The sequence below is a fragment of the Molothrus ater genome, chromosome 4 (assembly GCF_012460135.2).
Source record: "Molothrus ater isolate BHLD 08-10-18 breed brown headed cowbird chromosome 4, BPBGC_Mater_1.1, whole genome shotgun sequence".
In the NCBI taxonomy this organism is placed as follows: Eukaryota; Metazoa; Chordata; class Aves; order Passeriformes; family Icteridae; genus Molothrus; species Molothrus ater.
In genome coordinates, this window is record NC_050481.2 from 25,171,246 (window position 1) to 25,281,774 (window position 110,529).

The following is a 110,529-nucleotide window of genomic DNA, read 5'->3' on the forward strand; positions in this document are numbered from 1 at the left end:
CAGACATATGCCAGGATGTGTGAATGAGTAGGACTGCTTGTGAACTTCTACATATAGAATCATGGAAGCATTAGGGTTGGAGAAGATATTCAAGACCAAGTCTTGGACCAAACACCACCATGTCAATCAGACCATAGAACTAAATGCCATGTCCAGATGTTTCTTGAACACTTCCAGTCAGTGTTCAAGGACTTTGATCAGTCCTGCATTTCCCTGGGCAATTTCTGTTCCAACACTTAACCACCCTTTCACGGAAAAAAATATTTCTGATGTCTAATATAAACCTCCCCTGGTTCAGCTTGAGGCCATTTCCTCTCATCCTATCACTGGCTGCCTGGGAGAAGAGACCAACACCCACCTGGCCACAACATCCTCTCAGGTGGTTATAGGGAACAATAAGGTCTCCCTTTAGCCTTCTTTTCTCAGGCTGAACAACTCCAACTCTCTCAGCTGCTCCTCATGTGAGTTACTCTCTAGACCCTTCACCAGCTCCATTGCCCTTCCCTGGACACGCTCCAATGTTCTTCTTGTTGTGAGGGGCCCAGAACTGAACACAGCATTCAAGGTGTGGCCTCACAAGTGCCATGTACAGGGGGACAGTCACAGCCCTGGTCCTGCTGGCCACACTCCTGGCAATACAGGCCAGGATGCCATTGGCCTTCTTGACCACCTGGGCACAGGTGGCTCATGCTCAGCTGCTGTCAGCCAGCTGTGCCCAGGTCCTTTTCCTCTAGGCAGATTTCCAGCCACTCTGTTCCCAGCCTGTAGTACTGCCTGGGGTTGTTATGAGTCAAGTGTAGGACAGGGCACTTCACCTTATTGAAGTGCAAACTGTTGGCCTCAGCCCATGGATGCAGCCTGTCCAGATCCCTCTGCAGAGCCTTGTTAACCTCCAGCAGATCAACACTCCCACACAACTTGGTGTCATCTGCAAACTGATTGAGGGTGCCCTCAATCCCCTTGTCCAAATCATTGATAAAGATTAAACAGAACTGGCTCCAACATTTAGACCTGGGGAAGCCCCCTTGTCACCAGCCCCAGCTGGATGAAATCCATTCTCCCCCACTCTTTGGTTCCAGCCATTTGGCCAGTTTTTAACTCAGAAAAGAGTGCACCTGTGTAAGCCATGGCCCATCAGCTCCTACAGGAAAATGCCATGGGACATAGTAATCAAAGGCTTTTCTAAGTCCAGCTAGACATGTCCACAGCTTTTCCCTCATCCACTAGGCAGGTCACCTGGTCACACAAGAACAGGTTGGCTAAGCAGGACCTGCCTTTCCTAAACCCATGCTGGCTGAGCCCAATCCCCCAGCTGTCCAGAACATGCTGCATGATCACACTCAAGATGATCTGTTCCATAACTTTTCCTGGCACTGAGATCAGACTGACAGGCCTGTAGTTCTCTCCATCCTCCTCTAACCATTCTTCTTGTAGCTGGGTGTCACCTGGGCAGCCTCCAGTCATCTGGGACCCCCACAGGTGGCCAGGACTGATGATAAATGATGGAGAGTGGCCTGGCCAGCTCTTCCACCAGCTCCCTCAGCACCTTCATGTGAACCCCATCTCACCCCAGAGGCTTGTGAGCTTCTGAGTGGCACAGCAGATCGAGTAAGGATGTCATGGGTAGTGTTCTCCTTGAATATACCCTCCAAAAAAAAGTGAGGGCAGAAGGCTATGGAGGAGCTGCCAGTGGACTCCCACAGAACCAGGAAGAGCACAAGAAATTCTTCTCCCAGAGAATACCACTGTCACAGCAAAGGACAGGGTTGTGGTGCATCTTATGAGAGAAAGCATTTTTACAGTATTCCTTACCACACAGGTTAAGATGTCAAACGAAAATCCCAACTATTAAATGGATAAAAGTGGGAATCCTGAGAAGAAGCTATTATAACAGCTGAATTCACAGATCAAATCTGCTTAATTCTGTGCCATCACTAATTGTTGCTTCATAGGGTGCAATCAAGCTTTGGATGAACAAAGCCACAAACAGGGGTCTTACTTGTATAAGCTAATAATGTGCTTTTTGCTGGGTGGCAGACCAAAACTGTAGGAGATGTTTACATTTTTTTCCAGCTCAACTTGGAGGCCTGTTTTGGCACAAAATCAGCACATACCTCATTCAGCCAGAAAAATTCACCTTTTTGGCCAGCCAGGAAAATTCACCTTTGGTTTCTGAGCAGAGTTCTCCTCATTTCGTTTCCTTCCCAAAGCCAAGTTTCAATTAGCACATTGATAGCAAAGACTTGGGCCCCACATGACAGTGTTTACCTCAGTGTGGAAACCACAGGAGATTGCTGAGCAACCAGGACTGCTAAATAGTTCTTGGGAACTAGTGCAGAAAGAATAATTGAGGAGCAGATGAGGAGTTTGTGTGGAGCCCGTTCGTACAGGCATACACAAGCCTGCTCTCAGTTGCAGTAGCTGAAGTTGTGCCTATTAACAATTCTCAGCTGAAAACATTGGTTTTACACTTGACAAAGGATGTTTGTGCAGTGTCAAATAGTTGAAACATAACAGGTTTGGGGTTTTTCTCCCCCATTTTTGTTGTACTATATGTTTTGTGAAAGCAATCACTTAAAAACCTCCCTTACGTAATACTGTCTTAAAACGCTCTTAAGCTCCATGAAAAGAATCTCTTTTAATTACATGATCAATTTCTTCCTTTTTTTGCATGCTACATGCCTCATGCCTTCCTTTCTGCCACATTATCTTCATGGGAGGATAAAGAATAGCACTATTTACTGTTCTGGATTACAGTTTCATACATAAAACATATAGTGAGAATTACCACATCTAAATAGGATTAGCATTATTTTTCTACTTATTTTTAGATGGATTATTTTTATATAATTTATTCACACCCTTCTTTTGTGTAGCAGCAGAACAGTGTTAAGCCTCTAACCCTCTTCTTCCCTTCTCCTGCCTGCTGAATGTTTTCTTAACATAGAAGTTCCTGAATAAAGTTAGAGGCCAGTTCACGTATGAAATAGGATCTGAACCTTTTTTTTTTTTTACTGGAGATATAAACTTAGAAGTCTATATCTCTCTCTTATCCTTCACTTCCCACCAGAAAACATGCACTAAATGGTGCAGTTCAGGAGGGGAAATGTGCCTTTCCTGAGGGTGAATTTCTAAGAGGTATTTTACAGGCTCTGTCTAGAGCATGCTGCTGGTGGGGCTCCACACACTCTTAGCTTGGGGACAACTGGGCTATAAGCAAATCCTGGAAGAGTGTCCTTGCTAGACCTTGGCCCCAGCTGTGTGGACAAATGCTTTAGGGAGTGCAGCTTGAAGCCTTCACCTCATTTTAAATCCAGGCTGGTGGTAATCCGCTAGGGACACTCCAAGTAGGAATGGCCTCTGAGAATAAGGGCAATAGCTAGCTCCCATCTCCTCAAATCAAACTGAAAAGCCCCCAGGAGCAGGTGCCTCTGCCTTTCACCCTGCAGGTCACCTCCTGGAAAGGGCAGTGAGGGCTCCGAGTCCCCACTGATCTTGGTGCAAGAAGCAGGCTCAAGGGGCTGCTGGGAGATGCCTGGAGTGTTTGCCAAGATGACACCAGTGAGAGCTGCTTTTGCAAGTATGACACACAAGCAAAAGCACCAGTTTGAATGTTCAGAAGAGATTCATTTCAGAGACAGAAATACAGATGCATTGGGATACTACTGCTTCCAGGGGTAGGTGACAACTGAGAGAAATCTTGAGGGCACCTGCCTGAAACATGGAGCCATCACTGATGGTTTTGTTAGACAGTCTGACTGTGTTCCCAGGGAAGTCTGGGACACATTGGACAAAAACTTTGTTAAAATATCCATTAAAATGAGAGAAAGAGAGTCTTTTGCTTTCTCAACAGCCCAGAGTTTTAAATGAGCTGGTTGAGGACCTCAGTATTTCTAGGATGAATTTTAAACAACTATTTAGAGACAGAGGCATCTTCAGCTCTATGCCAATGTTTACAATCAGAAGATGGCATGATTCAGATGCTTTCAACTGCTATTTCTCATCCTGACATTCATTCTGTGTAAAGTATTTTAAATGGGATATAAAAATAAAATAGAGGAGAGAATTAATGAGTTTATAATTATTACTTCTTGCTATTTATTAAAGAGCTTAAATGGATGCTTTCATATTTGAAATAGATTGCTAGATAAAAGGATAAATTTGGCTAGCATTGGGGAATATAATGTGCTCAAACATCTGGTAAGAGTTTGATTAGATCTTACATAATATTTTGATACTAAATAAGACTGCCACAAAATTACCAAAGCACATCTTAAAAAAATAAGATGGGTGACAAGTCTTCAGCTCATATAAGCAGGTAACCATGACCAAACATATCTTCTTCCAGAGTGGTCAGCTGGTGGCAGCTTCTTGATCATTGACTAACTGCCAGAAACCAAAGAGATTTACAACAACAGCAATGTTGAGCTTAAAAGACAGACAGAACAACGTGGTTCTCTGAATAATCTGAGAATAAGCTAAACAGTGTAGGTCTTAAACTGAAGTTTATTACTCAAATACATGGCCTGGGTGCAATTTATAATAATAAAAATCAGTGGAGGAAATCTTCCTCCATCTCAAAAAGCAGCATTTCTCTAAAGGATGGGAAGGGTAATTTGAGCTGCTGGGGTAATAAGCTTCTCCTTGACAGGATAGGGTCTAATGCAGTCCTTGGATGTATAAACAGAGGTAGTTCAAATAGCAATGGAGCAATGATATTTGTGTTTGGCACTGGAGAGAGCACTAATGGAATCTGTGTCCAGTTCTGTCATTAGAGAAGGATATTGGCAAACTGAAATGGGTTAGAGAACAATTAAGAAGTTGGAAAATACTTATTATGGGCAGAAAGCCCACAAGCCAGAAGCTAGTGTGTATTTTATGAAAAGAAAGTTAAAGGGTGCCTAATTTGCAATCCATGAGTTTACAGGGAGGAAAGCTTTGGGGATGGCTTCCTGCAGCCTTGAAGCCAGAAAAAAATGGAACTAGAAGCATGGCACAGGATCTAACAGTAGGGCTCTCATCAAAAGTTATGGTAGCAATTATAAAGCTTTTTTTTTTTCTTGTTTTTTTTCTTACAGCTACACTTTAATAAGAGTCAACACAGGGGAGTGCTGCTCCAGAGCCATCCCCATTGGCCTCGGGAGCCACAAATCTAAGAAAACTACTGAGAGTATCTCAAACAATGAGTGAGTTAAAATTGCATGAGCATCCACACAGAGCCATAAATGCAAGCATGAAGTAAGTCAGGGTCTTACCTGAAACCAAATGCTTTGAATATTGAGAAAACTGTTCTAGACTGTTCACATGTACATAGAAAACAGGTACCTTATGGCACACTGGCTGCCAAGAGAGAGGTAAGAAAAAGTTCCAGTGTTTGAGACTGAAAAAGGAATCCAATATTGCAAGGGAAAAGGGTTGGTTGGGCAAATAACATGTGTAAGGTGTGGAGCAATGAGAGTAGCAGAGAAGCCAAGTAACTCCCTGCCATGAAAGGAGAACTGAGAAGAATGGGGTTTTATACAAGCACATAAGGGTGAAATTAATCCTGAAAGGAAAATGGATGAGGTAGGGATTTGTGTTAGGCTCAGTTTTTATGCAGGTGTTCTCATTAATATGAGAGTAAGGAGAACTGCAGATGATGTGAAAGTACAAGTAACTGCCCTGGAGGAAATATAAAAGAAGATACAAAAAAGTGGTAGAGGATAATAACACAGGCACAGAATAACAGTGTGAGATTCAGAGAGAAAATATGTAAATTAACTCATTGAGGCAGAGGAAAAGATGGAATTAATCCAAAGGAAGGGAAAATTGTACAGAGCAGCTATGCTGAAAGATAAGAAATGTGCAAAGATGGAAACACAGAGCCAGTGAAATGAGTCTGCAGTGTGATATGGTAGCTTAAAAGATGGCATTAGTTCTGAATTTCACATGTAAAAACACAAGTTCAGAGTCTAGACCTGTAGGAAGGTCTGCTGCCAGGCCCTAAGCACAGCATGAGGTAAAGATGTCCTCCTAATGTTGTTTTCTTGGGAAGAAAAATACCATGCTGTGAGTTGAAATATCAATAATACAAGGCAATTTTGGAGTAACTGAAATTAGTTCAAGCAGGATCCAGCAATGGGTCAAAATACATTTGGATCAGAGTTTAGCTGAGGTATTTTGATATTGTACAGGCTCTAGCCAAATTCCCATTTGCACATTGAAGAGTGACACAGATTGGATTGAGGCATGTTGCTCAAGAAACTACAGGATGAAACTTGGAGAAAATTTGTTCTGAAACTGATCTGGAAATCTGAGTCTTCCTTGGTTGTCAGACAGGACATTTCCTTAGAAAACTTCAAACAACATTTTCACCGCCTTAGACACAGCACTTGTACAACTGTACCATAAAAATGTTTCAGAGGCAAGGAGATAGATTAGAGTATACCCAATGGGTTTTTTTCACGTTTGTGATGACTTCATGAAAGCACTTTGTCAGCCCTCACTAACTACTGTATACTTAGCTCTGATCTTTCCTGTCAGTCTATGGTTTGGGAAGTTAGATTTAGCTATAAATTCCAATCTGTCTCTCTGAAATCTAAAAATGGAATAGTTGAGAATGTATGGGCTGAATTATGGATCAAATGTGTCACTGCAGAAATCAAGGGCAAAATGTGTGACATTAAACTGATGTAAAAGAAAAACTCTTTACTTGACTATTTCTGTACTCATAGAGTACATTTTTCATATACAGAGCTCTGTGAAGACATTAGCTAATTAATCTTCACAGGATGTCAGGGGACCATTACTCACACTTCCATTTTTTAGGCAGAAGAGAAAGTTTAGAGAATCTTTCCATCTTCCAACTGGAATCAGGAATATGAACGTCTTGCGCATTGCCCCATGCTGAAGTCTCCAGCCCACACTGCCACCTAATGCCTGTCTCGTACATGTGAGAAAATGCAGCCTTGACACCTTGACTGAACAAAGTAGACATTTTCAAACTATTGACAATTTTTAGTATTTAAAAAAATTATATGCTAGATAAATTGGCTCGAAGGAGGGTTTGAACTGGTTTAAACTGGTCTGGACTGGTTTGAACTGGTTCAAACCGATTTGAACTGGTTTGGACTGGTTTGGACTGGTTTGAACTGGTTTGAATGGGTTTGAACCAGTTTGGACTGGTCTGGACTAGTCTGGATTGGTTTGAACCAGTTTGGAACAGTTTGGACCAGTTTGAACTGGCTTGGAACGGTTTCAACTGGTTTGGACCAGTTTGGATCTGTTTGGACTGGTTTGAACCAGTTTGGACTGGTCTGGATGGATTTGAACTGGTCTCGACTGGTTGGAACCGATTTGAACTGGTTTGAACTTGTTTAAACCTGTCTGGATGGGTTTAAACTGGTTTGAAATGCTTTGAACTCGTTTGAACCGGCTTAAACCAGTCAGGATGGGTTTAAACTGGTCTGGACTGTTTCAAACCAGTTTGGACTAGTTTGGACTGGTTTGGACTGGTGTGGACTTCTTTGAACTGGTTTGAAGTACCAAAGGCCGATCCAGCACACACTGAGAAGCGGTTGCAGGCTGCCTCCTGTGCTGGTTTGGTACAACGTGAACCACAGCAGCACAGGCACAGCCTCTGCTCATCACTGATGCAGCACTCAGATAACTCCTGGCTGTGGCCAGCAGTGATTGGAAGGAGCTTCCTCCTCACTTAGGGGGCTTCAGCATTGATATTCCCCTCTATCACTGAGGCAAGCATTGGTGTATGAGCTCCACCTTTCTGGGAGAGGGGGAAACTAGGCCAGCCTGTGATTGCAAGTCTTCTCAGAGAGCTCAGGAGCCCAGGAATCCCCAGCCATCATTCGTGATTACAGCAGCTGCTTTGCCCTACATACTGATGAGGCCAAAACTTGTCCTGGGACCACAACGCTGAATTGCTGCTCCCTCCGTAGCAGTAACTTCTACCACATCATCAGTCACAATTTCTTCAGTTTTCAGATGTGCCACAAGCAGTTAGAGTAGCTATTATTCACAGGTCCATCCCCAGCACAGTGATATTCATAGGCACACAGGCCTCTGTGTGCTGCCCCTGGATTGCTGGCAGCTGCTGAGGCACACACGGCCATGTCCACCCTGGGCCTTGGACCAGGGGCACACCACTGACACAGCCATCGACTGCGAGATGCCACTGTCCTCAAAACAGAAGGAGGTGGCACACTTGTTGTGCTGAGTTAACGTTCCTGATGCACCTACACCCTAGACTTGCTAAAAAGATATGCTTGTCACTACAGCATGCAAGTAGCCATTGCCCAGAGGCAGTATAAAGCAATTGTAAATCTTTTTTCTCAAATTCTCCAACAGTTAGAATATTCCATAAACAGTAATATTTGCATGGTCTTGCTACTCACTGAGCAATTTTCCTGTAACTATTAGGTTTAGTACTGGTTTAATGAACCCTGATATTTTATTGTCTCAGCAGTTCTGACAGCATTGCCACTGGAAGACAATAACAAGGGAGAATGAACTTCTATTGTCATCTTGTTGCCATTGTTATAGAGGTGAAATTCTGTTCTACTGTGGTTGAATAACCTTTAAATTGGGGGAAAAATCAGGCCTATACAAGTACTATCGTGTTTTCATACACAATATGCTGAATGTAGTGGATTGCTGACAAGCAAGGGAAGCAGTCATAGTGAAAGCCAAGCTTTTTGCATTGGAGAACATTTCTTTATGACCATCATTCAGAAACCCCTTATTAACCTAATGCATGACATGTCAAAGCTACAAACATATGCACAGAAACGTAATGCTATGCCTTTGAGGACTTGGAGATTAAACAGTTTGCTTTTGTCCTAATTCAAGTGGAAAAACAAAACGTTTGGAGTCCTTTATGTCAGCACTTGAAGGCATCCTTACCCTTGACTTATGTTGACTGCATAGCGGACATCACTAGAGCCTTCAGTCCTAAAAGTACCCAAAATTTGTGCCTGCCAGAGATCTGTGCACCAGGCAGACTAGCTTACCTGGCATCTCTTCCTTTTGAAGAGAGCTGCCAGCTGACTGGGAAATGGGACAGGCAAGAAACCTGCTGAAGAGACCTTGTTTGTTTTCTTTCTCTCTAAATTTCACTGGCACAGGCATGCACTTGCAAAGCATTTCAGGTTCAGTCAATTCAGCAGCTTGTAGTGAAAAGAGAGTTTTCTCTGTTCTGCCCTCCCCACAGTGGTTCTAATCTTACCAGAAGATAGCTAAAATTACTGAGTATTAACTTTCATTGGAAACTGTCAAAGAGAAAAATTCATAGCCTGATTTTTAAAAGGTAATGACTGCAAACTTTCCCATTGGAGTGCACATGCTTGAAGAAATTAGGTTATTTTCCTGTTTCAGTATCTTTCAAAATAGGCCTAATTCAGCTTGGGAGGAAATAATTGTATTCATTACAGAAGAACTCAGTTTTCTGGGAAGTCAGTGGCTTTTTTCCAGGAAAACTTCTGTTGTTGTTACTATTATTGTTAGTGGTGTTGTTTCTGTTAATTCTGTATGGCAGTCCCACTATGTTATATAATATAAGATAAAAAATACTCCTTACCTCAAAGGAGGTAGATCTCAGGAAGAAAAGAGCAAAGCAAGGAAAAGAAAGAAAAGGAGAGAGGAAAACTGTAGTTTCCCCACAGGATCACATGTATAGGCCTTGCTGTTTCTTATCAGTCATCTTCTAACTTTGCCCCACTGCCACTCGAGTTTAAAAAGGAAATGTTTTTGATGGCACCCACCCCCATCTCAGAGCACCACAGTGTCAGTGCTCTGTGCTGGGTTTCCAAGTGCATTCCCAAGCAGCCATTTAAAGCAGACAAGATAGGTACCAAAGGAAAAAATAAATATTCGTCAGCTGCCACCTCGTTATGGAATGCAAGTGCCTGTCTCCTGTCAGAATCACTGGAAGGTTTTTGCAAATGCATAAGTGCATAAATTGTGCCTGGGAAATTGTAGCTACCATTGCTCCCAGAGAAGTGCATTCTGATAGCTTGCTTTTTAGATAATATAATTAAAGACGTAAGTGAGGCTTGTGCAAAATTCAGACATACTGAATCTAGACTTTTTCAATATTAACAGGGCTTCCGTTCTCCACATACCTTGGCAGATATCCTCCTTTGCCAAACTTTTCCATTTGCTGTTTACTAGACATGGGACAGGCTGAATTCAGTCCTGGTTTTGCCTAAGAGTGCAGACACAATTTCTTGCCTGCAGTCAGGTACATGTAGTAGCCACTCAAATGTCGAGACAGTATGTTAAGACACACAGAATTGCCCTTCAGAAGGAATAATATCTTACGCCTATGAGGCAGCAGACATCAATTTACATAATTTACCTTGGATCAGCCATAATTATCCTTAGGAGCACATGATAGGCTTGAGCATTTTATTGACAAAGTTATGTGGATACAGTATTTGTATAACAGGAATGCTATGCTTTTTGTGTTGTTGTTGTTGTTGTTGCTGCTAAAACCAGCACATTACAGTGTTATTTGTACTGAGTGGCTGTGGGTAGTAGACCTCCTCTCTTCCCTTTGAGCAAAGGGTGAGACAGAGGACATTTTGGACTGTGATTTCTACCTTTAATTGCTACTGTTTTGTCCTTAGAGGCAGGTTAGACAGAATATGTATTTCTGAGCCTGATAAAAGAAGCTGAGATCAAAGTGTTGATCTTTTTCTTCTCAGTGGCATTGCTGTAACTCACTAAATTACTTGGGAATGGACAGATAATGAATACAGAAAATGGATTGGAAATGTTACCAGAATACCTTAATGAAATTAAAATTTTTAAAAAGCAGTTCAGCTACACACTGAATGTCCCTTACAAAGTCACACATAACAGTTAGTGTGCAGTGCAAAGTACAGGAGGAGGAAGGGCCTCCCAGTGACCAGCTTCCACTAAGTAATAACACCTAAGGATGAAGGTTTTGTCCTTGACCTCACCTTTGATGAGCCTTGGTATTCTCCCTGAACTTACTTCTGAAACTTTAGGTTTTTCAGGTCATTTTAGGGGACAACAGGAGTGAAAATCTTGCCATTGTAAATTGTTGATTTAAAGATAATCCCAGTTGCTAGTGGCCAGAATTCATGACTGTGGGACAGCTGCTTGCTGGCACACAAGGCCAATGCTGGCATCCAGGCTCTGGTGAGATATATGTCCAGCTCCCAGTGGTCACCATGACTGGCTTTACTTGCATTTGCAAGGAAGGGATGTAGCTGGAAAGAGATCTGCATTTCCACTTTGGGAGGCCAACATGATCATGCATACTGCTTTTGATGTTTCTTTCCTGAGGCAGATGATTTGCCTTCAGTCCTATTTGAGGCTCTCAAAGACACCTCACTGCCTTGCTGGAATGGAATGGCTCGTGCAGCAGAAAAGCATGTTTTCCCACAAACGTTCAACTCTCTGACTCCACATAAACACAACCCTTACAGAGTGAGTACCTCGTAATAATGCAGTAGAAGTAGAGCAGTACTTCAACTCTGTCAGTTCCCAGGTGTCTTCATGTAGCTCTTAAAAGCCTGGCACGTTCAGCAGTAAAACCCTGCTTTGTAAAATCTGAGTTGCTGTTTTTCTGGCAGAGCTGAGGAAGTTGTTGGCTTCCAAGCTGCCCAGAACACCTTATTGTTCTGCTTGTCAGCTCCGATGCCGGGATCATTGCCTGCACGCTCCAGTGCACCTCTCACAAATTATAGCTGTACCTGTATGCAGGCTCAGTTAGATTTGTTTGTGTACAGGGGAGCTGAGACATTTCAGTGCTGCCTCTGCCAGTGCCTATTCCCAACACTCTGACATGGAAAGAAAGAAGAAAAAGACTCCTTTTCACAAGAGACAGCAGAAAAACCAGAAAGGAGACCTGCAGTAACACCAGTCACTGCTTCCCGTTGTATTATCTACAGAACAGAAAGATCCAGGGTAGTAGCAAGGACCTGGGATGTGCACAGGCAACTGGGAAAGCAGGAAAGGGGCACCAGTGATATTGTGGGGAACCCAGGCCAGACCTTTAGGGCCAGAGAGAGGTTGGGAATAGAAGCAATAAGTTTGAAGTTGATTTATAATCATCTGTTTGGGGTTTTTTTCCTTACCTCTCCTCCCAGTTAAAGAATGGGACAACAAATTAATATTTCTCTAGTTTTCTGGTAACCAAGGTCTTTAATTTTACTCATAAGCTGAAAAAGCAATGAAAAAAAATATTTTCAGAATGAAAATTTGAACCTTTAGGTTTCAAAGGCATTGAGATGAAATTTTGGCTTATCCTAAAATATGTTATTGGGGCAGAGGAAAACATGGGATCCAACCTAATTCGGCTGAATTCGTGTGTGATCACTTGAGACTGAATTCTCTATTACATTTAGCTGTATTTGCTACCAAAGCTTAATCCATCTTGTTTTTTTCTTTTTTGTTTAATAATTAAAGTTTATGGTACAACTATGCTCATGTTGTAACCTAGATAGTTCCCACATGTGGATGTCTGGCTCTAATGCTATTTCTAATAAATTTGGACTCCTTTTTATTTCTCATTTCTTAGTACTTAAATGAAAATTATTTCTGATATGAAATAGTTCTAGATGTTGAAGAAAAGGTGCTAAAAATGATATATTGAATGTTTGAAGATTTGATTTCAGTAAATACACATGGGTTTGGACAAATTAAACAAATCTTGCCAGAAGATCCATGAAATATTTTTTATCTAGGTGGTGAGAGATGCTTTTAATTTATATAATAGGACTTGCCCTTAAAATGTCTTTTACAGTTAAGGTTCTTATGTCACCTGTATTTATGAATTATTTGAATGAAGGGGAAATCAACCAGTTCCTTAACATGTGACTGAGGGGAAAATTTGTCCGCCAGGCTCTGAAAATCTGAAGATAGTGAAGAAACAGTTGTTGGAGCAAGGAGGTGATTATTATGGCCAGCAGGAGGACAGGGGCTACAGATGTGCCACTGAGCCTGAAACCTGCATTTTCATCATCATGCTTGTACTTTGACTCAGTCTTCCCTGCTGCTTGAGCTACAATGCAGCTTTTTGCAGACAGAGTTTGTTCTGTTAGAAAAAGAGGGTGGTGACCATCCAAGCTGGAATTACAGAAGAATGCCTTTGGAAAGGCAGCAGGAAAACTGTCCTTAGTTTCAGCTGTCAAAAATGAAAGGCATGTCTATGTCAGTCATGATACATACAGGCACACACAGTTCTGAATTGATCTCTGGTCCTACTTAAGAGTAACAAACAGGTTACAATACACAAAATGCTAGGAGATATTTTACATTGAGGGTTAATGTTGTTTTCCTTCAATAATGTGTATGGTAAAGAAAGATGCATAGTAACTTAAAACACAGGCATAAAAAAGAAATTTATTTTTTCATTATTTCTATACAAAAAAATCAGTGGTGAAAAAGTTGAATACATATAACTATCTAGCACTTTCCCAAAAATAATTCCCCTTCTATTTCAGTTTCCTTTCTCTCTGCTTTTCAAAGACCCTCAGTAGTTTTTGTCCCTGCTATTTTTCTTTTAGCTCAAAGCATGGCTTCCCTGCAGAGAAAACAAATGAAAGGAGTTTTGCCATTGATTTCAAAAAGGACTTGATTTGACTCCAGATCGTCTTCCTGGCTATCACAAAAAAGAGTAAGGACTGAAACACAGAGTCTAGGAGCTTTTATGGAAACTCAGGGCTTTATTCTGAATGTACTCAGGTGCAGCATTTCACAGGAAATTTCCAAAGGTTCAGCCAGATGATAGAAATCAAAAGTACAGTCTCACAGCCAGTCTGACCACTTTGCCTGAGACTGAAAATCATGAAGATCTTCTTTGAGCAAGGCTGATCCCAACAAGTGCATCAGGCCTTTGAGGTTAAATGTATTGAAAGGCAGTCATTAATTTCACTGGAGTTATAGCAGGGATGTATTTATGCTGAGAGAAATCTGTGGTGTAGAAGTACAAAATGCCAAGCTCAGTTGAAAGGTTTTGGGGCATGTGTGTGCAGATGGATAGAAAGATGTGATTTCTTTCTGCTCTGTTTGGTATTTAGTTTTTTATTTTATTAAATTTTTGGAGTAGTAATTTATTCTATGCAGCACGTAGTGCTATTTGTCATCCTTATTCCTTCAACTATTCCAAAATCAAGGCTTACCCACTTTGGGTGGCACATTTCAGGTCACTAAATTGAGAAATGAAATGAAACTGGAAGGCCTGTAGAAGCAAACCACCAGGAAAAACTCCCAAAGGAGTGCTATTATCAGAGCATTGAAGAACAAATATGGAAAAAATAAGCTTGTGTTTCCTATTTATGTGAGCAAAACTGACTGTGACCTACGTAAGTTGTGGACAGGACAATGTCTGTTTGTCTAGACCCCAACCACAACATGGACACATACAGCACTTTCTTCATGGCTCCTGAGGGAGCACCTTAGCCTATCCACAGCAAGCCAGGCTAGAAGCTTTCATTTATAGATGCCAGAATGCCAGTAATATGGGAAGGTTTTCCAGTTTCGATCTGCAATTGGAGCAAAATCTCTCCCATCACTGCAGAGACCATAGTAATTGTGTGTGTGCATGAGTATTAGCTTTGTTGGAGCACAATCTTCCCACCAAGGAGTGTCCCTTCAAAATGCCTTATTATTCTAAGGCAAATTCAAGGTGAACCCACAACACTTCTTGAATGTGAGGGCAGAAACTAGCCCCAAAATGCAGATCAATGAAAGTGTCAATGAAGTATCTCAGAAAGAATAAGTCAGTTACACATTTTATTATTCATTGTGATCTCTCAGGGGTCTTTGCAAAATAATTTAATGAAAATGTGACTTGGGATGTTTGCACTGGATGTGGAGGCAATATAGACTCCTTCTCTACATTGCTGCTGGCAGAGGAAAAAGCTGTGATGAAATTCATGGTAGACTTGAACCAGCTGATGTCAACAGCCCTACCTCCACTGACTTCCACACAGCCAAAGTGGTTGACCCTCATTAAAAATCTGTCCCATAATTCTGGTCCTTCTCCAAATCTGTCTCTTATTAGCAAGTGAGTTTCCTGAAGTACCTTCATCCATCTTGTGCCCCTCTTTTTATCTAATATTTTCCAGAGTAAGACATCCTTTGGTAGAATACATTTCACTAGGTTCATTCCCCTGAGGTTTATAAATAATAAGTTGCATAAGTACAGCATCTTACTTGCTGTATCTGCTTCATTTATTTCAATACAATTCAGTTGTATTTCCCTGCATGGAAGCAGCAGGAAATAGCCTGCAAGTACCTAACAATACTCAAGATAGTGCAAAAGATTGTACTGAGTAACAAGCTCAGCAGAGCTCAAACATCCAGTGAAGCTGCGACAAAAGCCTCTCACAGACCACAGCTTACAGATCCAACCTCCAAACTACCTCTTGGTGCAAGAGTCTTGATTGTCCCTGCAAAATAGAGGAGGAAGCAACACTAAAAGATAGTTCAGCAGCTGGGCCCACTTATCAGGGTTTCTCAATCCTAAGGCTGGTGCTTGCCATCCATCTATTCAGTGGAGAGAAATGGAGTTGGCACTGGGGAAGAAAGCCTGCTAACAGGCTGGAAATTGATGTATAGACTGCAGGAATTAATTAAACTTCCACTGGAGCAGAGAGGAACCAATTGTGAGAGCTCTTGTGCTCTGCAACTAAAATTTAGCTGGGAGCAGAACACCAGAGCTCAGGTGCCTGACTCTAGGATGTGTTCAGTGTCTATCCCAAACCCAGCAGTGACACCATTGCAACCAACAGGACCTTAAAACCAGCGGGGGAGAACTGTTACTGGCCCCATCCCTTGAATCAGCAGCCTGGGAAAGCCCTCAGGGACACATGCTGCTGGGAGGGGGGCTGTGGAGGGCTTACTTGGATTGTAGCACTGACTGGCACTTTTGCCCAAGCCTGGTTTTGGGTCTAGTCATTACCCAGTAGTGTCCAAAACAGAGGCTCCAGCAGAGGGCACAGCCACCCAGCAGAAGCAGGGAGCAGGGCCAGCAGCAGGATGCTCCTGGGAGCTGAGATCACAGAATCACAGAATTACAGAATCTGCTGAGTTGAGAGATACCCACAAGGATCATCGAGGCCAACTCCCAGCTCTGCACAGGGCCATCCCAAGAATCACACCTTGTGCCTGAGAGCATTGTCCAAACACTTCTTGTGCTCTGTCAGGCTTGGTGCTGTGACCACTTCCCTGGGGAGCTGTTCCAGTGGCCAAACACTCTCTGGGTGAAGAATGTTTTCCTAGCATCCAACATAAACCTCTCCTGACACAACTTCAGGCCATTCCCTCAGGCCCTGTCATTGGTCACCACAGAGAAGAGATCAGTGCCTGCCCCTGCTCTTTCCTTCATGAGGAAGCCATAGACTGCAATGGGCATCTCCTCAGTCTCCTCTCCTCCAGGCTGAACAGACCAAGTCTCTTCCTTCTAAGGCTTCCCCCTTAGGGATCCTCACCATTTCCATTGCCATCCTCTGGACACTCTCTAACAGCTCTGTGTCTTTCTTGTGTTGTGGTGCCCAAAACTGCTCCCAGCACTCAAGGTGAAGCCACCCCAGTGCAGCGCAGAGCAGGACAATCCTCTCCCTTGCCCAGCTGTGTCTGATGCCTCCCAGGACGGTGCTGGCCCTCCTGGCTGCCAGGGCTCAGTGACTCATATTTAACTTGCCATGGACCAGGATCCCCAGCTCCCTTTCTGCAGTGCTGCTCCAGCCTCTCACTCCTCAGTCTGTACGTACATCCCAGGTGCCAAATCTGGCGCTTTCCCTTGTTGAACTTCATATGGCTGGTGAAGTCTCAATGCTCAGCAGAACTGGCTTCTGCTGACCCCAGATGTACCCTAAGAGGAGCTGGGGTCCTTTTCTAAAAACACTCTGGTCCCTGCTACTTCCAAGAGAGGTGCAGCATCTGCTTTTAGCACCACAGCATATGAGCACCTGGTCTGGGCAGGTTAAAGGAAGGTAGCACAGCCAAAATGTTGGGGTGGGGTTTTTTTGGTGGTTTTTTTTTTGTTCGTTTGTTTGTTTGTTTTGGGGTTTTGGGGTTTTTGTTTGGGTTTGTTTTTGGTTTTTTTTTGGTGCGGGGGGGTTGGGGTTTTGGGTTTTTTGGGGGTTTTTTGGGTTTTTTTGGTCTGGTTTTTTTTTTTTTTTTGGTGCAGAGGGTTGGGATTTTGGGTTTTGGGGGGGCGTTTGGGGGGTTTTTTGGTGGTTTGTTTTTTTTTTTTTCAGTGTTATGTTTGATCTTATTTTGGATATGTGCATCAGGCAGGCTTCCTAAGCTGGCAGCTGAGGTTTACCATTTCTTCCCACTAAACTCAGATTCTAGATTCAGGAGTATTTGATAGTTAGCTGGTTAGAAATTTGCTTGCCTTGCAAGAAACAGAAAACCCACCAGCTCTGACCTGTAACTAGCTTTTCTGCCTAGTTCTACAGGGAGCCATGGGCCTGAGGTGAAGTGGGGCATGGAGGCCCTTCCTCTCTGAGCTGGGACAGCTCTGCCTCCTTTCTCCTCTATTAGCCTGTTCAGCATTTCAAAGGGACCAAAACAAAGGGAGGGCATTCCTCCTTTTCATGTGAGGAGAAAGTGATAAACGTCCTTCAGGGAGTTACAAATCAGGAGATGTGCCTTCCTTGTGCGATGGAGACCTCAGGGACCACTTCTTCCTGTGATGGCTCCCAGCGCTCATTTTAGCTCTGTGCTCTCCCCAGTCAGGGCTCTCCCTCTGTGGCATGATTGAAAGCACACTGGAGCTTTCTGCTTGTCTCAGTAGAGCATCATGGCAAGTGCAATTGTCATATTATACAACATGACAGCAATTACCACCTAGCTACAGCACTATGGCATCTAGGTCTTTCTTCACTGATGACCACAAATCACAGACAAGCATTCACACTATGAACATGATCAATAGAGCACATTTTAATGATGGGGACAACGTATGTAACAGATATGCAGCATAACAATTATGCCTTGTACATAAACACTTTCCTTTTAAGGCTTTCCCTACATTTAAACCTCAGTAATGAATTTAGCCTTCTGAATCAGCTGTGATGGGAGAGTTTTGCTCTTTAGAGAGAAAATGAAGCAGAGAGTTTTGCTCTTTAGAGAGAAAATGAAGCATAGAAGTGACTTTTCAGAAGCATCTTGGAAACTCTGCCATTGACCCATTTAGGCTTAATGAATAAAACCCATAAAGTTCACAGGTTTGGCATGTAACCATAAATTGTGTTTGCACATGCCTGCTTCTGGGGCCTGTCAGAAGCCCAACAAATATTATGTTGATTTCTGTAATAAAGAATCAGCACTTTGACCTTCAGAGATCATGCCATGACACAAGTTATAAGAAGCAAGTGATGAAATTTCCTGTCTTCTGGGTGTTGATTTGAGCACATGAGGGGTTCAGATAGGAAATACATTGATTTGCTGTCCTTCCTAAGGGAGCTAGTGAAGAGGCCCATACAAAAATGCAAGGAATCTTCCTCTGGTCAGTTCCTCGTTCTGATTAGTGCTCGTATCTGACCTATCCATATTCAAACCTTCATTCAATAGTCATATAAGCATGCTGGAAAATTCATCTCTCTTCTTTGGACTGTCCTAGACAAGGGAGAGAGAAATGACAGGGAAAAGTATCTTGGGATCAAAGACAGTGGTATGTTTCTGTATCTTCCTATGGGAAGGTAATTCTTATCCCTAGAAGGATCTTTCCCAATATCTGTACTTTTTAAAATGCTGGAGAAAAACCCCATAGTTCCAGATTTTATCACCCTTTTTTCATAGTCAGTATTACTTAAACTGATATAATAATGTCCTACCTTATGTCCATATGACAACTTATATATGTTCATCACACCAAAACCCTGAAACCCCTCCTTTCCAATTGAGAGCCAAACTTTAAACAGAGCCCTCTCCCACATAAGCTGAGTAAACCCAAACCTATCCCTCTCTGATCAGAATAGTTGGCCCAAGGCTAATCTATTTCAAGCACTCTGCTTCTCTGAGTGAGAAGTTGTGCCTGCTGTAAGCTTGCAGTGCTGTGGGCTTATCCTTGGACAGCACCTGGCTGTAGCAATATGCATTTCCCAGTTTACAGATTGGTAGATAGATGACCACTGAAACAGGAAAACAAGATTAAAACAAGCAGATAGCTGGAACTGAGGAACAACCTGTCTGCTCAGTAATGTATAAAACCCAGAGAGAGAACTGACACCTCACACTTTAGCACCCTTGCCATACTTAGCAGGTGGTCTTTCTTCCCTGCCCATCCCACAGCCCCTGGAGATGTTTCAAGAGTTGGCCACTACAACTTGCTGGCTCACTTGGCCCCTTTAGAAGAATGCAAGGGAGCATCCCAGTTCCAGCTGTATCACCCAAGCACACTACTCACCCTTTCTATGGGCCAAACCTGACCTTTCAGGGAGCCAATACAATTCATTGCACAAGCTATTTACCTTTCTTTTTTTAGATGAATTACCCACCCACTGTAATGAGCAGCATCAGCTGATGGAGGGGCCAAGGGAATGACAGGATTGCAGAAGCAGGGGGGATGCATGACCAACAGGAAAGCAAGGTGCAGAAACTCCCCTTCTGTGGCAACCAGGCTGGTTCAGCCCTTCCACCTGGGCAGTCTCTTCCTGCCAGTGTGGCAATCGGTTGGAGTGCAGAGAGCAAGATGACACATTATTTTGGAACACTCCCCAAATAGCATTCATCCTCCAAACAACTGTAATTCCTCTGGCTCTTCTGTTGGAATGCAAACAGCTTGAGGCACACAGGCATGGTTGTGTGCCCAACTGCAGGTGATTGCATCCACGGGTAGGTAGGCTAGGGTATCCAGCACATTTCTGGGGCTGGTACAGAGGACGTGAGATTTAGGGGAACAGCTGCTGGAAGCTAAGAAGAATACTGGAGGGTATCTCAAATAGCAGTACCAGACGCCTATCTCTCTGAAAATGAGTTGAGACAGAAGCAACTTCTGTTAAGGGTCCTCATTCATGATGTAAGATAGCTCCAGCTACACTGATGAAACTGCTGGGATATAGAATACCCCAAGGCTTGAGTAGCAGGGGCAGAGACTGCTCACAGACTTCCCCAAACCTCTGAAACAGTGACAGCAGATTTAACATACAGTTGGGTACAAAAACTTACCCTTGACCCCACTGACTTCCTACAAAAATTCTTGTAGTTGTATTAGCATCATAATTTGTTCTCCTTTCTTCATGTATTCAATCTAATGCTGTCATAGACCACTTTTTTATGCCAACAAAAAGTACTTATGAAGCCAAAAAACACATGTGCAGAAGATGTTCAAGGATGTGTTTAAAAATTAAATGAAGCCCTTTAAAAACAGCTTATGTCTGTGCAACTGTTACTATAAAGCATTTCTTTCTTGTACTTTAAAGTGCATGCATCTCTAAAATGCAAAGTAAAATTCTTTCCTGTAATATTTTTGCACAGATTCCAGATGGCACAGAGCAAGTGACTTTGCTATTGAGAACTAAAGGTTTTAGAGGAGGTGACTATAAAGATTTCTTCATCTTTTGCACTCCCTTCCTCATTGTCTGCAGGGTTTAGTTTGACTGATGAAGTGAAAGAACAAGAGAAAATCTCAGCAATCATTTCCCATTTTCAGTCTTGAAGAATCAGCCAAAGCATTATTTGAGGCACCATTACTTTTTTGATTAGTTTTGAATTCCCTAAATATGATCAAATATTTGTATGGTTTAATGTCTCATTATAACATGGAAGAGCGAGACCTTCTTTTTCCTCTTTTTAATCAGTGAGCCTTTGTGCATACCTTTGTGCATATGATCTCAGCAGCAGCAGGAAGATTATGCAGCACACCTATGAGTTAGTTCTGCCCTTCATTTTGGTAATCTCTACATGGCACTCGTGTAGCACATTCGCATTTGATCTAATAACAGCAGTAAGTAATCATAACCTTAACAGATAAGCAATAATTAACAGAAATTAATCCTGTTCCTGCTGTGAAGGAGCCCAAGTGATAATTTTCATCTTCAAACAGGTAGCAAGTGGGCACCATTTCCAAATCCCATCTCTGACTCCATTACCTCAGACAGCAAGTGTGCCACCACATCTAGTCCCTGCTGAGAGCAGCAGGTCTTTCCAGAGCCACTGCAAGTTACAGCCCAAAACTCTGCAGCAGAATTGCAACCTCTTTGTACTGCAAGCTGAAACAGTCGGGATTGAGCCTGTAAGCCATTTGGCAACGCCACTGTTGCATTATCAGGGGTTTTTTAGGGAAGGGAGTGAACTGATTTGTTCAGGACTGATAGCAGTATCAGTTGCATTGGCTCTGGAAGCAGTTAAACCTGCACAGAGCAGAAGCAGGTGAAAAGTCCAGGCCTGTTTGATGACACTTTCCTAATCACAGCTGGCAGGCAATCTCACTGCTAGAGGGTGAAATCGTGAAGAAAAAAACCCAACCACAAGATTTTCAGGGTGCCCAGTATTTTGTTCTGCGGCCACTTTATCAAAGCACCTGTCAGCTTTTTCCTCCCTTTCCAAGATCGTGAAATATGCAGAAACAGGTTTTCAAGAAATCCAAACTATAAAAAAGCATGGAAGGTAAAGATTGAAGTACACACACTTGTTGCTACGTTTACATCTTTTCACTCTTTACCCAAAATACAGGCATACCTACCCAGACACTGGCAATAACAGCACTAGGCATCTGAAACCATGTTTTCTGCTTCTGTCTCTTTTGTACTGTACTGTAAAATTAAAATAGTCTGTAGAATGTGATTGCACAGACCCCATTACTTCAACCATATTTTTCATTTTTAACTTAATTCAATTAAAAAGTAATACATAGGAATGTCAAGAAAATATATGGAATATATGGAACATCAAATACCATAAGTCAGTTCCTATTCCAATCTCTGCCATAGACCTTTATCATGTCCTCAGCATGGAAACAGGTAGTTCAGCACAGGTATGCAGCTCCAAAATTATGTGCCCATATTTGAACTTTTTTTTTCTTTTGCTTCTGCATCTTGCCTCCTTGCCTTACAAAACAGATTCTTTTTGTTGAGTTCTGAACAATGAAAGTCAATGTATTTTCTCTCCCATTTACTGATATCATCCTACTCAAGGTATTAGGGAAGGAAGGACGCTGTTGGTGTTGGGCTTTCCCCAGCTTGTATGGTTGCAGCACTCCACAGGTCTGCAGATGTACAGGCAGATAATGCAGAAAAAGACTGGTGTCTTTTGCCTGTGAATGAATACCATCTGGGATATGCTGAGAACTGCTACTAGTGTGTGCAAAGATAGCGAATACAAAATTGGTGATTTATATGGAAATGGCTGTAAGGAGGGAGATCTTGCTGTTGGATTGTGCTTTATATACAAGATGTCATGTGATCTAAACCCACAGATATTTTCCACTTCTTGCCACAAGCCACAGGCTAGAGCTTCAGCTCAAACTGAAGAACACTTCTAGTCCTTATGGCTGTGGAGGAAATACTGAGAGGGCCCGAGGAGGCAAACCATGTGAAGACAAAGATAAAATTACCACACTTTCAACAGTAAGCTTTTATCGAGCCAGTCTAAACCATAGCCCTGACAAGGAGGAGAGGCAGATTTCCATCTGAGCTACCCACAAGGGCTGCTGCCCAGGCCTAGCATGCATTCTGCAGCTTGCTCCTGCCCATCATCTTTTATGTGATAACTGGCATGAGCTGCACTAAAAATATTTCAGGAGAGCTTAGATCTAGGTGGCTTCAGAGCACACAGGTGACTTGTAAGCATGTGATCGAGCTGAAGTCCCTGGGTTCTGTAGCATGACAGAAGGGAGTACATTGAGACAGACTATTTTACAGGCCTTAAAGATGACACAATGACCCTGCTTTACATTTCTTTGTAACACTGTAATTCAGGTTAATGTTTACTATTAATTTATTATGTGCTAACACTTCCTGTGTACATAGGGTTGCTTAGACCTAGCATGGAATTCATTCAAGCAGCTTCCCAGCTGCCCATGGTTGAGATCAGGAGAAATGCAGTGGCACAAACAATTTGCAGGCCTGAGTTATAAGGTAGACTTGGGCTGGACATCAATGCCCTTTGTCCATTTTTGGTTCATTGCCTGGCACTTGATGAAATCCTTCTCTATGTTAGGACCATTCATTCCTGATACTATCTCCCATTACCTTATCTAAGAGCACCACTGATTTGTTTCTAAATAATGGGGTATATAGAAGAACCCAGTTTTCCATGGCTTCCATTATTGCATGTTGCTTTCATTTCAAGTATGCCAAATCACAGACTGAGAGATTAAATCCTTTGATGCATTAATTGATAGAGCTGGAAATAAGCTCTTGAGCACTTAGGCCTCCTTCAAGTCTTTGTGTGTTTTAGTAATCAATGTCACATTTAAATCACAATGTCAACTCTCATTGCCACTTACTATACCTTATGTTGACTTAAGCAGTGTAGCATCTCATTTCCCAGCAGCTGCTAAGAGTTTAGTTGAGACCTAGCTATACATCAGCAAGACAAACTATTCAAAATTACTTCTTACAGCAATAGAAGCCTAATGGTTTTTGCAATAAATTAACTCTATGACACAGAGGGAAAAGTATTTGCTTAGTAACAGAAATGATAATGGTTAGGTGCCCAACCTGATTAGAGAGTTATCTGTACATCCTGAATGAAGCTGCTTGCATTATTCAACCAAAAGGTCTTGGGTAAACAGAAACAGCATAAACATATATCTGGCAGAAAATGTATAATTTACCTGCTATGCCTTCTACACAGCCTTAGGAGACATGCCAAATAAAAGGAATTAAAAGTAATGCTCAATAACTATCCACTTACTAAACGAGATGGGCACCCCATAAAAAACCACAATATAGAGGTATGCACATGAACAAGCGCATAGGGACTAACGTTGCACTCTCTGCGTCTTGAGACCACATAATTCTCCCCACCTCCTTTCTCCTGAGAGACATTTCCTACTTTCACTTCAAGTTTGTGCTGTTATGTGAGAACTAATTAAATTACTTCAAAAATGGTTACATAAAAGTTATTTTCCTTTAAAATAGACTGTATGCTTTTGTTTGCTGTTCTTGACTGTGATCAGTTTAATCAAGTAGAAGCAGGTCTTACAAACTCCTCAAGGCTAAGAAGGTTTTTGCTCTTCCATTGTTCACACAGATTTTGCAAGTGACCCCCAAGCTTGAGGATTAACTTGTAGATAGTAACATGCTAGGGGAAATTTTTAGGTAGAGCAGGACAGGAAAGGAAGTAAGATTCACTGCAGATTGTTTAACCTATGCAGAAGTTGTGAGAGCTATGGAAAACTTGGAAAAGTCCCTAGTGAGTTTTTGAGACTCACATGAATCTCAGTAGGCTTTTGTATTTCCAGGCTGTTTATGTAGTTCCTGAAACTGTTCCAGTAAATTTTCAAGTCTTGCTGTGACTTACCCTCTACCTGATGTCTTGCACTCTGCAATGAAGGCTGAATGCCACTTGGATGCTTTGCGAGTCTGGTTGGCAGCTGATCTCCCAGGTAGACAGAAACCCTGCAGGGGCAATAGTCAACCTCATCTGAAGCCCCATGGCCATCCTAATCCTAAAGGAGCCCTTGTCATAACATTTCATAACCTTCAGCTTCATCCTGTGCACTCCACCAGCTCTGGCACCAGCTTTAGGAAGCTGCCAGTCTAAGGGAGCAAGTCTTCAGACGTTCGGGCTAATGTGCTGAAAAACATGACTTTGAAGAGCATGGTAGTCCAACTGCAAGCAGGATCATCAGACTGGTTAGCTGTTGATGTCTCAATACTTGAGAGCTCTCTTTTTTCATTTTCTCAGTGCTTGGGTTTAATGATACTAAAAGCTTCCATGTCAATGAGTACTGAAGTCCAGGAAAGTCAAGAGAGTCCTGACCTTGCTGGACCTGCTTGCTTACACTGGCTTTGACCCTGTTTTCCTCTTGCCTTAAGACTGCAAGTTTAATGGGGGCTGGGACCAACCACTCTTTTAGCTTGGCTTGTACTGCAGTGCACGTCCAGGATGCTGTTGGAGTCGGAAGAGCACAGCTGGAAACATCAGCAAGTGGCAGATGAGACGGGAAGGAAAATTAAGGCTACATAAACACTGTGTGACCCAACTGCGAGAGCGGCTCAGCAGGTGATGGTTAGACTTAGGGTCTCTGCCCCATGCTCCACCAGCCCCATGCAGACTGTAACATCCAAAAGCGTGTCTGTGCACAGCAGGGAGCTCGGGGCAGCCTGGCTGCAGGACGGTGCCCCTCGCATGGGGACACCCAGCTACAGCCCCTGTCCCCGCAGCAAGCTGGACCGGCTGGGCAGGGGGGCCGAGAGCCCACTCCCGCGGGATGAAGGCAATCGCAGCAGGTGCGCTGGGGTCTAAATGCAAAAAAGGACATGTCGGGGGTGTGTAGGCTTCTTCTGGGGGAGGGTATGCGTCTGCCTTTCTGCCTAAATTCGAGCCCGTGCTTTTTAGCTCCCGGCTGGCCGGCAAGGGCACGCAGGGCGCTGCGGCATGGATTCAGCACAGGGGTGGGGGCTTCCTATTTTTGTAGCTATTTTTGTCAGCCTGCGGTGTGTGTGGGGGGCTTCCTCCCTGCCAGGAGCGCAGCCCCGGCGCGGTGCACGGGGGAGCGCCAGGGCTGCGCGAGGGGCGGCGGGGGCGGGTGTCCCGGGCGGCGGCGACGGCGGCGGCGGCGGCGGGCGGGCACTAAGACCGCGCCGCCCCCGGGCGCTGCGCGGCGGCCGCAGAAGAGGAGGAGACCGGCGGGCCCGGGAGGAGAGGCGCGGAGGGGAGCGGAGCTATGTTAAACCCGGGGTACCGCTGAGGCGGGGCGGGCCAGGCCAGAGGCGGGGGCTCTCCGGCGGCGGGCGCGCAGGGGCCCGGCTCCCGAGGCGGCGGCAGGCAGCATCTCGGCGCGGGGAGCGGCTCCGCAGCCACCGGGCCAATGAACATGTCAGTGTTGACTTTGCAGGAATACGAATTTGAGAAGCAGTTCAACGAGCATGCGGCCATCCAGTGGATGCAGGAAAACTGGTGAGTGCCGCCCCCGGGCCCCGCCGCCCGCCCGGATCGGGGACGCGCTGAGCCCATCCGGGTGCGCGGGTTGCGCCCGGCCGGCGCGGTGCGGCTCGGCTCGGCTCTGCGCCGCCGTGCACGGGCACACGGGCGCTGCCGCCGGGGCTACCTGCGCGCCCGGGCGGGGTCCACCCCGCCGGGTTACACAAGGCCGGAGCATCCCGCCGCGGGCGCGGTGCGGTGCGCTGCGGGGCCCGAGCCCCACCGCCGCCCCCTCCCGCCGCGCCCTGGCTGGCCCGGCGGCGCAGAGCCGCACACGTGCCCCGGCTCTGCCCTCGGCCTCCCTCGCCTCCAGCCCTGCCCGACCCTGCCGCTCGCCGCGCTGCAGCCTCGTTCAAACAAGTTGCGCGTTTGCCCGCGCTCCCCGCGGAGCCCCTCTGCCTTCCCCCTCCCCTCCCCCAGCTCGTATTAAACTTCATTTGCAGCCATGCGGTTTTTAACTTTCCCGGCGTGTGCGTGCGGCCGGGGAGCCGGGGCGAGCCGAGCCGCGGCGGGACCCGGGCTGCGCATGGACCGTCGGGGCTCCCCGGGTGGCGGCGAGCCGGAGCCTGACGGCCCCGCAGAAGGACCCACGCTCCCAGGCTGGCCCGCCGAAGGGGAGTGGCTGTGCCGGCAGGCTGCTCTCTGCCAGGCACTGCCCCGGGGGCATCCCCGGGCCTTGGCCGGTAGCAGGGAAACGAGGATGGAGAGAGAGCCCCAGCTGCCCTTCCCCCCTCCGCTGTGCTTGGGGCCGGGATCCCTCTCTCGATGACACTTGCCCACCTTGCCCCGGTTCTTGTCCTGGCTTTGTCCACCTGCACGGGCCTTGTGTTCACAATCTGCCCCCACTCAGCTGTGCCTTGCTGGGGCACTGTCCCTGACCACCCTCTCCTAGTGCCCAGTCTTGCCCTTTCTGCTGCTCCTTTCTGCTGCTCCTGTGGTCTCTCTCTCCAGATAGCACCCAGCTTTTGCATTGCCTGCATGCTCTCCCCTGGCAGGGCTGTGTGCCCTTTTGAGCTCCTGAGTGAGACCTTTCCCCATGGCACCCTCATGGGACAGTGGTAGTATAGGACTGCCTCTGGGCCCAGGCTTTGGTGTCTACATTTGTAGGACAGAGTGGTCCGGGATCCTAGGTGGATCTCAGCCAGGGATGTGCTAGAATCCTTTAGTGATTTGTCTGGGGAATTTTAAGGACAATATCATTAAAATGACCATTTAAGTGCATGTATGTCTCCCTCTGTTCTGCAGGTGAGCTCATCACCTCTTGAAGGGTGCCTGGTGTCACTCATGTTTCAGGAGAAAGGAGGCCACATAGATATTCTTGGGCTGGGAGTATTGGATGCTTCCCATTCTGTCCATGTTCCAGAAGAAAATTGGCATCAGAATAGGACATGCTGGTGAAAGAGGATGGAGGGAGATACATGAGTATATATAATAATCAACCCAGGAGAGATACAGTTTATTTTAAAGAACATGCCTAGCAACTAGCACTCCTGCATCTTCTCCTTGACTCTCCTGTGCTTCATGATGTGACCTTGGGAACATTACATAACCTCTCCTAGGCCTCAGTTTCCCCAGCAAAGAAAGACCAGAGGAGTGGGGGATAATAATGCTGAAATGTTATGGGGTGCTTTAATTACTTAAGTAATATTTACCGAGTGCCTTGAAGATGTCAGGTACCACATAAATACTAAGCAGTGTTATTGAAATCCCTCTGGCAGTTTGATGTGCTGCAGAGGTTGTCAGCTGGGATTCCGTAACGCTGGGCTCCCACTTCCCGGGTTCAGAGGAGGAGACTGTCAGTGTTACACTGCTGCTGTACAGCTAGAGAGGCACAATCATACATGTCCACATGCTTTTCAGTCTAGTTTCATCTTCTCTGAGGAAACTGATCCGTTAATGTCTTTTATTCTTGTGAAAGTGAAGGAGAATGATCTTCCTGAGTCCTGGGAATGTTTTTGGAAATTAAATAGAGCTGTAGCCTCTGAGGTCTCTGTTGTGGCAGGCTTTTCCTGAAGATGCTGCTGAGGACTCTTAAAAGTTTCAGGTTAAATTGTGCATTTTTATCTTGAAGAAACACTCTTGCTTAATGAAACAGGTGCTGTTCAAGTATTTGGGTTTTGCAGGGAGCTGAACTGGTAAAATACAGCAGATTTTTTTTACTTCCTTGAGGATGACTCAATAGGTCTGTGTATGCAGACATCAATGTCAGAGTACATGGCTCCTGCACTTTGTAGGTGTAGCCTTAATGTACACATCCTTAACATAAGAGCCATCAGACATGAAGTTGTCAGACAGTAGTATGTAGGGATAAGCATGTTCCTTCATTCTTGGAGCAGGAAGACAGACTGGGGGACATGCTTAAGGAAAGACTGTCAGGATTTTATACTGTAATTGTTATTAAAATATTTAAATCAGGGTGCCATACCATTACAATTTCTAACATGAAGGTAAACAAATTCTCTAGGTGTGGCATTTGCTATTTTACTCATCTCAGAACTATGTCTTGTTACCTTACAACATGCACACACACACAAAAAAAGGCAGTAGGGTGTTAGGGGGCATGAATTGGCTCTAAGGAGTTGACCATGACTTTTGGATTTTGAAATGTCTGACTAGGTTGCATATGAAGATGTAGCCTAGTTCGAGGAGGGATGTGAATCCTTTTACATATCCTCTTGAGTTCTGAGCTGGTTAAAACACCATCATGCCCTTTTAATTAAAACTGTGTAAGCCTAAAGCTGGAAAAGCTTGAACTCAAAGCCTGGGGGTAGTGGCATACACCCCTAGGTACTGGTATGGTTGGTCAGGAAGGATCATGGTGCAAGGTCTGGTTCTGTTCAGCCAAGGCTTGCCCCTCTTTGCCTTGGTCCTTTGAGCCTGATCCAAGTTTCATCACTCCCTGGGGCAAGTGTATGTCCTCTGCCCTCACCGGTAGCTGGCACCCAGTCTTTTCTTTCCCATCCCAGGGCTTGTTTCCTTACTGCCATTTGCCCCTGAAAATCCCATCTGAGGGCATATTGGTCTAATGGCAGTGAATGAGCTCCTCCTTGCTTCATTCCAGATGGTCCTGCTTCACTAGATGGAGGACCCCATCCTGAAACATGCATGGCACTGAGACCTCTTTAAAGCTTGGGCCTGGATTAGCAGTGCTGTAAAGAGGCTGCTGTTTTTGAGGAGAAATGAATAGTCTGTTGCCTGATATTTATGAGCAGATAGGTTTCATGCCTCCCTGAGTGCCTGGCTTTATATTTACGCACACCTTTAGGTATAGCCCCCAGACTGCCTGGTTCTCATGCAGGGAGGCAGCTTGGAGACTGCAAAGATGGACCTGCAGTCTGCTGGTCTCTGATAACAAGAGCTGCCAATTAGTTGCCTTCCCTAAATTAACAATGGCAGGATTTCAGGAGGTTAAGGAACAGAAGGTCCACTTACTCTCATGAAACTCCTTATACTTTATTTGGTGGGAAAGCTGGTATTGGTACATGTTTAAATATAGTGCCATAGAGTAGCTTTGCATTTAAAATAAAGTATCACTTTAAGATATTGTCACGTTGTACTCAAATCATGGGAGGTGTGATTTCAGCATGTTCAGGATTAAGTCAAATGTTTATTAAAATAATTGCTTTAAATGATTTCTCAAATCAAACTCTCTCAGCACCTCCTCCCAAACTTCTTCAAAGAGGGAATTGAATGAAGTAAATAGTCTGCAAAGGATTTTTTTTTCTTTAAACTGCTGCATGAGAATTAATGCAACTCTAATCCTTTATTTCTTATGAGTAAGTATGTTTAATATTTGTGGAGAAAATTCACAAATGTTCTGTCAGACATGCAGCAAAAAGTGTTGTAGCACTGAGATACTGATTCCCAGCTGCAGCCAGTGAGGCAGCAAAAAGCTGGCGGGTGCTCAGGAAAGGCAAAGTGACAGAAATGCCTGGATGGAGTAGTGACCGCCGGAGTCCTTCTCCATCGTGCTGCAGAGCACCAGGTTCAGGCAGCAGCACGAAGTGACAGTCGTTCCTGTTATAATTGTCTGGCCAATAATAATTATCTTCAGATGTCTGCTGACGAGGGGCTCACCAATGGGGAGGCAGGAGGCCTGTGCTGACTGCGCTGAGATTATCTGGGAGAGCTGACGTCACACCGGGGCTTGCCTAAAATGACAAACTTTTCCTCTGCTCCTCCACCGGCTGCTGCAGCGCTCCGGACATCCCTGCCCCAGCCTGTTGTCCTCCTGCCAGCTGCTGCCCTGGGCAGACTCTCCTCACTCCTCTCTCATTCCTCTCCTGTTTTGCTTCCTAAAAAGCCAAGGTTTAACCCTTGGCAGCTGGCAGCATGCTCGCAGGTAGTATTGGGAGGAGGGATGAGCAGGATGAAAGTGAAACTGGTTATTCCCTAAATATGCTGTTGGGCACTACTGCACAAACTGGCTGGTTTTGTTATTACCTGAAGTAATGATTCAGTAAAGAGAGAAGGACTGCTGGGAATTTTTTGGTATCTGACAACTCAATTCTGAAATCAACTCAGTGGACCTTAGATGGGGATAACTGTTTATGTATTTGAAAGAAAACATCTGTGCAGGAAGTTATTTTTAACCTTTTGTTACCAAAACTTTTATGTGAAAGAGGCAGAAAATGGAGCCAGTGCTGGGAGAAATTTGTCCTTTGGTGTTATTTTCTTTCAAGTCAAAACTAGAGATAAATGTGGAAAGTCAGAGGGTCAGCTAATTTGGATTTGTAAATGCACTTGCCTTTTAATAATTCACACAAGCACCATCATCCTAGACAGGTTTGTTTCCTAAATGCAGAACAAGCTCTTCTCATCCACTTAAGCTGCTCTTACCTCATGCAGAAATCAAGAGTGAGAGGCTGTGAGCGTATCTCTCCAGGCATATGTACGTAGCAGCCAAAAACTGATGTAAATTACTTTGCCCCCCCCCTCCCAGCCCTGAGTTCTTGCTAGATGCCAAGTGAAGGATGTAGAGAGGGATGCTGCAGTCACCCTGTACTTTCCTCTGTGCTGCAGGAAGGACTCAAAGGGAAGATATGAATTGGTTCTTTTCAACAGAGAGACTGTTTTACTTGAGCAGAATTCAGTTGGCCCAAAAATTTAGCCTACCTCCTCCACATGTCATTCTCCAGACAGGATTTTTCCTGCTCTCTTGTGCAAATTGGCTATAAAGCTGACAGAGCCACCAGTGCATGGCAGAGATTAGAGGATCCCACTTCTTTGCCTTTCTTTCATCCTTCAGGCCTTTCTGAACCAAAAACTGGTGTTTTGGACTACCACAGGGTTTTGGCTCTTTGAAAATAAAAGGATGGAGTCTATGAGGAATAACAGTAGATGTCCTTTCAGAGTTCAGGTGTTTTCTGTCTCTGTGGGTTTGGGGAAGAAAAATTTTTAAAATATGGTGGACACCAAAATGTCATCCTGAAGACAAAACATCAGTGTCTTCTTGATTCAGCCTACCACTGAAACATAGGCATTGACCTTTTGTTTACTCTGTTCCTATAATATGAATGTATCAGTCATCATGTTGCCTCCGTGATTTTAAACCTCTTGAGAGTGACAACTTCTCTTCTACTTTGTGAAACACCACATAGTTCTGGGAATAATAAACTTATAGGAGTGGAGCCAAGAGTAGTTTAGGAGCTTGCCATCATCTTCAGAAGTTAATATGACATTTGGGAACGTTGACGTTCCAAAACACTTTTTGGAGAGCTTTGTTAAGAATTTAAGTGCTTTTTCTTTTAATGGAAAAGAGCAGAGATTAAAACATTATTTTTAACTGTAAATTTGTCTGAAATATGAAATAAATTTTTCACTTGCCTAGGCTATATCAATATGTGAGATCTTTGTGTAACAAGATTACCTGTGTGGTGCTACCCAGTAATTTTTTTCTTACCAACAGTTTTGTCAGCCCAGTTGAGCCTTCTCCTAGGTTGGAGTGGTAGGGTTTTTTTCTTCTGCTGTGCTGCCAGAGTGTCCCAGACTGCTGCTACTACAAGCTGTGCTGTTCCTGTATGCATCCCAGCATCACATCTCCTGGGGCTTCCTGGATTCACTGGGGAAGGCTGGTGCAGCCCCATGGGGAGCTCTGCGGGGACAGCCAGGTTAACGTTTCGCAAGCTGTCAACAGAGCGGGAAACAGTGAGGCTGTGGCTGCACCCAGGCTAATAGAAGGAGAAAATTGTATCAGTTTGTGTGCAAGGTTTGCAAATAGTATGATTGCTTTCAGTGCCAAAGTAGCAATGGTACTGATACTGCCCTTCACGGTGTGCCTTGTACTATGTGCTCTGTTGCAAACCATCAGTTGCGAGACTTGTTTGTTGACTTTTGTGAGGACACAAACTTTTTTTGGTGTGAATTTTATTTACGTACTAGGAGCAAGGTGGAAGGACTCCAAAACCAACATGACCTCAGTTTGCCTGGAGAGGGACCCAGGTCTCACAGAGCAGACATGCCATGAAATGATGGGCAGAGCTTGCATCTGCTGAGCAGTCTTTGACCTCCTGTGGGAGAGCTGGTATTCAGAGTGGGGAACAAGAGGGGGAGATGCAAGTCAGTGGTTTACCTTATGCCAGGGCAGTAGGGACCTTGCAGAGCACAGGCAGTGGTTTATGGGGTGCATGGCATGCAGGGGAATGATATCTCTGAGGATGTGGAGAGCCTGACTTCAAACTGAAGGCAGCCATAGCCACTTTTTAGAAGATGTGCATCAGTCAGGTGCCCTGAGTCCCATTATTTCAATGGAAATTAAGGACCTGTGTCATCTCTGAAAATTTCTCTTTGTGCCTTAGTTCCTCTGCTGTGAAATAGGGAATAATAACTTTGTGGGAATATTCAAAGTTGGCTTTCTGCTGTGCCACAGAGGTGATCCTGAGGTGGTAAGATCTGTATATAGCTACAATACAGCAGTACAGAAAACATAATGGTCTTACACTATTGCTATGCACCTTTACACTTGTATAGCAGCAAAGAATACTTTATTCTTGCCAAGGATGTGGGGCAAAGTTTGTCTCCTTGATTGTGGTAACTGAGGACTGAGAAGAGCTGCTGTAATATTAGAGGCAAGACAGTTTATCATGGGATTAAACTGCAAAAGTCTAGACCATTTCTAATTGCAAATTTATGAAAGGAACTGTCCTTCAAATTGTCCAGTAAAACTTCAGGCATCAACATCTGATGATAACTTTTAAAAAGAATTTTTAAAATTTGTTAGTAAATAGTTTCAGTATGTGAAGTCTGCAAACTGAATAAAAATGAATTGGACGTCATCCAGGTTGCGAGCTCGTCAGATTGAATGTGTTGATTTTGGTATCTGATGGCCTCAGTTACCCCTGGACATAAAATTTAAGGTCAGTCAAGAGTGTTATTAAGGCCAAATGTCTGCTCTATATGTCTTGAGCCATAAGTAGTATAAATACACCTGGAAAGAGCAATCCCAGGGAGTGCCAAATAATGTTTTAAGGGAAAGAAACAATGGGCCAAGTTAATTTTTGAAAAAAGAGGCCTCTTATCTTTTGACTAATAAAATTTCCTGGGTTTCAGTTCTCTTTTTTTTTTTTTTTTAATATATAGAGCCATTAAGAACTACTTAAGATAGCAGTAAAATCCCCTAAATATAAACAAAAGTGGGATGCCAAAGTTGTTGCACTGTGCCATTCAGATAGTGGGTTTATTAACAAATGTTTAGAAAGTCTGTCTTTTTCCTTATGTGATTTTCCTTTTAGCTTTAATTGAGGATTTACCCTCTGGGTCCCCTGATGTGATTCTTCTGACTGCAGGTCCTCTGTAAACATAATTAGGAATTTTGTTGTTGCCAACATACATCATCTCCAGGCAGCTGAAAGCCGTGGCTTTTCTTCCGTTTTGTTCTCCCTGGTGGAGCTAGCTGTCCAACTCCTTTTCCATGTCTTTGCAGGTCACAAGCAAAAGAAACGTTAGTTATTAGCAGGACATTATGTAGACACCTTGCATTTCAATTTCTTCTTGTTTCCTCACTCACCTTGGCTTGACAGCCAAGCAGAAAACTCCAAGCTGCTTTGTCCACCACATGGATGTCTAGATGCTCTTGTTTACCTCGACTTTCACAAAGACTTTTGCTTGGCTGGCACAGTAGCTCTGGGGCTGCCAGCTGCCCTGGACTCTGTTGCAGCTCAGCCCTGGTCCCAGCTGTGGACAAGGATCCATCCTGTTCCATGTGTTCATGGCATCTTCCGTGCTCATGAGCATCCAGCCCAAACCCAGCCAAACCCGTGGGTGATTTCACTGCCTTTCCCAGGTAAAAGCAGAAGCTGTGGGGATGTGCTAAGGAGAACTGCTGATGAGAGTGTGCAGCATTCATTTCAGACTCATGATGAAACAGGTTGTTTAGCAGGTAGAGGTATTTCAGGATGCATAATGTTGTCTTTACATTATTTTGTGAGGGCATTTCCCCATTATAGGCTTTCATAAAATTCTGCTATTGGCACTGTCTGAAACAAAATACTGCCCAATTCAACCTTTGATCTGACCTGACTGCTCCTGTGTGCTTAAATATCTTATTTTGATCACATGTCTGATAAAGAAAATACTATTTTTGGTCACACAACAACTGTCTGGAAGTGACATTGCCTCTTGAAATGGCAGTGTACACAGATGATCAGATTATTTTGTTACGCCATTATTTGGTGTTTTAGCACTCTGTAAATACTGTGGACTTAAATACATTTTTTTAAAATCTTACTTGGGAGTCTTATGCTAGGCAAGATTCCTTCTGGGCAAGGCACTGCCCATGGATGCAATGAAAAACTCTTAGCTTGCCCCTAACTTTGGGTTTAGTTTAAGACTAGTACTCCAAGCAGACAAAACTCACTATTTTTTAAAAGTTTAGGCAAATTATTGCTTGGACTGTCACAGCCAGATCTGTGCTGCTACATTGCCACCATCTCTGTGACCCAGTGGGGAGTTTTGCTTCTGTTCCACTGGGGAGAGAATGGCTCCAAACAGCCAGAGACCATGAAGTTATATTATAGCACTGAAAGAAATCTTCAGTGTCCTTGTTCACTAACTTCTAATATCAGGACTGAAATGCATATCTTTCAGTTTTAAGAAATGCACATAAGCTTTCCAGCATTTTCCAAGAGCTCCTCTCCTATATCAGTGCTTAGATCATAGACAAATTTTAAAATTTTGTTTGAAAGATAGGATCAACACCAGCTATTCCTATTGTAATTCTTGGAGCCTGACTGTCTCAAGGCTGTTGTGCCCAGGATGCTCACACTTTTTAGGAAATAAAGGAAAACGTTTTGCTGAAAGAAAGATTCTGAAAACCAGTCCCCTGATGTTTGTCAGAGGTGGTCCTTGTGTAATGGTGCCCCTGAAAAAAGATGGTAGTTACAGTGGATGTGCTTCCCAGATCCTTCCAGATGTGATGTTTTTTGATCCTGCTTGGGATGTTTAACGTCTGAGATTCTGGTATTTGATGATTACAGACAGTTTGTATTACTGTTCACTCAGTCAGGTCCTAGGAGCATCTTGCAGGCACTGGTGATGGCATTTGTCTGACCACAGATGCCTGCCATGTGAGGTGTCTTGACTCATCAGGAAGTGGGCAGCTGAGAGAACTAAGTTTTATTGTAAAACCACTCCCTCTCTTACCAAATGTAGAGACTCAGGGAGCAAACTAGACCATAGTTATTTCTCCTGATCCTTCTTCCTTCTTCTCCCTCATAATGCATTTTTCTCTTTTTTCAGGTACCTATTTGGTTTTTACTTTCTCCCACGCTTTTCCCATTCCTCTTTCATTTTCTGTATATCTTTTTCCCCTTTAGGAGCAGTTAAATCAGCAGCACAAGTGGCTGGGGAAGGCCCTGGATGTTTCTGCATAACACCCTGCACAGTGGGAAACAGCTGGTGCATATTTTGGTGTTGGGCTGGTGGAGCTGGGCAGCATGGGCCTGGCCTTGAGCTGTCTCTGGCTGAACGTAACAAACACTGCATCGGGTAGTCCCACTGCCATCTTCTGAGAAAATCACTTTGTTTCTGGAATAAGGCAATAATAACCGAGGAAGAGTACTTGCTTGTACCTTTGCACAGCCCCATGGTATACTGGTATAAAAGGGCCCTCTCTTTTAAAAGCCACTTCCCAGTCACTAAGTGGAAAAATACTAAAGTTAGTCTGTAGTAAAACGTAAAAGATTTAGCTCCCGAACTTATGTGTGTTGGCTAAATGTAATGTAGCATCTGGTATGTAAAACAATTATGACAATTCACATATTTTGAAATGGTCATTACTGTAAATGGAATAATTGGAAAAGATGTTAGGAGAAAATGAAGAAAGTTGTGCCTACATTTAGAAAAAAATACACCAGGCTGATAATATGGGCAATCTGGAGATTGGAGAGAAACTGTAACTGGAAGAGCTACCACAGCTTTTTATTGTGGGGTGAACAAGCAGAGCTCCTTCCTCTGCTTTCTGTAGTGGCATGCCATTGATGGGAGGAAAATTGGATGAGGGTAACAAAACAGGATCTGTTAGCATTGATCGTGTATTGGCATTAAAGCTGGGAATGCAGATTTTGACCTCAGGCTTTCCAATTGTTCTTGGCTTAGCAGTTCTTCTGACTTCAACTCTTGGGGTGCCATGGAGCATCTTTCCATATAAATTCTGGTGGCTCTGGAGTAGGCATACTAAGTGTGTAAGATACTGAGGGTGGTCCTTTGCTGTGCCTCAATGAACTGTTGCAGGTACTGTGACCAGTGTTCATTGCTTCCAGTAAAATGGCATATAGGATTGAGGGAAATTTTTGACAGACCACAGGTATCTTGCCTATGCTTTTATGATTGTGGTCCAGCATTTTGTCTTTACAGGCTGTGTCCTGATGACCTTAGTTACAATCCATATTTATTGCTGGCAGAGTTAGACTCCTTTCCATAAACTAAATAGTGTTGTATCTGTTTGCAGGGGGTACAAATTTGGCTTCAGACATCTTTAACCCACTTACCTTGTTTAAATTTTCAAGACTGAGTCTTGACTCAATGGAGTTTCAGGTAGTTCTTGTGTTGTAAATTAGCTGTACATCTTGAAAGAGGGACACTTGTGTTCACTGTATTACCATGAAGAGTTATGGTATTTTAAGATTCCTTTTCCCTTTGCTAAGATCAAGACAGAATCCCACAGTCTCATTCCTGGTGTTAGATGCCTTAATGACACAAAGTTCTGTAATGTAGCATTTCAAAGAACAGGAAGGATGCCTTGAAAGTGGTGGATCCACACAGCCACAAGGGCTGCTCTGAGAGCTGCATGAAGCCATTGCAGCTGGAAGTCTTTCCCAAATGAAAATGACCATTTCCACTGCCTTTCCCCAGAGGTCTCTCATCTTAGCTCCCAAGTCCTGTGTGACAGTAAAAGAAGGCAAGACTTGGGTTCCCAAAACTTTGGAGAGTCTCCCATTACATGGACAGACATAAACTTGGTACCATCATGCAATTTTCCTGGCTGCTGGATCAAATGCTCCCTCTTGAATGTCAGCCAGTTTGTGAGGCAACAGGGACAGTCTCCTGGTCAGCCAGGTTGCACAAGGGGGTGACATTAGGGTGGGATGCTTTGGGTTTGCTGGCAGTGGAGCAGTTTCCCAGGGCTGAACTTTGGCCCCATGCTGCACACGTGGAAGCACTGCCACAGCTGGGTAAACTGAGCTGCCTTTCATGATTCTTCCTGGGACTGTGATCTCCTGTGGCCGAGTGGAAGGGACCAGCAGAGGCAGTAAACTAACACACTGCTCCAGCTGCCTTGCCTGGAGGCTGCCTGTGTAGCTGTCCTGAAAGCAGTCCTGGAGGAAGCACAGCATGGAGGTGATGTGTCCTAGGTAGTATCCATGGTGGCATCTGCACTCAGGTGCTTGTGTGCCCAAATGTTGCACTCATGCAGTCTGAGCTGTTTTGTTATGGCTGCATGAGGGGGAATAAACACTCTTAAGTGGTGAACTGAGCAAACTTCCCTCTCTAACTGGATCCCACGGTCTGCTGTGATAATGCCCTGTGGTGTGGTTCATAGACTATCCTGCTCGACCTGCTTCATTCAAAGAGTGGGTAAGGCACCCATCCAGAGACCTAGAGACTGTCAAGGACCTTAATTATTAAAATTGGAGCCTGGGATTCATCCAAGTCAGTGGGAGACATACCTGTGATGGGAATGGGAAGAGGATGTAAATTTTTGAGGATGAGTAATGAGATGGCTCTACCATTACCTGTAGCTTTGGTGCAGACAGAGATCTGAGTGCTGCTGAAGTTGGACTAAGCCACCTTCCCACAGGCTTCCTGCAGAAATACCGATGGAGAGTTTTAAATGCAGGAACTGGGTGGGGAGTAAATGATTAAATATGGGAGAACGCTAAGAAAGCATGGAGACTAAACTGAAAAGGGCTTGTTTCCCAGAGTCAGGCTTAGATGCAATCCTCTCTGTGCAAGTGTTCTTCCTCCAGCATAAAGCTACCCAGTGTTGAACGAGTTAATATGAGCAATGGCTTAGGCTGCCTTCTGCTGCGCTCTGGGGTAGTGGCTGTACACTGCAGAAAGCCTTACAGAACAGAAAGAGGAAAGATGTCATTTTAAGTCAGGCTGTGTTGACTCATAGGAGACATTCTGAAGGTTATGGATATATGTTAAGCAGGTATTAAATAGCTCTTGCTTTATAAATATCATTTACAAAAGCAAGTATTCTTCAGGCACCAGAGTATATAAGCATGTCAGTTAATTAGAGCCTGCATTTTCAAAGTGGCGGAACAACAGGATTTAGATCAGAAAAACGGCAATAAGTTTGCTGATGACGTGAAATCCAGTGACTTCTGTAAAACTTCCTGGCTTTGTGCCTTGCTTTTTCTCCCCCCTCACTGCTTTCTGCAGCTGTGTCCCTTGGACTCTGTGCAGTGGGTTGTGATGTGTGTGACCCCAGAGAGGAGCGGTGCAGTCCCATTCCCCATGGCTGCTGCATGGGTTCAGCACCGATGGGGACACGGCAGCACTCTGAGGCACTCAGTCACTTCTTTTGCAGAAAAAGCAGGCTGACAGGAGGAAGAGCCAAACCACAGGCTAAACAGGCTCGGTGGAGCATTTCATGGCTTGCAAAGTGACCTGGCTAATCCTGGAAACCTGCAGCCTTTATTGTGACACCTGACACAGCCAGCCTCCTCCAGATTTCCATGCTCACATCTCTGTCTTTCTAAACATGGCACAGATTTTTTCCTTTCTCAGGCTTAATGATGGGGGGAGGGTGGGGGCAGTGGAAAAAAATCTACATTAAAACCTTCCCAAAAGCAGTATGAAAATGTAGAGGTCCCTCTGCAAAAGGATGGGGGCCCTCACATCAGGATGGTCTTCCAGGTTATCAGGGCTGTGACTTTGCAGCGTGAGCAGCCTGGTGGTGCATTCAGAAATGCTTGCCTGACTAACATATTGCTTACATTTGCTGACTCACTCTTGCACTGCCTTTTCTTTCTTGTTCCCTGCATGTGTTGATTTTTATCTCTGCTACTAGGGCTGTGTCCCAGACACTGTATAATCATCGTGTTTGTGTTCGGCTCCTGTGTCGGTGGGAGGTATTTACATTTGGATACAAACGTTAATATCGTTCACTCACAAGGGAATAACAGCAATGAAATACAGGGGTCTGAAGACCCCTGGGATGGGAAGGAGTGCAGGGGCACTCTGCTCTTGGACAGGGCCATCCCCAGCATCACTGCCTGGCATTTCACACCACCACCTACATTCGGTCTTGCTGTCTCTTCAAGCCCTACTCACCCAAACTGTTTTGGACAATGAATTTAAATTCAGAATCACAAAATATTTTGAGCTGGAGTGGACCCACAAGAGCCATCAAGTCCAACTCTTCATGAATGCCCTGTAGGCAGCTTCGTGTTTCACCTGCAGAAGACTCTTAACACAAGCAGCCTGTGTCTGAAAGCACTTTCTAAGTGGGAGCCGTACATGGCATGGCTAAGAATGTCAGCAGAGCTTCTGGGTCCCACTGTACTGCTTTTCTAGGACAAGTGTGGGTGATCAGAGGCCCTGCCCTGGTTGTAGCTTGCTTCTGGAATGGATTCATCTGGCTGCTCTTCACCAGCTGTGCTGCAGCAGCCCTGCCTCCTCACATCCCAGCATGCTTTCCCACTTCCATCCCTCACCCAGAGTCATTTAGTGTCCATATCTCTTGCCACTTCAGAGTGCCTGTTTTTGATATGCAATGTCCATATACTTCTGGAGGTACAGCTCATTTCTGAGATGTCTTTTCAAATACCAGTGATCCTAAGTGATGGTCCTAAAATGTTTGAGGGTCCAGGTTAGTATGCAAGGACATTTTGTCTTCAAGTTCTTTCCCTTTAAATCCCAGGCTCCTAAACTTTTTGTATGAGTAGCACAGATGATTGCAACTATCTTGTCTTCTCAATGGTGGCTTCAACAAGCCACCATTTATTTTTCTTGTCCAGCTTGTTTAGGTCTAGTTTGAAGCCCATCTCATTAAGTTGTCATTACATGATGCCCTTTCTCTTGTTTTAATCAGATGATGTTCAGTATATTCACATAGTCCTCATGCAAGGACATTGCATGGCCAATTACCAGGGAACTAATTAGCAGCTTCTTCCTCATGGTTCAAAGAGCACTATGTATGAGTTCCCATAAGATCATACCACACAGCATCACCTTGCAGCAGCATTGCTGTAAACAAAACATGCTGTTTGCCTCTCTGCCTTCTCCTTCCTGCTCACCACTTTTGTGTCAGCCTAGCTGCAGACAGGCAGCGCTCCCCAGCAAGAGGAATCCAGCTTCCATGGTGCCTTCAAAACCCTCCCTGAGGTGGAACTGCAGCCTCTCTGTGCTGGTTCTGCACATCAGCAGCTGAGCAGAGCCAGGCTTCTGAGTGCCTGGACACTTTGAGGGCCTTTAGCCTGGAAAGGGCTGCCTTTCTGGTTCTTCTTAGGCATGATTGTTTTTCTCAAGTTAAACAGTATTTATAGGATTTCTTTTTGCAGGTTTCAGTATTCCAGATTCAGTGAGATCAGTGATATTTAGCATCTGCAAACAGAAACTTCAGAAAAATCTTGGCATTTTTGATTGTGATTTTGTAAGTGCTGGAGGGAGTTAAACATGCAGCTTCTCTGGTGTCTTCTGTTATCTGTTTATTCATAGTGGAAATGACTGTCAGCTTCTTGAATCAAGCTCTGAAAGCCCTCCAGGCATTTCAGTGGCAATGCTAAGGACTTGTGCCCAGTTTTACTCACTTTACCATTTACATTTTTGTCATTGATTCTGAATAAATAATGGACTGAGTATATATTCAAACAATATCAGGACAATGTGTGCTTGTACACATAATTTTGTACACTTGTTAATGCACTTTTCTCAATCCCTTTGACAGCAGAAAGCAGGCTACAGTCTGCTTTCACTTGGAGGGGCATGCGGTATGCCTGAAATCCACTGTCCCAGTAGTAGAAATACAGCCCTACCATCTGCCATGGACTTACCCAGACTGCACTGGAGTGGGATAAAGCTTTGGAACACCTGCAGTACATTGATGGTATCATTGTGGGGGGCAATAAAGCAGAAGTTTTTGAAAAGGGGAAGAAAATTGTCCAAATCCTTCTGAAAGCGACTTGTTTTTACTGGGTCTCAAAAGCAGTGCCTGGCACCTTGAACCCCTACGGTGGGAACTAAATGATGAGCAGAGCTTTTGTTTTACATTAAATTAGCCCATCTTCTCTATCCCAGCTTCCTCTGAAATTGTGTTGTACTTACTGGCAAAGAGCATCTAGCATGACCCATTTGTAAGCCATATATTTAGATTTATTTTGCCCAAGTGAACAGAAGCCAGTTGCAGAACAGACAATAATACAAGGGCTTTAATAATGATGCCTTATCTTTATCAGTTAGTGGTAGTGTGTATCCTGGTGAGGTCTGCTCTACTGAAATATTTCTTCATTTCTGTTGCCTAAGGTGAGCAGTAAGCTTTTTCTTCAGTGTGACACACTCTCACAGGACTGGGTGAGCAGTGGTGCTGGAACAGATGAACCCCCTCCAAACTGCAGCACCTGCTCCCAGTAATGTTTTATGTTCCTTCGTGCAGCTGGATGATGAATTTCTGCGATGAAAAGCTGCTTCAGTGCAGAGTTTAAAATGGAAACCAGGACTTTGCCACCCAGCTTTCAAATCCCCTCTTTTAGAGAGTTGAGGAGAAAGCTTTGTTGCCTTACCAGAGTACCCAGTAGCCTGGAAACCCAAAGCCTGCTCCCACCCTAGTTGGCCTCCAAACTGCCGACCCTTCAGTTTTTTGCCATATGCCTTCCCCTGGCAACTTGGCTTCTTCTGTAAGAAAAAGAAAGAGGTTTGTACCTCTGGAAGGTGCTTTAGGCTGCCAGGCAGCATCAAGGAAATATCCATATATTAGTTATATGGATAGTTAGATCAGATTTTCCAGCTGTTTATTTTACAAGCCTGTTGCGGCATCACAATGCAGTTAGAGATTATTAAGTCCGAGTTGTTAATTTTAATGATTTTAATAGACCTGTAGCATTCCTATTTGATCCAGTACTACTTACTGGCTTATGTTGCATGTTGATACTTTAAAAGTGTCAGATTTGGCAGCTCTCTGAAAGAGTACCTGTATTTCCCAGATACTTGGATGAATTTCTTTCTGCTGCTGTTAACCAACATAGACTTCTGTCTAGGCATTTATATCTGCATTTGGACTAAAATTGAAAGCCATCTGCAGAAAGAAGCCTGATGCTGTTGCTGTAAGCAGCGTCACTGGCTGATTTTGAAGATGGTGCCTGTATGTGTCTGCCAGGCAGAGGCATTGGGTGGAAGGCTCATTGAGAGAGAAAGAAAAAGATTTGGTTTGGTTCAAATGAGGCATAAAATATTGTACCAGCCAAGGAGGCCTAAGAAGCTGCCCAACAGACCATGCGACCTTGTTCACTGAAGTGAAGCCTAGCACAAGATGCTTTCAGCCCTCTCCAGATTCCCTGGGAGAAACATCCTGCTGGCTAAAGCACAACAGAATAAGTATCAGCCACCACTTTTTTTCTGTGTTAGTTAAACATCTTTTCTTTAGGCTTAAAAGTGCTTCTCCACTAATTCAGTTTAAAGTTTCAAAGTTTCTAGAATACATTAGCATTTAATCTGCCTTCTACTAGCTGGCAATTTCTATCCTGATTTGCAGTGATTAAAAAGTAATCTAGGTAGGATTTGGTGGTACTCCAGGATTCAGGCATTTTGATCTTTTAAGTCAGGTTTTAAACTAAATGTACATTACATGTACACCTTATTTAAAAAAAAATAGAATCAGATTTTTAATGTAAGAACTATTGATGGTTTTCTGATTTACTTGCAATTGTATAACTGTAGCCACACAATGAGTACTTTTCATTTGACTGGTGGCATCTTCTGGGGCTGGTATCAAAAAAGTACAAAAGCAGTTTGAAAGTCTTTACCTGTGGCTGCTATGTTTTTGCTGTTGTGTTTTAGGAAACAAACTCAGGCAAAGCTTTCACTAATGCCATAAGGACAAGTTTTTTCTATACCATGAGCAGCCATAAAAGAATGCTAACTCAAACAGAGACTCGAGGCCATATAAATACTTGTTTCTCTTATAGAGATTATCCCAATGTGGCTTTCGTAAATATTTTGTCAAGCTTTTCTGTCTCTTGTTTTCTTTAGTGTATGTTGGCACTACATGTCTGCTGACTTATTAAACAATGAAGGATCAGCCTTTGTTGTTTAATAACTTCAGGTAATGTGTGCAAATCCTGGACTTTATTTATTTGACTGGTTTATGAGTAAATCCATCTCAGTGTTTGTTTAAATCTGCTTGAGTCTTAAGCGGTGAGGATGTTGATACCCTATGGATGTATTGCAGGTACTTGCACATGACAAATTTTGTTTAATTACTACAAATTACTACGTGGGAGTGCTGATTGGGGTACATGACGTGGACCTGTTGGAGTGAGTCCAAATGAGGCCATGAAGATGATCAGAGGACTAGAACACCTCTCCTGTGAAAAGAGATTGAGAGAGCTTGATTTGTTTCTTCCTGGAGAAGAGGATTTTCTGGCGAGACCATAGAGCAGCTTTCCAGTGCCCAAAGGGGGGCTATAAGGGAGAGGGACAGTTTGCAAAGTCATATAGTGGTAGGAGAAGGGGTAATGGCTTTAAACTGAGAGTAGATTTAGATGGGATATAAGGAAGAAATTCTTTACTGTGGGGGTGATGAGGCACTGGGAACAGGTTGACTGGAGAAGCTGTGGATGCTCCATCCCTGGAAGTGTTCAAGGCCAGGTTGGGGGGGGGCTTTGAGTAATGTGGTCTAGTGAAACATTTCCCTGCCCACAGCCAAGGAGATCAAGGAGATTGGAAATAGATGACCTTTAAGGTCTCTTCCAACATCAGCCATGTCGTGATTCTATGGTTTTCCATAAATACACCATAATTAGTATTCATCTAAATTCTTCCTGGCTGCTTATTAGTTCATAAAGGGCTACACAGCACTTTTACCGGGTAAATTCAGTGATTAAGCATGTATGAGGAAATCCATCTAACCAAAGCTCTAGTCTTTGGTTCCTGGTGTCAGTGCTTTGTCCATATGACTTTCATCGCTTGCCTCTCACTTTCTCATGTTATGATCTGTTTAGCTTAATATATCTTTTGATCTTTGGCTTGTAAGCGGAAGCAATAAACACTTCTTTAATGTGTCAAGGGCTTTGTAGAGAGAGGAGTCTGTTGTGCCATTAGGTAACTGTTTAGTGAAATAGCTTATCCCACTGGACACTGAAATGCATTGAAATGGTAATCCTATTTCTAACCTAGGTTAGGCAAAAAACTGTATTTGGACTCCTCACCAAATGTTAGTGTGTTATCCAGTAGGCTGCAGTCACACTAATGTGAGACGTTGATTTATCACCCTTGAGTAGAAAATAGTGACATCCTTGAGTAGCATCATGCAGTATCTCAGTTTTACGGCACCACTCAAAAGCAGATGTAGTGAGCATTGTTTTGTTTTTATTGTGCCTGCAGTCACTGACACATGGGGATAACCCCTGTTTCCATTTCACTGTGCATGGTGTGTACTCTTGCATTTTATATCATTGCATTTTACTTGGTACCAGCCTGGACTGTGGTCCTGTATGAGGTAGTACCCTTTCTCTCACTCTGGGAGCTGCTTCCAGTTCACCTCAGGGTGAAGATGCTGCAAATCTGCATGCAAAAAGTGAAACATTCAGGCCCAGGTTTCAACCATATTAGAGTTTTTGAATATTGAAAATCTTTGATTTACATTCTTCAATCCTATTGTGAATGTGGACTACGTCTAAATTTGCAACATGCTGTACATTTTAAAGTTCATATAAGTTCATTGAATTCAGAGAAGATTTAAAACCTTTTAGGGTTACTTTTTCAAGTGAAATACAGAACAATGCTGTTACTGTTCTTTTGTATATAATTCCATTCTGTGACTTCTTCAGTTATGTACAGTACATTTTTGGTATTACTTGGGTAATGTTCCTAAGCCTGATAAGAGGTTAATTTAGAAGATCTAATTTTTATACTTCTGTCATTTTAGCAATGTGGTCTGGAATATATTAGCAGAGTTTTCAGCATTATAAATTTGTCTTCTGCAAGTAGATTCATAAGTCAGAACCAAGTTCTAAGTCAAGTAAGTAAGAAATAAAGTATCAAGTACAGACATCCAGAATCAAAAAGCACGAAGGTTTAAGAAAAAAAAAAGCACAGGGTTTAATGAGATGTAATGTTCTTGTAGAAAAAGGTCTCTAGGGAAAGATCACTGTTGTCTTTAGGTTATTATCTAGAGTCATATGTTTTTCTACTAACAGCTTATCTCTAATACAATTGCTGTTCAGTTATAAAATAATTTTCCTTGAGACACAAAGGCTCTCTTTTCTTATTTAGTGTTTCTTGTTTTTGCTCTCCATAGGTGGGACCATCATAACTGTCCTACTACACAACAGACATAGCAGACCAAATAATGGCACAGCAGTGTTTTGCCAATTTTCCAATAGATCAAATAAGGCAAAATCAGGTAGCCAAATTCCTGAGGGCATTGCAGCTTCAATGTGTGATGTGTGTGAATCTGGATGCTCTGCACAGGACTTCACATTGGAGTTAACTATGAAGACAGACTTTGTATTTAAATGGTGGTCTTTCAGAAGGTGATAAAACAAGATCTTAACATTTACATAAGCTGTTCCTCAGCAACAAAAGGTGATGCAGGAACCTGCACAGGTTGATGTGACTAGACTAGAGTGTCCAATACAGAATGACAATAATGCTGTCCCTTTACTATCTGTTATCAGTAGAAGAATGATGGACAGCCCAAACTGCAAACTCATGTAGACACTGCATGCTCTTTCCCCATTCCCATGCTTGCAGAGCTGTGCAGAGATCCATCTGTTCTTCTCTGCACTTCAGTGTGGGGAGAGAAAAATCACAGGTTTGCAATGTTTTTAGGCTCAGTCACAGTCTTCACAGAAGGCAAATTTTGAAGCCATTTTAGAAGATCATAATGAATGAATCAGCTAGCCCTGTACTTTTCAGTTGATAGAATGATTACATAATTCGGTATTAGATTTTGTTCAATTCAGTGTAGTTTAGGCAGTTAAAATATCAGGGAAATAAGCAGTAAGACTGGAGAATGAGTCCAGGAGGAAAAAAATCCCCAAAACCTGGTCAGTATCACAAAGGCTTAAAAAATTAGCTTATTTGCAAAGAACTTCAAGCTGCCATTTCCTGTAAGACCAAAAGGGATTTGCTGAATTCTGTCTGATCTTTTTGGGTCACTCTTTATGGGTCCAAAGTGTAAAGGCGGCTAAAACTAAATTTGCTTAATTTAGAAAAGGGCCATGTATTTTTTAACCTCTTCTTTCAGTCCAGGATGGAGAGAATTAGGAAGAGAAGAAGAGAACAGCCTATGAAGCATGGTCTGGACCTTTCTTTGCAGACCTGATTAACCTGGGGAGCAATTATGGGGTTTGTCTTTATAGGGTCTCTGCAGTGCTGGGCTATGTAAACAGGAAACAATTGGAGAAGAAATACAGTGCTCTATTTCCATTGCATTTCCTGTGCAACACTGTGGGCTGAGCCATTTGCGAATTTCCCCTTAATTGCACCCTTGGTTGTGAGAGGTGTGTTGATTGAGCATCAACAAGATCCAAGTTCTGAGTCCCAGACTTCATCCGAAACAACCCTGGGCAGTGCAACAGGCTGGGGGGAAAGAGAGGTTGGAAGGTGGCCCCATGGAAAATGGCATGGAGATCCTGGTCAGCAGCCAGCTGAACATGAGGTCACGTGTGCCCAATGGACAAGAAGGCCAATGGCATCCTGGCTTGTACCAGCAATAGTGTGGCCAGTGGGACCAGGGCAGTGGCGAGGTCCTCAGGTGCTGTGTCCAGTTCTGGACCCCTCACTGCAAGAAAGGTATGAAGGTGCTAGAGTGAGTCCAGAGAAAGACGATGGAGCTGGTGAAGGGTCTGGAGAATTAAATCCTATGAGGAGCAACTGAGGGAGCTGAGATTATTTAGCCTGGAGAAAAGGAGGCTCAGGGGGACCTAATTGCTCTCTTGTACAATTACCTGAACAGAGGGTACAGTCTCGTGAGGGTTGGCCTCTCCTCCCAGGCAACAAGTGACAGGACAAGAGGTCCTTCATGCCATGGTCTAGTTGACATGGTGGTGTTTGAAGGTTGGACTTCATGATCCTGGAGGTTTTTCCCAACCTAACTGACTCTGTGATTCTGTGGCTGATTTTACCTCACACACCTGCCAACACACACACCTGCTTGGAAGTGAGTAGGGCAAATTGCCACGTGTAATGAATAGTGTTTCAGCTCAGTTTGCTGTCTGAAAAAACTGAGGGCTGAATTCAGTCCTCAGTTATGCAAGATGAGTTGCAGAGAGATTGTGACCCTCTTGCCAGCCGTGGGAGGAGGACAGCACGATATGAGCTTGGCACCATCCTTCCTTCAGGCATTCCCAGAGAAGTGTCCTCATGATTATGGCTTCTGCTGGTTGCAGGTAGCCACACTGTGTGGCTGGGGAATGTGCCCCTGCCCTTTGGTCACACGTGAAGTTCTGTGTGTTGCACAAATAAATCTTGCCATATATAATCCTCTGAGCTCTCTGGGATGAGCACTGCTTGCCTTGGGGCTTCCTGATTGTTGCCATGTTGCCATAGTAATAGTAATGACCTAACTTCAAATCAGAAGAGAAAGGGACCGTCTGAGGCAGGCAAGTCCTTTGAAAGTTTAGTGAGTGCCAACAAAATGAAACTGGGACATCAGGGTATCCATAACCCCATGAAAGTTCAAGGAATTTGTGCATAATTAATAGCAGTAACCAAAGCAGAGCAGCAGTTGAGCATTGGTCTTGGCTTTGTTTTGGCAACTGCTTGGTATGCCCATTTTCTTGACTGAGAAGGAGCAAGGCTAGAGGCAGGTTTCATTGCTATCAAACTCAACTCTATGCCACTGGCAAGCTTTATCACTGCTGAAGATCTCAGAATTATGTTGTTCTGTCATTTGCCCTCAGAGATGCCTTGCTTCTGAGATATCCAAAGGATGAATTTGGCTGCATATACAGTAAAAGCTTCTAGATTTGCCCAAGATGAGTAAGATCTTTCCAGATTTCTGTAGTGCTGATTCAGAGGAAGATGCAGGCAGTTGTTCTCAAACTCCTCCTGTAAGTCTGCAATTAAAATCTATAGGGTTTTGTGATACTTGCTGGATTATTCATCTGGATTATCCAGAAGATGTAGCTGTGCTGTAGGGATGGATGCACACATACATGTAAACTTTTGAAAGGCAATTTTAATGGAAAAACTATGAAATGACACCGCATGGGGATTACTGTCAAAAAATGCTTTAAGCCACAGAAAGGTAAGTAAAAAATAAATGCATGGTCAAACTTGAAATAAATTCTTTTACGTTGGTTTGTTTGGCTGCTGATCATACATGCACTCTTTGGTAAGATGATTTTTCTTGGTGTGATTGAGATATGTATGTAAAGATCACTGATTGGATTAGAGGTTTCTGTGTGAAATGCCATTTGGCTTCTGCTCCCTAAATTTTCATTAAAAAGCACTTTATTATCATCCAACACAAAATATGAGATTGGATTGATAATATATCCATAGCTATAGAAAATAATACCTTTTAAACCTATGCACATGACGCAGAATTAACTCTTTTTATGTAGTGGTATTTGGAGGGATGGTATTTAAATTACAGCCTAGAATAATTACAGGAAAACAAACTATTACATTCATGCATCTGATATTTTAGAAGTGCAGTTTCTTAAATCTATTTGCTAAATAAATGTCACCTTGCTGGAACTTGCACAACCTGGTGATGTGTTCACTTGCACAATCCAGAGCAATTCAAACAAGGCAAGAGGACAAAGATAAACTTGGTTTTGTAATGATAATGCCAAAGGCCTTTATTTTTGTGCAATTAAAATTTCACCTCAAAATTGCATAGTGAGTTGTTTGCAAAGCATTTCTTTTGATTCTTCAGCCATCTTATTCCAAGAAAGTTATGTAAAACATGTGTCAAACAGGTGCTCAACTGCACTTTCTTTGGAGCTCTTCTGGGCTGTGGTGCTTGCTTCTCATGAGCTAGTGGTTAAGGGGTCAGGTGGTGCTTTTAGCTGTAGTCATCCTAAGTTTGTCTGCTTTCATATTTCTTCCCAAGGGCTGAGAATAACCTCCAGTGAAACATTTGTGGGTACCTCAACCATTTTGCAGTTAGTCTTGTGCCTCTTGGCCTCTGAATGCTTTGGTATTCGTTTTTTATAGCAAGAAGGAGGAAGTCCCAGCTTTTCCTGATTGTTTTTAATCTTTGGTGAAGTGCCTTGTAGAGAAATCAAGCATACACAGCCCATGTTTAATGGTACATCCATTATGCTTAGGGGTCCTCTCCCTTGCTCTTTGGAAGCTCTTTTGGAGGATGTGCCAGTGCATCAGCAGTTGTTGTTATAGTCAGGTCAGGTTTTTCCTTCCACAGAACATGCTCAAGCCAATGTCCAAAGAGACCATCATGGAATAAAGTCAAAAAATAGTTTTGGATATTGAAAAAAAAAATTTGTAAAAAAAAAATTTGTATGTATCCAGCATTGACAGTGTTATTGCAGAGATGGAAAAGTTGTGCAAGAGCTCTCAGATGATTCAAGGTCCACAGAAGATGCCCTCTGAGGAAAAATATAAGCATTTATCTGATGATTTTATCCCAAATTGTCATGTTAGCACCAGAAAAGAAAGAAAATACTGAGCACTGAAGAATTCTCCCATCTTGTAAAGGGAGGATGAGCAAGGGTCTGTGCCTGAGAGAGAGATATGCACAGTATTTGTGGCTGGTAATAAGCCTGATTATGCATTGGAGCAAATTAGTAACCTACATAAGGAGACTACTGTAAAATGTTTTGGCACCTAGGAAAATTTTGTCCTTTCCTTAAGTGTTTTCTGTCAGTTCTTGTGATAATCATCTCTTTAGAAAAAGCATAGGTTTTTATCAGTCCCTAGGAAGAAGCCTTTGATGTAGAATTTCTGGAATTTCAGTAGTGGAAGGTTCAGTAATGGTATTACTTTAACTGCCAAACACAGTTCTTCATGTGTACCATTTCACGTGTTCCCACTGTTGATGATGGCATTCTGGGACTCGTTGTCACATAAGCAGCTGCTGGAGATGAGATGCATCCCTTTCCTTACTCTTGCTCACTGTTGTTCACAGGTCAACTTAAATGTATGTTCAGTCTGTTACCTGTATAGTTTTATTAGATTAGTTTTATTTATTTGTTGCTGTGGATGTAACAATATCTAGAGATACCATTGCCTTTAATTTCCCACTGTATTATCACATTTGTTTACTTATACCTTTGACTAAATTAGTCAGCCAGAAGGTGAAGCTAGAATGAGGAAAATGAGGAAACTAAAAATACTGAGGCCACTGAGCTTTGGTATGGGTTGCAACCTTTTTTTTTTTTTTTCTGAAAGCAAAAAGTGTTTGCAGTGGGTAAAGCCAGGGGATGACAGAATTTTTGATCAAAACTGCTGCTCAGAACTGCCGCTTGGGTTTCAGAAACCAAATTTTCAGAGAAAATAAAACTAAATACTTGGGAAAAATTCTTAAACCTTGTGAATTAAGTTTGCATCAGCATGTAATTTTCTGCTCCATTGCTGGAACTGAATTGAATGCTGCCTATTTTTTTTTTTTTTTCTGTAAGGCACTAGTTCTGAGAGTTTAATTATAACAATTTAAAAGCATTCTTTGCTGATTCCTTTGTGGGCAAACACAAAATAAGTGGAGTGGGGACATCATATATGAATGCTGTCTGCCATCACAGGTGTGATGGGCTGGGTCTGAGAAAGCAGTTTTAGGGTTTGTTCCAATTAAATTCCCTCTCCTTCCCATACATCCCAATATCAGTATGCACACAGTGTGTATATAGGGTGTGTGTAGGTGTTGCTTTTGCTCAGTGCAAGAGACATAGATGTTCCAGATAGTAAATTTTGCAAGCTTGTCTTTTCCTAAATGCTTGTGTTTGTTAATAAAAAGCCCATTATTGGCTGCTTCTGGAGCAGAGGCAGGACAGTTGATGGTGGGCAGCAGAGAGGAGCCTGTCTCTTATGTAAAAGATGTTTCCCTAGTCCAGCTGAGCTCTGGGCATTCCCTGTGGGTGCTCTGCTCCAGCAGCAAGTGACCTCCTGCTATCTGCAGGGACACAGTGACTCAGTAGCAGACACATCCCATACAAACACCCTAGTGCTGATGGGGGAGTGCTCAAACACAGCAGCCAACAGGGATCTGAAAAGTGTCTGTTCTTGAGAAAATGAATCAGAGGCAATGAAAAAAAACAACCTAAATGGCTGGAAATTAAAAAAAAAACACCCAGCAACCAAAACCAGACCCCACATAACAACCATAGCACACTGATCTGCTTATTGAGATGTGTGTGTGTGTGTCTGTCCTTCTCTCTCTCTCTTTCTAGTAATCTTCTCCACTGTTACTTGGTATGCCTGATTTTTCAAAGACTAGATTGTTTTTTATTAAGAAACTAACAAAAGCACTATGTCAATTAGTCAATTGTTGTGGAAGCAGGCTGCTTATTTTAGTTTATTGTAGGAGTAAAATATGCAGTTAGGTCAGCAGAGACTAGCTAAGCCTTGTAAAGCTGCTTATGTTGTATTAGAGAACCTGTAAAGTAAGGGGAGGCTCATTATTTCTTATTCAAAGTTATTTCAGGAATGTCACTGTGAAGTGCAGAAGATCCCACTTCAGAAGAATCCCAAATATTTGGAAAAAAAAAGAAATTATCATTGCAAACAATAAAAAGATCTGTCAGTAGTACAACAGTTCCATACCTTGCTGTTTGAGGAAAAGTATAAATACAGAATAAAGTGCCCCATTTCTAGAGAATCAAAGCTTTGTGTTCAAGCAGTGCTGTTAAAAGTGCACATTCTTCCTGTCAAGTCTCTGAATTCAGACAGATTTGGTTTTGATACATTGAAGTAATTCTTCTGTTGCCTTTGCCTTGTAATATCAATATGTTTTGGAAGCTGCCATCCAATCTGTTTAGAATAACTATTTAAAATCAATAAACAAATAATTTGATTGTGGCTGTAGTTAAGATGACTGATGGTGTGGCTTCCTAGAGTAAAGCTGTAGCCACTCACCAAGACACTCTAGTGTGTCGAAGGTTCTTTTGGTTGGAGCCTTTTTTAGTGTGGAGGGTTTTGTCTAAGAAGGTTGTCTGTGCAAGGACTGTGTTTATGCAAGGACTGCAGGGGTGACTTCATAACCCAGCTGGAGACGAGCAAGTGAAAGCACAGAGCAGCTGGGTTATTACTGAAGGGTGCATGTGTAATTTAGGGAAAGCCATGTTTGTTTATGTGGTGTCAGATTTGGAGGATTCTTAACTAATTGAAGAATTATTTGTTTGAATCTTAACACATGGCATTCATTACTCTGCTGCAGTATTTGTGTGAAATCTGGAAATGGTGGGAAAAGAGTGCCTGTATGTGGGTTAGTACTATGGAGTTATGGCTACACCATGTAATGTGAAAGTTTTCCTTTGAAATGTGCATGAAGTCAGGTGCTCAGTCTTGGATATCTACTGTGTCTCAAGGTTTTCAAAGTGACTAATGGTTATAATTCTCCCCAAGAGTTTCCTAGTCAGAAACACCTTATGAGAGTCTGCAAAAGGTACTGAGCAGCTCTGCTCTGAAAGCCAGACTGGCCGCCAAGATCTTGGCCACAAGCATTTACAGTCACTGTTCCCTGCAACATCTAAGACAACACTGCTCAAAAAGTTGTTCTTGGGTCTTTCATGTACTGCCAATTGCTGAGGCTCAGTCATATATATGTAAGTGTAAATATATGACAATTTCTCAGTTAGATCAGTGACTGGTTTTTACCCAAGCTGCAATCCTTTTTCTTTAAAAAAAAAGGTGAGCTAGAATTACTATCCTATATGACATGACTAAATGCTAAGTATTGATCCATTATTTTTTAAAAATTCATGAAATAACAACACCCTGCAAGCATTTAATTTATCCTGCATCTGCACCCATGAACATCGGAAGGCTATAGCCTGTAACTACATTTGAAAGAGTGCTCTTATCACATTGTCAAATCCACAGAGGACTGGGTCCCACTCAGCAGTTTTAATTTCATTTTTCATGGCCAAAACAATGGTGAGGGTTTATGAGATCTCCACCAGTAATCTCTTGCAGAAAATAATCCAGTCCAAATAAAACTGTTCTTAGGAGACTAAAGAAGGGGAAAGCTGAGGTAAGCTAGGGAATTGCATTAAGTGCATACATTGCCTATTTTGTCAAAATCAGTGCTGGAGGAGGATGCTTGTTCAGGATTCATTGCATGTCTGTTGTGACTCCATGTAAAAGCAAGAGTTAGATGGCAAGGTGAAGGAACATGGTGCTGGAGGTATCATCCTGTTAGTGAGACACGTAACCCTGGTCCAGCCCATGTACAGTCACAAGAGAAGGGTTGCCAGCTTGAGTGCTCAGAATTTCTGTTTGAGTAATTATGGCGTGCCTCCCTGTCCTAAAGCTCCCCATGAAAATGTAATAAGTCCTAGTTCATTTAAGTCCTTGAGCAAATAATTATGTTGCTTGTCCATGTCACATTTTACTGTCTGTGAAGAGGTAGCAATATCTTTTAAGGCTTGCACTGGAATGCTGTCAGGGTGAATTTATTAATTTTGCTATGTACTTATGTATGGGCTGAATTGTATCAGTACCAAACAGAGGACTATAAATTTTTAAAGGGATGGACACAGTATGTGTTTGCTACTGCTGAAAGCTGTATGTGTATTTTGGTTTGCTGGGCTGTCAAGAGGGCACAATATACCAGGATTAACATGGGTCACATCCCTAAATGCACTTCTGAACCTAATGAGTGACTAGCTAAACCTTAGATGCAGTATGATCTTTTATGAGTTTAGTATTTATTTATTTTTCCTGTTCTCTTTACAAGTGTGCTAAAAGCAAACAATCTATGGCAGTGAGTCACAGAGGCTAATGGTGTTTTGCACAGAAAATCCACAAGCTTTTTCAACTCCAATTATTTCTCTTTCACCTTCATTAAATTCATTGCTGGTGAAGGATGCTGGGTGAACAATCCTAATGTCTGAAATGTTCTGACCACAGCTGTGTAAAAGCAGCAGTGACCTTCCTCAGCTTTGTGTTTCTGCTGAGAGGAAAGGCTGTTTCTTGCTAAGCACGGGCTTAATGCTACCAGCTCGACTCGTGCAGATTATCAAATAGTCTTCAGGTAGTAATGACCTTTGGTCATGGTGGACATGGGCCAGATCTAAACTAGCAAACTGTAAAAGGATCTATATCCCATTACCAAGCCACTATCTGGTCTTACTCATTAACATTTTAGTGGCAAAAGTTCAAATGAGTTATTTCATTAATAGTCATGAAACTAATTACATTGAAGTGCATCTGTCAGTGGTAAAGACAGCTGACTTCTATGCATCTGAATAAATTCAGTCTGTGGTAGGAAATGTTATTCTGCTTCTAAATGAGATAAATACATTGCAAATCATGAAGATGTATTAAAAAGGAGAATGTAGATGTGCCCTACATGTAGATGTGCTTGATGCTGCAGTTCCTAATGCTGTCAGTTAATGAAGTGAATAATCAGAAGTGTGCTTGAGTAGAGGCGGGGTCTTGGGCAATATTTTGTGCCTCATTTCCTCCTACAGACACCAAAAAGTCTGCAAGATAATAAGGGTTATGGAGCAGGAGTGTTGTCACTGACAACCCTCACATTTGGTAAAACCAAATGCATCCCAGTATCAAGACTAGTTTTGATATAGAGAGACCTGAGTATAATGAGAGTGAGTCAGGGAGGAGAGAGGAAAGGGAAGTCTTACATCTGTTCCTCCTAAGTTTTGCCATTGGACAGCATTTCTCCACAAAAGAGACTCAAAAGCACAGGTAAGACTGTGGCCAGGCCTATTTTTGCAACACAGTCTTCTGTCTGTAAAATGGCACTGGCCTGTTCTGGGGTGAAGTAAAAAAGCTTGTGAGAAGAATATGAGCAGTAATCAGATTACACAGGCATTTAAAGTAGATGAACCACCTTATGTAGTAATTATGGCCAGAAGTCAGCTGCATCTACCAACAGTCCACTGTTAGGAAAAGTACTGTATGTGGGGAGTTGTTATTGTGAATCTGTCCATACTAACATGTCTTTATGTGTCTCATAATGCTGTGGCATTTTGCACAGGTTTGAGAAACTAGCAGAAAGATACAGCTTTCCCTCTTGGCTCTATTGTCTCTGATTTTTGTGTTGTAAGCAGGCTCCAGCAAACTGTTGTGTACCAGGACATTACAGGAGGTGGGGGTCTCCAAAGTTTTAAGATGATACAGACATAGAAAATATAATTACATATTTATTTTACTTCTGGATAACTAAATTGAGATACTTCAAGTGACCTACAGTAAAGTTCATGACGTGGCACTTTGATATGTAACATACATGCTGCATCCAGTAAGATGTTGTAAACCAAAGATGAAACTCAGTTACTTCTGCTCCTGGTAAGTTCTGGTTTTATTTCTGTTCTTCAGACCTACTCCAGAGAAACCTCCACTAAGGTAGATGTACAGTGGAATTATACAATGCAGATTCACAATGCAGACAACCTGGCACCAATGCAAATTACAGTCTCGTAGCAATGCCACAAATGTTAGTGAAATGAACTTTAGTGGACACAGCTAGGTTGTACAGGCCAAAGATTAATAGAAAAAGTGAAACTGGGTTTTTTCTTTAGTGGAGTGCAACTTGCACCTGCTTTATATGGAATGTTCTTCAGCAGCCTGGGAACTTCCAGCTTTTCTTGGGAAGAAGCTAAGCTGTAGTGGGACCAGGGATGATGCCACCTGTATGCAATGAGTGGGAGTCTTGCAAGGAAGCAGGAAGGCAAGCCTGCATTGATGTCTATCCCCTTCTGACTCCCAGCTAATGCCTGTTGTAAGGATGTGGAGGCTGTAAATGGCTTGGACTGACTCCTGTGGTTGACCAACAGCAGGAGCATGGCCAGATGCGTAGTTCCGGCCTTGAGATACCTTTGTTTAATTCACTCTTGAAAGCCAGGCCGCGTGAATTTTTTAGATGAGAAATAGTTTTTGAATTGTTTCTTTTTCACTTACTAAGCAATATAGATATAATCAACACACCCATGCAGGGAGTGGTAATCTTGCCAATCCAGTCAGGAAAAGGCAGAATAAAACACTTCAGAGGTACTGCAAGAAACCTCAGGGAAGGGGAATAGGGTTCAACACACTTCTGCCTGTGAATAAGTCACACAGAAAGAGAGATCACTGGAAGCTGCTAAGTCCCTTAGGAAAGTTTGATTAACCAAGAAAAAGCATTGGATAGGGACTTGGGGGACTAAGAAATAAAATAAGTTTGTAAAGCTGTTGAGTTTTGCTGTCTGACTTAGGGATGTCAATAAACAGGGTCCACCAATTAATATGCAACTTCTTCAAAGCGCTCTGAAATTTTAAGGAATTTCTCATTGATGCCCCTAAGCTTGCACCAGACCTAAGTGTTTCTTTGGCAGTCAGACAGAGGTGAAATCTTTTCTGGCTTCTGTACAGTTTCACCACATTTTTTGGCAGTGTTTGGCATCCTCTGTCTGTTATTTCCCACTGGGCCTGTGCAGATAAAAAGGGCAGGAAACAAATATGTTTGTTCTTTGACAGGCAGTAGAGCAGCTTTGCCTGCAGCATTTATGTTTGGCTTGGAGTTGCTGAGTTGTGTTTCTCAGATATAGAAATAGGTGCTTTCTGCCAGCTTATGCCTTAAGCAAGGGTTGTTCCCTACCATCTCTTCCCAGTAAGTTGCACTAACTTAGAAGTGTGTCCAAGGAAGGGCAGTGAAGCTAGTGATGGGTCTAGAGGGTAAAGTCCCATGAGGAGCTGGGGTGTGTAGCCTGGAGAAAAGGAAATGCAGGAGTGACCTTATCACACTCTACAGCTATGTGAAAGGAGGTTGAAGTGAGTTGTGGGGTGGTCTTTTTTCACAGAGCGATTTATGTTGGAAGGGACCCCTGGACATCATCTAGTCCAGCCTCCCTGTTCAAGCAGGGTCCCTTAGCACATGTTATTCAGTTATGTCCAGATGGCTTTTAGTATCTCCAGAGAAGAGACTCCAGAACCTCTCCGGAGGTTCAACCTGTTCCAGTGCTAAGTCACCCTCATAGTAAGGAAATTCTTTCTCAGATGGAACTTCCTTTCTTCCAATTCCTGCCCATTGCCTCTCATCCTGCTGCTTGGCACCGCCAGGAGGAGTCTGGCTCTATCCTCTTTGCATCCTTCCCAAGTAACAAGTGATGGGACAAGAGGAAATGACCTCAAGTTGTACCAGAAGAGGTTTCGGTTGGATATTAGGGAAAATGTCTTCACAGGAAGTGTTGACAGGCACTGGAGCAAGCTGCCTGCGGAGTAGTTGAGTCACTGTCTTTGGTGGACTTAAAAGTCATGTAGATGTCACACTTAGGGACATGGTTTAGAGGAGAACTTGGCAGTGCTAAGGTTCTATGATTCTATTTTTTCTTGGTACATGCATGGCTACAGCTAGAGAATTATGTGGAAAAGCACATTTAGCACTGGGAGCAAACACCAGCTTGGTGTTCCTTTGTCCACCCTTACAGGTTGATCAGTGCAGGTCTCTCTACATCACCTCAGCTGCCACCTGGGCTGACTGGAACTGAAGTGAGAGAGTGACTCATTTAATTCCCTGTCAGCCCTTTTGGCATTGGCTGCCACCATGGCTGAGCTGCCAAGTGCTGTCAGTGCAGTGCCATGCCGTCCTTAAGGAGAAACTACAAAAGACTTGTCAATGTCTGTTGGTAAAAACTTCTAAGACTTACCAAGTCTTGAGCTCAGATAAATGTTGTTATCACTAAGAGCCAGGCTCCCTTTCTCTCTCCTTTCTGCACAAACAGTGTAGGGCCAAACCCTGAAACCACTGATCCAAACCAAACCAGACAAAAACGTGCTCTTACTACAAGTGACATATTTGCTAGGAATGGGCTGGCAAATAGTTTTCTGTTTAGTTCTCAGGAACACTGTTGTCAGCCCAGTCAATGCTGCACTGATGCAGCAAAGCATTTTGGTGAAACAAATAGAAGGAGGAATCTGTGCAGGGGTACTGCTCAGTAAGCTTTTTTGAGTAAGGGGTTTAAACATTTGGCTCTGAGTTGCCTTCTAAATGGAGTCCTTTAAACTGTTTGTGTAGCTGCAGGGATCTGGAGTGTTGAGCAAAGCTGGGCTTGGCTTCGGGAGGTGTGGGAGCCTGTTCACTGGTGAATTGTAGTTCTTCACTGTTCTGGTGTGCTGGAGGCGAGCACACGGGGAAGGGAAGCACAGGCCAGTAAAAGACCATATTTCTGCTATGAGTCAGCCCCAAAGGAATCCTAATTTTAATTTATTCGTTTTAGGTTGAGCTACCATATTATCAGTGCAGCCAAAACCCCTGGGTCTGCAGAGCACTGCGCTGGAGGCAGACTTGATACCATGACAGGGACCATTTTGGGATCCTTGCTGATCCCACTGCCACTGCAGCCACTCCAGCTCATCTCAAGGTGCACAGTAATGAGATTTTCTCAAGCCTCATCCCAGGACCTGGTCTCTGTGTCTGAGTGGTTTAGACAGCACTTGTCTTCAGGGGCCCTGGAGATAGAGACCATCCTTTGTAACCGGTCTACAAGGATGCAGAAGATGATGTAGCAGATAGGCTGGCAGTCACTATGTGGCTGTGCAAGACCAGATCTTTTTGTCTCTTAATGCTTGCAAACTTACTTTTCCTTTCCTTCTTTCCTTCTCTAGATTTGCCTTCCTTGCTGATAGCTCTGCAGCTCTCCTGGGTATGCGGTTTGTAGGAAGTTTTCTGCCCAGAGGAGGGCTGTATATAATTTTTATGCTGCTGTACTGTGCAGGAGTCTCAGTCAGAGTTTCACTGTGTACATCTTGCTCAACAAGTCCCAGCCTTGCAGCCTGGGGGATTTGTGTTGGCAAAGTGCAAGTGCTGGAAGGCAAAGGAGAAGCTTTTGCAAATTAAAGGTGCTAGGCTTGCATGCTTCTGTTTGCAGAATGACTCTGTTGTAGGGTAGAGGTGAGACTTGTCTGCCACCTTTGTGCGTCACACCCAGCTGTACCCAGCAGCGCTGAGCTTTTCCTCTCTTGGGTCTGTTTTCCCAGTGATCACTTTCAGCACAGTCATGCAGGAGGTGATTGGGTGCAGGCAGGAGTGCCCAAGCCCAGTTTAATTTTGTAAGGAACCTGAAGGGTCATGCAGCCCATCACCTAGTCTTTAATTATTTTTCTCCCCAAACTTGCCAAGCCCCATCTTTGAAGCAGGCAAACATTTTTGCACTTGGAAAGCAGAGTCTCCCAGAGTTTGGATGTCCTAATGCCTGAGAGTCATCTTCCTGCCTACACTTAGTGGTGGCTGGCGTCTGTGGGTTTGTTCTGCTGCCAGGAAAACTGAAGTGATTATGTACCTTCCTCACCTTCCCTCTTGCATGAGAGCAAACTCAACCTGCCAGGGTTTTTTAATAGAAGTTAGTCAGGGAAGAGTTGTGTGAGCCTATGTAAGGCATCTAAAGATACTTAAAAAAATAATTAAAGCATGTGTGGTTAGTGCAGGCTGAGGAGCAAGATTATCCTTTAGACCTTGTCAAATCAGCCATCTACTTTGTCTGTTGTGATAGATTTGCCTAGCCCTCATGCTAGAAACTGTTTCTCGCTGTTATTTTGTTAGTATTTATCACTATGCAGAAATCCTCAATCATTTAAGATGCTCGCTTGTTCCTCCTCTTCCTCCCAAACCAAAGAAGGCTGAAAAGTAAGACTGTACTTAAGCAGAAGCAGCAAAACCTTTTCCTATATTAAAAATGGAAACGTATTACAAAAAGCAGCTGCATTGTTTGTTTGTTTTTTCTTTTAATGCACAGAAGCATGTTTCCTTTTCATTTGTTAAAAGAAAATTCACCAAGGAGAGTCTTGTTAAACAAGTCTGGCATTGAACAGGGAAAGAAAGCAAAGAAAAGGACCTGCCTTCACTCTGTAGCTGCTTGATCCAACTCACAGCCATGACCTGAATTTAGTTTCCTTCCAGCTTTTTGTTTCCACATTTTTCCTCCAGTTTTTTTTGGTCCAGTATTGACAGCTCCAGGAAGGATGACAGAGCCCTATATTTTGTCCCCAGGCACCACATGGAAACGCTGATTTAGAAATTTAATCGTCAGGTGTGGACTTATTTCATGCGACACACACTTGCTGCCCAGGGAGCCATGGGAGCAGTGATGCATGCCCATTGCTGGCAGGCAGCTGCAGGGACTTTAATTTCCCAGCCTTCTCACTGCCTCTCTGATTTCCTCTTCCTCAGACCCATCAGAGATAAATATTTCCCCAGCCCATTTTACCTCTCTGTAAAATGTTTAATTTGGGGGAAGCTGAGATTTTTTTTTTTCCAGGCAGACTAAGAGGCAGTGGGTGTGAGAGAATTTGGGATGAGCTCCCTTGCAGGTTACTGACCATGGAAACATCTCATGAAAAGCTTTTGACTAGTGAAAGGAAAGAACTGCAGCTCTAGGTCTAAAATTCTGCCTCCAGAGACACCATTCAGAAGGCTCATAAAGTTTGCTGGAAAACCAACTAAATAGTGGAGAAGCCTTCCTTTTGTGAAGGACCCCTAGTCCAGGTGGGTTTGTGGAGCTTTGGATGCAGAGAGTTTTCCAGGAGTGCTCACTCTATCCAAAGTGCATTAGCATATAAGAATCAGCCATTCAGGGACATCAAGACATTATTCTGTTACTTTCCAGTTATATTAGCTGCAGGATGATTAGGTTTTGTACCAGGATTTTCACATTTTCATTTTGGCTGCAGGATGTATGCCAGAAGGGTGCTTTATGTCCACTCCTATAGTTTAAACAACTGTATGGTTTAAAGTGCTTCAGTGTACAATGGTGAGGAAGAGAAGCAGCTGCTTGAGAATGTTTTTGCACTGTTGCTCTTTTGGATCAGTGCAGTCACTAAATTCACATAGACACATTACCAGCTTTTTCTTGGTCTCAAGGAGCTCCTAAACCATTGCTTATTAACACATCCTGTCATCAATACGTTTTAGAAGGTCTAATGGAATTAATTCATGAGCCTTCTCAGAAAGCCATCAGCCTAGCACAGCCTGTGAGCACCAAACTTAGGCAAGTTGTTTGAATACAGTTTTACTCAAAGTTTGTGGTCTTTTTGTGAATGCAAATTTAGCATTTTTAGGGGTTAAGTTTCTATTACATGGAGCCACATTCTCAACTAGTTACCTCTTTTGTGAGTAAATCCATTTTCTTTAATATTATTTTAAGAGGCTCATTTAGCATGTTACCAGTAGTAGTATTATCAGTAGTATTTAATTTTTATCTGTGGTGCTGGTGTTATTTAACTGGAGTGAGTGAGGAGTAGAAGTGGGATTTGTTCTTCACACCAACCAAGCAAACAAGCACATGTGAGATATGAATAAAGTGTGTTATAGTGCTATAGGAAATTTGGTTTATATCAGCACATTGTTTAAATACCAAGATAGAAGAACAAGGAAGCACAGTCTGATTTAAGTGGTAAGGACTGGTACAGTTGTGACTAAAGTCTAGTTATGTCCATCATCTGGTTTGTAGCCATGCTAATAGCCTTGTTATATTTAGAGCAAAAGCTACCGGGGTGGGGCAGGATGGGTGCAGTGGCAACTGTAACACAGATCCAGCATTTTCCAGAAACGTGGATGAGAAGTTCAAAGCAGTGTTTATGAGAATTCAGTTCCCAAAAGAACAAACTTCTGCAACTAGAGGCTTGATATATTTTTGAACAAGTCACCAGAGTCCTATGAGATTGCTAAATGTCTAAGGCGGGGAGTTGCTGATTGTTTTTGCTGATAGGCAGGTGCAATGACTAAAACATAAACTGTAGGCTGAATTAAAAAAATTGCAATGAATCACAAACTAACTGTGCTTTTGCTTTGCCCAACCTGTTTTACCAATGGGACTGAAACTGCTAAACCAAAACTTTGAGCATGAATGTTGTTCCTTCTTGGCAAAAGAGAGAGGACTCAATTGTTTTTCTTCAGAGGTTTCTCTCTGTCACTTATCCCTCTGTACTTGCTGTCACCTTGGTGATTCAGACTAGTGGGAAGGACCAGAATGAAGGGCTGCACTGGACATGTCCATGTGAGCTGGTGCACCCTGCACTGTGCTGACCATGGGGACGCAGCAGCCTGGAGACCCAAAGAAGCGAAGCAGAGCTTGAGCCTGAGACCATTGCTGCTGGCTGTCAGTGCAGGTACAGGCTGACTGCAACACAGCAGAACCACAGCCAGGATGCAGGCAAACACAGGGGCATGTGTCTGTGTTGGTGGTCACTTGGTGGTGGTGCAGGTCCAGGTCTCTCAAATGTTTTTTAGTGAGCTGGAGTCCCAATGATCTGGAGAAATTGGATAAAGTAGAAAATCTCTTGCAATGGGGCAGAAGGGGAATCACTGGCATAGCTCCCTAAAATGTGAGTAAACTCTTTCCCCTTGGTGCTTCAATTCCAAGACTATCTGCCTTTTGGAAAACAGGCTGGAGTGAAGTGTCAGTCCAGATGCAGAGTAATTGTGGAAGTCTCTAATATGCATTTATAGCATGCTTACACTCATAAATCTCAAAGCAAACTACAGCAACAGAAGAAGCAAAACCAAAAGCAGTAAACATTAGCAAGCTGCCATTTGCTAGGGTATCATGGAAGTGGAAAAGCTTGTTGAATGCACAGCTGTGCAACTTTTTCTCCAGGCAGTTATGTTAGCTGGGTGGCAAATGTGCAGTTGCGTTGATCATTACCAACCTCAGAGATAGCATTTACCTTCCCAAGGAGAGGCTCATAAAAGCAGGCTACTGTTAATGTGTACTTAATGCCCAGAAACTGGAGTGCCCCACCCCTGGAGAGTGTGGTAGGTGCTTGGATCATGCAGGTTTAGCAAGAAAGCATCAAATATTTCCTAGTTGCATGTGTGGGTTTTGTGATGGGGCCACCCAGTGCCTGGGTGTTGATTTTGTTCAGATGGTGGGCTCTGGTGGAAGAGTTGTAAAGCACTGGAGCACCTCAGGGCATCCCCTGAGAAAACACTGTCTTTGGAAAGATCACCTTCTTCCCCCTCCCTTGCCCACCAAATCCTGCATGCAGGGGTCAAGGGACTCTTGTATTCTGTTTGCAAAGGGAATAGAGCATCCTTGAATGAGATACTGATGCAAATGGATTCATGTGTCATCTAATCATAGAATGAGAGAAACAGTGGGCAGATACAGGAGGCAGATTTACTGCTGACTTTACAACAGCCCCACGAAAGAAAAGTGTTAAGCATAGGTGATGAGAGTGGAGAGTATTCTACTATGGTAGCTGTGTGATACAGAAATTAATGTAGGACTAGCCTGGCTTTTGGCTGGAATAGATTTTTTTTAACCTCTTTATAGGCCACCCATAAGTTAGTAAACCTGCCATGGAGAGAAATTTGAGCAAAATCCACAAGTTACAGTTGTGTACAATCCAATGAAGAAAAGAACAGCAAATGGAATATATTAGGAGATGTAAAACAAATTTTGCTTGTGTGACGTTTGAGAACAAACCAAGGTCAGGTAACTTAAATAAGTTCTTTACCTTCATGGGAGGCTGCTTCCTGTTTGAAAAGAATCTGAAGCAGGATCACTGATGTGTTAACAGCTCTCCTATTCATTTGCAATGATCTGGTTCTGCTTTTTGTCCCTTAGTGATTTCAGCCATTGAATTCGGACTGCTGATATATGTGAATTGTTTAAAAATTTATTCATATTTATGCCCTTGCTTGCTCCATTTGTCTGCCTGTCCAGAAGAGCCAGATGTCAATCATTGCTCTCTCCTCATAATGCTCCTTTTCCTTCTCTAGGGTCAGCCACTTCCACCCTAGTCCAGATTCATCACCTTGTTTGTGATTTCTTTCCTTTTGGCATCTGCTCTCTTTTAACAGGTCCCCTCTGAGCAAGATTCAGCACAGACTATGACAGGCAACTCCCTTTGTATATGTAACACTTTCATGTTACACTTCCTAATCCTTCAGTAACCTGGTCTTCTTATGCTGCCATGGAAAGTGAAATACGGCTAAGCAGTTTAGTATCCCATCTCATTAGGTGAGGGGGTGGCTGAGGGCAGAATGCAGTCAGTCACAGCGTCGCGGCTGGAAGCAAAAAGCGACTCAGACTCTTTAGTTTGGGACAGCCAGTGGGTCCTGCCACCTGTTGAGAGAGACAGAGGGGCGTGTGCCAAGCCTGACGCTGCAGGCAGAGGTGGGAAGGCAGAACAACTGTCACAACCATATTGCTGACAGGATGGAGATAAGCTACATTAATGCCTTGTACTTTGTACTGCTTTGTGCACTCCTGCTGGTTTATGCCGATTGTTTTGGACTTGTTCAGGACTGCAAGTGGGATGTCTGCAGGAAATGGCTAAAAAACAGCCAGGCTGTGATATTTAGTTGAGGAACAGGTGTTGGTGATTGTACAGTGTACAGCTCTTGCTACATTCCTTTGTCCCACTTTTTCCACAACAGGTATAGGAATGTCATCCTGCTTCTTAAATTTTGTCCACCTCAGATCCTGAAAATTCTGACAGTAATTAGAAAATTTCTTCCACTAGTTTATTGCTTGCAGTATTTCTCATGGTGTTTTATATACTCCACAAAGACTTATTAGTTGGATTCAGGCCAGTTTGCCTCTACCTTTGCATTTGAAAAGGTATGCTTTAAAGATACTGCCTTGACTGAATCCAAGTAAAACAATTCTGGATTTAATGGAGAAGCTATAGGTCACGATCAATCATATGGGAATTGTGGCAGGTTGAAAGTACCTGGAAATTTATTAGCAGATTATTCTGGGTATTGAAGCCTCCACTGGGAATGAAAAGCAAGAAACTCTTAAGTAAGTAGTAGTGAGGTTTAGTTCATGAAAATGCCATTTGGTAATGGCAATATAATCAGATAATGCTGCCTTCCCTGCCAGTGGACACATTGGACAAGTGGCAAAGCATTGTGCTGGAAGGAGGTAGCAGCATGTAAACCTGCCTCCTAGCTACTCCAAACTGCTTTCTATTGCAAGTTTTGAGCTCTGCTGAAACACCTTTCTATTTGTTCTGACCCAATTCCCAGTTGATTGAGAAGCAGGATGGCTGTTGGGCAAAGCTCTTTGTTTCTGAGAGGTAATTGAAAAGATTATGAAAAGATTGCCCCATTTTTTTCTGGATTTTGTCGGTTTCCAGGTGGTCAAGAGTTAGGTCTGGCTTCACTGCAGCATGTCCATTAGCATCCTTTATCACTTGCTCTCTCACCCATAGACAAAGGTCACATGTCCTTGAATTCTATTAGATTTACATCAAGCAGTCCTTGACATCATGCATCAAAAAGTACTGTGGGTGCCAGTCAGAGCAGGCAGTTGTTCTCAAGATGACCTGATTTTTCTTCAGTAGGCGATGCTGGAAGATATCTTTTATTTGCTTCTCCACCAAAATGTCCTTTTTTATGAGTTCCATTTGCTGCCTTCTCTTCCACAGGTTGCCTGGACATTCAGAAAGTTTGAAAGCAAGGCATTTTATTCCACAGTTCCATTACTGCAATGTCACTGGTACCACTATCCCCTTCTAATCAAAGCTAGGCCACCAAATGATATTGCTGGCTTGCTCTCATCCATGTGTATGGCTTTAGGTCTTTTGGTGGTGAAGAAGAGTGGAGTAAGTGTATATCTGACATGGTTTAGGGTATGTGCCAGTTTAGAACTCCCACTAAAACCCATACCTCCTCTAACTCGCTCCCCTCCTGGCCACTCCCCTGCTGCAGAGGAGAATTGGAGGCACGACAGGTTGAGATAAGAACAATTTACTGGAAAGAGCAATGAGAAGAGAAAACAAACAGTAGCAGTAGCTACTAATGACAGAGGGTACAGGAAAGGAAGGATTCACACACAAAACCCCCAGCAGCCAACAGGACTGGACAGCTCCCCCTGCCATGCTCACTTGACCAAAAAGAATGCCTTCTTCCCAGAAGAGACTCCCTTACCTCCAACCTCAGCAGTGACATGTGGTGGTACAGAATAACCTCTGGGTCCCAGCCATGCCCCCTCCTGACTACTGCAAAATTAACCCTGTCCTGGCCAGACCCAGGACAGCATTCTAAATTATTATGCTTTTCTGGCATCCCCTTAGTTTGGTTTCCTCTAGGATAATTTAATGTTTTCTAGCACTGAAAAAGTTATATGGTGATGCTTTTTATAAGGTGATCAACAAGCTCTGCCTGTGAAGTCTTAATTGTGTATTACTTTTTGCTATCCTGTTTCTGCCATTGCTCTCTGCTCTATGGGAAAATCATGCGTGACTCCTTTGGCCGAGAATGCTCTCAGGGAAATCAGAACAGTTTTATTTGTTTGTGTTTTGCAATCCACTGACAGTTGTAGCAACATCATTTTCTGAGGCTGTGTTGCAGAAGGCTGGAAGGGAGAAATGTCTGCTGGAATGTCTTTTAGGGCGGATAGATAGAAAAATAACACACTTGCTGCTTGCAACCCCTCCATTTTCCATGCTTCATCTTAAATGACTGCTTTTATTTTTACTTAAATATTTTTGGGATCCAACAAACACTTTCCCATAATAGTTACAAATTGCCTTTGCAGTGGTAGAGAGACATGAACTTGCCATTGTGGTGCTGAGGCTTTCTGCAGGTGCACAGGCAAAGGCATCTTCAGTAAAGTATTCTTATTGATCTGTTGGTTGAGTTGTGTTTTGTTCTGTTTAATAAACAAATATCTATTTGCTAAACAGTTTAAAAAAGCAGCACCTGTCTATATAAATAACATTTTGAGTTTCTTCAGGGATCTTCTTGGATTTGAAGGATTTACATTGACGTACTCCTTTAACTGTAAAATTATGAAATGTCATAACCACTGATTAATTTGATCAGATAAAGCAGATCAAATGAGTAAGGCAGTTTGAAATCTAGTTATTTTCAGCTATGTCTGTATGACATACCTCTATTAGCATCTTCATTAACTGCTTTCAGGTGAGAAGGTAGGAACAAAAGAATGATTTCAACTGGGAAGGATGTAGGTTAGTAGTCCCGAAGTTCACTTGCAGTTGTGTTTACTAGCTCCAGGTTTTTATGGTGGAGGCCAGAGGTTTACATTTACATTGATGAAATTAAAAGTGAAAGAACTGTAGCTTTTCATCAGAGCTGCGGTGCCTATGACCTACATTAGCTTCTCTGCTTTCTGCCATCTCTCCACCAACTGCCTGAAAGTCACAGCAATGCCTGGAAATATCAAGTGGAATTGGGACACCCTGACTTGTCACCTGTTATAACCAAAAATCTTTGTCTTAAGAACTATGTATGTTGTCAGAGTGATATCAATGGATTTAGCAGAGGCTCCCAGTCAGGGAGTTTCTCTGACTACACTGAGCTTCTGTAAAGGCTCTTAACAGGGACAGGGATGGTCATCATTTTTCCAGTAGGATCCTGTGGGGCTAGATTCAAGTCTTGGCACTGGCCCTGTAAATCTTGGAGGGGGTTGTGCAAAAATGGTTTTTACCTATGATCAGTGTCAGTAACAGTGGGGTCAGATGCCATCCCTGGGATGTGGCCCATCCTTGGGATGTGTGGCGGCACTGAGGATGGGGTGGTGCAGGCTATGACTTGGGCTGAACCGTGTCACTTGGGATGCCAACTGGGTAGGAGGGTATGGTGTGGCTCACCCCAGTCACCCAACCCACTGGGCTGCAGCTTCCACTGTTGTCTGTGCCAGGTGAAAACTTCAGGGGTGGCTGTTGTCATGGCACACTCGCCTGCCAGCTCCATTGGGTGGGTCCCCATTCACAGCTTAAGTGGAGGAAGTCCGGGGCAGAGCCAGAGATGAAGCTGATTTTCCTTCAGTGATAATTTCGGCAACTTTGTTTCAAAACCCAAAGTTTTGGAACTTGTTTTGGGGTCTTTTTCTGTAGTGCTTTCTATTTGAGAGGTTCTTTTCTCTCGTGACATGGCTTATATTTGGGATTGTAACTTTTTTACAGATTTATGGTTTGTTCCATCAAGCCTGTATGAGACTTATAAAGAACAGGGGACTATGCTTCAGAGCTGAGTTTGCCCTTTCTACCTGAAAAAATCCCCAAATTGTTCCTGAATTTTAACTTTGTTTTCCCACCCTTATGCTTTTCTTATATTTTCCCACTCACAGAGAAAACAACAAAAGTTTGCTGCTTTCTTTGTCCCTAGCTGCGCACATTTGAAGTGTGTGGCTAATACTCTCTAACACCTATGTTTTACAAACATGAGTATTACAAATTACTGGCAAACATTTCAACAAAACAGATGCAACCATCAGGGAGGTGCAGGACATGAGCCACCTTCCCCCATGCCCCCACACTTCCGTGCCCTTGTTTCTCCTCTCTGTAATTTTAGGGCTGTTGGCTGCCCTGCCAAGGCAGGAGTGGTTTCCTGCCCCTGGGTCAGACTGAATGCAGTGTGGGCAGAGGCTCAGGTGGGCACAGCCTCTTGCTCCCCTGGGACAGTGTTGTATTGCTCCAAATAGTTTAGCTCTTGCAAATTGGCTGGTGGTGAACTGGGGCTATCTCCACTGGAGCAGAGCAGGCTATGAGCTGGTGATACACCACAAAAAAATAGTTGCTCTGCTCTTCAGAGGTTGCTGCCCCTGCAGTTCTCACCTTTGGCACGCTGACCTGGGCAGTGGGGACCTGGGCTTCAGGCTGCCCCTCAGCTCAGCCACTGTCACTCATAGAGCCAGACTGCATACACAAGTCTTCCTCATCTTCCATCCTTTTCAGCAATGTTGTGCTTGGGACAGGTCCCACAGCAGTCCTCCTGTCAGCTTCCCAGCTCCACGTTTCTTTCCTTTGTGTGGGTTAAGGGGTCGGGACAGTGACACAACTGCATCTGGCAGTAATGACAGAATTGGGTGATGGGAGCAGCACCCCAGAGAGAAGGCACATGTGGGGGAATAACAGTCCCTGGCCATGTGTGTTCCCAGGGCCCTGACTCCTCTTCCCTTGCTCTCAGACAGGAGAGAGGTGCCTGGAGAGTTGCTCCAGCCGTGGGGGAAGCACAGACTTGCACATCCAGCAGTACCTGTCACGAGGAGGCTGAATGGCCTTTGAGACACAGCCTTTAGGAATGAAGGGATCAGATGATTGGTATGAGATACGTCTGTGGTTGCTCTCTGATAGCTTTTTACGTCAGAGACCATCATCAGTGAATCACCTACGTGTCTGTGTGACTGCCATCATTGCTGTGCTAAATATAAATGTCAAAGGGTATTGAGCTGCAGGAATAAATCAGACTCTGTTGGCATGTGGGTATCAGACAGGTCTTCCTCTTCTGTGTGTCCTTCTCTCTCTATTATGAAGGCTGCTCTCGTCAATGGGAAGCAGCTGCAGGAACTCAAATCTAAGCCAGGAGTACAGGTTATATTTTCATACACAGATCCACACATTGGATCTCTTCTTGCTGGCTCTGTCAAAATTGTATCAGTGAAGAGAGAGAGAAAGGTTTGCTTTAACAGTATTTTTGAGGTAGAAACACTGAGAGACTGAGAAGCATTTTCACACCCTTTTTTATACAGAATGTGTGATTTTTAAATAAGCACCAGAGAGAAAGTAACTTTGCCAAGGCTACCAGCCCTGCTGCCTGATCTGTGGACATGGGTATGTTGTGTGATTCACATGGGTTCAGGTTAAAGCACTTGAGCTAGACTCTCAAGTTAGCAGTTTCAATTATAAACACAAATTATTGTTGTTATTTTCTGTTGAAAGCTGGGAGAAAGCAGTAGGAAAATTCCCTTATATTTCATATAGCCAGACATTATTTTCTTTTTTTTTTTTTCAGTAAATCTGGTTGGGTTTTTTTTACATCAATAAAATGGTGATGAAGAAGGCCAAGAGAAAAATGTCAGGAACCTGAAACTGCTTGTTTACTTTCAAGCAACACTCTGCTCTGGCAACTGCAGTGGGGTTTTTTTAACCTGTTGTGCTCCTTTTACAACAGATGAAGTGGTAGTGAATTTAAAAATGAGCCTTGAATGTGCAAAGTAAATACATCTTGATTTAAAAAACCTTTAAAAATCCTATGGAATGTAGAAAGAGGGGGCTAACACCACTCTACTACTCCTTTACTGAAGGCTGTTATGCAGATAATCTTGTATTGCACGATAAAAGAGAGTTTAACAATCTGTGATAAGGTTGTCTTTTGGGCATTTCTGTAAGGACTTTCCTTAATGATTAAGGAAAATCCTGTGGAAATAGTCAATTTTATAGCACACACACATACACACACACACATATATATATCTGTTTCAGTTTACTCATTAACATCAGAGAACTCTACAATAATGAGTCAGGCTGCTATTTTCAGGGGGGGAAAATGGCAACAGTGCATCTGGGCTTGAAACCACCTCCTTCAGCAGTAGTGCAATATTCAGGGCTATTTCACTTTGCATCACAGACAGGGGGATGTCTCATGCTGCTGCACATGAGGCTCACCCTCAGGCTTTGGCCCCTAATTTTAGAATACTGTGGTAACGTTGTATCTTACATTTTCAGCATTTTATAAATAAGTGCTTCTGTGGAAATTAGGATTTCTTAATCCTTAGCCATTTGTTTACAACTGCTTTCCTCTTTGGATTATTTGCTGCCCCTTCCCAGAGCTGTGTTTTCCTGTCTGAGGCTTGGGTGGCTGATCTCTTCTTGTCACTCCTTGGTGCCTTGAGTGGGCATTCCTGCGTGGGTCTCCTTGGCTGGAAATGAGGAGAAGCTTTGTTTCTGTCTTTCTCTATCATTCTCAGTTTCTGCCTCCCTCTTCTCAGCTGTACTTTTCCTCTTTCCTGTCTCTGTTCCTCTGCCTCAGGCATGCCCATGGATGCGGGAAGGATCCTTCCAGGGGCTCCAACACAGAAAGAACTTCAAGCCTCCTTGCCTTCCATGCTGTCCCATCTTTATGTCCATCTCATGGCTGCCAGCTCCCATCATTTGCTGCCATGCTTACTGTTCATCCTTTCTCTTCTCTTTCTCACATCACATGTCCCAGCTTCTTCCTCTCCCTTTGCCTCATGACACAGCCATCTCTCTGCTACTGTCCTGGAAGATCTGTCCTACATCTTTAGCCCATAGCCCCTCTTGCCTCCCTCTCTTGTGGTAAGCCCAAATATAGCTGTTAATATGTTCTTCAGAAACCTATCAAGGGGGAAAGAGCTGGCAACTTTTGTCAGAGGAGCATGGAGTTGTATTCAGTACAGATAGTACTTAGTCCCTGAAGCCTGAAAATGTAGGAAGGTGGGAGACAACTGTGAGAAACAGAAATGCCAGAAAAATGTGGAGGATTTGGCAGCCCTGTCTTTATGTCTACTGTGTTATCCTGCAGAACAGAATTGAAGACAAACATATGAATGTGCTAACATTTAAGTTATTGATGCAAGTCTGTTACCGAATTACTTTGAGGAATTTTATTTTTTTTAGTTTCAAGGTTAATTTTTTTTGGTCATTATTCTGCTCTGTTTAGTTTCTCTTCAGGTAACAGTTTTGAAAAGGTACATTACAGAACAACTCCAAACCGCTGTCTTTCAAAATGCTTGTTCAATATTGCTCTTCTTTGGCTAAAATCATACCAGACCTAATTGAATTCTGTCAGATTGCCATTGCTTGATGTCACTAGCCCAGCACCAGACTGTAGTGTGAACCTTTGGGAAAATCCATCATAAAAACACTAGTAGGAAACTGGTTAATACCAGTCTAATGGAGTTTATCAGATTATCTTAAGAGTACATACCTCTGCAACCCCTTTGTAACTCTGTCACCTGGACTGCCCAGTTCTTTTAACCATTGTTAGGCTGAAAAAAGGGGAAAATTCCAAGTCCTTTGAGTGCAAAAAGTAGCAGAGATCAAAACAGTGGATGATTTCAAGATCAGCCTAATCATTATTCAGTATTGTGCTTACCTCTGATGGGAGATAATACTACTGTGTCCCTCCTTGTCTGAAACTGCTTACAGATGCTCTCTGCAGTTCACATCATGTGTGCAGTCAAATCTTGCCATGTCTGCCTCTGCTGATACAAAGCTGCCACTGCTGATACAAAGCTGCATACTCTGGGAGTACCATTTACCATCATTGTAAATAATGCTGTACTCATTACAAAGCTCTAAAGTGACCTAAAATTTATCTATTCTAATTACTGTAACATAACTATTGACATCAATAAATTGATTGAACTCACAAAAGATAGTTTCAGTAATAAGAAGCAAAATGAAATGTTACTTGATGTAAATATATAGATTATCTGGCTCAGGAAGAAGTGAAGACAGACAGGACATAGACCTGAACTGCTAACTCATTCAGACAGCTTTCCTTGTCTTGAACTGGAACTGAAGTTGAATCATTACTTTGAAGTCTCGGCTGTGTTTGATCTAGAACTGAACTGTTTCCAACTTGCCTTTTGCAAAGTGTCTCTAGCTACTGCTCTTGAATCCTGACATCATCCTGTGCCAGCCTGCATGGCCTGTGCTGTGCTGGCAGCTGCATGGCAGCACTGCATGGCAGTCTTTTCCCCTGCACTACTTGGGGTGTCATCCTGCTCTGCTCTCAGTTGCTTTGGAGATCAGTGCGAGACAGACCTCACCCATGCCCAGGGTGGCATTGAGCTGGGCTTCACACTGCTGCTGGAAAGGCTGCAGAGGGAAGGAGTTGGGAATGCAATCCAGACTCACACTAAGAGCCTGCTTCTATCTTTCAACCCATAAATCTTCTGTAAACAGTTAGGTGGTTCAGTACAAGCAAGCTTGAGGTGGTTCATCATTACCCAGACTGGCTAACAAATATTTACTGATCTCCAGCCAAGTTAAAGTGCAGTCATGCTTTCAAATTGGTGATTCTGTCCCTTCCCTGACCAGTGAAGTAAAAATAAATGGGTTTTTTTCTGTATTATATGAATAAGGGCCAACACTTTGTCATTTTCAAACCCTGGTCATGATAACCATTGCCCTAGCAATTAGACCATCTCAATGCACAAGGTGAGAGGCTGCTGGCTCCTGGGTCTTCCTGGGGCTTTTGCCAGCATGGATGCTAAAGCTCACCCAGTGGATTACAGGCACTGGGTCCTCCCCTTCTCAGAGCATCAGGTGTATCTTCATGCAGTTACCTGCATTTTACAACACAGAGCTATAAATATATCAGTAGAAACAGAGTTTCTCAGTGGGCAGAAAATGGCATGCTGCAGAATGCTTATTGATGTGCATCTGACTCTCTTGAGTTAGTTTTTACTTTGCTTTCAAACTTATATAAAATTCAATTCATTTATTTTGATTGAAGGTTGCATTGAAGGTTCCAGTCAGATGTGCTACAGCTTTCTTAGTTTTTCTGAACCTTCCAGGAAGACCCTTGGCCATCGAGAGTCTCATGATCCATTACCAGTGCCTTGAAGGAGGCACAGGCACATGCTGTGCTATGCCACACTGCTTGGCCCTCAGGACCATGCTGTGCTGGGCAGATTCTTTGCCACAGGGTAACCTCAGCTGGCCAGTCACAATGGAAGAGCCCAGAGGTGGCATCTACTTGGTACCAGTAGTGACACCATGGCACATACTTGTTTTTCTCTTGAGGTGAAGCAACATACTGTCATTTGAACATCCAGTTGAAAATCCTGTGAAAAGTCTGAAGACCTCAGTATGGGTGAGCCTCTCTCCCAGTAGGAAGCCTGGGCAGTATGCCATGCCCTGATCATAGGCCTGTCTGCCACTGCTACCCTCCAGTGTCAGAAAGAACTAAAGGTCTTGTAGCCTGCTGCTGTCTTTTCAATCACATTAATGAAGTAGTTACCTTTCTTGAGAGTATTTGTCATTCTTTCTTGGTGTACAATGGGAGCCAGAAACTCCTGGTTCAAAACCATAGTCCATAGTTCCTATATTTGTGAATATAATGATAAATTATGTAGGGAAAATTCTATTTTTGAATAGATGCCCTTCCAGTTAGGCCACCATTAATGGTGTACATTATTAAGCCTTAGTCAGTATAATGTTGTGCTGTGTGGGAAGGAATCCCAGGCTTAGTCTATTTTAGACCTCTAATGGTTGATTTAAAATGAGTTATAGTAGCAGAGTTCAAATATTTGGTGATTATTGCTGAGCTGGACTACTACCAGGCAGTTTTAAAAATAAAATTCGCAATTTGAAGAGTATAATTGAAGTTCCTTTAGAGAGCTCTGCTTGACCTTTCAGCAAATGCCCTGGATTTCCTGAACCAGCAGTCACAGGCAGGGCGATGCCACAGGGCAGTGCCAACCAGCATGGTCCTGCTGCTTGATGGGGCTGTTGACCTCTCCTTGCTGATCCTCTGCTTCTTGTGAGGCTCATCATGGTGGGTTGCAGGGCTGATGATCTTTAAGTGTCTTTTTAGGGGAAACAGTGGGAAACTAAATTGCCACATAGGGAGGATCTTCCAGGAAACAAAAATTTGTATGAAAAAGATAAATGAGGCACAGAATGTGATCAGCTGGTTCAAGTTCCAGCCATGTTTTGCTTGCAGAAGGGTGTCTGGGCTCTGCCACATCTATTCTGTTCCTCACAGAAGTTCAGTCTTCTGAAACTGGTAAAGAATGCGAGCCAAATTTGTCTGTCCTTTTCCAGAAGTTCCCCAGGGTCAGTTTTGCCTGCACCCAGCCCTTAGTGTGTGCAGGCATGTAGTTTCATACAGAAATTATAAGCTCAGCTAGGATGCAGAAATGTCTCTGAACGAGTTTCCTTTCAAGGAAGCATACAAGCCCTTAGCCATGATGTCCATACGTGACTCTGCTGTGTATCTAATATTAATTAAACATTTGACAAGTGTTTTTTGGTTTTGTTTTGCAGGAAGAAATCATTCCTGTTTTCAGCTCTGTACGCTGCTTTTATATTTGGTGGTCGGCACCTAATGAACAAACGAGCAAAGTTTGAGCTGAGGAAGCCGCTAGTGCTCTGGTCTTTGAGCCTCGCCGTCTTCAGGTAGGCACTTCCTCACACCACCTGCCTTTGACACCAGGCCCTGAAGAGTTTTGGGCTTCTTCACCTCCAGCAGCACTGCTAATGCAACAACAGGCTCACACAGAAGTGGCATTTCTTTGCTTCTGCTATTCAGGGTTGTTTCCTGATCCACTCCTTAACATTGAAATTATCCCCTTTGACTTAGCAGGTCATAGAGTGTTTGAAGAGGGGAGAAATCAATAACAAAGGTGAAAACACGGGAGGACATGAGAAAAAGCACTTACCATTGCAGTACATTTACCATGCAAGCTACAAATGGCAATAAACACATGAAGATGTTAGTCTTGTCTCAGGTGCTAGTAGTATTATGTTTATGTGGTGTGTATATGTGGAATATTTAGTCAGGACTCTGATCCCCATTACAGTGAGGTAAAACAAAAGTCACTGCTTTGATGACAGGTAAATTAGACCACTGTAACTGATATCAGGAGCTGACTTCTGGTTATTCCATGACAAATTGCTTGTGACTGTAGCAAAAAGGTGGCTCCACAGGGAAAGGCTGTTTCTTAGCGATGCACATCTCTTGGCTGTGTGTTGACTCCATATTTAGTATGGGGAGTGTCATGTTTGGATTGTTGGTAGTTGCTGAAGTCAAATTGGCCAATCTGAACTCCACTTTACATGCTTAATATGCTAATTTTTAATGATGCTGAAGATGAATGAATGAATGAATAAACAAATGGTAATAAAAATAGCCCTTACAAACACATGATTTTTGGTACAAATTACTAGTAACAGTACACAGATGACCTTAGGACTATCCTTCATTTCAGGGACTATGGGGACTGTAAGTTAGAGCTCACTGAACAACATACAGACCATCCACAAACCATTATCAAACGCTGCTACTTGTATCTTTCTAATTTCAATATAATACTTACTGATTAACATGTTTGCTTACTGACCAGGTGTGAATGGTGCATTGGTTTTCACAGGATGGGAATAGTTTTTGCTGAGAGACTCTACAGAGTAAAATAAAGCAGGAATGGGGAAGTTTGGATTTTTTCATGGCTTTTCCTTTTGTTCTCCAAAATTGTATCGCCTTGAAACTTTCCAAAACTCTGGAAGGGAAAACAAGTTGCATTTCTAATAGCTAGCGCATGCTAACAAAAGAACTTTAATTTGTCTTGGTTTTAATAGTTCATCAGCACATCAAAGAATATCTCAGAGCACACAAAACTTTTAGTGGTCTGGATAACTTTGAGAGCAAGTTCTAACACTGTGGAAATTTGTAATTTTCATTTGATTGCACTTGGTGCTGTATTTCTGGCTGTGTGTCTAACATCATTTTGCTTTAAGGTCCTGTAAGCAATTGTCATTGTTTGTTCCAGAAATGACTGAATCTCAGCAGCTGTTGAATTGGATCCTAGATGACATTTCGGTTTTGGATCAGTTTGTAAAGTTGTTTGTAGCCAGCAGGATCCCAATTCTGATAGCACTTTCTTAATAAATGTGGACAGTAGGAACTAGCACAAAGCATTTGTAGTTTCGTTAATTCTCAATCTGAGGCGGGGAAGCGTGATTTTGGAACTTTCCTTTGCATAAGATATCTAGGGAGAATTTAAAATCATATTATTTTGAGATGTGGCTGACATTCACAGTGTGGGATTTTGAAACAATTTCACTGGCTAATTTCCTCCCAAAATCTCAAGTAATCAATGCACTGATCAATGAATAGCATGAATTTACACTGCACTGCCTAGATGGACTTTGAAATCAACAGATTCATTACTTGCTGATTGGAGTTTCCCATCATAATCATTTGAAGTAGCTAAAAACTCATGGCCAGCATGAGCTGCTGAGTGATGCTGGGTGACATAAAACTGTGGACTTCATGTTTTGAAGCTTCAAGCTGCCAGGATGAATCTGCCACAGAGAGCACCTCAGGGCAGGTGCTCAAGGAGAGCTCTGCTTGTGCAGATGAGAAGCATTGGCCAGAAGGGCACAGTTGGGAGAGGGATTCACAACTCCACAGTCTGCTTCCTCTGTCAGCTCAAATAGCACCACTCAGGGACAAGGGTTCCCAAAGCCCTGCAGAACTCACCCTTTCCTCTGTGTGTTAGGAAGAGACAGCAGAGTGGAGGAGGTGTGTTAGATGTTTGGTCTGCACAGAAGCACTGTGCGTTTAACCTGCTGGATTTGCTATGGGCATCAGTTGATTATGAATATTATATGACTATGTTTTGCTCTTCTGAGGTGCTGAGTAGTGTGCAGAAGAGAGAAATAGGGAAAGGGGAAAACTGACCCCAAATGCTTGCAGTAAGACAGCAGGAAACCTTTGTAGCTTCCATAGCAACATGCAATCCCATACAAAAACCCTTGACTTCTTCCCTGGAAAACAGGAGAGGTGACAAAGAATTCATGAAGACATGAGACAAAGTGATAGAAGTGTTCACTAGATAGAAGTGTTCACTAGAACATCCATTACCTGGTGCTTCAGCACCAGTGTCCTTTCTGGGGCCATTTGTCACCACCTTACTGACTGTCTCAGCAAGCAGCACTTTAAGTGCTGTAAACTTGCCAAGTAACTTGGATTTGGTTTTTTTCTGGTTCCTGTTGTAACTAGGTGTTGTGTTTATATATGCTTGGTCTGAAAGGCATTCCAGCTTCCTCCAAAGGTTATTCAGGTACATTTAGAGGACTGGATACTTACTATGGATCCAGGAAAATGTTCCTTAATTTTCAAAATATTTCCTCTTTGGCTTTCAGTGATGCCAAAATGCTCTGACTTTTACAATACCTTGCAGAAATTCTAAGTAATGTATTTGTCTGCCATGAGTGGTTGTACAGAGGAAGAAAAACCTGCCTGGAGAGCCCTCAGTATTCTGCCTCAAGGTCAGTGTGAGGATTTTTTCTAGGCTCCTTGCTTATCTCCCTTTTAACACTCCTACTATTTTACCTGCTTCAAATGTCCTTGGAAATAGTAACACTTAGCAGAGGCTGAAAAGATGTGTTTTGGGCTTTAAAAGAAAAGGAAATTGCCTGCCAGGCAATCACATGGTCCTTCTTCAGAAGGTATCCTGTATGCCCTCACGCTTGCCAAGATCATTTAAATGTGGTAGCTCCTACAGTAGCAAACTCGCCACGCTTATAAATAAACAAAACAATTACACCACCCTGCTGAGCTTGCTGAGCATTCAGGAGCCTGGTCAAGAGGGAGTTTTGTGTCAACACTGGCAGCCAGCAGGATTTCTGAGAGAAAAAGCAGCTTTATTTCCCTTTGAAAGCATTGACTAATTTTGAACATTTTGTCACTGAAAACTTCAGTAGGAGCAATGACAGTAAATCTTGCTTTTCATTTGGAAACCACTGTGAAAACATCATCTCCTGAAATCTTTGGCTGAGAAATCATTTTGAGATACTGGGCTTGCTGGGCTGGTTTGGTCTTTTGGTCCCTAGCAGGTTTGTTGACTTGTTTCAGTCATTGAAGATTTGTTCTGTTTTGTTTTGGTTTGTTTTCTACACTTTATTAAGTGAGTTTACCCAGCCTGGTTATGTACTGAGGTCATTGGGGAGCAGAACCATGTTGCTCTGTGGTAACAGGAACCTGCTGTTAGGCAGCTACACAAAAGGTCCTTCTTCAGTCCCATAAGACCCCAAGGAAACCATTACTGTTTCACCTACACAATTAAAGGGACAGTCAGTCCTGTATTTTTGAATATTTCTTGGGGGCAAAACACATCAAACCTGAATTGCCAGTTTTTATTTGTGACACTTTGAAGGTAAAGTCGGGGCCATCCATTGAATGTTTTACTTGGAGTCTATCAAAGCTGAGGCCAGGACTCACAGAAGGATACAAGTCATTAATTCATGTTTTCATTATATCTCAGATGGATTTTTGTAATTCCTTTTATAGGCCACAGAGCCTGTGTATGGGTAGCTTTTCTTTCAAGGAGCTTAAACGTGTTTGATCACCTCATTTTCACAGAGGACAGCAGCATGGCACCATTTTCCTATGCATCCTTAAGGGGCTGACAACAGAAGTTTCAGGGTCAAGGCTCTAACTAATAATAGTAAAAGGTTGTCTTCCCTAGGGAGTGCTGTCACATCAATGCAGGAGGCAAGGAAGCTAAAGCATCTAACGTGATGCAATCATTTGTAGGCAGAGGCTAAGCTTGACTTTGGCTGGTGGGTGCAGTGAAAGGAAGAATATCTCTTCATCTAGCCAAGCCACACCACTATAATGCTCTTATCATCTCCTGAGATCACTTAGATTCTAATCCAAACCCAGCTGTGCATTGTAACTGTGGTGGAAATGCGTAGATGTCAGTACAGGGTTTCTAAATGCCTTTCTCCCACTTTCTCTAAGCAGTAGAAATAGTATCAAATGTAGCTAAAAGGTTGCTTCCTGCTTGCCACAGAGGTAACCAGAGCCTCAAAAGCAAAGTAATTCCCACAACAACTGGTGTTATAATTGAAAGACAAACCCCAAAAGACACACTAAAGGAAGGTGACTCGCTTTGCCTTTACAGAACTGGTGTTGACTGCTTTCCTACTGAAAGCACAGCAGCACGTGTAAAGGGGTTTGCAGCCACAGAGGGCTCCTGACAAGGGAATCCGAGACATGCCTTTATGTGAAGAGCTCAATTCTGAGCTGAATTAAACAGAAAACACAAAACATATCTTTAAAGAAAAGATTTCAGTTGCTTGGATTTGTGACTCTGAAATACATTCTAGTTTTCATGTGTGTAAGTAGGAAAATCAATTAAAGATGATTGAGATTTATGTCCCATTGTAAGAACTGCTGTTCACAGATACTTGCTGTGGAGATTTAAACACAACTTAATTTCATATGTTGCTGAGCAACCCATCAAAATCTTAAAATTCTCTGAAATTCTATAAGGTCCTGACAGTACATTCAAAGAGAAAATTAATTACTGAAAAAGGAAAAGAGGAATGTTTGCCAAATAACGTTGAAAATTAATAAGCACATTTAGGGTGAATTAATAATCTTCTCACTTATAAATTTAAAAGGAAGTTAACTCAAAGTGAAACATTCCCTATATTTGTAAAGCATTTGTTATGCATATTCTCAGGACATTTCTCAGAACCCAAATCAGTAAAAGGCTTAATATACACCAACTTAACAATTTATTTCTATAGAACCATGTTCATCTTTACATACTTACCTGATTTTCTTGCATGACAGATAAAGACATCTTTTTAATTACCATTTTGGAGATGAAGTTGAATGTTGGGTGAACAGTATAAATTCAGAATGATTGGAGAGAAGACAAAATTCCATTGGATAAGATTTAACAGTTTAAGAATAAAAGGTTTTTTTTCCATAAGTTATTGTAATTCCAGTAGGAAAATAGGAACAGCATTGTGTAGAGTGAATTCATACAGTGCAAGACAACTGCTAGCTGGCATTAAAAAGAACTTTGTAGAGGTGATAAAAATATACAGACTAAGAAAAATAAACTGTCACAAAACAAAGAACTGTCAAGAAGATATATCTCCAATATCTACCTTATTTATTCTAACTAACCTTATTCCCAGGTTTGTAACTGATGCCATGTGGCAAAATACTGAGCCCATCTTCTAAAATCTCACCCCTTTGTTCACTCTGCTGTTACTCTTGTGGACTCCTGTGTCCATCAAAGTAATTTTGAATGTAAGCTGATTTTACTGTTTTTACCTACTCAGGCCTAATTAAAAGTAAACCAAGTAACTGTGAGACCTGGCTGATTCTACTTTACAGGAGATATGGAAGGGGCTGTCTAAAAATTATTATGAAAAGTCCCTTCTCAGTGCTAAGCTGGGCCTCCTTTCTTTAAGAACTTTTCTTTTTCTCTGACTTAGCTTGCTTGCCTTTATTGCTGGAAAATGAACATCTTAGCAAAGTGAATTCAGTACATCATTTGAAAAACTGTTGTGCTCATTTTGCCCCTGTTCCTTCCCCTCTCTCATAATCAATGAGTGTGTTGACACTCAGTGTATCACCTTGAATTTCTTGTGAGTTCATCCTATCCCAGCCCACAGGAGCCCTCCCAGGTCACCCACCACCTAGCATGAATAATACCCAAAGCAAAGCTCCTGAGAGTGAAACTTTGCCTCTCAATTTTATACAGGGATCAGACTGAAGTGCACATTTGAAGAATAAAGATCATCTGTCTGGTAGCTTAAGTAGGGAACTGTACTAGAGTGAAAGTATATAATTAATTTAAAAGGAATCAATCAAATCCATCAGTCAAATTCTCTGCCTGTGTGGCAGCACTTCTGCATTTTACTCAGCCTCAACACTTGGTTCATGAGCATGGTGAAAGGGCCTCCCCCATGCAGAAATCCCTGGGGAACTGTATCTCCATGTGTTTCCTTCTGAGTAAGTCTCTGACAGCTTGTGCTTGTTGGAGGCAGTGGGAATACAGCGCTGAGAGGTGTTAACTTGCATGACCTATCAAATCCAGCGCTTCCTCTGCAGCCAGGCTGCCAATAAACCCTGCCAGAGCCAGCAGGGCTCGCACGCAGGGCTGGGCTGCGCACGGGCATCGGCCCGCGATTTAGCAGAGTCACAGTTTTGTCACAAGTTCAGCTTCTTCCAAACAAATATGTCTCCTTGTGCCTGTACCATTCAGCATCCTCCCCCCAGGTTGTTGAATTTAAAAGAAAAATAAATTATTTGCCAACTGTAGGCAAATCCCTGAGATGTGAACTTCTTTAGGTGCTTGCAGGAGCATCACCCCACTGAGGACAGAATGAAAAAGAAGATCAGTGGCTCCAGGCCAGCAATTGGTATTAAATTATGGATCTGAGCAGCTCATTACAATTGTATTATAACTTCTAGCTTCTTTAAGCCTCCTTTATTCTGTCAAATGCTAGTGTTTCCCTGTAACTTAGATTTTTCTTACTTTGTTATCTACCAGTTTTACAGCTTTACTGATAGCTGGCTTCATTGGTTGGCTAGATTCTTTGCTAAATCTTTTACTTTATTACTGTTTGGCTTTATTTGCATAGGATAATTTCAAACTCCTGAATACATAAATTTCAGTGCTATACATGACAGTTCCTCTGCCAACTTGATACTTTTGATCCTGTAAGTATCTTTAATTTATCCTGCAGAACTAGATAATGCCACTTTTTTGGATTATCATTTAAATCACTGCAATTCTGTACTTACTCTAAGATTGCCTTGAGATGATGTTGGATGCTGAGAATAATTTTCAGTAACAACACAGGAACAAGTGCAAATGCCCCTGATGCATTCATTAAGGACTGCTTAAGAGGCACACTGTGCTTATGAATCCTCATGGGCTACTTTAGAAATCCTCAGATGGACTCCTTAATTCCTATGAGATTTTGCACCAAACACGAGGCTTAAGTAGAAAATTGATTTTTTTTTTCCTTTCTAGTAATTGAGCCACAGTCCAAACTTGTTGAAATAAATATCCAAGAACTAGGAAATACTTTTTGGAAGAAAAATATCACACTGATTATGCAGCCTTCACAGGGTGCCAGAGAATTTTAGCTACAGCAAAGTCCACTTATTATTTACTGATGGTATTGCTCAAGAAGTAACAACTTTCATCAGGAAATACTGTTCCTGCAAGTTCCCACCCTCCATGTGCTAGGTCACCAGGAAGCAATGTCAGGGAGCAGCACACTGAATGGGGTAAAACCAGGTGATAGGTAATTACTATTGATTAGCTTATAACTATTTGGAAATCAGAGGAGATGCAAGGATGCATGGTTAGAGCTGGAAAATTATTTTTCATTCTCTGTAAGAAAAGAGTTATGTGATTTGTGGCAGTGTGTGGGTACAAGAGTGTCCCTCTGGTGTTCCCCAGGCGATGATTGTGTGCAGCTGCCCTTCAGCCTGACCACTGCTCCCTGCTTATCTCTGCCAAAACCCAGCTGGCCTTGCACAGCTGCTGAGTGCTCTGGGTAGGGCTCTCCATGCTAGAATAACTCTCTTCACTTTTGCCAGTGATCTTCCCCTCTGTTGCACAGACTACTGGTAGGGATCTACACCCCAGCTTTTTTTTTTTCAGCTGTGCTTTTTAGGCAGTGCAAGTTCTTCCACCAGCTCACAAAGCTTCACTTATTGATTTTTTGGTTTTGTGCTCTGCTCTTGGGATTGCCTGAATATAGCTATTCCAAATCATAAGGAAGGCATATCTGGAGAATCAAACTACATTTATTCAGGCTCCATGAGGAGAGACTGGAAGGTACCTGTGGTAGATTGATTTTTATCCACACATACAAATAAGCCTTACAAATAGTAGTTGCAGCAATTGGCAGATTTGTTGAGTTTGCCACTTTAGCAGGGGAGAGTCAGATGGATTTTCCTCTGCTGTTAATGTATTTAAAATCTCCAGATGACAGTGTCCATTGATCGGGAGCCCTGCAGAGATGTCACTGCTTGGTATGCTTAATGAGGTCCCTGAGGAAGGAAAGAAATAAGTTAGGTCTGGCTTTCCTTCCAGTTTTGTCAATAAAAAGGACAAAGAAATGGTTTGGGGAGCCAGGTGAGTTGTGACTAAGAAATCTGCCTACAAGAGGGAAGAGCTGAAGGGAGTGGCCCCATACTGAGGAATTTATTGCAAGAAGAAAAAAAAAGCTGATGCGGGATGCACAGCATCTGCCCTCACTTGGAAACCACAGAGCGAGCCATCACTTTGATAGACCTCATTACCTTCCCCAAAATTTATCACATGGGATCCTAACACCACCCAGGCGTGCATGCATATGCTTATGGGTCTGTATAGCTGTACACATGATATATTATTTCTTGGAGCCCTGTAAAATATTTGCACAATTTCTAAATCAGTCTGAGCTGGCCTGACTTCAGATTTTGGTCCCACCCGAAAACTCAATTGATTTGCATTGCAAAGCTTTCTAGACATGCATCTGGATCACTACAGTAGACAGGTCTGAAAAGCAAGGCTTGTGTGCTTGGTTCAGTGGTAGGGGTCTTTTTTAGAAATGGAAGGGAAATTCTCTCAAATTTGCTTTAGATTTTGATAGGACTGAGCCCAAACCTCAAAGTATGTGTGAGTTTATGCAACAAGAAATTTTCTGCCAAGAAGACTGATGATAACTGCAAAGATCAGCACAAGTTGTGCTCACACACATGGTTCTGAAAGCCAGAGAACCTCATTATAAAACACTTCCAGTGCTGCTAACCAGCAGGTTTTAGGATAAGAAAGCACCATTCTGTAAAAAAGTTAATCGTCATCTTCCCCTATTCCTACCTTTTTTTTTTTTTTAACTACTGTGGCTTGGACTTCGCCCTAAATGAGTCTCCTTCACCCTACAAGTCTGATAAAGGAGGACTGTGTGGGTGAACTGCAAGATTGACTTGTTCTCCTTCCCAGTTAGGAAATGGTCAGGGGGAGAGGCTGAGGAGCAACTGGGCAGCAGAACATCAGAAGGAAGGTTTCACTGTTGAAGCTTGTTAAGTTCTTGGTGTTTTCATGCCTTTTCATTTGTGTATGTTTTGGAGGGACCCATTTCTGTTATTCAGAGCAGTGGATTATAGAGATAAGAGTCTGTAATAAACATAATGGTACCTAATACAGCAATGGTACAGTTCCTGCTGTGCTCTCAACTGTAGCCTGTATATTTCTGAGCTTCCGAGTCACTCCTGGATTTTCTGTCACCTTGTAAAGGAGCATATTTAAAACAAGATCCAGCAGAGATTCCAACCACTGTCTTGAGTTCCTTTTTAGTGACTTCCTAGAGCAGAGAGCTGCTCAGAGCACAGCACATTTTGAACTCTCTAGTGCCAAGGCTGGCTGGAAAAGCTCCTACCTTTCCCAGTCTTTGTTTTCCCCACAATGAATGAGAGCAATGAAATCATGTCATTAAGACCTGGAGGAGAGACTGTTTTAGCTGCATCATTCACCAGTCCAGGTACATGGCATGGCCCTGGAGCCAGCAAGAGCAGCACAGCGGGGTGGGCAGCAAGGCACTGCAGGCAGCACCTGCTTGTGGGCTGGGTGGAGGGGCTGGAGAGCTGCAGCAGGAGAGGGCTGGAGCTCACTGTGGGGTACATGGATACAGGAGCTTAGAGCAGAGAGCAGCCACAGAGAGTGCCCATTGCTAGTAATCACATTCACCTCCCCAAGGAAAGCCAACATTTTCTAATAGTGCGTTCCCTCTCCACTCTCAGCTGGAGAGGTAAAATTGCAAGTGGGAACAAAGGCATTAGTCATTGCAAGCTCTCAGGCAGTTTAGGAAGTTAAAGACATTTTCTAGTTGGAAACATTTGTGAAAATAGTGCTCTTAATTATAATGATTTAGTCATTTTATAGATACCTTGTAGCCTTTGAGACACACGGGATGAAGAGGATGGGTACTGTCTTCTTTTTAAAGAATGAGATTAACATAAGTGCTGTTAAATGACTGTTACGTTAATTTTTGGAGAAGTGCTTTTAAAGGTGTTCAGTCACAAAAGTGTATCTTGGAACCAGGGTGCTTATTCCATTATTTTTTCTTTTTCCTGCCTGTTGTAAGAGAATAAATTATAGTCACAAATTATTTTATATATAGGCTAGGCCTTGGAGGACACAGGCATGAGGGAGTTGTTCCTGTGCTTTTAATTATCTGCTGCAACTGAATTGTAGTAACTGAGCACATGGTTGTCTAAACACAGTTAATAAGGTGTTGTCTACACACAGTTAACGAGGGGTAAAATATGGTGGCAAAAACTTCAACTTCCTTCTTTGTTTTGACAGTTTTACACTAAAATTGCTAGATATAGAATGAGCATGTAAATAGCACCATAGTTCATCAGCACCAGAGAAAACTTGGTAACATTTTTTCACATCCGTGCCCAAAATTACTTTTCTTAAAGGAAAGTGTGAGAAAATTATAGCCAGTGTGATTTTTTTTTCCCAGTGAAATGCAAACAATGTAGAGCAGAAGGGAGTTCAGCTTAGGTGCTCTGTAATGTTACAATGTTCCTAAATCCGAGACATACAAAAAGAAGCAGTCCTCTGAAAGACTGAGATTGAAATAATCAGATTTTTTCATTTTACAGTGAAAGGGTTCTGGTTTTGTCCATAGTTGACTCAATGGTTGTGTCTTCAAGCATTTCCTTCATAGATGTGGCTGGATAGAAGCCTTTTAGAAATGGATTTTCCACATACTCCATTGCTGATGAATAGGATTAAAACTCCATTTTTGTAGTTTTATCAATTGAAGGCATAAGTAAAGGAGAACAGGAGTTTTTAAGAATATTGGCATTGAATTTTCCACTTCACTTGTGTATCTGCTCATGTCACAAGCAGTTAAACACCCCATCATGGATTCTGATCCATACCTGATTTTATTCTGGAGCTGACTGGTGCAAAACAATGACAGTAGTTAAAACAGCTGCAAAACTTCCATAAGGGAGAAAATCCAAGTATTTTCTGCTACAGTTAAGGTCAGTTGCTGCAGTCTGGTCCTGTGCAAACTCAGGAGGTGTGACAGTGGGGAAGAGGTAGAAGCGCAGAAGCTCTTGAAACTCATTTCGTAGGTTCACATACTCTGTCACTTCTGTCCAGCTGTGTCAGGCCAAATCTACCCTGGTGTTTGCCTAACGTCCTTTCTAAGGGAAAACAGAGGGAAGGTAAGGGTCTGACTGCCTCTGTGGAAGGCACATCTGGTGTTCAGGCTAGGTCAGAATGTTTTCAGCTGTTGGGTGTTTCTAGGACAGCACAGCTTTGTAAACTTGCACTGTGTGTCTCTGCACAGCACTCTGTATTTTTAGATCTTGAAAGTGTGCTGCCAAAATATCAAATGTACAAGCAATGAAGTGTTGTTAAGAGGTGTGCTAATAGCTTTTATGTCTATAAACTGTTTATCTTGAAAGGTATAGGTGTACCTTGAGTAATTAACATGAAGGACTCTGGACTTGAAGGTTTAGAGAGCAACTTCAAAAAGTTAAAAGAAAATCTGTAGTAGGTCAAAGGACTCTGAAGAAAATTCCTCCTAGTGGAGTGTGTTTACTGTTATTTCAGCTATACTGTTTTCAGTGATACAGAGTGAGGTCAGACCTCTTTCTCCTTACATCAAACAGACCTCATGGGTAGGGCAATGAACCACAGCTCACAGATTCACAGAATAACCTGAGCTGGGAGAAATCCACAAGGATCATCAAGTCTAACTCTTAAATAAATGGCCCATACAGGGATTCAATCCACAGCCTTGGACTCATGAAGTTGCACATCATTTCTTGTCCCAACTCAGATACAGATTTTTGACAAGACAAGTAAAATTCAGTTTGCCTCACCTCTCTTTGAAATGGGTTTTATGCTTAACTACCTTACAAGGCTATCACATAAGTAAAGTCCATAAAGTTCTGTGAGGAATTCCTACACAAAATGTTAAAGGCCTTGGAGATGTCAACACAGACAGAAGTCTGAAGGAAGTTACCTGAGTAGACCCCAGCTCATGAACAGCTTTGTACCTAGCAGTTCTTCACGCAGGACTGTCTGACCTAAAGCAGTTGCTGGCCTGAATATTATTTAGGTTGGTAACTCTGGGACAGCCCAGGCTGGAGGTGGTAGGTCTTGGCTGTTGGAAAGCAGAGAAGACCAAGATTTTGGAATGGCAGAGAAAGGTGGAGAGAATTGAGATGCTCTTTTCATCTGAAGTGGATTCAGTAAGGAGGCAGAGCCTTCTGGGGAGGTATCGGATCAGTTCTAGGAGGTAAAACAGAGAAGTGCTTTACAAATGTCTTAGAACAGTCTTTCTGCAGGATCAGGTCTCCCTCTTCATCACTAACCTTGGCATTGCTTGAAAGCCCTTTGGAAATCTTGAAAGATGATGAAACAACAACCTAATTGCATTAATTTTGTTTGCCATTTCTTACAAAATAACAGTTGGGCTGAGTTCAGCAGCTGTGATTTGAAGAAGTGTCTTTCCAGGATTTCTACATAACTCACTGTTAAGAAGTGCTATCTTTTAAATGTTTATAAAACACCTCAAAAATATTACATTTAGAGTTAAGAGTGACCAAATTCATACTCAGTACCATTCTTTTCAGACTTTTTTGTGAGTACTATATTGCTGTGTATCCTTCACGGACCAAGAGACTGATTAATTTTGTTTGGAAAGTTAAACACTCTCCCACAAACCTAGCAAAATATTTTTAATAACTAGGCACACACTTACAAAGCTGGTTCTTCTAGTCAATTATTAATACAAATTAATATTTTGTATAGACTGCCCTTGTGTCACATTGACCTTTTAGGATGTTGGGTGCCAGATCATTTTCTAGGCTGTTTTTTGTGATTTTCGAGGACTCATTATTTTGCAGTGACTTAACAACAGATCTCATTAACTCTGTGAAATCAAAATAAGAGCCATTAATGCCACGTAGGTCACTACATGGAACAACAGTCAAATGATAGCTTTCAGTCATTGGTCACATTTAATTTGTGCTTAATGATCGGCTTTTCACCATACAGTACAAATATCATGATTTTGCAATCAAAGGTAAGTCTAAAGAAACCATGTAATTTCTACACCAGTTTAAATACAGGAAGATCCAGGACTTACAGCAGTTCATGAAATTTATGTGACCTAAATTTTATTGAATATTATCAAGACAAACTACGACAGGAGTCACATCTGAGACCACGTTTAGGTGGTCTGACAACCTTTTCGTGACACTATATATTAAGATTTTTGTGGGCATAATTGAATCATTCTCTCTTTTAGAAGATTTGTTCCATAAATTTTTTGTTCCAAGATATTTTCCTCTCTGGAAAACCCAATTTTTTTTATTTTTTTTTTAGTACTGCACCGTCACATATTGCACATTGTCCAGTGAAGTCCGTGCTGCTCCTCCCTTCCCCCTGCAGAGCTGGCCAGATGTGGCCAAATATGTCCATCAGTGGAAAAAAGTCATAACAAGACATAAGAGGTGATTCATTAAAAAAAAAAAAGTGGAGGAACACCTACAATGAAATCTAACCAATCCACAAACACCCAAGAGCAGCTTGGATATCAGAAATCAGATCAAAACAATTGCAAATTCTCATGGGTTGTGTTGCCCCTTTGCCATGTTCCTGCACACGTCAATCCCCCAGAAAGTGGGGCTCACAGAACCCACATTCTCTCAGTGATACCTGTAAACATGTGCCCATGGACACACCAAAAGTTTAAGGAAACTTAATTAGCCAGGAAACATACTTCTCACTTGTCCTTTGCTTCAGTACACTGGAAGGTTGGTGTGTGACCATCCCTTATCAGTGGAGGAAGGAATGCTGTCTCTGTCAGAAAGACTCTTAAGGAGGCTACTCTTGTGGTCTTAATTCATTTCCCAGCCTTGAAACAGGCTGGCACATCTGCCCACAAAAGTTTTTGGAACAATAATCTTTGAATAAGCGCCCAGGCACCAGTAAAAGTCAGTAGGGTGTTGGTCCATAAGTCTGGTCAGCTCAAACCAGACTGTAGTGTATCCTTTCCTCATTTGTCATTACCCAGATAAATGCTTTAACCTGGACATTCCCTTTTGGTATTGCTCAACTTTAAAAAGAAGCTAGTCGCTCTATAGCCACATCCTGGGAGAACTGAAAAAAATGCAGTTCCTTATTTTTTTTTTTTTGCAGATGATGAGGACAGACTCCCATAAGCATTCTGATTTAACGGCTAAAATTCTAAAATTTCATTTGACTGCCTTCTCTTTTTGCCATTAAGATTAGCAGTTTCACAGAGTACTCTGCTCCTAGGGGACCTGAAACTACCACAAAATATAAAGACAGATTTTAGATTAGGAGCAGGCCAATGGTTCATTAAATCTTCCATCTTTCCCACTGGGCTGATAGTATAATCACCACAGCAATAGCAATACAGCAAGCACACTGTGATCTGACTACCCCACCTGTCTACACAGGTAATAGTTTAGGTTTATCTTTCTACAGTACAGCTGTAAATATATATTTAGTATGTGGTTGCCATACAAATGCATATTCCCAGAACTCAGAATTCACAATGTGGTCGCCGTACAAATGCACATTCCCAGAATTGCCCTGTTTGCTAGGTAGGAACTGTCATCTCCTTCCCCCCTGAAATAGGCCATTTCCCAACACTGGTCTGCCAACTTTATCTCCAGTCACTTAGGAAAAAATAATACAAAACTTGAGAAAAACCCTTTTCTCTGCTGTTTGGCAAGTGCCCCCTTCAATGCCAGCATCCTCTGGAGGTGCCCCAGTGTCTATTGAGTCAGCCAAAACTACTGGTATTTCTCACATGGCCAAAGCAGGGTCTTATAGAAATCTTATAGGACCAATAGAAATCTCCTACAAAATTTAATTTTCAGCAACAAAATCTGTCAGTTTCTTAAGAAGTCTGTCACCTAGCCCTGTCTGCTGTGTTATTTTTGTGGCGCACATCTTTGATGGGCTGGTACTGTGAGATTGCAGAATAAGTGAGTGATTGGAAAGAAGCTCACCCTTACCAGGCAGAGAAGAAAAACTATAAGTACTTCCAGAGAACTGCAAAACAAACCTACCACTCATGTTGAAAATGCAAACTTGTTTTTAGAAATGAGTTAAAAGCACAGCAAGGGAACGACTGAATGACATGAGGTGTTCTTTGACATGGAGATGCACCCACCTTGGTACATGGTGCTTGGTAATACCAGGAGTTCCTGAGTTTCTTTACTCTCTTGACTACTGTCCTGTTGGGGACTTCAGCAGTGTTTTATGAAGCTGCATTTCTTTTCAGAGAGTTGTTTCTGATATGTGCTTCCTCCCTGCATTTTCCCAGCATTGGTTCATAGTTTGTGTTTGTTCTGTTGCTTGGCTAAGCACAGAAGGACTCTGCTGCCCCTTTGTACAGATACTGCTGCCTCCAGGTGTGCTCTCAGGACTGTCTTGCTGCTTGGAACTGACAGACTGAGGGGTCACTGTACTTCCCACACTCCTGTGCTGAAGCAGTGCAACTCCTTCCTCTTTCCTGAGGACTGTGGGATTTAAATCAGAAGGGCACAGAAAGGCCATTTTATTATGTTATAACTCTTCAGCAGCAGAAGGAAAGCTTGGAATGACTGCCAAGGTACTGCTGCTGACCAGAACAGGAAGGTGAACATGGTTTGATTTTTCATGGAGGAAGATGTAGGAAGCTCCACATTCTTCACCTGCTGCCCTTTAGACATTTCAGAGTGCTGCCTCTGTAAATATTTCACATGCTAAAATAAAAAAAAAAAAAAGGAAAAAGAGTCAACAAACAACTAAAGAACCTGCTTCCCTGCTTTTCTTGCTGTTATGGTACAAGCAGGCTGCAGTCAGTGTGGTCATCTCAGCTGCTTTCCCAGGACGCTGTCTGCTTGATGTGGCTTCCACAAAGGAGGACATTGTGCTTTTTGCCATAGCCTTGCACTTCCAGGGCACAGACTTACCTGCCAGAACTCCTGTAAGTCACCATGACAGCAGGTGGGGGCAGAATTAATATTTTTTCTCTTTTCCAGCTGGGCCTAAGGCTGGGAGCTGGAGCTGGACCTGTGGGAGCTGGCTGGGTCACTGCTGGACTAGCCCAGCACACCCACAGCACACTGTAGTCCAGCACCTCAGAGACTGGTTGAACCAGCTGGGCACTGCATATACACTTTGCATGGTTTGTTTGGTTAAGTTTTTTTAAAGTCAGAGCAGAGACTTTCCACTCTGTGATTATCCTTTAGGACATGTTGCTATACTTCGTGCTGCGCTTCTAAATTTGTTCTTATTTGCAAGTCACATTCCCTGCTCAGTTCCGCAGTGTTGATCCTAGAGTGGAGTGTCCAGAAGTGTCAGGAGCCAAGTGCAGGGATGTGTCTCCATAGAAAGCAGCCCTAGCAAAAATGTGCAGTGACATCCACTGTGAGGAGGAGCTGAGCCTGCTGCAGTGCCATCTGGGGCTGGACTGAAGGCTTGAGGTACCTGCTACTCACGTGGGCTTTTGACAAAAACACACTTCACTCCCTACTGGCAGGTAGCATGGAGACAGCAGAAAGTAGCAATAGTCTTCATACAATAACACCTGCATTGTCTACCCACCTCTCCAGCCAGCTCTCCAGCCCTTCTTAATTCTGCACATAACCCATACATGGGATGTGTTTTGAGGTCCTCTGAGTACTGGATTTCTGTGGCCAGGTTTTGGTATCAGGAGGACCATTCCTCATCTCTCTCCTCCCCTCGCCACTGGGGAAGAAGAGGTAGAGAATTCAGGAGTAAAGCTAAACCCAGGAAGAAGAGAAGATGGGGGGTGTTTTTAAGATTTAGCTTTTATTTCTCATTTTGATTGGTGATAAAGGAATTTCCCCAAGTTGACTCTGTTTTGCCCTTGATGATAACTGGTAAATGATCTCTTTTTGCCTTTATCCCAGCTCAGGAACCTTTTGATATATTTTCTCTCCCCTGTCCAGTTGTGGAGGAGATTGATAGAGCAGCTTTAGTGGGCATCTGGCATGCAGCCAGGGTCAGTGTTTTGAGACAGTGAAATATTTGTTTGTATTTTACTCATGGATATATTTTGATAATACTATGGAGACTAAAATATCAATTGGGCATTTTTTAACTTACCAGAGAAGTCACTGCCTGAAGGGAGGAGAATGTAGGGCACTCTGAGCCTGAGTAGATAAGAAAGCTGCATTAGATGATGCAGTTTCTGATCAGTCTCTCTAGTTGTAATTGTACAGACTGTAATTGTACAGTAATTCACTGCTACCTTATTTTGAAAATCCCTGCAGATGATTCCTACCAGACAGACTGCTTTGGTAAGCAGTTCATTTCAATACCTCACAAAAGCTACAGCAGAGAGCAGGGCAAGGACAGGATGAAGCAGAAGTGATTTACTGAGTAAGCAATGTCATCACTCTGCTGCACATCATGTCTTTGCAAGATACAAATTTGTTGGTTGATTTTACCTTACAGAACAAACAAGATTAAGTGGCAGAGGCACAGAAAGCAGGCTTATTTCTCTGGCTCCAAGACACATTTGCAGGCATGCATTAGATCTTTTTCAGTCTGGAGTGGCAGATACTTGTTGGCAAGGCAGTGTTTTGGCATGCAGCACTTCTCAAAAGCTTCTACCTGCTCATAGTGTCTATTTAGGTAATCGAATCAGTTACTTGGAGTTTGCTATCCTTCCTTTGCATCAAGCCTTCCTTGGTGAATTATGTGAAAATGTAACTTGGTTTCTATTGAGAAAAAAAATACAGATTAGTTTGACTCACACTATGTAGACCTGTAATTGGGGTCACTTCTAGAGTCATGGAACTAAAGGATGCCACCATCCCGAGGAATTGTAGAAAAGTGTGTGAGTGAGTGAGTGAGTGAGTGAGTGAGTGAGTGAGTGAGTGAGCGTGTGTGTGTGTTCCAAGGAGAGCTCTGCAGTAGCTGCTAAATGGAAAGAAAGGCAGAATTACATCAATATAATCTCAAAGACAGCAAAGGGACACTGTAATGCCCCCCAGGCAGAGACTCTCTGTCTCTGTTAGCACTCTGAGTTAGATCCCTGGGTGTCCATACCAAATCACAGTTAGATCATTGTTTGCCTGCTGCTCCAACAAGTGTTCTTCTCATTTGCATTTGTGTTCATGGCACAGAATTTTCTTTAGTAGCAAACAATTTTTTAGAAAAGCAATACAGCTTCTTTATAGAGAAAGACATATTGCTTGCAGCTATTTGATTTCATTATTTAAAATTTCCTTTTCTCCCCCCATTTTAATGTCAGCACTGAGATACTTGCTAATGGGAGAAACCAGTGTATCATTAGGTATTCTGCCTGATCTTCCTCCACCCAGTTTTGCAACCACCCAAAACAAAGGAGCAGGCAGCAGCATGCCCTGGCTAGCCTGAGGAGTTCACTGCCTCAGGAAGTGATCAGATCACATCTCTATCAGGATCTCTGGTCTTCTTCTGGGAATGAGAGATGCAGTTCCTGAGAAGAAAAAAAAAAAAAAAAAGGGCAAGCTTTAAACACCAAAGAGAAGACTTTGGTGTTTAAAGACAGAATGAGTTGCACCTCATTTCAAAACTCCTCCTGCAGGTTTTGGCACTCTGCTGAGTTTAAATAACCAATGTCTGAAAGACGTGAGAAAAGTGTGCTGAGAGAACATTTCTGGGTGGAAACCACCCTATATGGAGAGAGGATGCACTGTGAGCTGTGTGGATGCTCAGAGCTCTGCACTGTCTCCTCTGCATGCAGGGGTGGGTGAACATGGGAGACTGCAGTGGCTCTCTTGCCTAAGCCTGGGAATGTGTGCATTGCTTTGGGCAATGCTAATGGGAAACCCAGACTCAGCTAAACTTCTTCAGCACACCTGGAAGCCACAGCAGGGTGGTTTTTTACTTGCACATAGCACAAGAGGACTCATCTGGCAGCAGACCCAATGAGCAAATACCACTGTGCAAATAGCAGATAATAATAGTAGCTTTGTAAGAGCTCACAGTCGTCTGAATTTCCTGATGGTGCAGTGAAACCTCAGGCATCAGAAGGTAATGGTGCAGGAGCCAGGATGCAGCATACCTCTGTGGGTATGACCTGGCTGTAGAGCCCCATCTGTGATGCCACTGACAGCCCAAAGAGCAGCAGGCACTGTGGCACTTCACTGGGCTGCAGGTTCCATGCAGTGGACAGGGGAGAGCAAGCTGCATTGTTCCTTAGCAGCAGGCAGATTTTACTGGGTGTAGCAATGCTGCAGATTTGGAAATTGAATACTCAGTGCATATTATATGTAAGTTAGGTAGCAGTTTTAATGTGCAGTAGGCTTGCTAGAACCATCTAGTCTGACCAAGAAGCATAAAAACTGCCATCAAACTCAGCTTTTGAGGCTGCCTGATGATTGTAAAACAGCAGCTTTTTACAGAATACTGACTTCACAAGAAAAGGGCAAGTAACAGAGAACCTGCAACTTCAGAAGAACAGTTCTTTCTTTCACACACTTTGCATAAATGGTAGCTTGCATTACCCACATGTATTTATACACCAGTTTTAGGTGGCTTGTTTTGCCTGCTGCCATTTAATGACAGTGAGGCAGAGTGGGAACCAGGTTAGGGCAAGGTCACAAAGAAGTTAGAGGGGAAATAAGATGGAGCTGGGTAGAGGGATGAGGATGTATGATGTAGGCATAAAGAAAGATATACTCAACCCCTAGACAGATTGTATCTGTCTTTGCTCTATTTCTTTTTGAAAGCTACTCCCTTCACCCAGTATTCATCACAACTTATGTGGGGCCTCCAAGCTACAGTAGTAGACAATGGGTAGGCATGTTCTTGCCATAAAACAATAGGCAAATCTCCTTCTGCAGAGCTCCTTGCTCGTGAGACAGAAGCCTTTGTTCCTGATATGAGCTGGATGTCAACCTATCCCCTCTGTAATTGCAGTAATTAATACTGTTACAAATCTGTTGAAGTTTCCCATTTACAGAACACTGTTATCTTGCATCTCACTTTGATGAGGTGAAGGTGCATCTGCTGTTTACAGCTTGATTTAACTACCTGTTTCCTCTGTTAGCAATGACCTGTTCAGGGATGAAGTCAAGCATGTGCACCAAAACGGTGGCTCTGACTGAGATTCCTCATCAAAATCTATGTGCTTAGGTATGGCTCCTGTGGATGTAACAAATACAGGGAGAGATGAGAGGAAACTCTGAGGAAACCAGAAGAGTGAATTGGTCCTGATTATATTGCTAATACAACATTTTATCAACCCATTTCTTGTATTTTCCCAACCATCAGTATCAAAACTCTACATGTTGATTTGAGCTGAAATAGAATGTTTTCCTGCTCCTGAAAGCTGAAGGATCATTCCTGTGGTAATGAAATAAAAAACACTGATGTTAGCATTCCAGACTTGCACCAGGAGATGTGGCTGCAGTCCAGTTTACAGGTTTGAGTTCAGAGTAACTTCCTAGAAGCCAGCAGAGCTTCTTCAACTTTCAAGCTGTCTCAAACTTATTATTTCAGCACAGTTATGGTCTTTTCCTCATAATGGTTTGAAGTGATGGCATATAGATTTCAAATGTCCACTGACCTTTCCTAATTTTCTCTTTTTGTTTTAAAGTATATTCGGTGCTGTTCGAACTGGTGCTTACATGCTGTACATTTTGATGACCAAAGGCCTGAAACAGTCAGTGTGTGACCAGAGTTTTTACATTGGACCTGTCAGCAAATTCTGGGCATATGCATTCGTGCTAAGCAAAGCACCCGAACTAGGTGAGTACTCTCTCTCTTTCTCTCATATGCATTTGTGTATTTTGAGGGAAGAAATGTCCATGCAGACAGCACAAGAAGAGTCTCATCACTGTCAAAATCCCATTTAAGTCTCAGAAAAACTGAGTAAGCATAACCGAGCTCAAACTACATGTTTTAGCCCAGGAATAAACTGCAGTGATTATACACAGCAGTGTAGTCAAGAAGTAAAAGCAATCTGGTCCATACCTTTTCCTGAGCTACTTGCAGGCAAATAGGAGTAGCATAATTGGCAGTAACACCCTGTGGCTACACAAGTGGAGGGTGGGCTAGAGCAGCTGTGTCAGCAAGAAGCTTTGAGTCAGGCTCTGCCTCCATTCTGCAGCTTTCATTCCTTAATACACACCTAGGGGTACAATTATGAGCAGTAAGGTGCTTCCTCCCTAGACTATGAAAGCTGTAGCTGCCTGCTTCCTCCAAGTAGAAACCAATTTCCCATAATATCCCTAGCTTTTCTAGTCTTGAGTTTTGTAAACTTATATCTCTCCAGCAGTTTCTTGACAAGGGTACTTACGATATCCATGTGAAAGCCGTCTTGAAAGTCAGGCTCCATGTGTTCTCATCCATGGCTTATTAGTGTAAGAAAGGATTGTTTAATGGAAAGGAGCAGCCCTCCAGCTTTCATTTCAGAGGATGTCCTTATTAAACCCCAAAGGACTGCAGCTCTCACTGTGTTCAGGTGTACAGCAAAAATGAGACCTTACCTTTCAGCAGGTAATTTAATTCAGCAAATTGGGGGACAGCAATTCATCAGCATTAAAACTAGAATGAGACAGACACCAGTTGCCTTGCTGTGTCAGGATCCCTGGGTTTCCTGCTGCTTAAATTGCTGCAAACCCACAGAAATTTAGTTGTTAAAAATGGGGAACATCAGCTAGAACTGCACAGCAACAATAAATTGAACATATGATTACTTATTAAAATATGAGTCAACATCATGCAGTTAATGAAGCGAACAGCAGTGTTACGGTTTATTGCAGACCTTGTGAAGACAGTGCAATTTTGCTTCCATCCATTACTAATATTCAGGACTTAGATTTTCTGGGATACTTACACACCAAACTAAGTCCCCAGGTTCAAATCTCAGGGATCCTTTTGGAAACACTGTGTGTATAACAGTGGAAAACAAGTAGCATACATATATATCCATAAATCTAATTGAGATGCTCATTGCAATATGAGAAGCAGACGGAAGAAAAAAAGCAAGAAAGATGAATAGTACTAACTTGTCTACAATAGTAAGATTGATTTGCAGAAAAAGAATGTTTCAACCCAAATTTCCTCTTGGAGGCATCTCTTTCAGTATGGTAAGTTGCATATGCAACAGCTTTTTTCTGTACTATTTCAAAAGGCTCTAGTGATTTTAACTAGGTTCAGTTTGCACTTAGACATTTGAGCCAGAGAACACTGTGCTGCTTCCTCTAGGTTTTCTGCTCTCTGTCAAGCTGCATTTCTCTTCCAGTCACAGTATATAATGGGCAGTCTCACAGTAAGAGTCGCTACACCTACATCCACCTACCTCACCCCAGACTTTTGTGGAAAATGTTTGCAGCAAAAGGCTACCAAGTACGCATACGGAGTTTTCAGATGGGGTTATCCATACAGGAAAATGTCAATGCATTGGTTTGCTAAAGATTGCATAGGGATTAGGAGCCAAACTGGCTCTCAGACAGGCTCTCAGATCTAGAGCTGAGGTGGATTTCATGCTCTAAAGTAGTGTACACTCCAGCAGCAGCAAAGGCAAGAGAAGGCAAGAGAGCACTGCATTAATTACATTAATTATGGAATTGTTTGATATGTTTTTCATTTCCTTCCTTTTTTTTTTTTTTTTTTTGTGTGTGTGTGTGTGTTTTGTTTTCATTACAGGTGATACAATATTCATTATTCTTAGGAAGCAGAAGCTCATCTTCTTACACTGGTACCATCACATTACAGTGTTACTTTACTCTTGGTACTCCTACAAGGACATGGTGGCTGGCGGGGGCTGGTTCATGACCATGAACTACGGAGTGCACGCCGTCATGTACTCCTACTATGCCTTGCGGGCCGCCGGCTTCAGGGTCTCGCGCAAGTTCGCCATGTTCATCACCCTGTCGCAGATCACTCAGATGCTGATCGGTTGCGTGATCAATTACCTGGTCTTCTCCTGGATGCAGCACGGCCAGTGCCATTCCCACGTGCAGAACATCATCTGGTCCTCTCTCATGTACCTCAGCTACTTTGTGCTCTTCTGCCATTTTTTCTTTGAGGCCTATATCGGCAAAACCAGAAAAGAAAGGAAGGTTGACTAGAGGTAGAAACGAGAAGCCATAGCTCAGGGTCATCAAGAAAAACAAAATTATAAGAAAAAAAAAGGCACAAGGAAACACATATATGTATGGTGCAGCTAAAACTTGGCAGCTTAGGGAAAGTTAGCTTGGTTTAACCCAGTAAGTTTATGATCCTATCATGGTGAGGACTCACTGAATTCTACTCTATCTCAAAGGACTGCTGATGAAAGACAACTTCCTTCTTGTACCTCTCTGCTCTAGAAAAGAAGGAGAAAAGAAGAGAAAATTCAAGAAAAAAAAATACAAAAAGAAAGAAGAAAAGAGAAATGGAATAATGTTAAGGGGGGAGAAAAAAGTACATTAAATAAGCAGTGTGTTTCCCCAAGGTGGAGGAGAGACTTCTATTTAAAAAAAGAAAAAAGGTTTCTAAATCCTTTCTAATAATTTCTCTGCATTAAACAAAACAAAAAAAAAAAAAGCAGAGGTGACAAAAAAATCTGTCTATAATAACAAGATTGCAGAATTAAAATTTTCTCCATAGAAGGTTAATACCTTCAGCCAAAATGAAGCCCAAAAAGATGTTTCCTGCATGGAAACTGGCTGAACTCCACACTGTGGTTATGTATGGAAAAGAGAAGAGATTGATTTCTCTGCTATGTACTCTGCCAGGAGAGCAGATCTGGGATACAGAGTGACCTCCCTCAGAAGGTGGAAAGGAGCAGTATTTTTACAAGAGTTTAATGTGAAAAGATGCACTGTTGCAATACATATCTCAGAGAGTGCATTTCCAAGTGCATTTTTCAGTTAAAGGCAAGGAATTTCTGCAGCAGGATAAGTCATAGAGGGTTAAATCAATCAATATTTGCTAAATTACCAGGGGCTAATAGCGGAGGGATGTTCAGAAAGGAGAGGGAGACAACTGCCCTCACAAGATTTTTAGGAATTATCCATTGCTCTTAATTTAGCCCGCAGCAACACCGAATTAAACGGGGGAAATCGGGAGAAATCGCAGTTAGCGAGAAGAGAGTGATTTATCTGCCCACTGGTTTCAGAACAGAGCCCTGTGGTACAATCTGGATTCTGTGTTTTTGCAGACACAAGGATGCCTGCCTGAGTCGGGAGAGGTGGCAGGACTGTGCGACATTGGGTATCACTGTGCTTCTGCATCTGCCTCCTGGGCGGTGCAAAGATGTTCAAAGTGCCCTCCTCTGGTCATGTGGAGATACTACTACAAAACATACCTGGAACAGGTTTTTCTTGAGATTTGTGTAGGAAAAAAATTAGTCTAAATGAAGTAATTTTGCTGCAACAGCTTGACTCTAAAGTCCAGAGAGAGTAATCTTTCATTAAATAAATATATCTCTGCAGAATCTGTACTGTAACATCAGACTGACCGCTTAAGAAGACACTCTTTCTTCTCTGAAGTCAGCTACAGATGTAAACAGAAATGTATTTCACTCTGAACCTTAGAGAGTTAGTTGAGAACAGCCATATTCTTTCAAAGACAAGTAGATTGCATTATCTGTGATATTCCAGTCCTTACAAAGCCAAATAAAATGTGTAAAAGTTCCTAGTATTTCAAAGACGCAAGTATGTAAACTTGATGTTAAATGTGTTAATGTAGTATTCTAAATTGTAACAGCTAGGTAGTTTAACTAAACAATTAGAAGAACTAGATCAACAAAATAGGGACTGCTGTTCTGCATAGAATATACACACACCTATAACTACACCCATATACACATTCTGTGAATTGTCAACAACAAAAAACAGCCCAGTGGCAGAGAATCACATTTCCTGGCTAATGCAAAAGATTGTCATTATCTTTCTTGCTTTAATTTGAGATTGTACAGTACAAAGGGGTTTCTTTAATTATGATTTTAGCTTTAATTGTGCTGTCATTCATGAAACAGAGCTGCTTTAGTATCCTGTTAAGAGATGACAAGGGCTTTCGGTGTCTCATTATATACAAAAGAAAAACAAATAAAGTTACATTCCATATTATGTGAATGGTCTTACAAATCAAAGGCCTTTTCAGGCTCAAATCGTAATTATAACAAGCAGAAAATGAGTTTACATTTGTGTTATTTAAGTTATTGATGTGCTGACATTATTTTATGGTACAAACCATCGCAAAATGTGATATGCAGTAATGAAGCTATGATACTCATTAATAGGACTACTGTATACGTGGAAATATTAGACAAAACCAATTAAATGTGTAAAGCATTTTGTTATACAGCTTGGGAGTAGATAATTATAACGCTGAATAAGCCTTTTTCCTCATGTTTAATTTTGCCCTGGCTAAAAAGCAGGTTAAGAAGATCAGTAAAGAGTGGAAAAGGCAAAATAAAAGTTAACTGCAATTAGCTGATGAAGTGTTAGTAGGAGCCCACTATTGTGCCATTTAGAGCCTCAGTCCCATGTGTCTTAAGTCTCTCAGACAGAGCAAGAGGGGCTGGAAATGGTCCAGTGTCTGGAGCTGAAGCTGTAGCAGACCTCTTGGACTCTATGAAGTCAGTGGAGGCTTTGCTGTGCTTTGAACAGAGCCAGTGTGCCTGACTGCCTTTATCTGAGCAGAGGGGAAGGAGCCCTGCATATCTCCTGTGAATTTGAGGCTTTTGGCTCATGACTCAAAACCTTTATTGATGGCAAGTGACATCACAGCATGGCAAGAACTTGCTGCCCAACTTTAACACAGGCATGAAACAGGGTGGGTTGCAAACAACAATCAACCCTCTTTCATACTCTGTTTTCCTTAATTGCATAGGATTAAACCCCCATATTTCTAGGTCCTGGATGGCAATGCTGGCAATGCCAACACTGATTTCAGCAGAGCAAGAAATTCACCTGCTCTTTCCCCATCTCCCAAAGCCCTCATGGGTACCTCTGCACCGTTCCCATGCCCAGTGCCCTCCCAGACAAGGCTGGCTGTGGGGGAGGCAGCTTCCCTGCTGCAGCTTCCCTGCTGCAGCTTCCCTGCTGCCTGGGAAGCAGCTCCAGTGCAGTCACCAGCCCGAGTGACCTCCTCAGCAGGCAGTGCAGATGCACCCCTGGTGTGCAGGAGAAGCTGAGCACCAAATGCAGGGGGCATACTGGCAGGTGACTGGGCTGCAGACAAGCACACTTGTAGGGGTGTGGCAGCAGGATCAGACATGTGTAAGGTACAGTGACAAATTAGGGAGCATTTGTTGTCACACTGGGAGCTGGCTGTGACACTGCCATTTGCTTCAGGAAATTAGAACATCGCACACACATTTACACAGGTCCTATGGCCCTGCTGTACCAGTGGGCTTTTCCTCTGAGGTTTTCCACTGGAGCCAAATGGCCTAACTGGCATTAAAGAATTTGACAAAAATATAAAATAGAGCTGACTCTGTTTTTCTTACTTTTCTTCCCCTGAAACATATTTAGACATCACGTTTGATCCACTTGCAAATTCTTAAACACTGAGCTTGTCATGTAATGACACCTCACCAGTACTCCTGCTGTTCCAATCTTTGAGCCACAAGATACAAACAGCTAATTGGGTCCTACTTATTTCCCCTGGCTTGAGTCTTGGCGTCATATTTTCAGATTTTTCTGTCTAGTACCAGAACTCTTTGTTCCCTAATTATTTTAAAGAAATCTGTAATTCTATTGTGTTCACACATGCCATGGGGAACTCAAACTTTATATAAATTTACCGAGGATTATAGGACCTGTGACAAGCGTGAGACATGCTAGAAATGCTGTTATGGGATCCACTGTTAAAAGTCAGGAAAGTTCCACTGTTGATGAGGTCACTCTACCAGCGTTAAAGTCTGTGTTTTATGTTTTGATGCAATAATCCAATGTACTGAAATAAAACCAGAAAGGTCAGTATGGATTTATGCTTAGGCAGCTGCCAGCAGAATTTGGCTCTTCCTTAAAACTACTTCTGTGTAGTGAACACCTTAAGGAAAATATTTTAAACTAGTTAGTGAAAGAACAAAAACTTGGATAATTCTGCAGCCTCCTTGAACTGTGCCTGTGATGAGAAGGAAACCCCTGGTTCTTACAGACCTTCTGTAACTCAGTCACAGATGATTTATGTCTGGGCTCACCGATAACACCCAACTAGGAGCAGCTGGCTCCAAAAGAGACCTCTCACCAGCACCTCACAGTAAAATGATTCGGGTTTTTTGCAAGATAAGGGCCAAAGTGTACAAAAAGGAATCACTCAAAAGAGTCAGGCAAGGTAGCAGGAATGGAATATTGCGCGCAAGTTGCAGGAGAGACACAGAGGGAGATCTATTCCATATCCCAGGACAAAATATTTCCAGGGTGAACACTCACTCCTTTCCAAGATGAGGAAAGGCAATGTGGAAGGAGGGTGGGCTGCACAGTGCCAGGTGCTCAGGATGGGGTGGCTGGTGGAATAAATCTTCCATGTAGGGGTCCCTCCTGCAGAAGTTAATTAGGCAGTTGCTCCCTGAATGCGAAGGTGGGTCTGTGGATTTGTTTGGAGGAACATCCATGGTTTGATAAGTTGTTCAAGTCCTGGGTGTACTTTATTTTTTTCATCTGAAAGTAAAAACTTGGGACATTTTAGTTGAAAATAATCATACCTTAGGGTACAGGCAACATTCAGGTGGTTTCAGGCAACAAAGAGCATAAGAAACCAATTCTTGTGACCGTGAAACAGCAGCCTTTGTAAGCAGTGCCAGATGCAATGCAGTGGTGCAATGCAGTGCAATGCAATGCTGTAATATCTCTAGGAGTCGTAGCCTATCGTAACCTACTTCAGGACCAGAAGCAGAAGTACAGCCTCTTTGTATAGAAACCATAAACACAGACATAGAGTAATGAAGATTACTTTGATCAAGGAAGACATCAAAACCAATTTCAGACCATACTGCATAAGTTCAAGACTTGTTCCAATGCCTGCTTAAAGTGAGATTGTTGGTGAGATGTCCAATGACTTCGGGTAGCTTTGCTTCAGCCCACTGAGCCCAGTTGCAGAGGGTGATGTAAGACCTAAATTCCCTTTTTGCTTAGTGGTGACATGAACCATCTAGGGCATTACTCAGCTCTGACGTGGGTCTTCAGTCATATTTTCCAGGCCAGCATCAATGAGCCCTCTGCAAGGGAAGATTTGTAACTCAGAATTGTTGGTGGGTTTCCACTGTTTTATTTCAATACATTTTCCATTCCATTTATTTTATTAAAAGCAAGATAAAGGACAAGTCCCTGATCCTGCTATCATGAACGCTCCCTTGCAGCCGGTGCACCATACACAGGCTTTTGCTTACAGGGGTAAAGGCAGGATCAGGGTCTTGTTACTGACTTAATTTCTAGCAGAGCAAACACCACAGGGTAGGATTTGATTTCTTAAATTGAATCAACTGTACCAACAGAAATAAGATTGGATCTGCACATTAACTTGACAGCTAAGGGTAACCAGGGCCCTCCCCAGGACATCATAATGTAAAATGCTGCATGAAGAGGGGTTAGAGTGTATTTCCCAATGGGTATAAAATAGTACTTCCCTGAAACAGTGACCTTCCTGAGAAATCTCCCTTCTGTCCAGTCCTGGACAGCTTCAAACAGGCCTGTCTGCTGAAAAAATGCAGCTCTGATTGACTTATCTGCTTTCTCAAAAGGGCCACTACATGCTTTAGGCTTTTTGGAGCCTTAAAGCTCAAGCTAGATTTATATTCAGAAAAAGAAAAACAACCTTAATATGTGTACAATAACTAGAAGAGAATAGTATGATAAATATCTTTATTTTACCATTTTCAAATGGCTATTTCATTACATAAAAGGAAGTTTTTATTTTTATTTTTTGGGGGTATATTGATATTCCAAATAAATTTTAACTTTTGGTTCAAAATAAAATCTGTCTCTGTGTCTTATTAATCTGTAACATCCATTTTTTTCCTTTTTCAAGTCCATCTATTGAAAAAGAGAAGTCATTCTCCAGATATGAAACTACAGCATGACTACTGTGTCACTTCCCAGCAGATCCCTACCAAGTTCAAATTTTTGTGCACCACACAGAAGCATCACTTGTTTTTTTTTTCTTTTTGTGTGCATCACATCTGTGTGATGAGAGTGCATATCATACAGGTGTTTAAATGTCCTGACTGTACACACCTACATTTTGGAAATCCTAATCTTTGCATCTGTGGTAAGAAACAGAATCCCTGTCCACCATGGTAACATCTGTGCAGGGAGACCATGAGAGCAGAGCAGCACATGCCAGTGAGCCCTGCCAGCACTGTGCTGTTGTACCCATGGCACTGACTGCTCTGCAGCCTCTCTCACCAGCCATTCTCTGGACAATCCTGTGTCTGTTGTTCCCTGAACATCCCAGTTACCCATCCCTGCCAGCAGCATGGCTTGTGCAGACAGGCACCCCTGCTGAGTGATGGACACAGCCAGCCCTGCTCTGCACAGCAAGAGCAGTTCATGGTTGGTTTTGCTCCTGCTCTTTTGGAGTTAAGCTAAAGCAGGCTGGAAAGGAAAAGCTTTGTTGTTCTATATACACAATTCAATGAAGTGACTTGGCATCTGGCATCTATTGCAGGACTAATCAAAATCTGAGGCAAGATCCAAAGTGAAAAATGTTTGGGCTGCATCATCACCCTGCTGAACCCTCACCACTCCCCGCTGCCTTCCAGCCCCACAGCAGTTTTCTGAGCAAAGACGGCAGAGGGAGGAGGGTAAAGGAGTGGGAAGCCCACAGTAGGGACACATGGGGATGTGAGAGACCCTGGTGACCTTCCTGAGGACTGGCTTGGGAATCAACCAAGGAGCAGTCTGAAAATGAAACAGCAAGAAGAGGGAATTGCACATATGGACTGGGAAGTGCTGTCTACCATCTCCAGTATTATCACAGGGAGAGTGAAAGAGCATATAATGTAGCAAAACAGAAGGTGGTTTACAAGGTAGGTGCAGCTCAATAACTGGTTCAATGACCAAGCAGAAAAGAAAAAAAACATTATGTGGGCAGTATAGGGTTTCTTCAGGCTTATGGCAGAAACTACATTTTCTTTCCTCCAGCTCTCTATGCTTCTGACAAGTACCTGTGACACTGTCTATGCCCCAAAAGTCAGCTCTTCTTTCTAGATTCTTCTGTCAAGCTGCTGTGGCTTGCAGTGAGCTTCTGCTTGGAAGTCCCCAGCAGAATTAGTCATCCTGGCATCCCACTAAACATGGGCTGCTGCTTACCCAGAAAGATGATATCAGGATGAAAGGAATTGTGTTGTGCTTGTCCTTCAGCACTGAGTGGACATGCAGGCATCCATCACCACGAGGCTCTAGCAGTGCTCTGTTTATTGCCATCCCAGCAAGAAGAAACATTTTCCTAAGCTGAGCGCGTGCAGGAGCCCAGCCACAGTGGAGGGGAGCCGTGGAGCTGGAGCTGATGCTCTCCTGCCAGCTTCTGCAGGGAGCAGGGCACAGCCCCACCTTGATCCGTGCTCTGTCCCTCATGCACAGAGAGTGCCTTGGAGACAAAGCTGAAGCACTTCACAGAGTTCACATTAAGTCCACGCGAGCAAACACAGATTCTACAGTGATGTTGGACTTGGCCAAGAAGTTTCTTGAGTCTTTGCCACATTGCTTAATGTCAAAATGCTGAATAAACTTTCTTCATCCATTCTCCAAGTAGCTTGGTGACCTCTGTGCTCCCTCAGAGTGATGTGCCCACAAAATCCCTGCCAGAAACCCCCACATAAATGCCTTCAGCTGTGCCTGCTCTGCCACCTTTCAGCCCTTTGGAGGCCTGAGAACTTGTCAGGCAGCAAACCCTCATTGCTGCTCTGTCAGAAGCTCACCAGAGAAGACTTAAAGGGGTTATTTATAATGACTTTTACAGTGATGGAGCAGGCTCTGTTGCCTAAATTATTGATCTGGGGGAGACAGGTGAAGCCAGCTGAATTCTGCTAGGGGCACAGTGCTCTGTCTTGCCTCTCACCTACACTGCTCTTCACATTTTCTCTCTGTTTCGCCAAGCCCCAGGTCCTGCTGCTTCAAGGATTTTGAGTCTGTCTGTTCAGCCCAGGCTGAAATCCATTGCTTTGTGTAACAGAGGATGACTTTTCTGTCCACCTGCTCCAGTCCCCATCCCACTCTTGCCAGCTGCAGTTTGCAATCCAGTGCTCAAATCCTTTCTGCTGCTGTGCTCACGGTAATTCTTCATATTCTTCATGCATCACATCTCAGCTGCTGCCCCCCAGCACAGCTGGCACCTCCACAGAGTGGGTGATGAAGAAAATCTAACCACAGAAATGGCAGGAGGTGAAGGTACAATAAGGGAAACAGTAATAGAAAATACTGGTTTTTGAACATTAGAACAATTTCCTTTTGCTGAAAGGACCTTAAAGGTCACATGTAAAGGATTTTTGGGGGTCAGTATTTTTTCCTTTTAAAATTTTACTAGAAATGCCAGGGATCTGAGGTTTGTCCAATGCAATGCTGGCACTGGGATACAAATGGTGCCACTAGAACTGCTAAAAGCATTTAAACCCTTTTTCCTTAGTGTTTGTTAGACAGACAGCAAAATACAGTTAACAAAGACTTTGCTGTTCACCTCTTCTGCTTTCTCACTGCAGGTTTTCTTTCAACATGGCTTTATCCATGTAAGATAAGCTTATCCCACAGAGACTGATGGGCATTAAGGGTATCTGTCTGTAGGACAGGTAAGATCATGGCTATTTGGGGCTGTGCTGTCTGTTTGGGAATGTTTTTTCTGTTGTGTAATGGAGTCTTTGTCTAGGGAGATAAAAGCTGTTCAGGCCTGTTGTCACTTAAGAGTGGTAACACTCGTCACTTATGCATTTCATGATGACAACTCTGTACCATTCCAGTATTTAATTCACAGCTATTGATGTCCATAGAGATTTAGGCTGGAAGGATGTTAAATCACTTCAAGCATATCTCATGAAACTGTTGCCTCAGGTGGAATTTTGCAAGCCCCAAGCAGAGATGGCCTCCTTTGTTCCACATGGCAATTGTTCCAAAGCTGGAGGGTGCATCTGCAGGTGAGCTGGGCCTGGCATCCTGCAGCTGTGAGAAATACCCACCCTGGGGGATCCCTGGCCCTGTCTGTGGGCAGTGAGTCTCCACAGAGGGGTGCCAGTGCTCCCAGGGAGCTTGGAGAAGGTCTAGTCAGCCTTGCACCACGGGCTGACCACAAGGCATGGTCTGTGGGCTCCTCTTGGTGGGGTTTCTGCCCCTCAGCTTGCCCCAGGCAGCTGCTGGCTCAGGCTGGCAGGAGAGGACCTGGGCACAGCCAGGCAGAGCGCCTGGAGCTCGGAGATGCAGTTTGGGGGCGTGTGCCTGGTAATGAAAGTCATACAAGGATAGCACTAATAACTTCACAGGGCTAATTTAAATCAGAAAAGTACAAAACATACAGGAAACTTGGCTTCTGAAAAACATCTGCTGCTTTTAGCTGATGGAACATTCAAGAGAAAACTGGGAAAAATCTCAAAGACTCCAGCTTAAGGTTTTGGTCTTATCTGAGGTCCTCTGTGAGCTTCCACCCTGCTTTTGCAGCCAGCCCTGTCAGTACAAAGCCATCCAATGTAATACACTGTGTGGGCCAGGAGAAAAATTTGCATGAGTTAAAGAGTTTTAAGTATGAACTACACCCAGGGAACAAAATTTCAGAGTATCTGCTCCTATGCAATATATGTCTCTTCAAGAGAACACCTTTGAGCTGCTATTTTCCCTGCTTTATCCCAGACTCATTTGAATTGAATCAGGACACCTGTTCCTTCAAGCAAGAGAAGAGCACAAGAAATGAGATGTGGCAGCTGGCCAGGACCATTGCATGCATGTATAATGTTGGTGGCTTGTGTGGATCTGCATCCAGAGGCTGGGAACACCTGGCTTGCTCAGTGTGAGGAAACCATGCAGCAATCCCAAACAGGCAGCTACCATGGGCTTACACAGCCTGGGCACTGGGTCGCTCTCTCCCATGCAGCTGTGAACACTTTTCACCTCCCTTCACTAAATTGCCCATCCCTGGTGCCCTGGGAGGTGGTGAGCAGCATGCAGCAGCACTCTGACACTCAGGGACTACTCACTTCTTGCACTGCTTTGACAAAATAGTGTTTACTCCCTGCTCTGCCACCCCATGGTGTGGCCTCTGTATGTGCATGAGGCAAAGGGCTTTTCCCTGAGCAAAGGAAATGATTAATTTCTAGCAGGGAAGGAGGGAGCTGCTGTTTTAAGGCGGTGTGCTGTCCTGGAGAGCAGCAGAAATGCCACTGGCAGGTCCTGCATGCTGCCCATGGGACTGGTATGGGCTCCAGGCCACCACACAAAATGGCATGGCTGAGAGAGAGCAAGCTTGGCAAGGCCACTGCATGGGAGCCTCAGGAACAAAGACATCTCTGTCTTCTAAAATCATACAGCACCACGGGGAGGATTCAGTGAAGGAGCCAGCAAAAAACTGGGCAACAAAAAGGCTCCTTTCCCATCCACCTCCCTCAGCAGGGTAATGCTTATGAACTTGAGGGTCTTAGGTTGGAAAATAAAAGCACTTAACTTCTAAAAAATTAACTTCAGATATAAAACAGAAAGAAAAAGTTGCTGGTATTTAAAAGAGGACAAACTGGTTGTCATCATTACCCAGCCAGGCTTCCCCAAGCCTGTCTTTTTTATAACTGCAGATGCTGCACACCTGACCAAAAGCCTCTGCCACAGCTTGGCAATCCAGGACATGCTGTGATGTCTCTGGTCCATCAGCACAGCCAGAGCCACCTGCTGACCCCTGAGTCCCAGAGAGGCTGAGCAGCCCCTGAGCTGGGCTCCCTGCATGCCCAGGGCTGGTGGATGTGCATCGCTCCTCGGCAGGGAGAGCTTTCCACCCTTTTAAAGAGGTGAACTTCAACCATGTACAGCTTCAGTAACTCCAAACTGTACAACTGTCTCTTGAAAATTCAATTGCTCTCAACTGTGTAGAGTCTTTTTTATATTCTTTCTTTCTTTCTTTCTTTCTTTTTTTTTTTCTTTCTCAAACTCCTTTGTGTAAAATAGTGGCAGTAAGAGGAGCCAGGAGCTAATTTTGCTGCTCAAATTCTGTGAACTCTAGAAAACTCATCAAAAGTATGTGTGTATTTATAGATATATAAAATACCAATATTTTAGCTGCAAAGGTCTCATAGGTGAATATTTGATGTATAGAACTTCCTGGAGTCATTTTCTTAAAAGGCAGCAACTGATTTTTTTCTTAAAATCAGGAGATTTTTAGAAGAACATAAAACTTTCATTATGAATAACAGCTCACTGCTTGAAAGTATCCCATGCAAACTTTGAACTTGCAGTGTTACAAGCAGTGCTGTGCAATGGCAACCAACTGTAAAGCAAGTTCA

General features: G+C 42.9%; 1 protein-coding gene across 1 annotated transcript; it reads left to right on the forward strand.

The window, feature by feature from the left end:
• The first annotated feature begins 25,760 nt into the window (after positions 1 to 25,760).
• Positions 25,761 to 105,040, forward strand: ELOVL6 (ELOVL fatty acid elongase 6). The gene is made up of 4 exons (XM_036382110.2): positions 25,761 to 26,049; positions 75,574 to 75,705; positions 96,724 to 96,875; positions 98,778 to 105,040. The coding sequence occupies exons 1-4, from the start codon at positions 25,961 to 25,963 to the stop codon at positions 99,200 to 99,202; spliced, it is 798 nt and encodes a 265-aa protein (XP_036238003.1). The 5' UTR covers positions 25,761 to 25,960; the 3' UTR covers positions 99,203 to 105,040.
• Positions 105,041 to 110,529: the final 5,489 nt, after the last annotated feature.

Coding starts and splice junctions, on each gene's coding strand:
- ELOVL6 (XM_036382110.2), top strand. CDS start 25,961: ATGAACATGTCAGTGTTGACTTTGCAGGAATACGAATTTGAGAAGCAG. Junction 26,050..75,573: donor CAGTGGATGCAGGAAAACTG/GTGAGTGCCGCC, acceptor TTTGTTTTGCAG/GAAGAAATCATTCCTGTTTT. Junction 96,876..98,777: donor AAGCAAAGCACCCGAACTAG/GTGAGTACTCTC, acceptor TTTTCATTACAG/GTGATACAATATTCATTATT.